Genomic DNA, 125214 nt, shown 5'->3' with positions numbered 1-125214 from the left:
CGCTCTGGGCAGTCACTGTTAATCAATCGAAGAGATGCGCTCTCTCTGCCTTCCTGGAGCAAGTTTCGGTAGGAACACCCTCAGACCAGCCTGCTGGGTGCACCGCCAGGAAGACCGGACTGAGGCTAGGTTAGAAGGCCTGCCTTCGCTATTGCTCATGGTGCTGTGTGGCGCCCCCTGGCTGGCCTGTCTTTGATCTGTTCCCGGCTGACCCTTCCTCCGCTGTGGCTGATAGTGGTTTATTTCTGAAGTCCCTCCCCTGGGCCCATCTCCGCTGGGGCAAAGTCCAGGTTCCTTAGCTGCCCAACAGATCTGTGGCCAGTGGTCCCTGCTGTCTTCCAGCGTCTCCAACGTCCCCCCCCAGTCTCTATGACCCCCAGTTTGGCATCCCGGGGTGCTGGCCAAATTCCAGGTTCCTTTTCTCTGGCTGCCCCTGAAACAACATGCTTTCTGAACCCTAGTGTTCGCTGCAGTGGAAACGGTTCCTTTTCAATCTAAACTTTCCTCTGCGTCAGATCCACCTAGGCCCCCTGGTTCCTCCCAGAACTGGAGTTCTCCCAGTCCCGAACCTGGGCACCCAGAGGGACCCTGCTTTACCCAACAGCAGTGGCCTAGGTCCTAAGGGTTCCCCTCTCCTGTTGAGATATAAATAAAAACATCTCCACCTCCATCCTGTCTTCACAGAAGGCCAGCATCGCTCCAGATCTCTGAGGATTCTCGGGGGCCTTATATCCCCATGGTTATCTCAGCTTTGACTTCTTGGGTCCAGTGAATTCATAATCTCTCTGCCAATTGCCTCCTATGGCTGATGCTGTCTCTCTAACCTGCTTCAGCTCCAGGGAACACAGCCACATTTCCTCGACTTCCCCCAAACATCACTCACATATGGCAGTTGTATGTAGAGGAATTATTTTTCTCTTTCTTGATGATTTTTAAAGAAATGTTTACACTCACACACAAAAAACAAACAAGGCCTTGCCTTTTTCTTCCCAATTTATTTAGCTGATTTCATATATTTTTGACAGGTTCATCATGTTTCCGGCAGTTATAAATATTTTCCCCTCTGGCTTCACTCCCTGACACTACATTTCTGGGCTGTGACTCACCCTAAGTTGTCCCACAGCTGGGGCTTGAATCCAGCCTTTTTTCTTCAATCTAATATCCCCCTTAACCAACCCCAGGTCCCCACCAAACCCAGGCCAGACAACATGAGACTGTAAAATATGATGTCCAGTGGAAAGGTCACGAGCAAATAGGGCGGCTGGCTGGGGCTCTCACCCACCCTCAGCTGAGCTGTAGCCAAGGTCCTGCTTCTGGGGCAGAGATACATAGGGATGCATGCCCTGGGGCAGCTACATTTCTCCCTTCAGGCTTTCCTGTAAGGGAAGCCTGTCCCTCCTAAAACAGCTGACTGATGACACCACCAGGAACAGGGGACAGGACAAAGCCTGCCCTTCCCCCAGGAAGCAGACAGAGCCCTGAACTCAGCCCTGTGCCAGCCCCATACCCCAAACCACCTTCAAAGCCATCTGGCCCACAGACAACAAGCATTCATCCTCTGGGGTTTCATTTTCAGCTCCACACCAGAAGTTTCTAGAGAATTTCCCTCTTCCACACACATACATGCATGCAACACACAATTTTTTTTTTTTTTTAAATAAAGAACTCAAAATGTTTCCAAGTTCCAAGAAAGAAATCTCCATTTTGGGGGAAGAAAATAAAACAAAAGCCAAGTTTTTTGGCACACTTTGGGATAGCTATGTTGACCTTTATTTTCTAAATAAAAACCCGGATTTGAAAAAGATTTTGGTGCCTCTTTCAGGTGTGAGAGGCAGTCAAGGAAGCCAAATTTGTAATTTGGGGAAGAGCTCTAAGATGAACAGGACTGGGCCTTCTAAGAGCAAAGGGTTCAATGGCCCTCTCCATTGGGAGCCTCAGCGTAATATACTCCTCGGAAAAGTCCTGCAGGAGGAAAACATTTAACTTTGAGAAACGAGCGCCTCTCCAACTTAGTTCAGCACTTATTCTCTTAAAAAAAAATGCTGGGACACCTGGGTAGCTCAGTCAGTTAAGCATCTGGCTTCAGCTCAGGTCATGAGCTCACAGTTCGTTTGTGAGTTCAAGCCCTGCATCAGGCTCTGTGCTGACAGCTCAGAGCCTGGAGCCTGCTTCAGATTCTCTGTCTCCCTCCCTCTCTGCCCCTCCCCTGCTGGCACTCTGTCTCTCTCTCTCTGAAAAACAAACATTAAAAAAATGTTTTTAGTGTGGAAAAATATATGTAGCATAATATTTGTCATTTTAACCCTTTTTAGTGTCACAATTCAGTGGCATTAAATATGTGCACAATGTCGTATAACCATCACCACTATCTATACCCCAAACTTTGTCCTCACCCCCGTAAAAACCCTTCCCACCTCCCCACGGCCCCTGGTAGCCTCTATTCTACTTTCTGTCTCTATGAATTTGCCTATTCTAGGTAACTTATGTAAGTGAAATTTTGTACCATAATTTGTCCTTCTCTATTAGCCTTAATGCACTAAGCATAATGCTTTTAGTAAGGTCTGTTCATGTTGTAGCCTGTGTCAGAACTTTATTCCTTTTTGTGGCTGAATAATATTCCGTTGTATGTATATGCTACATTTTGCTTATTCATTCTTCTATTGATGGAGCACACTTGATCTTTATTTCACACCCCTGTCTCTCGTGGGACACTAAGAGGGTTCCCTGGAGCACAGTTTGAAGACTGCTAGTGTGCGAAGCCACTAGAATGTTTGGATTTTGAATGGGCCAGGATTTTCTTACCCACGTGCTTGCCCCAGGCACTGCCGGAAGTGCTCTGGTCAGCTCGGTCTCCAAACTCAAGGCTGGGCTGAAGCCGCGAGAGGTGAAGCTGTCTGAGAAGTACCTTGGAGGGGTGCTCAGTGGTCAGTGCTTGGGGAGATGAGGGAGAGCCTTGCCCTCTAACCCTCGCAGGACACATGGCCCTGCTTGTGCTGTGGGGACCCACTGGGATGACTGACAGCTCAGTGTTGGTGACATCTGTCAGGGCTGCCTTCCCGGGCTTTGATGGTAGGACTGGACAGGAGACAAACTTGAGGGGAGCAGTTGCCTGAGAGGCCTCGGCCCCCTCTTGGCAGCCTCACAGGTGCGCCCTGTCCTGTTCCTTCAGGGAGCTGGACGACGTGTTCTGAACCACTGCCCCTCCCCGCCCTTCCCTGTCAGCACTTCCCACGGAGACCGCTTTCTAGCAGGCAGGCAGACCCTCGAGGCTCAATCCCCCTGTAGAGGGTCTTCCGCTGCTCTCTCCTCCCCCACAAGCGGGTCTGGGAAAGGCAAGCGAGGCAGCAGCCAGAGTCGAGCCTCCTGTGACTGGGGGAGAACCTGGGCCCCTCCGGGAGCCTGGAGGCCTGGCGTCCAGCTTGGCCGCCTCTCTTGACTACAAGTAGCCAGTGGCTCTGTGACCTCCAAGGTCTCTCAGAGCGATGTCCAACCTGGGTCCCAAACTGCGTGGGTCCTGCCTGTGTGCCGGAGGTCAGGGCTCAGGTTACAACCCCACACACAGGCTCTACCACCACGAGGAGCTGGAAGCCATGCCTCGTTCTTGCTAGAACGGCTGTTATGTCTCCTCCCCAGAGATTATCTTTTAAACCGGAGAACTATTTGAAGGAGCAAAGACCTTGCCAGAGTTGTGAAACAAAAAAGCAATGGCATCTTTAGAGAAACTACAAATAAACGAGCGGTCATCCTTCTGATCTGGGTACAGGTCACCTCCTCAGCCCCCAGCCCCGTCCCCTCAACAGAAGGCCCTTTACTTTTTATCCAAACTCCATGTGGCTGGGGCCCCCCAGGACACCTCCCTTCCCCTCACGTCACTGATACTTGGATCTCCTTCCATCTTCCTGGCTCAGACGTGGGCTCCAGGAGGGCAGGGAGGGGGTCCGGCTGTCTCCTTCTGCAGGCCCCGAGGCCTTGCCATACAGCACGGCTGCTCGGGGGTGGGAGGGCTCCTTGGGATTCTTTGCCCTGGTGAGGGGCTGCAGCGTGAGCCCAGAGGGTCCTGCCCATCCCACCCCGGCCTGCAGGCCATCTTGCCAAGCCCAGCAGAGATTCAGGTGAGGGAGAAAAGTATCAGGTAAGAGGAGTGTTGTCGGTGTGAAAGGAATGAGCCAGATGGATCACACAGTGAGGGGAATCGGTGACGTTGAAGCTTCTCCAGCCCAAAGCTGTGCAGAGGATCGGAGTAAAATCGCCTCCTCCACAGGACGAGGTTGGGGGTGTTCACCCTTGCTGGGGCCTGTGAGCACCTGCCTCCTAGGGCCTGAGCCCACCTTGAGCCTGCCTTCTCCCAGAGCTCTGGTTCCCTCTCCCACCTGGGTCAGTCTATTCTCAGGGGGTTTTCTTCCTGGCTTACAGAGCCCAGCCCTGCCAGGAGCCAGGCCTCTCTCGGTTCTTCTCTGTCCTCTGAGGGAGCCCATTTTTGCCTCCTGGCTTCTTCTTTCCTCTCCCCAGCCTGGTTTCCTCAGGTGTGAGTTCAGGGTTCAACAGCATACCCCAGGCCTCTCCTGGCATGCAGGTTGTCACAGGTGCCAGGGGCCCTGCCGCTGGTTCTCAGCCCTGCCGCTTACTCCTGTGTGACCCAGGAGAAGGACTCCCCTCTCTTAGCCTCCGTTTCAATTCATAAAATACGTGGTTGGAGGACATGATGACTATATCTTCTTCCAGCTACATAATTCTGTCACTCTAGAAGTTATCGGTCAACACCAGGCTGAGTTAAAAATCTACTTAAATTAAAAAAAAAATCCACTTAAATTCTATTCTAATTTCACCATTTTAAGCCTGCCTGCCCCATCAGGCATCACCCACGGTGGGAAGGAAGAGGCATTTCATTCCATCTGCTTTTCTCACTCAGGACTGGCCTTGGCGGGCCTGTCCTCTCCCCTGGCCCTCTGAGCCCCTCCCAGGGCTGTGGAACTTCCTCCCACCCAGTCCTTAGTCCTCAGTCAGGGGCTCGTTTCCTCCCCAGGGGCCTGAGCACTTTCCCAAGGAGCCAGTGCCTTCCTTGCTGCCTGGCCGCTTACTCAGAGGCGGGGCCTGGATCCTCTTGGCAGGTACCGACTTGCTGTAGATGAGACTTAATTAACACAGGATCCGATTTCCTCCGGTCCTGGGTGAGAGGCACCGCCTCAGGCGCTCAAGGACACAGCAGCGTGGTCCATTGTTGTCTGGAGAAGTCCAGCTGCTGCCCCTGCACTGCTGGCAGGGTCTGTCAGCTGCTGTCCTCTTGCTCCCCCTTGCTCCCGGGGGCTCTTTTCGCTTCCCTCCCTGAGGGGTTCATTCAAGTACACGCCCACCCTCACGACTGAAGTCCTTCTCCAGGGCCACATCTTCCAGCCCTCTCGCTCAGGATGTTCATGATGCCAAGTCCAGAGTTGGCCCTCAGTGCTCACCAGAACTGACCTGTCCACACATTTGATGCAGCCCATCCCCCGTCCCCGAAGTAGCGCTCTGTCCCTCTGGGCTGCCTCCTACTGCTCTGGCTGCTCCTTCTCAGCCTCTTTGGCTTGTTGGCTGTCCTGGGGCTCAGGGCTCTGGTCCGTCATTCTCTCTCCTCCCTAACACTTTGCAGGTCAATGACTTCCAGATTCATAGCTGCGTTCCCGAGACGGCTACATCCCTCTCAGAGGAAAGCCGGGTCCTACAGCCCCCTCCAAGTCCTGCACCCCCTGCCCCGCTTACCTCCCTGACCCCACCATCTACCCCTCCCCTCTCTGTGGTTCTTTGACACACCAGACCAGCCCGCCTCTGGGCCTTTGCATCTGCTCTTTCCCTACCTGGAATGCTCTACTCCACAATATCCCCATGACTTTTTCCCTAGCCTTCTTCCGTTCTTTGATCAAATGCTGCCTACTTGGTGAGGACTTCCCTGATTATTCTATTGTAAATTGCCTTCTCTGCCTACTCAGTAATTCCTTTCCTCCCCTTGGAAGGTAAACTCTCTGGGATCAGGGAGTTTTGTTTGTTTTAGTCACTGCATTCCTGGTGTCTAGAACATTGCCTGGCACATAGTAGTTGATCAACAAATATTGATTGAACAAATGACTGGATGCTTCAGTGTTTGTCCCTGTACATATGTCTTCATGTTCCGGGGGTTTTACTTCTGCGAGTAAATCCCGGAAGCGAGACTGTTATGTCAACTGCACATAGTGTAGAGTACTTTTAATTTTAATAAACAACCTCAGATTATTTCCCCACGGGGTTGTAGCAGGTCATGCCCATTTCCCTGCCTGTGCTGGATGTTATCTCACTCTTGATTCTTGCCAACGCGCTAATGAGGGGGGAGGCATCTCATTGTTTTAATTTTCATTTTCCTGACTAACTAGAGAAGGATGTGTTTCTTATTTATTGACCTCTTGAATTTTTCTTACTTCTATTAAATGTCTTGTTCACAGCCTTTGCTCATTTTTTGGTTTTGGGAGTGGTGGTGGGGGGAACACCTTACCTTTTCTAATGAGCGTTTAAAGGGAATCTTCATTTCTTAAAAAAAAAAAAAAATTCAGGGACGCCTGGGTGGCTCAGTCAGTTGCGCATCTGACTCTTGATTTCAGCTCAGGTCATGATCCCAGGGTCATGGGATCAAGCCCCGCATCAGGCTCTATGCTGAGTGTGGAGCCTGCTTAAGATTTTCCCTCTCCCTCTGCCCCTCTCCCCTGCTCACTCTCTCTCTCTCTCTTTTTCTCTCTCTCTCTGAAATGAAATGAAATAAAATAGAATAGAATAAACCAAATAATTCTGATACTTATGAAGGTTCTGGAGTTGTTGTCTTAGAGTGAGTATCCTGGTTTGCCACTGGGATCCCCTATGAGTTTTGGAATGAAAGATGTTTTAAAGTTTTTTTCTTGCTGATTCTCCATATTTTCTACAATGCATGTTGTTACTTCAAAAAAGATGAAAAACAATCATAGGAAAGTCGTGCTGTGATTCCAATGATGATTAGGATGTACTTTTTTATGACAGTTACATAAAAAGCCTCTCTGTATACAGAAACTCTAACAATGGATCAGCCAAAATGAAAAGGTGGGGAGAGATTATGGGTAAACTTTCCTTACAATGGGCGCCAGGTGAGTGAGGCAGGGAAGAGGTGATGGTGAATCCCTAGTGGAAAAGGATGAGCTGTAGGAATGATGGCACTTGGCCTACAACACTCTAGGCTGTGCCTTGGCAGACCTCACTAATCAATCACTTCAGTGGTTTCTCTGAAGTCCAGACTCAGCCTTAGAATCTTTCTCAACCCGGTAGGCCAAGGAGCCACCAGTCACAGATCAGAGTTGGGGGGCAAGATGAAACCCATTCACGCACTCTTGCCCAAGCAAGGGGCAGTGCAATGAGTCAGCCCCACAGAGGCCTCTCTTGCTGGGGCAGGGGCATGCTCCCCAGTGACCCCATGGCTGCCCCAGAGCTGCAGTCCAGTTGGTTGCTCCTGCCCGGAAGGGGCACCTAGGGTGTTTTTGACCTGCACTGGCTCCCATCATGATAGCTAGCATTGCTTTCTGGAATCCCTTTTCCTCTGGACTCTAGGTCTTGCTGGTAACTGGGAACACTGTCGTCAGCCTGGATGCTTGCTCTGGATTTTGCCCAGACCCTGGCACATCCCCTCGGGCGCCACACCTTGGTTGTTCCCGCCATTGGCCTGACTCTCCAGCCTCTGACTTCTGTTCTCATGATTCTTGGCCTCCCCTTGACCCACCACCCCCTGAACTCAGCTGTGATGTCATGCTCTGTGTCCAGTGGCACATCCCGACTCTCTAACCAGGCTCTTGGCCCTGCCTGCCTCTCCTTCCTACCCTGCACTTGGCTGGCCTCAGAGCTGACAGATTCACCAAGACTCACTGCAGTTTGCCTAGAATTCCTCACTGACCCTCCTCCTCTACATCAGGTAGGTTGATTAGAAAGGATAGGAGAAAATATTTTTTTAACAGCTTTTTCTGTTTGGGGAGAAACAGTAAATGATACAGAAAAATGACATAGAAATGTATGGAAAAAGTTGGCAGTAATTTAACCACCTGGAGATAACCATTGCTATTAAGTTGGCAAACACCTTCCCCAGTCACCTCTCCGCCTCCACACCCATTGAGATATGTGTATATAAATCGTCTTAAATGGGATCATGCTGTTAGTCAACCTGTGTTTTTCACTCATCCATATGCCATGAACATCAGAAAGGATGCCATTGATGAAAAACATATTTTCCTGCTCCTAGAATGTAAATTAGATTCCACCAGATTCTTTTTGTTCACCTAGCATATCTGCATTTTTGCTTCTTTTGAGTCAGAAACTTAATTCATGTCCCATTTCTTTCCCATAGTAATAGATCACCAATTTTTAGTCGGGTGTATACCCACCGCAATAAAGGCAATATATGCCAGCTCCCCCTGGACTATGTGTGGTCACGTGACTGAGTTCTGGTCAATGGGGTACGAGCGGAAGAAGGGTACATACAACTTCCCAGATGTGTCCTGTGGTGGTTTCATATATGTCCACAAATTCTTTGATAGTCCCTCTTGCATTAAGGTGAAGCCTAATCCTCCTCCCTTTAAGTGTATGCTGTACATAGTGACTTGCATCTAATGAACATCATGTGGCAGAAGTCACTGTGTGTGATCTGCAAGATATAGGACCGAAGAGGGAGTTGGCTTCCCTCCTTGCTCTATCTTGTAATAACCACTCTTGGGAAGCCAACTGCCAGGTCATGAGGACAATCAAGAAGCCCTGGGGAGAGGCCCATGTGGTGAGGAACTGAGGCTTCCTGCCAATAGCCACACGAGCCATCTTGGAAGCAAGTTCTGAAGCTTTCAGTCTAGCCCTCAGATGACTGCTGTCCTGGTGGACATCTTGACTGCAGCCTCTGAATTCCTGACTCAGGGAAGCTGAGATGATAAATGTTGATTGTTTTAAGCAACTCAGTTTTGGGGTAATCTGTTATGCAGCAGTAAACACCCGATACATGCCCTTAAGAGGATGGGTGGGTCTTCCCTTCCTCTTTCCCCTCTCTCTGGATGGAAGGTGGATATGTGAAGTGCCATCTTGGATCTTGCAAATGAGGGCAACATCCTGGGAATGGAGGAGCAACAACATGGATGGGGTCTGGGCCCTCGGCGGCTTTGTAGAGCAGAGTCAGAATAACAACGCACTTGTCTGAGAGGGAACTCAACAGCCACAGTAATAAAGCCAGAGCTTCCCAGTGTTGGGCCTCCCTGGTGTGTGTAAATGGGTTCCAGGTGTGTGAAGCTACTGTTGCCTTCATCCCTGGGCCAGTGGCTTCTGCACACAAGCAACCCTGTTCTTTTACGCCACTGAGCTATATGATTGTTATCGTTTTCTCTGGGTGCCAGCATGGAAATAAAACTTGGGAAGCTTTGGATCTCTGTCACAACAACCAAATCTTATCCTAACAAAGGCATCTTGAAAAGTGAGACATCACTTAATATGTTTAACATGCATTCTCCTAACTAAGGCGCCTGGGTAGTCGTGCCCTGAAGGGATCTGTCACATCTTGGCAGGTGAGGCTGGCGGGTGTTGCAGGTGGTCAGGCTTTCCGCAGGTCCAAGAGGCCCCACCGTGTTGGCGGTCACTCACCCTGTCTGGGCTGAGGGCCAACTGTGCAAACAAAGGAACAACCTTTCCTTGCCAGCCTCAGAGAACTGGCTGCCTTTGAGTCCGGCTCCCTTCCCCTGACCCCATCCATTCCCTGAGATCCCTTTTCTTTTTGGACTCTGCCCACCTCAGGGACAGAGGCAGCGACAGATCTGAGGCAGACGCAGTTCCTCTTCTCATAAACTGTTTAATGTCACTTATCCCTGATGATGGTTGTGGGTCACACATCCAGACAGAATCAAGCCTCATTTGGGCAGAATGCTTTTAAGAGGGATGGGATTGGGGCTTTCCTGATTTCACCTACTCAGGACAGCAGAATCGCAATTTTAATAGCTAGGTAAGTTTCACCTGACCCAGATAACCAGCTGAAGGTATCCTTTTCTGTGTTTAAACTAAGGACTATATGAAGTCAACGAAAGGATTTGCTTTAGCATGAATGACTTCACATTGTGATGTGAAAATGACATACATGTTACAATATCGCTTATGCAAACACAAACTCAAATCTGTATGACCGTGACTATTCTATAGTGGCATTCTGGGGTCACCGCCCGGCAGTTTCTATTAACTAGTGGGAACTCAGAGCAGTGTGGCCAGGAAATGGCACCGATGTGGACCTAGCGGGCTCCCTTAGGCCCTTCACACTCGCTCTCTCTACTGCTGCTCTTGGGATCCGGTGTTTTCTTGTTTCAGGGCCCTTATTTTAAAATTAGTTTCAGGATCTCATAAGGCAATCGCGTATAATTGGCGAGCAATAAAGGGTTTTTTCCCCCTTCTTTTTTGGGGCGACTTTTTATTCTGGTAAAATATATATAACATAAAAATTTAATATTTCAATCATTTTTATTTTTATTTATTTATTTTTAACAAGCCTTTTTTTTTTTTAATGTTTATTTTTAAGAGAGAGAGTAAGAGTGCAAGCGGGGGAGGGACAGAGAGAAAGGGAGACACAGAATCTGAAGAAGGCTCCAGGCTCCAAGCTGTCAGCACAGAGCCCAGTGCGGGGCTCGAACTCACAAACCACAAGATCATGACCTGAGCCGAAGGTGGACGCCACCCAGGCGTCCCTCAATCATTTTTAATTGTACAATTCAGTAGTACTAAGCACCCTCACAGTGTTGTATAGCCGTCGCCACAATCCATCTCCAGAGCTGAAACTCAGAACTCATGTAAGTTCCCATTTACCTGCCCCCAGCCCCTGGTAACTCTATTCTCCTTTCTGCCATTATGAATGGCCTATTCTAGCTACCTCATATAAGTGGAATCATACAGTATTTGTCCTTTTGCGTTTGGCTGATTTCACTCAGCATAATGACTTCCATGTTGCAGCACGTGTCAAAACTTCCATTCCTTCTTATGACTGAGGGTTAAGTTTTTAATCAACAGATTTTCACCGAGGTTGGATGTTTCCAACGCATTCTGCAAAATTCCTGCATTTATTAAGCCTGGAATTGGCTTCTCTCTTTCCTGCATCTTTGTTCTCTTTATTCTCTACATGGTGTCTGACATCTGGTAGTACCTGGGCAAGGTGTTTCATTCAGTTCCCTTGGATGAGAAGAGGCACTCCCAGGTTGGAGGTCTGTGCTGTGAACAGATGCCCTGTGGAGCAGAGGCCACTGTCTTTGGTGACAGCTCAGGAACACTCGCTGTCCCATGCCACCCACACGTTCTGTAACATCACGCTTTGGTGTGTTCAATGTGGCTTCATATTTCTTATTTGATTTAATCCAAACCCTATGATGTAGGCTGGGTGGCAGTAACCCCTTTTCACTCTCAGAAGACTAAGGCCCAGGAAGGTGATGGTTCTTGTCTCCCCAGGAGATCAGTGGCTTCATTGAGACTAGATGAGGGTACTCAAGTCCAGGAACTCTTCTATTACCACACGGAGTGTCTGGAAGGCAGCAAAGATTTCAGGGTCCCTTTTTCTCATGTGGTCCTTCCTCCTTCTGTCTTGAGGGGGTTGGATGGAGTGATAGGTGTGGAAAACATGGGGGGAAAGGAAGAATGAACACTGGTACTTTCCATTCATTCCTCAGCTGGTGGCAAACCCAGCTTTCTTTTGAGCTACCATTAGGGCTGAGTCTGGTGCCCTCAAGAGGCAAGGGTGGGAAGGTGGCAAACTGGAATGTGTCACCTCCCCAGGACTCTGGGCTAAAACCATGGAGCTGGGAGCCTTCTTAATTGCATAGACTTCCTACAGGAAGTGCCAGTAACTACAGCCCATTTGAGAATAAATGATTCGTGTGCATGATTCAAATATGATGAGATACAAAGGGAATGCTGTGAAAAATCTCTTCTCTCTCCTGTCACCAGCACACAATTCGTTCCTTAGAGGCATCAATGTTTTCTACTTTTGTATATCTTTCCTGAGAAATGTTACATACACATGCAAGTACATACACACACACATACACACACACACACACACATCAATGTATGCATGGATGTGGATGTATATGCCTATGTATATACACATATTTTTGCTTGCTTCCTCTTTTCCCCAGAAATAGTGGCATATTGTGCATAGAGCTCTGTGCATTGCTTTCCCCCATTTAATATATAATAGTAAGAGCAATAAACATTTATTAAGTGCTTACCCAGTACTGAGTACTGTTCTAAGAACTTGATATGTATTCATTGTCTTAGTTCATTTAATCCTCACGGCAACCCCATGAGGTAACATTATTTTTTCAACACTACTCATAATAAAAACCATGCAAATTAAAACAACACTGAGATACTGCTTTTCATCCATCGTGCTGCTAAAGATCAAAAAGCTTGCTAACACATCCTGTGGGAAAGGGTGTGGGGAAACCGACACAGTCCATAGATTGTTGGCAAGCAATTTAGCAATATCTATCAAAATTACAAAGGTACATAACTTTGAGCCAGCAACTCCACTTCTAGAAATTTTCCCTGCAGATATACTTCACAGATGCTGAATGACTTGGGCACGAATTGCTCATGCAACATTGTTTGTGGTGGCAAAAGTTTGAGAAAAACTTAAATGCACATCAGTAGAGACTGGCTAAGTAATTACGGTATACCCACATCCATTCCTTGGAATATTAGGCTGTTATTTTTAAAACAAGTCAACTTTTGGGGCGCCTGGGTGGCTCAGTCAGTTAAGCAGCCGACTTCGGCTCAGGTCATGATCTCAGGATTTGTGGGCTGCAGCCCCATGTCAGGTTCTGTGCTGACAGGTTGGAGCCTGGAGCCTGCTTCAGACTCTGTGTCTCCCTCTCTCTCTGCCCCTCCCCTGCTCATGCACTCTCTCTCTCTCAATAAATAAATAAGTAAATGAAATAAACATTAAATTTTTTTTAAAAAAACAAGCCAAGTTATTAAGCACAGTGGGATACTCTCCAAGATGGAGAATGTCTTGGTCCATTTGGATTGCTATAACAAGATACCATACGCTGGGTAGCTTATAAACAACAGATATTTCTTTCTTGCAGTTCTAGAGGCTGGGAAGTCCAAGATCAAGATGCTGGCAGATTTGTTATCTGGTGAGAGACTGTTTACTGGTTCATAGGTGGCTGTCTTTTCCCTGTGTTCTCACATGGCAGAAAGGGCAAGAGAGCTCTCTGGAGTCTCTTTCAGAAGGTCACTAATTCCATTCATGAGGGCTCCACCCTCAAGATCTAATCACCTCCCAAAGGCCCCATGTCTGAATACCATCACATCACCAATTAAGTTTCAAGATACAAAGTTTGAGGGGACACAAACATGCAGTCTAGAGCATCGAGGTAGTGCGAGATAATGGTTAGGACTCCAGCCTCAGGTCAGGTCCTCTTGCTTGTTATTCTGGCTCTGCTTCTTATCAACTATGCAAACTTGGATGATTACATTACCTCTCTATACCTCTGGTTTCCTCATCTGAAAAGTGGGGCTTGTAGTAACACCTTGTAATACTCCCCACCAACCCAAAGACCGGTGAGAAATAAATGCTCATGATTATACACCATTAGGATTTTGTGGATATTTGTTACACAGCATATAGCTAACTGATACAAGCACACAGTAGGTGCTTAATAAATATCGCTTAATAGGAAACTGAGCAAACCCTTTCCTTATAATGGGGAACTTCACAAGTTACCTGAAGAGTGGCTCCAAACAGAGCCCAAAGAGGAAGCTCAAGGTTAATGTCCAAAGTATAACCAAAGCACTGGGGTTTTATTTCTTGATCCCCAGGATCTCTTTTGAGTACTAGCTATTCTGGAAGCTGAAGCACATACAAACAGAATAAGGACGGGCTCTTGTCCTCACAGTTTGCGATCTCTGGAAGGAAACATTTGTAAACAAGCAACTACAAGGCAGAGTGGCGCTCGCTATAACAAAGGTGTGCAGAAAGAGTGCAAAGGAGGGAGCAAACGTATCAGCCCATGGTGGACATGGGGTGACAGAGGTGGGCCAGAAGATGGGGATGATGCCTGGTGAAAAGGACAGGGATTTAAAGCTACGAAAGTAAGCTGAATCCAAGGTGGGAAGGGCCTTGAAGGCTTGGGAAAGGATCTGAATGCCATTCTTGGGGTCTGAGGGAAGTTAATAGGATTTGGGGCAGAAGAGTGCCATGTTCAGGTTTGTGTTTGGAGGAGATAACTCTGGAGTTGATGTGGAAGATGCAAAACGCTCCTGCTGCAGAGCTCAGGATACGAGGCTGCTTAAATCCTACCTCCTGCTGCAGGTCAGAATTGATCCAGGGACAACTTCTGGGGGCAAGACTGATCTGGGGGCCACACAACCCCAGGTGAGGAAAGAGGAGAAGTACAGTGGCTGATAATCAGAAAAAGTCATTTTCCCCAACTCCTCTGCTGGAAATTCTACCACTTAGGAAGGTGTTTGGCTACAAGTAGCTGGAAACCTGGTGATAGAGGTTTAAATGCACCAGGGAGTCTTTTTCTCATAACAAGGAATCAGGTGGTGGTGGTTGTAATATTGCTATCTTAACTCAGCAACTCTGAGATTCTCTTGGCTTTTTCCTTGTGGTCTTAGGTGGCTGGTACAACTCTAGATATCATGCCCACATTCAAAAGAAAACAGACACAGAGAAATGGAAAGAGGAAACATATCAGCTGAATCTATTTTTTTAGGAAAGCAGAAGCTTTACTTGAGGTAGATACACACACACACACACACACACACACACACACACACTTGCACCTGTATCTTATGGTCCAATCCTGGTTGCAAGGGGACTGGGAATAGAGGAACAGGCTTGTCATGCTTGCTTTAATCTGGCCATAGATTCCACGCTTGAGGCTGGGTGCATTTCTATCTCAAACAAATTGAATTTGTTAGCAAAGGGGAAAGAAAAATGGATATTGGTAAACAAAGGCAGTGTCTGCTACAGGGACTCAGGCATGTCCTCCAGACATAGCCTGAAATGATGTGTTTTCTTTGTTTTGTTTGTGTCTGAATGGAGCTTCTGGCAGGTGAAATGGTAAGGAATCAGAAACCCTGTCTTCTGGACTTGACACTGTGAAGGCTTCTGTGTCCCTCTTCCCATTTCAGGCCCTCTCCTCAGTGGGTCCCAGTTTGTCCTTATCCCCCTTAGAAGTCAATCCAGCCCCCATGTCGGGGGTAGTGGGGGAGTGACTAGTGCTAGGCAGAGTGCAGAGGTCTCCAGGGTCACTGGGAGCAGCACTGTTGAATTCCCTGAGGGCCCTTCTCAAGCTGAGCTTGTGCAGGCGCTGGGGACAGCTGCTGTTTCAGTAGCAGAGAGGGTTCACATAGAGCCACAAACCCTCCTGATGGGTTTCCCTCAGAGCAAGCATGTGGAGCACCTACCCTGGAGTGAAGGGGAACCTGGATTCTTCTGAAGTCCAGCTTGGTGGCTGTATGGGGAAGGAGTGGCTGAGTCATGCTCTGGTAACCTACAGGCTTAGAAGTGTAATGGCTTAGACCCAAAGTTTATTTCTTATTCCTTCTAAATATCCGCACGAATCCACTGGGGGCTCTATTCCATTTCTCCCCACTCTGGGATGCAGGCTGATGGAGTGGTCACCATTTTGAACTTAACGGTTGCTGGGACAGAGGGAAAGAAAAGATCTGGAGGGTCTCACAGAAGCATTTAAATGCTCCTGTTTGGGAGAGATTCATATAATTTCTACTCACAGGTCACTGGCAAGCACCAATGTGGCCCCACCCAACCACAGAGGGGCCCAGAGGTGTGATCCTATTATACGCCTGGAAGAGAGATAGCATGAAATGTTTGGTGAGCAGAATTTGTGATGACCACAGTAATTTTGGGAAAGTTGTCTAATTTCTCCAGTTCTCCTCTACTTCATCTAAAACTAGTGTTTCTAAAGCCAAAACTGGGTATGGTCAAAATAGCTCTTATAATCCCTTTAGCCACTGGATATCTATAGACAAAAAAAGAAAAAAAAAAAAAAAGAACTTTGACTTAACCCCACCCCTTATACAAAAATTCACTCAAAAATGGATCATAAACTTCACTGGGCTTAAACACAAACTATAAAACTTGAAAAAGCATAGGATCTAGGCCTGGGCATGATCCACAAAAAGAAACATTGATAAGCTGGACCTCATTAAAATGAAAAACTTTTGCTCTGCAAAAGACCCCTCTGAGAGTGTTGAAGACAATTTGCACAAAGCTACACATATGATAAAATTGCAAAGAGCCACACACACAAATAAACACATGCATATCTGGTAAAATCTGAGTTCATTGTAAAGACTATACCACTGTAGGCTTCCTGGGTTTAATACTATACTATGGTAAAGTATGACCTTCACATTGGGGGAGGCTGGGTGGAGGGCACATGGCACCTCCCTGCACATGTCTTTGCACCTTCCTGAGAATCTGTAATAATATCAAAATAAGATTTAAAAAAAATCTCTTCAGCCATCCATAAAGAAATCTGCTTTAGGAGCCATATTACCATGAGCATCCATGTATTTAAATTTTTTTTTTTAAACGTTTTTATTTATTTTTGAGGCAGAGAGAGACAGAGCATGAATGGGTGAGGGTCACAGAGAGAGGGAGACACAGAATCTGAAACAGGCTCCAGGCTCTGAGCTGTCAGCACAGAGCCCGACACGGAGCTCGAACTCACGGACTGTGAAATCATGACCTGAGCCGAAGTCGGACACTCAACCGACCAAGCCACCCAGGCGCCCCGAGTATCCATGTATTTAAACACCAAAGCCACTCTTTCATCAGAAGACACTCCCAATACGATGGCCTCTGGGATGGGGACTTCATTATGTGGAAGGCACAACAGAACCACCTGAATCATTGCCACTACCACTTCTTTCTCACTGTCTCTTTGTTTTATGGGCCACAGCTTTTTATGTGAAACCCTTGGGGCCAGGAAGTTTTTAAGGTTTTTTCTGAGGGGGGTTAGAAAAGTAACACAGTGCTATGGTGTTTATTATGTAACTTCCTCCCCACAGTGGGGGGTTAGGGGGAATGGGGGGGGGGTCAGGCAGCCTCCCGATGTAAATCAAGCACATTTACATTAATATTCATGAATGCATTGTATGAATATTCCCAGAAAGTGGGATTAACACATACTAGAATTGTGAAGTGTCAGTTCAAGTCACCAAATGAGTCTTTTGAGGTCAGATTTAGTCCCAAAAGTTACACAGGCTACATAGGCCAGAGGGGCACACATGTTTGGCGGGAACTTCTGGATTTGGGACTTAGCAGCAATTGTGGAGTGCAGGCTGAATGTGGCTGCAGAAACTTCTTCGTGTGTGGAGACCTTTGTGACCTGGGTTGTGTCCACAGAGGGCACTGTGCTCAGGGTGTGAGTGACCCCCCCTGGAAGGCCCATGACCACTCCCCCAGGGTCAGGGCATGGGGCGGGGGGGGGGGGGGGGGGGCCCTCCCGTGTCTCTTCCTGGCCCTGAGATATACCCCTGTCCTTACAGACTGGCTGTGCAGGTCACAGCCCCTGGAGGAGGGCACACCTTGTCTGCAGCCCAGGCTGCTCACAATCTCAGACTCCAAGAGCTGGAGTGGAAGCTGGAGCTGGTAGGGGTCCGAGATGGAGATGAGGGGATGGACGCTCAGAGAGGGTAGGTGAATTGTATAGACTCACACAGCTAGCCAGGAAACTGAAACTGGGGGGTGGGGCAGAGGTGCCTGGGGCATGTTTAAAAGCTGGGACTGACAAGCCTCCCACCTTGTCTAGACCTTGGAAAAGACACCTGGACCAGCCAACCCTCCCCCCCGCCCCCCCAGCGACGGGGAGCGCCCCCACCCCAGTGACGTTTCAGTGGTTTCCCCACTCACCCTTTTTCCTTCCAGGCTCCGGGGAAAGAAAGGGTGGCGCAGACACGCCCTGGCGTCCCCCGTTAGTGCACTCAGTCCCCAGGGGTGCTGGTGGGCGCTGCCAGCCCAGGCGGGGCGGCCTGGCCGTAGGCGTGGGCGCCCCCTGCCCCCAGGCGCTCCCCGCGGGCGCCCGGTCCCTGTGTGGGCTGCTTTGACTCCGCGCCGCCGGAGCCGGAGCCGAGCTTAGGCAAACCACGCCGCACTGGACGCCATTCAAGCTTTTACAGGCCCTCAAATTGGGGCTGGAGCCGGAGAGGAAATACTAAAATCCTGTGTACACAACTTCTGTCTGTGCGCGCCGGGCTCCAGGAGAATCAGGCGCGCGGGGGGACACATTTGTACTGTTTAAGGGCTCCGCTCCTTTCCGCGCTGTTTTTAACGGGATCCCTGATGTGTAGCCCCAATCCAGGGCTCCTGGGTGTGGGCCCGGGGAGGGGGCTGCGGGGCTGGGGAGGGGGGGCAGGCCTGAATTTTTCTCCTACCCCCACCTCCCCGGCACACCCAGCTGGGCTCAGAATCCCCGAGATCCATAAGCCACATTTGCTGCGTGGCCCAGGCCCCTGGCCCCTCTTGCCCGGCAGAATGATGCAGCTTTGAAGTCCTTAGAGCCTGGCCTTTGGAATCAGGCTGGTCTGGGTGGGAAGCCGGCTCACCGCTTTGCAGCTCCCAGGCTATTGGCAAGGGCCTCCTTTTCTGCATCTGTAGAATGGGCACGATAATGGTAAGCTACCCTAGGTTTCCTGTGAAGATGAAGGAGGTGAGTGATGGAGACAGGGAAGCAGCCCAGAGTCTGGCACATCACAGGTGCTCACTACATGGGAGCCATTGTTACTATTTATGTGAAGTAGGAGTAATAGCACCATTGTGATCCAGGCACATGCTACGTCTACGTACAGTTTACATTTTATGGGGGAGAAACTAGAACACCGAGGAACTGAATGACTTATCCAAGGTCACACCGCTAGTGATTGGCTGGGTGAGGATTTGAACCCAGCAAGTCTGTTTTGGAGTTTTAGGTGCTTTGCTGCCCCTCTGCCAGCTGTACGTGCCCATGGTATCCTCAGCCTGGCACGAAGCTGCCCACGCTTGGGCCCCACCCCACCCTCCCAGTTTCATCCCTGCCAAGTGCTGTCAAGCCCCTCTCGTGCAGCTGGCCAGTCATCTCCCTGGTTCTAAACCAGTGCTCCCCTTCCTAGCTCTCAGCCTTGGCTCAGCCCTCTGCTACCTGTGCCTTAGGTCTTCCCTGGCCACCCCCTCCAGACAGATTCACTCCCTCCAGCTGCCGCAACACTACCCTCCACCCCCAGCCCCTGCACCTTCAGGTTTCCTATCCCCTTGACCTTGGGCTATTTTGATCTGTGGATGTGTTTGCCTCCCTCATTCTGATCCCTCATCAAGATCCCTGCAGGTCTGGCCCAGTCTCTTGTGCAGAGCGGGGCCTCCCATTTGGGGAAACTGAATTTTTACCAATGGCAAATCTGGGCTGAATGGTGACATCCCACTGGTGTCCTGTGTGAGGGAAGCAGAAGAGGGCCCCAAGCCCGCTTGCTTTAAGGAGGTGGGGGACAGGGTGGACATCAGCCCCACGTTCCTGACATCTGCTACCAGACCAAGGAACAGCCAGAACAGTGAGAGTATGGTCTGAGCTTCCCCGCCAACCCCCGCCTCTACCTCCCTCTTAAGTGTCCTGTCATCAGGGCCTCTCAGGAGCCCTGCTCAATCTCAGGTAAGGACAGATGCCTCACGGGGGTCTGCACTCCTTCTGGCTGGGCTACCCCAAACAAGCAGCCCACAGAAAGCATCTGTTCTCCAGGCCTGTCCGGGCTTCGTGTGATGCCAGCCTCAGCTTGAGCTGAGCTGGCCTGCACCTGCACAGCGGGTCTTCCAGACTTCTGCCGGACAGCTAGTGCCCCCCTCCTGCTTCCCCCAAAACAGCCAAACACCCGGTGCCCACAGTCAGGAGGCTCGACGATGTTGTGGAACTCACATGGCCTTTGGAATCTGGAGTCTGGTTTTCAGTCCTAGCACTGTAGTTCCATGAAGTCTTGGGCAAGTCCTTTAATCTCTCCCGAGCCTCAGTTTCCCCACGGGAGTGATAGCCTCTGTCTCATTTCCTTGATATTAAGTGGCATGAGAGGTATGAGAGGGCCTGGCACACTGCGGGAATGGAAGTATTGGTTGTTTAAGTAGAAGTCACACCATTGGGGTGACCTGGGCCCTCCAGGTGGTCTGGGAACTGGGCCTGAGGGGATGACCCAGTGACCTGGCCCCAGCTGTGAGAAGGCAAGAACTGGTCACAGGGAGACCAGTGGTCCCTGCAGGACTCATACATAGCTGAGTCCTCTTTCCTCTCACGGAGAGGGGTGGGGTCCTTCTGCCCTGACTGCTTCTCAGCTGTGACCCTTAGGGGTGGTGTCCATTGATGAGTGGAACCTGCTGTAAGTCTGGAGTGCCACGGGTGCCGTGTGGGACACCCCAGAGGCCTGGCAAAGCTGCAGTGCTGCCCTGTGGGTGCACACTGGTTTGTGACCACACATGAGCCACCCCAAGGGTTTCTAGACGGCAGAGTGCTGAGGGGCTAAGGATCTGTGGGTGGGAGAACCAGGTTACACGTCACCTTCTGCCTACGGGTTGGTGACACCTGAGGGTCCGGGCATCTGGACTGTTCCACTGAAAGGGGGATGGATGCTGGACGCCGCGTGCTGCTCCATACAGCCCTGAGAGCTGGTGGCCTCCTTGAGCAGCCCATTCAGCGGGCTGGGACACAGTCTGCATGGCATGGCAGTGCCCTCTGCTGGCCATGCTGGGCACTGGCTTCTCCTTGGCCAGGGCGAGGGTGACCCTAAAACCCACATGGGCCGCCCCTCCATAGCCTTGGACTTAGGCAGGTGGACCAGACCCTGGCCTGGGAGAAACCCTGTTGGGGGGGTGGGGGGGGTGGGGAAGCTCATCCCCATTTTACAAATGAGCAAACTGAGGCTTGGAGAAGTGACGTTGCTCAGGAGTCCACAGCTATTGAATGGCCGAACCAGACCCATCTCACGGTGCTGTTTCTCCCACTCCAGGCAGAGTTATCTTGTGTGAATATAGCAGAACTCAGGCATGCTGGAAAGACCACTCTTCTTTATTTAATTAAAGTCAAATTAGATCTCACTCTAATTTTTGCCAGCCAGGACTGCAGAAAAATGCATGCTTCCTTACTTTGGGAAATAGAAACAGGGCTCCTCTTCCCTAGGCCTGTGTAAGAACCCAGAGCATAACACGATGCTAGAAAACGGGAGGAGGGTGGGGAAGTATGTCAGGGCCACTGTGGAAGCTTCACGTCAAAGCCTCAGGGAGGCTGTTTTGCTTCCTTGCCAAGGTTGGCAACCCCGGGGCTCGGGCCCATGCTCACTCCCTCCCCTGATGGCCTCGAAGCCAGGCCTGCCACCTGAGGTCCTGTCCCCTCCATGGGGGCGCACTGATATCCCTGGCCACTGAGTTCTCTCAAACCACCTGTTTCTCCTCTCCCCAACTCCCACCCAATCCCCTTAAATTGCTCGAGAGCCTGAAAATAAAAGCAGGAAAGGCAGGTTGTATAGGGGGAGGAAAATATACCAAGAACAAATAGCAAACGATTATCTCAGGAAAAGTGCCTGCTTCTCTAAAATCAGCTGGGGAGCAACGTATGCCTGTGGGAAAATGCTATGTCCTTGGCATGACTTTAATGCTGCAGCTGAAGCCAACAGGACATGACTCAGACGGTAAGTAGGTTGGTTGAAGCCAATCGAAGAAACCTGGGGGAAGGGGTTGGTCATGGGGAATGGAGCGTGCCAACTCCTCAACTAAACCAATAAAAGTTAAAAAAGAGGTTATGGAAAAGTGGGTAAGGGCATAAATGCCCAGGGAGCCTTGGTGGCAAAGCCAATGCTATCTGAAAGGAATAAAGTTGGGGTACCTGTTGTCATCCCAAGTGTACGGTGGGCCTGGCAGATAGAACTGTGGCCCTCTGGACTCTGCTGAGCCCGAATCCACAATCCTCAGTTTTGACTCTGACCGAGAAACATCCAGATCTTGGCCATCGGCTGCCAGCCTGGCATCACCATTTCCCTGAGGGTGGCGCCCTTGACCTTCTGGAGATGTGGCATCTGCTTCTTCAAGGGCCCTTTTCTAACCTGGGAAAGTTCAGGTTTAAACATGAAGATGAGGAAACAAGCGTTTAGAAGCAAAATGTCATGTTAAGTTTAGGAGCAACCTGTGCATAGTTGTTTCTTTAAAATATTGTAATAGGTAAGAGAATTTAGCATATTAAAGACTGACAGATTAGCCTGATGCTTCCAGTTGTACATGTGTGACAAATTTAGACTTGTGATTTTAAGTTGAAAGGGGAAAGAAAATTTGGCTTTATTTTTTGTGAATATGGATAGGATTTTACTTTTTATTTTTTTAAAGCTTTATTTATTTTGAGAGAGAGAGAGAGCGGGGAAGGGGCAGAGAGAAAGAAAGAGACAGAATCCCAAGCAGGCTCTGCTCTGTCAGCACAGAGCCAGATACAGGGCTCGATCCCACAAACCGTGAGATCATGGCCTGAGCCGAAATCGAGAGTCAGACGCTTAACCTACGGAGCCACTCAAGGACTCCTGAATAGGATGTTTAAAAAACTGGTGTTTCACTATGTTAATACATTTTAATTTTCCTTTCTTTTATTTCATCATGTGAATACATTTTATTTCTTAGGCATATAAGAATTTGTTACTTGCTTGTTAGAGTCATTAGTTTGCTTTGTTAGGCAACTGAAGTGCTTACCAAGGAAATGTAATATATTAAATTTATAAATGCAGTTCAGAGTGCTTAGAGGAGTTTAATTAAGTTGGCAGATGATTTCTAAAGGGAGCTTAGGGTCTTCAAGCTAATAGATCATTAATCAGAGAAAATTGAAGGTCACTGTTCTTGCCATTTTTATAAACAAAATAACAAGATCTGTAATCTGAACATAACAGCTTAAGGATAACTAAGTTATTTCTATTTTAATGAAAGGAACATTAATTTAAAACCTAAGTAACTGTAAGTAGTCCTCTCTGGACTGCCGTCCAACATAAAAAAAAATAATTCACAGTGACAGCTATTAATACTAATAGCTAACATTTATGGAGTGCTTTACACTGATTATTTCATTTAATCTTCTGCCCCAGATGAGAGACACTGGGGGGTGGGGGGGGCAGGAATTTGCTCAAGGCCACTTTATCTAGGAAGTAGTACAAGATGGACATGAGTTGGCTCTCGGACTCCAGCGACCACTATTAGCCACAGTGTTGGATAGTCTTTGAAGCCTGGGTTCCTAGGATTTGCACTGAGCTCCCTAGAAAATGGACTCATGCCCCCTAACTTGTACCAGGGTATGCTGTCTCATCAGCACCCCCACCTCCCCAGCCATGTCAATGCCCCATGAAATGGGGAAGGGACTTCTGAATGCCTGGATTTGAACCGCCACATATTTATGTCCTACAAACACAGAAATTCTGATACCAGCCAAGGCCTGCGACCAGTTACAGGTGTGAAGTATGGGAGCTTGCATATTTTCTTCCCTGTTATACACACTCATCATTTTCCCTTGCTGTCTTTCCTCTAATGATTTATATAGTGCTGGTGGTGTTTCCCATTACAATATAGTTTCTAGGTAACAAAGTTCAGGTGGCATTGGTGACTGAATTAGGAGAGGAATTAACACTGCACAGAGATAAAGACAGTGACTAGCGGGTATTGGTGTCTACTATTTTGTGGACAGAGTGAACACGGACCCCATTTGTATGAGTAATGGTTGCATCCTTTATAGGTTTATCTTAAGGATTAGGGATAATGTTTGTGAAGTGCCTGGCATAGTACTTGGTAGAGATTCTTATGGCTGGTAGTCGCAGTTTCAATACTATTCTGTCTGCCAGATTCTATAAACCACCAAAATGCCCTAGGAATTCTGACTGGTTGGCATTTTTTTTAGGTTCCTGGACCCAGTTCCAACACTGGGGGCGGGGGGGGGCGGGGAACACATGACACCAAGCAATTCTCAGGCGCCAAGAACGCAACTCAATTCTGACATGATCTACCCAGAGATTCCATCTGATTCCATGGGTTAAGGGCTCAGTCCTACAAGACTGCCCTTCACCCCACAGTTCAGATCCCAGTCACGAGACCCCAGCTATTACCAGTGCTTCTGACCAACCTACTACAGACTGGAGGTTCCAAAAACCTACTCCCCGTGTCCTTTTAATTTGCTACAGTGGCTCACAGAACTCAGGGAAACACTTATATTTACGAGTTATGGAAAGATATGACAGAGGGTATGAATCAACAGCCAGAGGAAGAGATGCTTAGGGTGAGGTACAGGGAGTGGGTACAGACCCTCCATGACCTTCCAGGACAGCCAACATCCCCAATCTCCACGTGTTCACCAACCCAGAAGCTCTTCGAACCCCGTGTCTGGCATCTGAATGACCAAATATATAATTTCTGCAAATCATTATATCGCAGCATCCACCCTGCACACTGAAAATAAGGCACCCAGAGCCCTCTCTTGCTTATGCCCCAGGGTCTTTCTGAGTTTGTACACCTTCTTTCACAATGCCACGTGTGAATACCAAGGCTGTCGTCTGTCCCTCGTACTAGGGCCACAGACTCAGGATCCCCTCAGAAATTTCTTCCCTTCTCTGCCCCTGTTTCTATCCCATCTTTGTTTTCCACACTCCAAAGGCAACCTTTTTGCTCTCCATAATACATGGATGAAGACATTTCACCTACATACATTGCCAAGGGCAACCAGGAAGGGGCTGTCTCCATTTCCCCCTCCTATTTAACTCCTTCTGGCTCAAAGAAGCCAATCGGGGGGGACCCTGTTTCAGCTCCAACATGTAAAGAGCTTGGAAGTTGTCGTTCCCACCCTCACATGAAAAAAAAACTGAAAAAATTGACAGATCGAGGAGGCAGAAAATCAGTACATATATAGTTGAACTGAACAGCACTATCAACTGGATCTTTGACATTTACAGAACACTGCATCCAACATGAACAGAACACACTTTCTACTCCAGCTCACACAGAATATTCACCAAGTGTTTGTGTCCCCGCCCAGAAATTCATATGTTGAAGCCCTAATCCCCAGGGTGGCGAAATTTGGAGCTAGGGTCTCCAAGGCAGTAATTAAGGTTAATGAGATAATAATGGTGAGACTCTGGTCTGATACGATTAACGTCCTTGTAAGAAGAGACGTCATGTGGGCACACAGCAAGAAGACAGACATGTGCCCAACGGGCCAACGGAAGAGCCCACACCAGACACCGGCCCTGCTGGCACTTTGATCTTGGACTTCGAGTCTCCAGAAATGTGAGAAAATAAATTTCTGTTGTTTAAGCCACTCAGTCTACGGTATTTTGTTATAGCAGCACAAGCAGACTAAGACACCAAGGTGGATCATGTTCTGGGCAATAAAACACACCTTAACAAATATTAAAAAATAGAAACCAATAATCCAGTGAAGAAATGGGCAGGAGACATGAATAGACGCTTTTCCAAAGAAGACATCCAGATGGCCAGCAGACACATGAAAAGATGCTCAACATCACTCATCATCAGGGAAATACAAATCAAAACCACAATGAGATACCACCTCACACCTGTCAGAATGGCTAACATGAACAACTCAGGCAACAACAGATGCTGGCGAGGTTGTGGAGAAAGAGGAACCCTCTTGCACTGCTGGTGGGAATGCAAACTGGTGCAGCCACTCTGGAAAACAGTATGGAGGTTCCTCAAAAAATTAAAGATAGAACTACCCCACGACCCAGGAATTGCACTGGTAGGTATTTATCCAAAGGATTCATAAATACTGATTTGAAGGGGCACAGGCACCCCAATGTTCATAGCAGCATTATCAACAATAGCCAAAATATAGAGAGATTCCAAATTTCCATTGACTGATGAATGGATAAAGAAGATGTGGTATGTATGTATACATATATACATGTATATATATATATGTATATATATATGTATATATATATACATATATATACACACACACACACACACACAAACATACACACGATGGAATACACACACACACACATATACATACACACGATGGAATACTACTCAGCCATGAAAAAGAATGAAATCTTGCCATTTGCAACATCATGGATGGAGCTAGAGCATATTATGCTAAGTGAAATAAGTCAGGTAGAGAAAGACAGATATCATAATTTCACTCATATGTGGAATTTGAGAAACACAACAGATGAACTTAGAGGGAGAGAAGAAAAATCAGATAAAAACAGAGAGGGAGGCAAACCATAAGAAACTCTTAAATACAGAAAGTAAACTGAGGGTTCCTGGAGGGAAGATGGGTGGGGGGGATGGGTTAAAGGGTGATGGGCATTACGGAGGGCACTGTTTGGGATGAGCACTGGGTAGCATACGTAAGAGATGAATCACTGGGTTCTACTCCTGAAGCCAAGACTACACTGTATGTTAACTAACTTGAACTTAAATAAAAAATTAAATAAATAAATAAATAAATAAATAAATAAATAAAACCCATACAAGGTATGGTTTTAGACTACAGTGAAATTGGAAAAAGCTCATATAAGTGAGGGCCCTGGAGCTTAAGTTCCACTGACTTAAGGCAAATTTCCTGCTGGTGACCCCACTTCAGGCAGGCCAGGTCAGCCTCTCTGTGTGTGGCTATTCTTTGCAAACCTCTCTCTCTCTCTCTCTCTCTCTCTCTCTGTGTGTGTGTGTGTGTGTGTGTGTGTGTGCTAGGACATGTGAAGGGCATTCTGTGGCTTTAGGGATCTGATGAGACAGCTGACCCAGGCTTCAGGGTCCAGCCAAGTCTGCTGCTAGATTCAGTGTCCTAGTAACAGAGAAAATGTCTGTAACCGGGAAAAAGTAGAAGTGGAAATTGGCTCATGGGATAGTCCTGGGGAACATTAAAATCTTTCCTCTGGCCTCAGGGGCCCCAAGAAGACAGGTGCATGGAGTCCTTCCTTGGGTAGAGGACATGATACAACCTCCACTGACCTTTTGCAGGTGAGTGTCCATTCAGCCTCAGAGTGAGCAAGAGAAGATTCCCAACGTCTTCCCTTAGCAGCTGTGCTGTGGCAGCTGTGGGATTAGCTATATGCCATCTTTGAGGTGCCAGAATTCTTTTTAGAAGTGGAGTCTGGAGAGTTTTTGTTAGTGAGACAAGCCAGTTTGGACAACCCTCTTCGTCTATGGAGAGCAGACTCCATGTGGAGGGTTTGGGGACTACAGTTAAAGACAGAGATGTTGGAAGGATCCATGGCAGTGGAGTTAACACCTATGACATTGAACCTGTTGAAGCAAGACAGTAAATTTATTACACTTATACAACCTGTTTTTGTTTTCAGAGTGAGATGCAGTAAAGTCTTGGTTTCAGATTACTTGAGTAAAGATTCATAAAAATTAGTAAGATTTCTAAATTGTAGCATTTTAAATCTGGCATTACTAATTCAAATAAATATAGAACATCGAATCCTTTTTGAAAAGTGGAGTCTGGTCCAGGCAGCAGAAAGGACAGCTGGACCCATCCTTGGGGTGAGGTGGGGTGCAAGGTTGGGCGATTGGCTATGGCTGGACACAAAGGGGACTGAGTATCTCTGATGCTTCACCTGCAGCCCCTGAATGGCCACAGAAGGGTGTTCTGGGTTCTGAGGAGGCTACTGAGCCATCAGTCAGTGTCTTCAGGAAGATGAAGAAAATTTGAACAATATTGTTCAATGGCTTTATTGAGGTATAATTCATAGGCCATATTATTTGTCTATTTAAAGCGTACAATTCAGTGGTGCTTTGTGTATTCAGAGTTGCGTATTCAATCCTTGTTATGATTAATTTTCATCATTCAAAAAATAGAGAGAACCCCTTAGCTATCGCTTCCCAATTCCCCCATCACCCCAACTCTAGGCAACCATTAATCTACTTTTTTTGTCTCTATAGATTTGCCTCTTCCACACATTTCATATAAACTGAGTCACAAAATACATGGTCCTTTTAGACTGGCTTCTCTTACTTAGCATAATGTTTTCAAGGTCCATCCATGTTGTATCATTACCTGATACCTCCTTCCTTTTTGTGGCTAAATAATATTCTGATGTATGAATATACCCCATGGCATTTATCTATGCATCAGTTGATAGAATTTGGGTTGTTTCCATGTTTTGGCTAATGAATCATGCTGCTATGAACATCCACATACAAGTTTTTGTGTGGACATATATTTTCACTTCACTTGGGTATGCACTTGGAATGAAATTGCTGGGCATATGATAGCTCCCTGTTTAGCCATCTGACGAACTGCCAGACTGTTTTCCAAAGGGGCTGAAACATTCTATATTTTCACCAGCAGTGCATGAGGGCTCCAATTTACCTGCATCCTTGCCAATGCTTCCTATTCCCTTTATTATTATTATTATTATCATCATTATTATTATTACAGACATTCTAGTGGGTGTGAAGTGGTATCTCATTATGGGTTTTGTTTGTTTGCTTGCTTTTGTTTTTAGAGAGATAACACATGAGCGGGGGGAGGGGGGAGGGGCAGAGGGAGAGAGAGAGAATATTAAGCAGGCTCTACACTCAGCGCATAGCCCGATGCAGGGCTTGATCCCACAACCCTGGGATCATGACATGAGCCAAAATCAAGAGTCAGACATTCAATGACTGAGCCATACAGGAGTCCCTTGGTGTGGTTTTGATTTGCATTTCTCTGATGGCTAATGATATTGAGCATCTCTTCATATGCTTATTGGCCATTTGTATATCTTCTTTGGAAAAATGTCTATTCAGATCCTTTGCCTATTTTTAAAATTGGGGTATTTGTCTTTTTATTATTGAATAATAATCATTTTTTTACATATTCCAGATATAAGACTGTTATTAAATATATGATTTGTAAAAATTTTTCTCCCATCCTGTGGATTGTCTTCTCACTTACTTTATAGTGTTCTTTAAAACACAAACTTTTAATTATGAAGACATCCAGCTTATCCATTTTTTCTTCTGTTGCTTGTGCTTTTGATGTCTTATCTAAGAAGCCAATGCCAAATCTAAGATCATGAAGATGTACCCTTATGTTTTCTTCTTAAAGTTTTATTGTTTTAGCTCTTACATTTAGGCCATTGATCCATTTTGAGCGAGTTTTGTGTATAGTGTGAGTTAGGGCTCCAACTTCATTCCTTAGCATTTGGAAATCTAATCGTCTATATTCTGCCCAGTTGTACTATTCAAGATTGAAAGTGAGGTCTTGTAGTCTCTAACTATTATTGTTGACTTGTCAATTTCTCCCCTCAGTTCTGTCAGCTTACCAGGAAATCTCAGCATGGGATGAGTGAGCTGTGGTGAGGATGATTGGGGCCCCCATACTCTGGGCCTGTCATGCCTAGGGTACAGCCTCCCTCATATGGTTAGGGGCTGGGCAGAGGAAAGGAATCTCCAGCCTCTGGGCCACACTCAGCTCTTCAATTTAGAGTTGAAGGGGGCAAGAAAGGCTGGTAGCCTGTCCCTACTGATGAGATACAATAGCTCTTAATCAATTGCTAAGAGGAGAAGACGCCTGTCTTGGCCACACTACTGGAAATGGAGTTTCCATCAACCTGAGATGGTTGGGGGTGGGGTGGGTGGAGAGGCGTGGTGGCTCAAATACCACATACTTTTGATGTTCCTGCCATGTTTTAGCAGATTTTCTTGAAAAAGATCTTTCTTCATTTGCTATATGCTCTTAAGATAATTTCCAGACAACACTTAAACTTTTTTTTTTTAGAAAAATTAGCTTTGCTTGTTTCACTGGAGAGGAGCTCCGTGCAGCAACTCATGCTTTCAGCCTGGAAAGTGGAACCAAACTGTTTTTAAACATATAAAGAGTTCCTATGAAATTATTAGGAAAAAAATGAACATTCCCCACACACAAAAAAATGTGCGAAGAGCTATAGGAAATTTACTTTAGAAAAAAATACAAATGACCAATCAACAGAAAAATATTGAGCCTCCCTAGTAGTCAAAGATATTCAACTAAAAAAAAAAATACATTATACAGTGTGTACCTCTGGATGGGAACATGGGTGACTTTAATTTCTTAATTTTTGTGTTTCTGTGAGTATGTATATTAAAATGTATCCCCAATGTACATGTATTATTTGTATCATAAAGAAAACACCCAAGTTGGGTTTATACTGATGGCAGAGGGAGGAGTCAAGGGCCGTGGGTAGGCAGAGACCAGCAGGTCAGGAGAGTGTCAAGGTGGTGTGGGCTCTGCAGGGTCTGTAGGAGCTCTACTGCCTCGCTCTTCCAAACCATCCATTTAACAAGTGACAAAGTTGGGTGTATGAGACACTGCAGAGGGACAATCCACCTGACCCGCCAGCAGTTGGACAGGACTGAATCATGGCATCTGTGATCACAGCTATCAGAAAGTAAATTGGTCAATGGAAAAGCTTCAGCGTGGGGTGCAGCATTTTCAGCCTTTGGAGTGTGAGGTCCAGGCTAGCTGGTAGCCAGGGAGGAGGTGGACATACTGGCCTGGGGCTCTGGAGGCTTGATAGGGAGGAGACCTGGGAATGGAATAAAAAGAGGTTGCATCAAAGCAGGTGGTTCGACCAAGGGAGTGGATGATCTCACAGGAAGAGATCACAGTGAGAAAGGGAGAGAGGATGGCGGGCAGAATCGTGGGAGGACGAAGGGGAGCCGGAGACGTGGTCAGAGACAGCACGGAAGAGGGGAAGTGCCCGCAACTGATGGGGCATTCTAGCCAGCAGGCCTGAACACCTCAGAGCAATAGGTTCCACCCGTGGCCCAGCGCTGAGAGCTGTACGCACACCTTATCGACACTAGGCGGCGCTGTGGCCCACTCTAATGGCCACTCTTTTCTGGGTTGGCAGTTTTCTTTTCATTAAAGAGAAATTAATGTGCTGGGGCCCCGCTGATGTCCTGTTTAACAGATGAGAAGCCCAGAGAGGGACGGTGACTTGCCCCAAGGTATATATGGGTGTCGTAACAGAGGTAGGTTTACCTCCCTGCCTCCTGGTTCCTGTCTCAGGCTCTCTCCAGTCACACCCCAGAGAAGGATCTAGAAAAGTGGCTGGCAGAATCCTGGGTCAGAAGGCAACCCCGAGGGTCATGGGGTCTCCCAAGAGGCCCAGACCTCCAGCACCCCCCACTTTTCAGTCTTGCCAACAGTGAAGTCACCTCCCTTGGTTTTCCCAACCTTTCTGTTTCCAGTCCTCTGTCCCCCACAGCACCCCCCCTCTTTCCACCTGCAGTCACAATGATGTTTTTCAGTATGAGTTGGATCAGGTCACCCCCGTTAACGCATCTGGTGGCTCCAAAATGCTCTTTACCCAGACGTTCATCTTAGCCTGGCCTCTACAAGCTGCACCCTGAGCTTATACTTGCCTTTTGGGTTTGTTCCGATCAAGTTTCGTGCTAGGCACCTCCACACCTTGGCCAATCTGTTCCTCACTTCCCTGACATCCTCTCATCTGCTCCGTGGTGCACTTGCCCTTTGCTTTAATACGTGCCTCTGTCATATTTACTTCTTTCACATCTTTTCTTCTCTAGACTGAACTCCCGAGCTGTAGGACAGGGTCCAGCTGTGGTTCTTAGAAGGCTACTGACACTAAGGGGGCCATGCTGGCAGAGTAGGCGAGGAGCTGGTGCCAGGTGCCACGGGGCAGTATCTTTAGGACCCCCTGCTGGGTACTCAGATACAGCCCAGAGTGTCTGTCTGGCATCGTGGGCAGAGCTGTAACTGTTTCGGTGTTTGAACAAATGGTGTTCAGAACACAATGTTTTGCCGGAATGGTTAACCGGAGCTGCTGAATTTAAGCATCCTGCACAAAGGCCATTCGGAGGTAGTTTCACTTCCATGTTCCAAGACCTGGTATATTTCAGTATGTGTGAAAGAAAGTAAAGCAATCATTGGATTCTATTTCAGTTGCGAGTTTTGGAAAATGTGAGGGTGTATCTGGAGCAGGTAGGTCTCAGCATGGCCTTTGTCCTGACCTGGTCAGAGCCCTCCCAGAGCTGGGGCCCATAGACCCTTGAGCCAGACAGTGACAGCAACATGGCAGGCCCCACAAAGCTGCTATGTACCCCACCATGCCTCACCTGTGGATACACCAACTTTGGCTGCTTGTTCATAGGATGAACACGTCAAAATATTTCCCTCTCCTTTCTCTCTTGTAACAAATTTGCATCAGTGGGTGTTAACACAAGTTTTGTATTTCTCCAATGCATAGGCAGGATGGCTGCAGGGTTACTTAAATACAACTTTGTTACATAAAGGAGGTCAAGCATCTATTACAAAAAGACTTCAAAAAGGCTAAAGAATGAAAAATGATCTAAATAAGCTTGTCTTCTAATGCACATTTCAATTTTAAATAATACTTAAAATCTTATTCTGGGAGTATACGAAATTAGACAATAAAAACTGGACGGTCCTTTGTTTCTGCAGAGTTATGGCATCTGACAAATAGAAACCAGGCGGTCGTCTTTGCCCCCTGCCCCTGGTCAGAATCTCTTTGACGATCAGCTCAATTTTCACTGTCTTCCTGAAAAGGGAAGATTCTTTCTAGTTGGAGGAAATTTAAATCATTTTTCAATTCAGGACATAAGTAGCGGGGAGGGATGGGCAGAGAGAAGGGAGAGAGGAAGAAAATCAGGGCTAGCTCTTTATGGAGAGCAGTCTGGGGAAGATTCTGGAGAGACTTTGATGTAGCTGCAGGCTGAGATGGAAGTGGTCAGAAGCCACCCTTTCTAAAAGTGACTCCAAACATCTTGAGATAAATACTTGAAGAAACACAAAACAGGTCTCTAGGAATAAGTATATAAAACAGTAAATGTGGTGATTATATTGTCCAAAGTAAAAATCAGGGCATGTGACCTGCTAACTAGATGGGAGAGTTGGAACTGAGACTTCCTACCAGACGAGGGGTGCCTGGTCAGTATGCATGAACCCTAAAGGAAATGCTTGTCTGTGAAGCCAGAGGTTGGGCTAGATGTTTCTTCTTCCCCTGTCAGTCTTCTGCGTGACTAGTGGTGGCCATGTGGGGAGAGTAGGTGAGGTTAGCATTTAGATGGGGATCTGTCCCTTATGACCTCTCCTCCACTTACCACCCCCCCACCGCATACCAGGGTTTGCAGTGCACTCATGTTCTTCAAGTTAGGTCAAGTTTTCAGAGAAAAGTGACATAGGTGAACCACAGGCAAAAGATGGGGAAGGAAAGGCCACTGCTGTGATCAATTCCACTCAAACAAGACTCTTAGTTTAGGTTAGCATCTAATTTTGCTTGTTGGGGTGTGTGTGTGTGTGTGTGTGTGTGTGTGTGTGTGTGTTTTGAATCTCATTCTTCATACTGAACATCACACTGGAAGACAAGCCACTCCAGAACAAAGCCTCAGTCAGAAGGCCTTTGGTCCACCATTATTTTAAAGATAGGGCTGAATAACTCAAAATGATCAGATCTTTAGTAATTATGTCTTTTAAAAGTCATCTTTATGGAGTAAATGATGTATAGCAAAAAAAAAAAAGGGGGGGGCAAATATGTACCTGCACACATACATAGAGGTACGTTATTTTGTTTTCCAAATTCCATATAATAAACTCACTATGACTCCCTTGATTACAAAACATAGAACCTTTGACCCAGGAGCTTCCCTGTTATAGTCTGAAACAGCAACCTGTACAAACACACTTTGATACACTTCGGTAGGTCTTTTGTGTTCTGAGCACCCAATTTCAGTGTGTGTGTGTGTGTGTGTGTGTGTGTGTGTGTGTGTGTGTGGCAGGGCATTCCCCACACCTCTAACAAGCAATGCCTGGACACGGGCAGGGTGTGTGAGAATTTAACTCAATTCTGACACTATCCACCCGACGCTAAAGATAGCATCCGATTCCACAGGTTGAAGGTTCAGTCCTATCAGCACCCTCCCCACTTCTGACGCCAATCCCAAGCTCAGATTGTTACCTGGCCTTCTGACTCACTGGCTACAACTTGGAGGTTCCAGTGAACCTCTCCAACTCCGGATGCAAGTCACCAGACCCTGGTTGTTATCCGTACTTCTGATGGACCAGCCAATAAATCAGAGGTTCCCAAGGGCCTCTCCTGAGGTTGACTGATTTACTTAGAGTGCCTCAGAGAACTCAGAGAAACATTTTACTTACTAGCAGACCAGTTTATTATAAAAGGATATAACTCAGGAAGAGCCAGACGGAAAAGATGCATAGGGCAGGGGATGGGGACGGGGCTTGGAGCTTCCATGCCCTCCCTCTCTGGGTGCACCACTCTCCCCAATCTCCATGTGTTTGCCATCTCAGAAGCTCTCTGAACCCCATCCTTTTGGGGTTTTGTGGAGGCTTCATTACACAGGCATGATTAATTAAACCATTGGCCACTGGTGAATGACTCAATCTTCAGCCCCTCTACCCTCCCCAGAGGTCAGCGGGTGGGACTGAAATCACTTGGTTGGTTCCTCTGGTGACCCCATCCTCAGGTGCTATCCAAAAGTCAAGTCATTAACATAACACAAAATATCTTCATTATTCTCAACACTTAGGAAATTCCAAGGGTCTGGGGAACTCTGTGCCAGAAACAGAGGTGAAAATCAAATATATACTTTTTATCGTAAGTCACAATAACATAGTAGGTCTTTGAAACTTGGCTTTCCACAATGTATGGATATGGATATAGCTACTAACAAGTCCTATTCAGCTTCTGGCACATTCTTTTCAGATTCGTTTAAATCGCTAAGACAATTACATATAGAAAAAGTGATTATGTCCATTTACTGCTTTAGTCCATTTAATAGCCACTAACCAGGCCTATTCAGCTTCTGGCACATTCTTTTCAGATTCATTTAAATCACTAAGACAGTTACATATAGAAAAAGTGATTGTGTCCATTTACTGTATTCTATAACAGGCAAGGCCTTGTTATAGGTGCTATAGATGGAATAAAGTACAAAATTCTGTCACTAGAGAGTTTATCACTTAATTACAGATGTCCTCTCGAATTCTCATTGCTTTAGGGCTGATAGTTCGTTTCTTTCCACCCCAAATGAGCCAGCCTGATAGGATATCTTGATATGTTATAGAGAAGAGTCCATTCAAAACCACTTTTCCATCTGACTACTGTCCTTAATCACCCTCAGCGGGCCCTCACTGTGCCCGCTCTGTCCCCAGTCATCTGTACATTCATGTTACTGCCTGGTAATTTAGCGTGGTCTTTCATATCAAGGACCCAACCAACATTTTAAATGAACTCATTTCAAATATCAGTTTTTTTTTGGAGCCGATTTTCTTCGATTAAGTCAAAAAACATTAAGTTAGGTAACAGGAGAGTGAAAATATATCGCTTTTAGAAGTTACAAATTTCTGGTGATAATCTGTCATCAGCATTGCTGCTATGAGCTGAATAGTAAATATTCGGTTTCTTTAATGTTTGCATTTTTTAAATAATTTTTTACATTTTTATTTATTTATTTTTAGAGAGCCAGAGCGTGAGGGGCAGAGAGAGAGAGAGAATATCCCAACCAGGCTCTATAGGGTCAGCACAGAGCCTGACGTGGGGGCTCATACTCACGAACCGTGAGATCATGAGCTGAGCTGAAATCAAGAGTCAGATGCTTAACCGACTGAGCCACCCAGGTGCCCCAACGTTCACATTTTCTGAAAATTCACTTCAATACGTCTCCAGCTACACAAAGGCAGTAGCGGCTACACCTGCCACATCTTGGGTGGCAGCTGGACACCAGCTCAGAACCTGACACATCACTTCTTCCCGAAGAAGGCAATTTATAAACATGTCTCCCCTCCCACATATTTTATTGACACAGTTCGCTGGAGGAATCTGCTTTTAAAAAGTTCGAGCTAAATTTCATAGCATGTTATTTACTTGTGTTCTACCATAGCCCAAAGATGGATGTTTTCTTTCCCTGATAAATGGGTTGAAATTTAATACTGAGAATTAGTCAAATCTAATCATTTCAATAGTGAAAGAAACTACCAAGACTGCAGTTTCCTTTTGTTGGGGGTGGGGAGGAGCATTAATTTCTACTCGATAAAATGTGAGTGTGTATATTTAATGAATAGTTCCCCTTCCCAATTTACTTCAGTCTTATATTGAGTGTTGGATGTAGGTAAATACAGACAAATGCCATGTTTTGAGAATACAAGTCCATGTTGTCTAAAGTGACTTGGGAAGTGGACAAAGACAGAATGAAGGCTGAGGTTGGGCCAGGGTGTCTTGACCCTCAGGGAAAAGGGCAGAGACAGATGGGTGTTCGGGTGTGCTCTGTGTCCTGAGATCTGCTTCCCTTTGTTCTTTGTGCTACAGTCTGAGAGCTGAGTGTGTGGTCATCTGGGCACGCCCTCGTGGAGGGTAAAGGTCTGGGGAGAGGGCACTGGTCCCATGGCAGCAAACACAGGGTCCTTTGTTCAAGAGAAGCATTTTGTTACCATGTGTGTGAATGGAAGGAAGGCCAGGTGTCACACAGTTCTTGCTGGCTATCCAAGCTTACTTAAAGCTCACTGCATTCTGGTTTTTTTAAAAATTTTTTTTAATGTTTATTTATATTTGACAGAGAGACAGAGACAGAGAGAGCTTGAGTGGGGTGGAGGGGGTGGGCAGAGAGAGAGGGAGACACAAAATCCAAAGCAGGCTCCAAGCTCTGAGCTGTCAACACAGAGCCCGACCCAGGGCTTGAACCCACAAGCAGTGAGATCCTGTCCTGAGCCGAAGCCGGATGCCCAATGGACTGAGCCACCCAGGCGCCTGCCCTCACTGCATTCCAAAGGGACTTGTGCTAATTCACAGGAACTAGTCCTTTCCTTCCTTCTCAATGAACTTTACTGAAGTGTCCCCAAGAAAAGGTACCCCACACTTGGATACTGTAAACCTGCCAAGGAGGAGAATAAGTCACCATTTCTTAATCTTCCTACAACGCTGGACTGTAGCAAGGCCAAGTCAACAATTCCTTTGTTATCAAGTCCCAAAGCGCTGGGGTTGGAATACACCTAAAACAAAGTGATCCTTGGTCTTAGAAATCTTTAATAACCTGAGGATATTAGGGTGTGGCCACTTTTTTTTTTTTTTTTTACAACTAAGCCTCTGTCTGCCACACAAACCAGACTGACCATTGATGGCCAAGAAGTCATCACCGTTCAACGCAGTCAAGTAAAAAAAGCTGGTTTAACAACTTAACTAATGGGCCCAACAAAAAGTGACACACCCCAAATTTGTGAAAACAGACATTGCCAATGCCTTATTAATACATTCTTGGGAAATGAGAAAACCAGCGTGACACAAAAGGAGCAATGAAGGGAAAGGGACACCTAGAATGCATGAAGTTGTCTAAAAGATCCCAATTGAGCTTTGCCTAAAAACATGAGACATGTCATTGGGAGATGCTCATCCAGTCCCCAAGCATTTTCCTAAGGCCAGCTTAGGTTTCTGGAGACAATCTGCTCTTTGTAGGAGATGAAACACACACACACACACACACACACACACACACACACACACACACACACACACCCCATACAACTCACTGAAATTTTCTGTGGCCCAAAGTTCCAGTAAGATGTATGTTAAAATACAGAACATGTAGAAATCATTATCAGTTGCCTCAAAAGCCAGGACTACAGCCATGTAAGAGGGATGTGGGTGCACATACATGGTGAAGCCCGTTATTGGAGATCCACCTTCCAACATCTTGAAGTGCCCAGAAGTGTAAAGAGCAAGTGTGCGTGGGGTTGCGTAAGGGAGGAGTAACTCCAAAGCCAAGAAGCAACTTATAGCGAATAACGAAATGCCAAAGTGCTAAAAGTTCTTGAAGATGGCCTCTGATCAACTTCAATTGGCTGATGGACTCCATAAAAGGTCTTTGAAAAAATTATGCCTTTTTATTCACTCAGGGCACTTACTCCCTGCCAGTAATTAAAATGCAGGAGGCACAGGTAAAGCAATGTAAGGATACAAAAAAGGACATCCAGGGGAGGGGTGGGGAGGGGGCCAGGCCTGACAGTGGTCGAACGCTGGCCAAGTGCTGGGCGTGGAACTACACACCTCCCAGCAGCCTTGCAGGGCCGTGGGACACGAATCCACAGGGGCCCGTGTGCAAGTGCTCACAACACTGGGAAAGGTGTCTAAGGAGGTTCCAGACTCTGGCTTTTGTTAATTGTTAGAAAAAAAAAAAAATTCAGGCTTCAAGTAGCCCTTGGAGGATGAGGGGCTAGAGATGGGTGGTATAGGCCTGGCCTTACCTGGGTCACACAGGACAGCCGTGGGCCATCTTCCGGAGTCTCAATTCTCAAAGCTAAGCCATTTAGCTGGTGAAAATTTCAAAGCAGTTCCTCTTAAACAGTATTTGATAAAATAGAAAGCAAAACCCATAGAAAATTTCCAGTCTCCCACCCAGAGAGTTACTATTTTGCTATGTTGGCGGCTCCAAGCTTGACCCCAGGGCCCTGGAAATCCAAGGGTGCCTGTCTGTTAGGACTGGCCCCTCCCCCTGCGCGCGGTCGGGACGAGGCAGATGCAAAGATACAGAGGGGCTGGGCGTCACAACTGCGGCCGGGCTGCGGGAGCACAAGGAGAAATGAGAACCCATATGTGGCAGGGAGGGAGCACACTAGATGCAGATCTTCTGATGACAAGGACAGGACCAATTAACAGACAGAAGCTGGAATGAGCCTGTTCTCTGGGAGGAAGCCACCGCCCCTCGCCACTCAACATCTCTCCAGCAGTCTCTGTGCTGTCTGGAATGCAGTCCCTCTGTCGCTCACTGCCGGCATCCCACACTGAGGTCCCCACCTGGCAGCCACCAAGGACATTTCAGGCAGATTACAGACATTTTTTTGAGACTCAAATTAAGTAGACTGTGGGAGCTCCCCAAAAGCTTCTTTTTAAATTCTTTTTTAAAATTTTTAGCACATTACCTGGAACACACTGCCAGGTAGGCATGACAAAATTTTTTTTTAAGTTGATTTTTTCTTTGAGACAGAGAGTGGGAGTGTGAGCAGGGGAGGGGCGGGGGGGGGGGAGAGAGAGAATCCCAAGTGGGGCTTGATCTCACGAACCTGTGGGCATCAAGAGTCGGACACTTAACTGAGCCGTGCAGGCGCCCCCCCCAAATTTTTTTAAAATAGGCAATTTATTTTAGTGTTTCAGAAGACATGATTATTCTTGGAAAGGGTTTATTCTTCTATAACTCTGGATAACAAAGATTATACCCTAATTTTGATAAGCCACCTCAGGCAGACAGTGGAACACCTCAGGTTAACGCTGAAGTGCTTGGGAAGGGCAGTAAAAAAAAAAAAAACTCAAGAAATTCAAGAGTTGTCATCATTTCAGGGAAGACAGTGGCTTCTGTAGCCTAAGGTGGCTTCAGAGAATGCAGGAGACCTGGAAAATGTCTTCTGTGTCCCTCCCCGACCACGGACGTTGTTTCTCCTGGTTGTTTCCTGCAAGTCTTCTGACAGAAGGCAGACCCGACAACAGAAAGGGACCGTGAACTTCTCCAACTGGCCCAGGCCTCACGCAGCAGCATGGCCAAACCAGGACTAGTGGTTTAGCTACTGAGCACATCATCCTGGAAGTGCCCCCGACATCTGTCCTACCAAACAGTAACAAGGAACCAGAATCAGGCATTCAGGACTCTCATCAAAGGAGTGACCTCCATTCTCCTTCCACTTAATTACCTGGTATTCTGTGTGCAGTAGACATGGACAGAGTTTTTACAAATTAAATAACATTCTTAAAATTCAATAAAACATCATTACATACAAGTCTCTTTGAAAAGTCTTTCCCATTCAATTCTCAAAATTAACTTACAAAAGTTTGTGCAAAAACACTGACCTCAAATAAATAGGTGGGGAGGGGGGGCAAAGTGGGAAGAGCTAAACTTTTTTTTTTTTTAAATTAAAAGTTAAAAACACCAGCTGCACTTCAAAGTATTTGCAGGATGAAATGGATCAAGAAGGCTAGGAAAAACAGCCTTCAGAGTCAGAGCTGCATTTTCAAGTGAGGTTTCTCTGTGTTCAGAATTCACAATGGATGCCTCCGCTGAGGTCCTTCACCACGCCCTCTTTGACCAGCTTTAGGAGGAACATGGTCTCTGTTGTCACATTATGCATGGTCTGAAAGTTCATGGCAGCCATGCAGAGATTGTCAAAGTAGTGCAAAGGTGTTTTGGGTTGATTGAGGTCATATCCGAAGCCTGCCAAACTGACTTCATCACACAGATGTGTGGCTAAGACAACAGCAATTACACCAATGGTGGGGACGTTCTGAAAAAAAAGGAAAAGACAAAACAAGGCTTAGGAGCACAATTCATTGATTTCCAAGGGGTATCCATGCTCTGCAGAGTAACACAGGCTGCTCTGGGGGCCGCAAGTTTAGACATGACATGGTTTTACAGATCCCAGAATCCTGAAGTCGGACTTCCTGCCCAAGTCAGGGATTTACACTCTAAAACATGGTCTGTGATGTGGACACTTTTCACACACCACCAAGAGGTAGCTTGGCAGTTACTGTACCAAGCTAAACAGTGTTCCTTCTAAGCCTTCTTCCTACTGGTCCTGCATGTACTGACCAGAACTGCAAAAACAAGTTCATTTCTTTTCTTACACGACACGCATCTAGAAGGTCTAGGTATCTAGAAGGTCTGTCCGCTCTGGAATCAGTGGTCACAGGACCTTCCACAGTCTTTCTTGGGACCTGTTTCTGGAGTTGGGCCCTTCTCTGCGGGCTCCTGTGGACAGTCTCTGCCAGAGAACACAGCAGCCTCAGTTCTTGCCAGTGAAGACTGAGTTCACTGCTTATCTGAAGCTACCTCCCACCCAAGGCCAACACTCCTGGCAAATAAAACACTTCCAGGTCATTTTTCACATGTATAGCTGCTAAGCCAGGTTCTGCCCACCCTCGATTTGGGCAATTTTTAGGCCCCAGTTAAGGGTCTCCACATTTGTTCCTCCCAAAACATTATCCTATGGACTTTGGCCTAGTGCACCAAATGTCTGAACCATTCTGGATTCTGACTGAATCTTCACTCTGCCACCCTCCTGTCCACCATCTTTCCACTTGCAAATCGGGAATCGTGCTTTCTGTGTCTCTGTCCCAGTTTTGGGTGAAGACAGTACACAGGGCAGAGAGAAATACAGAAAGCCTTAAGCTGTCTAAGCACCAGCCGAAGGCCACTGCTGACCTGCAAATGACATTCTGTTGTATGGTTTTTCATGTAAATATACCTACTTTGTTCATCCTACTTGCGTCTGTGGCTTCCAGAAACAACTCTCCTTTTCCGTAAACTGGAACAACAGCGAACCCTTCAGAGTTCATAGTTTAATCAGGATTAAGGAGCTTCTACTAAGCTCATCATTTGTCAAAAGCCACCTCTTGCTCCTTGGTGTGTTGCATCTACGTCACTCATTAAAAAGAAACTCAACAGTCACTGAATTCAAGAGAAATTAACCCAAAGGAAGACTTTCTGCTGTTTAGCCATAAGACCCTACGGCAGTGTCCTGTCTTACCCTGTGGCCAGTGTGGCACCTAGCAGGTCGGGAAAACTCAATCAGGGTTTACAGAAGGAGTGTATGAAGTCAACTGCTCATAGGGGCAAGTATATGGAGAGAAACTCAGAAACTATCAAAAACCACTCAGAGGGGTAGAGCGTTTGACTGCAAAAACCACTCAGAGCATGTTACCTACAGAACATATCCCCTAAGATCATACCTCTTAATCCAGCAGACTTCCCTGTCTGCTGGAAGGGCCTATGCGTGAGGAAGTTCCTGACAATGCAGTTTGTTGTCCATTTTCAAGCTTTTCCCTATGTATCTCTGTACACACATTGTTATTTTTAAAGTTTTTATTTATTTATTTTGAGAGTGAGAGTGCATGCATGATCGAGCAGAGGGACAGAGAGAGAGAGGGAGAGAGAGAATCCTAAGCAAGCTCCATGCTGCCAGTGCAGAACCCCATGCAGGGCTCAATCCCACAAACCATGAGATCATGACCTGAGCCAAAATCAAGAGTCAGATGCTCAACTGACAGAGCCAGCCACGTAACCCTCTAATTTTCTTATAATAAAATTTTTTAGAGTAAAATTGCTGGGCCAAGACTATTCACATTTAAAGCTGATATCTACTGCCAAAATACCATCCAGAAAAAGTACCAACTTATAATTCTATCTGTATTCCTGCCAAACAAGGACATTATCAAGCTTTTAAATCTTTGCTAAGAAAATAGGAAAAAAATGTCGTTGGGCTCTAATGTACTTTTATTTGATTACTGGTGAAATTGAACATTTTATCATGTACTCCTTGGCAGTATAAATTTCTTCCTTTGTGAAATGTCTGTTCATATCTTTCCCTCATTTTTTAAATTGGCCCATCTTTTCTTTTTGCTGTAATAAGATCATTCTGTACTTTGAGAGTATTTACTATCATACATATGATAAAATTTCCCCCACTTATTCTATGTTCTAACTTTGTTTCTGATACCATTTGCTGTTCAGTAATTTCATATTTTATTGAAAGTAAATCTGCTCATTTTTGAAAGGTTACTTCTTCAATAAAAATCTACACAAACCACAAATGAGCATTTGCCTATGTCTAAAAAATATGATGGAATTTAATAAAGAAACAGGGCAGTTGAGAAGATAGAGAAATCGAAAGGTATTGAAAGATACTTGAATATATTTATAGTAAAACCTCTTCATAACTTAAGAATCTCGCCAAAGTCTATGTAAGTCTTTTTTTTTTTTTAACTGCTTTGTTAAAATTGATGCTAACAGGGGCAACTGGGTGGCTCAGTCGGTTGAGCATTCGACTTCAGCTCAGGTCATGATCTCTTGGTCTGTGAGTTTGAGCCCCACGTCAGGCTCTGTGCTGACAGCTCAGAGCCTGGAGCCTGCTTCGGATTCTGTGTCTCCCTCTCTCTCTGCCCCTCCCCCACTCATGTTCTGTCTCTGTCAAAAAATAAATAAACGTTAAAAAAATTAAAAAAAAATTGATGCTAACAGGCTAAAAGTTTTAAGTCCACGTTCTGGGGGAACCAATGTGCTCCCAGGTGGGCAAGAGCAGCTAAAGCAACCTATTCTATAGTGAACCGGATCATGGACCCTGATAGCTGCTGCCAGGGGGCAGGGCCACTATCCTCTGCGAGGGAAAAAGGAACCATTTTCTGACCAGAAAGACTGGTCCTGGCCATGCTCCTGCAGTGGACAGAAACTACGTGGCCCTCCCCAGGGATGGGAGAGCAGGAAAGCACCCGAGAGGGCAGACGCCTGAGAAAAACGGCAGCCTGCCAAGGGAAGAGCTTCAGCTGTGTTCATGGCTCAAGCCTGGGGCTGGAGCCAGAGTTGGGGTTAGCGGTTACCGATCACAGTAAAGAACTGGGTTTTTGTTTGAAGGAGCCTATTTAGGTATTTGTTTTTCCTATGAAACAGAGAATTCTTCCTTTAGAGTTTACATAGGTGTTTTAAAGAACATTTTTAATTAGAATTTGATTCATAGGGCAAACAGAAGAGTCTGCTCATCTGCCTATTGGTTGACCACATCTAAGAGCCTAGCTCAATGTTTGCAAACTGTGACCCTGACCAGCCCCAGGTATCTCCTGGGCAATATCTCAGGCTCTCAGTGTGAGCAGCAGCACTGGCCATTTCCAAAATCCTTGTTTTCCTTCATATGGGGAGATTTTGCTTGGAAGTTTGTTTAAGGAAGGGGTGCCTGGGTGGCTCAGTCGGATGAGTGATGACTCTTGATTTTTGGCTCCGGTCATGGTCCCAGGGTCGTGGGATCAAGCCCTGATTCAGGCTCTGTGCTGAATGTGGAGCCTGCTTGAGATTCTCTCTCTCTCTCTCTCTCTCTCTCTCTCTCTCTCTCTCTGCCCCTCTCCCCTACTTGCACTCTTTCTCCCTCTCAAAAAAACAATTTTTTAAATTTTTTAAAATTAAAAAAAAATTTTTTTTTAATTAAAACGATTTTTAAAGCTGTGATTTCCAGCTTTTAAAAAAGTGTTTTAAAGACACAGGCTTAGCTATTTGGATCATAAAGAAATAGGTGATAAAGCCATTGCCACCTCCCTGGTGGCAGCGCAGGCTAAATGCGGGTAAAGAATCCCTACTGCAGTGAACAGCCAATATAGTGCAAAGGTTCTCAAATTAGGCTGCAAAATAATATCACCCAGGGGGCTTTGACAGTCCCAATGTACAGACCACCACACAGAATAATTAAGCAGAAAGTGTGGGATGAGACCCAAGCATCAACTGAAAAGCACTGCTCTGGGGGGCAAACTTTATTTACCATCACCTGTAAAGTGAAGATAAATGTCAATTTTTGCTTAAGCAGCTCACAGAGTTAAAAATGTAAAGAACTTTTCAGACCACCAAAGTGTCTTTCAGTGTCCTCCAGCAGTTAGTTATATGGAGTCACCGACTAGGAATACCTTAAATAACATCTCAGGGACCTAAGTGTTAACGTGTTGACTGTACTGAAGACAGGAGTCACCAGGGGAAAGGCCAGGTAAACAATGAGGAGCCCTGAAGTCAAGATGCAGAATAGTAAACACACACGGAGCATCTATCTGCTCAGTGACTACATTTCTACACTGGATGACTCTTCTGGGTATACAGCTGAGCCCAAGTGAAAGTTGTACAGCTGTCTCCCTTCCAACACAGAGAAGAACAGTTAACTTTCAGTTGCAACAATACCTTATCTCGGCCCCAGAACCTTGACTGGGGCTCTGAGTACTGAAGGATGTCAAAGGCAGTCTCTTTGATAATAACTGGATTCAAAATCCTGAAATGTTTTGGCTGTAGTGGGATTTTTTCCGCCACCTGCTTCCAAAAGAAGAGTCGCACCCAAAATGGCTAAGGAAAGAAGGCAGGCAATCATTAGGGGTATTTAATAAGGTTATCCCACCAGCAGCAGGTGAGAACACACCCCTGCTAATCAGCCCAGAGTTATGGCGTGACCCCATGTGGGCTTGTCTGCTGCATTTGACAGCAAAGTCACCGAGATCTATGCGAATCCAAGAACTCAACTCAAAGTAGCCACCCCGAAGGACCCGATTTACGAACGTGGTGTTGGACAAGAGGACGAAGGGCAGCGTCGGCTCTGGTTTCCATGGAGAGGAAATTCCCCAGGGAATGACCTGAGATGGTAAGCCTTTTTAGGATTGAAAGGCATCGTTTGTCCCTGGGGAGACCAGGTGAACAGATCCTATTTAAGGGTATTAAGTGTACGAGTGACCCACTCCGACCAGGCCCTCACCCTGCGTCCTCTCCATGGCTTTGCTCTATCTGTCTAGTCCTGTGAAGTCTTCTGGAAACTGAAAGTGATTTCATAGGTGCTTCATCTTCCAACTAGGTCGACTTCTACACAACAGAAAGTCCACATCATAACCTATGCAAAATCAGGCTTTGCAGATACAAATTCTCCATCACATGGAGCTTATGTGAAAAGTGTAATATATCCTATTAATTTTGCAGACGGCTAGTTTGTGTGTATATAGATAGTTGGCTCCTGGAATCTATTTCAGCATCATGGGTAGGACCATAAAGTAATGTGATCAATTATTACAACAAACAAAAGGGCATATGACCAAGTGAGGGCCATTTCCTCAACATCTGCCCCTTTGGAATTCTGTGAATTTCCTCCAACAAGGGGACCACCTATCAGAGCATTTTTAGAGAATCTCTTTGGGAATATTCCTCAAACGTTTTGTATATATTCTTTTGAAAATCCTCCACAGTGGTTTATACTCATCCAAGTAAGTCTAATTTCTCGATTAGCCAAAAGGCATGTAAACTCAAGTCTGGTGAGTAAGGTAGGTGATCACTAGTAACAATTTTGGTTCAAAACTTGATTTTCCCATTTAAGTAATGATCACAGTTTCTACATGTGACGTAACCTTAAATTCTGAAAGTAATTCTCAACAAGGAGTACTGCTGCGTTTCTACAAAGGGAGTAGTTATTTTAGAGACACCGCAAAAGTACAGTTGATCCTTGAATGATGTGGGGGTTAGGGCACCACCACCCTATCCCCGCATAGTTGAAATCCACATATAACTTTTTTTTTAAGTAGGCTCCATGCCCAGCGTGGAGCCCAATGGGGGCCTTGAACTCACAACCCTGAGATCAAGACCTGAGCTGAGATCAAGAGTCGGACGCTTAACCGACTGAGCCACCCAGGTGCCCCCACAGATAACTTTGGACTCTCCGAAAGCTTAACTGAGAGCTTACTGTTGACCAGAAGCTTTACTGATAATATAAACAGTCGATTAACACATCTTTTGTATGTTACATGTATCATATATTATATTATTACAGTAAAGTAAGCTAGAGAAAAGGAAATGTTAAGAAAATCTTAAGGAAGACAAAGTATATTTACAATACTATACTGTATTTACTGAAAACAATCTGTGCATAAGTGCACCCACGCAGTTCAAACCCACACTGTTCAGGGGTCAACTGTATGTATGCCACTGTGTTTGTTTAAAAAATAAAAGTCTGTAATTACACTTAGAGACCCCTCCACTTCTTATGAAAGAATACTAGATGGCTGAGTTTCTAGTGCTTACCAGGGTTTCATTTTTCACCATTGCTTGAAGCCAGTTGAAGTCAACACTCTTAAATAAAACAGCAACAAACAAGTCATGGGAATAATAGTCAAGGTCAGACAGTGGCGCACCCTCTGGGTAAGTCATCCTTATGGTAGTTTTATTACCAACATGCTCTGAATATCCCTCAACTGGTGCACTGTTTAACCTATTTAAATAAAAAGGAAAAGATAAATTGACAAAGCAAGCCATCAATCCTCTTATCATATCATACAAAGTCCCTGCACTGCGTCCCCTGCATTTTTAGGACTGGGAGTGGCTGTGGGTCCGGAGGAAGGCATCCCTCCCAGCAGCCTTGCGTCCCTGAGGGACACCCATACCTCAACTCTGAATGTCAAGCAATCCCATGTAGTCCTGCCATTTCAAGCTAATCCAACATATTATATTTTAGGCTTTCTCTGGGCACCAGTGATGTTGCCTTGAAGGCTTCCCACTGTGTTCAGATATGAGGGGTTCTTGCCAGGAATTCAAAAAGATAAGCAGAAAGGAAACCTAGAAACCAGGGCAAGGCAGACACAAACCACACTTAGACCGACAGGGTCAGGACCAAGGAGGGCAATAGGCCCAGGTGCATCCTTAAAGCAAGGATTTGGGACACTTACAACTGTCAGATCAACAAAGGCTCTTACCAGGCTCGTTGTTTGGGGGCAAATTGTAAGAATTCTTCTGAAAGCAAACTGACCCAGTTAAAGAGTTTCGTAATCTCAAAAAATGTCTGTCTGGTTCTTCCCCTGTATTATCACACCTGTATCCCAACTTCCTTCTCTATTCCGCTGCCACTTCTTCTAGATCTGATACCTACCTCTGGATTATCATAAGATATTATTAGACACGATGACTAAATGCAAGGCATGCCCCTGAGGTGGTTATTTTTTCCCATTTCTTATTTTAAAATAAAGGACATTATCAGTGTGGCTGGTGAAATCTGATAAGGATGTAGACAGCGTCTAAATTTTATCGATGCTAATTTCCTGATTCTCAACATTGTTCCGTGGTTCTGCAGTTCTATAATAGAATGAATGCCCTTGTTCTTGGGAAATGCACACTGACTTGTTTAGGGGTAAAGGGGCTTGATATTTCCAACTATCAAAGGGTTCAGAAGAGTAACGGGAGGGAGGGAGGGGAGAGAGAGAGAGAGAGAGAGAGAGAGAGAGAGAGAGAGAGAGAGAGAGAGAGAATGAATTATAAAGCAATGTGATAAAGCATTACAGGTTGGAGAATCTGGGGGGAAGGGTGAATGCGAGTCTCTGTACTATTCCTGCAACTTTTCTGTTAAATTTGAAATTGTTTCAAACCGAAAAGTTAACCTGCAAAGGCTTCTTCACTGATATTCTCCCTCATCATCAGGCTAAGCAACCCTTTCTCTATCCCCAGCACTCAGTGGCCTCCCAATGCCCACACATGAAGTCCTGTTCCCCAGTCTGGTGATGTGTGGGCCACCACTGGGCATCGGGCCACCTTTCAGCCCCTTTCCCACTCTCCCAGCCTCTCCCTCCTCCTGCCAGGGTGGGGGGCTCCACACCTAAGATCTCCCCACCTACCTCCTCCCTGAAGAGCCAAATCCCACTGCTCTGCAAGGCCAGCCCAGGGCCACCCTTCACTCCCGCCACACCTCTCCTCTGGCCCAGAGTGTGCACTGCCTGCAACTCCTGGCTTCTCTCTTTTTCTCTTCCTGTATCCCAGTCACGGACCAGTAGATGGGCATGGGGTCCCGTCTGCCTCCCCAGTGCTGCCTGTGCACGCATCTTTCAGCTGATCACGCAGGACCGGGGATTAGGTTCTGGAAGCCTCATACCCTGCATGTGGACTGTTGTGTCCAGCCCGGACCCTGGGCCCTGCAGTGCCTCAAGGTGCTCATCTATGATGCCAACAGTGATGGCTCCACTGAGGAACAAGAACATCTAAAGCAGACAAGGTAGTGTCTGGCACACAGAAGCATTCAATGAAAGGCAGGGGCTATATCCTTTTTCACCCCAACATTTATAACCCTGGAGGCCCCACTCCTACCCCCCCACCTCACATCATTCCTGCTCTCTGGCCGCTGGGGCCCATGGCACCTCTTCTGCCTTAAAACTATGTTCTTGGGGCTCCTGGGTGGCTCAGTCGGTTAAGTGTCCGACTTCAGCTCAGGTCATAATCTCACGGCTCATGAGTTCAAGTCCGTGTCCAGCTCTGTGCTGACAGCTCAGAGCCTGGAGCCTGCTTCGGATTCTGTGTCTTCCTCTCTCTATGCCCCTCCCCTGCTTGTGCTCAGTCTCTCAAAAATAAATAAAACATTAAGAAAAAAAAAATCTAGATTCTTAACTATTTCTTCTATCTTGTCTCTTACAAAAGTCTGATTCATTCCCACAAACACTTTACAACCCCTGTCCTCTCCTCCAGAGCCCCTGTCTATCCTACAAATTCTCCAAACAGAGCTGCTAACATCCATTGAGCCTTTACCCCAAGCCCGACACTAAATGCTTTACCCTAAGTTCTAAGTGCTTTACATCTGTGAACTCATTTTGTCTTTATGTAAGCCTATGAGGTACATACTATTATTTCCTCCATCTATAGATGAGGAAACAGAGGCACAGGACAGTTAGGAATCTTGCCTGAGATCACAGCTACTGGGGACAAAGGCATTATGTGAACATATCACTTTTAGACTCAGAATATTTGAAATGGATCTTGTTATACTCCCTCACTAACCAGAGATTTTTTCCTCCAACTACTCCGCTTCTGACAGCAGTTCTGCTAACACCTGAGACCCCAGACTAGAAATCCTGGCATCCCTTACCATTAACTGTCAAGCTGTCAGGAAGTCCCCCAATTTACTTTCTCAATATATCTCCTGGATTTGACCCTTCAGTCTCCATTTCCACTTTTTCTGCCTCACACCAGGCCTGCACACTGCGTGCACGGACTACAAACTCGACACCCAGTCCCCAGCCCTCGCCTGCCCTGCCTTTGGTCAAATTCCACACGCTCCTGCTGAGCAAATCTGATGAAGGCCCAGCACGCATCATGCTCCTGGTTCTACACATCCTTCAGATGGGGAGAATTTATTAAAATGTATCAAGAGCCTTAAAAATATTCGAGTATCTTTAAGCCAACAATTCTGAGAATTCTTGGAAAGGAAATAATCAGAGATAAAGACTTAAGTATGAGAATGTGCAAGGCATTTTCACAATAACAAAGAAACTGAAAAATTCTAAATGTCCACAACAGAACAGCTAAATAACTTCTGATACTCTCATTTAGAGGAACGGTAAGTACTTGGAAGAGTTAATTTTCTAAGAAATATTTAATGACCTCAGAAACTGTTCATAATATTAGATTAAAAAAGCAAAATACTTTATAAGAATATAAATGCACTCATTAGTATGTGTATAGAACAAAAGTGGAAAAAACACAGCAAATTAATAGTGGTTGGTTATTTGTGCTATGAGTGGTTATTTTCTTTCTTACATTTTCCTGTATTTTTTTTTTTTTAATCTTCAAGAATGAGCACATTTTACTTTTACGATCAGGAAAACAATTTTCAGCTGGCTAAACCAGAGAGAATCTAGGATGAACGGAGTTCAGACTGTGTGCTCCCCACGATCCCTCCAGCACTGCTCGTGGGGTGCACCTACACCGAGCCCTGCTCCCCGAAGCCAGGCATCTCACTAGCTCACCCCCCAACACCACGTCCACTTCCTGGCTCTGCCTCACCCAGGCTTCCTCCTGAATCTACCCAGTCTTCCAAACCTCACCTCTTCTGTAAAGGTTCTGCCATATTAGGGTCGATACGGCACAGTTTGGGGGCATCCAATCATTTCAGGTTTGTGTTTCAACTCCTCAAGCAGTAAATCCTCTGCAGGCAGGGGCCTGCAGCACTTCCTGCACCCCTCACTGTCGCTGGCACTACACCAACAGCAGTGAACTGAACTTTAGAGGTGAACCCATGTACCTTATCACAACATCAAACTGGTTCAGGGCATGGCCCAGTGCTAGTCCGTGCAGTATCCCGCCGCTTCCGATAACCACACAACGCCTACAGCTCTTTGCTTTTAAGTGTTCAGGCATGTCGTGCTCAGGCAATATCTCCAAGAGGCTCTGGACTTGGCTGGAGAACCTCCGGAATCCAAAAGGAGGATCGTACTTATACTCGGCTTCATTCACTTTGGGGGCCTCCTTCACGAAAGGCGGTAAGTCCATGCTGTACCTGTGCTCAAACAACTGCGCCATGGACTTCTTCGCAAACTTTGGTCGGCATTCCTTTTGCAAGACTTGCTGAGCATATTTCTGAGCTCTCTGGAATGAAATCACACCAGGCTGAGTTTAAAAAATAACCTCTCAGGCATCAGAAATACCCTCTTACAGATGACACTGTGTCCTGGGATGTCTGATAAAGCTCCCTGTAGATTACTGTCTTTCAGCACAAAACATCTCCCTTTTAGAGTTAATTTGTGGTCAGAAACTTAAAGAAAAAAACCTGAGAGAATCACATAACAAGGAGATAAACTCAACAATATCTACTTCATTATACAAGGAAAGCATGTCCTCATACCCCCACCTCCTATCTCTAGCCTGCCCTTGTTCCTAAAATAAATGTGGGGTGAAATACATACTCTGATGTATTTCATGTTTTATAAAAGCCCGACACAGGCTACAACATGGATGAACCTTGAGAACATTATACAAAGTGAAATAAGCCAGTCACAAAAGGACAAATACTGTTTGATTCCACTTCCATAAGATCTCTATAGTACTAAAATTCATAGAAACAGGAAGGAGAACGCTGGTTATTGGAGGCTGAGAGAGGGGCAGGTGGGAAGCTATTGTTTAATGGGTACAGAGTTTAGGTTTTGCAAGATGTAAAAGTTCTAGAAATCTGTTTCATAGCAGTGTGAATATAACATATCACACTTAACAGCACCATATTGCACGTTTAAAAATGGCTGAGATGGTAAATTTTATGTGATTTTTACCACATTTTTAAAAAATCTCATGTATTTTAGGTTCCTGTCTAGTGGGATGAGAAACAGGCTTATTTACCTACCAGTTGGGGCAATGAGCTTCATACAGTCTGAAATGCAAGTTATTCTACATGTAACCAGGGAATAATGTCACGTCAACATAGAAGTAGCTGGCCTTGGTTTTGTATACAATTTTCCTTGCACATTAATGCTTTGCCTCAATAAGGAACGACTGTTGGGGCACCTGGGTGGCTCAGTTGGTTGAGCGTCCGACTTCGGCTCAGGTCATGATCTCGCGGTTTGTGAGTTAGAGCCTGGCGTCGGGCTCTGTGCTGACAGGTCAGAGCCTGGAGCCTGCTTCGGATTCTGTGTCCCCCTCTCTGTCTGCCCCTCCCCTACTCATGCTCTGTCTCTGTCTCAGAAATAAACATTAAAAAATTTTTTTTAAATAATGAACGACTGTTGAATGCCAAATACTCTAGCCCAGATGAATGCAGCAACCCACGGAAGGACATGGGACAAAGGGCCATTCGTCCCAGTCTTTCCTCTTGGCTCAGTCTGGCCAAATTCTGCCTCCAAACTGTTTGGCAGGAAGTTCTCCCTCATCGCTGTACTTTTTGTCCTTATCTCCACATTCAGCAGCCTTGGCTCTGCCTTACCCCTCTTCCCACCAAGCTATCTTCTCACTCACACGCACATACAAACGCCTATGTGCATGCATGTATGGTGTCCTAGATTTGCTGGGATATTTAATTTTAGGACTGAACATGTCTTTTGAACTGCATCCACACTATTATGAGGATCATTATTGTTGTATATAATTTTATTTTTTAAACTTTTTAATGTTTATTTATTTTTGAGAGAGCGAGTGAGAGAGAGCATGAGAGGAGGAGGGGCAGAATCCGAAGCAGGCTCCAGGCTCTGAGCTGTCAGCACAGAGCCCAACATGAGGCTCGAACTCAGAGAGTACAAGATCATGACCTGAGCCGAAGTCAGAGACCCAACTGACTGAGCCATCCAGGCGCCCCTGTTGTATATAACTTTAAATGTTTGCCTCAACTATGTTCTTCCTCAGAGTCTTGTTATTTTTATTGTCTAATTTATGTATAATAATTTTTTGTAGGAAAACTTCTATCTTACTATAGCAAAAGCCCCCCCCCCTCCCTTTTTAAATTACAGCTTCAAAAAGTTATTAGCATCTGGGAAGAGTACACTGTCTACATCTTGAGGATGCGGCCCTGTTTCTGAAAAGGTGAACTGACATTCTCTGAGCACAGATGCTGCTGCATACATTATGCCAGCCACTGTTTCGGCCTGTCGCTAGATCTCCGACACCTCACAAAATGGCCGTCAGTACCTTCACTGTGTGGGCTCAAGGAGGCATGGCCGGTAAGAGGGCTGGGCTGGTGTGCTAACCTGGTCCGATTACTTCCCAAATTCCTAAAACCACAGCCTCTGTCCACACAGAGCAGCACACAAACACCACCACTGAGAACAAGAGTTTAAAGACGAACTGGCATCTTCGTGAGGAATCGGCAGGAAAGCCAGGCAAGGACCAGTCGTGACCCCGAGTAGCACCGGAAGGAAGGCCTGCCAAGCCCATGTCACTGTGCACCCAGCAGGGACTTACCCCACCAGTGGGGGCAGGGCAAACAGAGAAGCCACACAGACCACACACATCTGACTCTAGACCCCAGGCCTGAGGGTTGTGAACAGCAAGTTTTAGAGGACAAAAGGCCAAAATGACATGTCAAGCGTCTGGTTTTGCAGATCTCCTAGGATAGAAATGAACCTCTGAGAAGTGCCCAAAGAAACCCCGAGCAGACGAGTGATGGGCTCATGACTGGAAAGAGAAGTAGGTGATCAAGCCAGAAACCTGGGCTCGGCTCTCCTGAGCTGCCAAATTTTCTCTTTAAAAGTTTCATTTGGAAGGAGTGAAACTTCATTCCATTTCCATTCTGGCAAAGAGCTCTACCTGAGGCTTCAGACTTAATTGTCTAGACTGGGGGCAGAGGACAGGCCTAGTCATCACCTTGTGATGGGGACTGTGTCTGCCCTCACTCACCGCGGGTGCGATTACATCCGTCCCGGGTGAGCACATGCTCTGAACGCCACCAGAAATGTCTACAGCGACAGCAGTTCCTCTGCTCCTTTCGTTTCACCTCATTTAGAGGTGTGGACAGGCCCCGAGAAAGCCCCTGGGACCATTTCTTCTAACCAGAAGTTGTTCCAGCCTCTCCCCCACCTCCTCCACAGCTCGAATGAGAAAAGCCCGGGGAGGAGAACCTCGCCTCCCAGAGCCGTGATGAAAGAAGGGGCTGTGACCCTCCCCTGCCCTGCTGCAGAAAGCTCCAGAGCTGGAAGCCAGAGCAGGCAAGGACAGACGGACGCAGAGGGGTCTGGCTGGCATTCATCCACTGGGAAGGATCACTGGGAGGACCACTGGGAAGCAGAGAACTGGCAACTGTCGAAAATATACAGAAACTCCCGCTTCTCTCAAATCAAGGCGTGGAAATGAGGGCTTCGGTGTTTTAACCGTCTTCCAGGCTGAGCTTGCCGGCTGCCCACAGCTAAGAATAAACAGACATCTGGTAGTTCCGACTGTCAGGGAGGTGGCGACTTGCCATGGAAAACCACAATGTGAAAATTCACTGAAGGGTATTTAAAAAATCAAAGTGATTTTCCTCGGCAGTCTCTGCTTTCATTTCTACTGCAGAATTTTTAGGATAATGGTCCTCCAAATAGAAGTAAATGGCATAATTCTTAGTAAAAGGCAATGTTCTCTTTTAGTCCTTTACGTCGAGGACAGGGCACGGCACTGAGGCTGGAGGAGGGTTTCGGGGCTAGAGCTCACCAAACCTGGGTAGGAGCCCAATGCAGCCACAGACCACGTGAGCTGAGGGCATGGGCTACCTTATGACGCTTTCAATGCCAGATGTGTACCAGGCTGGTGCTGGCCTCTTCCTCCCAGGGGCTGCTCTGACGCCCACAGCATTACACACTCTGCCTGAAACATGTGAGAACAGCCGTAGGAGAACCGTGAGCAAAGCTACTGCCACATGTAACTCACACTGAAGTCAACCATCTGTAACTCCTACCCAGCTAAAAAAGTAGGGCAAAATCTGAATAACTGAGTCACAGAAAGAGTACCACAGTAAAAACTCAGACAGTCAGTGGCAGCCTGGGACTGGTGGCTGAGGGTGGGGACAGACTACAACAGGTGAGGTAACTTACCCGTTGGGTGATGGACGGAATGTTCTAAAATTGGACTGGTGCGATGGTGGTGTAACTGTGTAAGTGCACGGACACTACAAAACTGCATGCTTGAAAGGAGTAAATTTTATGGTGTGTGTATTTTGGCACAGTAAACCATTAAGAAAAACCAATCAGAAGATCTGGATGCTGGACCCGGTTCTAGATCTGTCAACCAGCAGTGTAACCTTGACTAAAGATCTAACCCTCGGTCAAGGCTTCGGTTTCCTCATCTCTGATATCCGAGGATGATCTGGGGCAAGGAGGCAGCGCTAAGAGGGGAAAAGAATCGGTCTAGAGGTGCAGACACCTGGACTAATACCTCGGCCCAGGTTATACTGCTTACCTTAGCTATGTGAGCGCAGGTCTGCAGAGTCAGAGAGAAGCACATTTGGCCATAATGAACTACACAGCACAAAATGCAGTCCTCAGGGTGATATGTGGTTTTTAGCTGAGAAGAGAGAGGGCCAAGTTCAAACTGCTGCTACCACGCAGCCCAAACCTGATTGTGACCTGACATGAATGTGCCCTTGTCTCTCCTTAAACATTTTTAAGTGCAATTTCACATCTGAAATGCACTTTCAAAGTGTCCGGGTCCCCACAGAGACCACTGTGAGTCTTTTTAAAGAAACTGTACGTTAAGGGGCGTCCTTAAATAGAAAGGACAAAAGCCACGGGCACGCTTCTGCAGCTGTGTTAACACAGGCCAGGCCCAGCACAACTAGGCAATGCTCAGAGTCCAACAGGGTCAGCAGGGTCCCACTAACGCTGCTAGCTGCTGAATATCACCAACAGAGCTAACAGGGCCTCATGGCTTTGAGACCACCTTCTGCTAACATACATCTACAACAATTCAAATTTGCCCCAGTGCTCTTGGTGGTAAGGACCAATGTCCAGCAACAGTCTGGAGACAGGGTTCTCTTTGCAGAGAGCTCATACTGCACACCGCCTCACAGCCATTGAGAACACCAGGACCACACCGGCCAGCTTCCCTGGCCATTTCCTGCATTCCGGGGACTTGAGAAAGGATTTCTGGTTTTGCCTTAATGAAACGTGACCAGCTATCAAATTGGGGACCTGCTCAGTGTGGCATTCAAGGGCTTTCCCTCTTTGGTCCTGGCTCATTTTCAGTCTTCTCTCCTGCTATTCCCCACCCAAATCCTCACTGATCTCCAACTCTTGCTGTCTAATGTGGCAAGCTCTCAGAGGCACATGCAGAGGACAAGCTGTCAGGACCACTGTGAAAAGTGGGGCATTCTGACAGCATCGACAATGTTAAAAAGCTATTAAAAAGTCTCAAGTAATGAAATAAAAAATATCCCTAATTCCACCATGGTTGTAGCAAGCGTTCACTTTCTACTTTATTAATTTCTGAATTGACTGAGATTTTCACAAACAAGTTTGACTTATAAAACCATCAGCTGATTCCCCCCTCTTTCGCCACAAACTGCAAGGGACTTTCTACTTTATTCATTTCTGTATTATTTGAATTTTTGGTGTTATTTTTATCATTGGAAAAAATAATGATCTTTTAGAATCTTTTAGAACTGGTTCGATGTGGTGGTCACTGTGGACTGCTACTGGGTCTCCATTTCCTGTTCCTTCTTCTTAGGGAGACGTAATTCTGTTCAGGCAGTTATCACCCCTTCTCTAGGCAGGCAGTGGGGCTTGGGAAGCTGACCTCGCCCATTAGATACTCCCATCCCCTTTGCCAGGGATTGGTCAGGAATCCTCATTGGAGCCAATCAGGGCAGGGCACTGGCAGCCCTGAGAGGCTGTTATTGGTCCTGCAGTGAACTTAGATTTTAAAACTTGGCCCCATCAGCCTAAATGGAGAACTCATATTCCATGATTTAGAGGGAAGGGGATGGCAAGATGGTTTTTGTTTGTTTGTTTGTTTTCTGTCTACTGTCTACTGGTGGATATGAGGAGGTATCTCACCTATTCCTTAAAGGGACATTAAACTTAATGGATGTTACTGAAAAATACTTGAAGAGTTGCCTGTTACTTAACTGTGGATGTTCTATACAATCTGGAGTTTAGAGATGAGACACCACACCATGGTTCGGTAATATCTCCCCTCTCCCTGGACTTTAATATACCTAAGGATATATTCATTAATAGAAAATGTTAGCACACAATCCCCATTTCCCAAGGGCTTGCTTAAAGGACAAGTGGAAAGACAGTTAAAATACTACAGTGTAAATGTTAGGATTAAGGTATGAAGAGGCTTCTAGAAGACAGAGAGAAGGATGATCAGAGAAGGCATCTGAGAAAACCTAACCCCTGAGCTGAGATTTGATATAAAAGATGAGTAGCAGAGGGGAAAAGGGAGGGAGGGGCTCCAGCCAGAGAAGTTAGAAAGATTGTAGCAAACATAGGGAAAAATCGTTTCAACAAATGGTGCCGGGAAAACTGGATATCTGCATGCAAAAGAAAAAAGTTGGCCCCCAGCCTCACATCATATACAAAAACTAACTCAAAACAGATTAAAGACCTACATTTAAGAGCTAAAACTATAAAACTCTTAGAAGAAAACACAGGATTAGGCAGTGATTTCAGAGGTCTGGCATCAAAAGCACAAAGAACAAAAGAAAAAATAGATTAACTGGACTTAATCAAAATTAGAAACTTTTCGTGCTGAAAATGACACCATGAAGAAAGTGGAAAGACAATCCACAAGATGGGAGAAAATACTTGTAAACCATGTATCTGATAAGGGACTGGTCTCCAGAATATATAGAAAACTCTTACAACTCAATAATAGACAAATAGAAAGACAAATAACCCAATGAAAAATTGGGCAAAGAATTTGAACAGATATTTCTCCTTAGAAGATATATAAATGGCCAATGAACATGCAAGGAGATGTTTGTCATTAGTTACCAGGGAAGTGCACAACAAAACCAAAATGAGGAAGAAAGAAAGCAGCTCAGCCAAGGAGTAGTGAAAACATTTAAGATTTAGGCCCCGGTTCAGGCAGTGCTGGAACATGGGGTGGCTAAAGGAGGCTGAAGGGATTGGCAGGAACCAAGCCACCAAGAGCCCTACAGGCCAGACTAAGGAGTCTGGACATTCCAAAGGTAATGGGAACAAATCACAGTTTGCAACAGGGAAGCAATATATCAGATTCAATTTTCAGAAATACTACTCCAGCCACAGTGGGGCATGCCTGGCTATAGAAAGGCAGGTAAGGAGGGGCACCTGGGTGGCCCTGGCTGTGCTTAAAGAGTTTTAGAGATTTGCCACAAAGGCACCCATTTATCCCAACTGTAGATGCCTCCGACCATCAAACGCTTCTCCTCTCAGCCTGGCCGCCATCCCCTGATCTGCACCTCTGCCATTAAGGCCACCTGGGCAGAGCGGACCCTTCCATAGGCCAGGCCTCTGGCTTGCTGACAGTAGCTGCCACATGCCCTCCACCAGTCCTTCTCTCCTTCGGGCCACACAAATGTTCCCATTGCTTCAAAGGTTCCTCAGGGACATGGTCTCGAGTCTCTTCTCTGGTCATCCTCCAGAGTCACTAGGACTCCTTGGGGAACTTTACAGAGTAATAGCCATAATGATCAGAGCACTTGTCTGAGCTCTGCAGGGACAAGCAGAGCATCCCTGGTCTATTAATGTAGCTAAGGACAAGCTGTACGCAGCCACGGCACAGGCCAACACCGATGGCGCTGGCCAGGCACGAAAACTGCCAAGTTAATTTTACCCCAGGTATACTAAAGCACATCTTCCCCACCTTGTACTTGTGAAATGGTGTGCTGGACCCTTGTATGCGAGAGCTCCCATCTCTCCTCAATTAAACGAGACTCGAGAGTGATTATCTTTGCAGTTGGTCAGACGGTTAACGGCACGATTGACGAAATGGACAGGAGAAAGAGAATGTGGATAAGCATGGCAGAGAAGCAAAGGGAAGAGCGCACAGATACCGGGGCGACCGCAAGGCCAGCCAGACGGGGAGGCGGAAAGCCTGAGCAGAGGCGCTAGACACATCCTGCTCCACCACGGCAGACGTGCTGATGCTGGAAAAATCAGCAGAGTCAGCGAACCTCTGGGGACAGATACAGCACAAAAAGGCAGGCTCTGTGAGACACAATGGTTCTGCATCGGCCAAGCTGTGCCGTTTATTTTTTAATTTATTTTAGAATATTTCATAAAAATAATATTTTATAATAAAGTGTAATTATTAAGTATTTATTTTCATTTCCTTGTTTATACCCACCTGTCCCACATAGTGTGTGAGGCACTTCGAAGGACATACAGATTGAGGTAAAAACACGTGAACAAATACCCTGACTAGAAAAGGAGTTCTGCGTATATTCTTATTCAACCTTGAGGACTACCCTATTATACAGATATTGTTGTCTACACTTCACAGCTGAGAAAACTGGGACTCAAAACAATTAAGTAACTTGCCCAAGGTCTCATTTTTGACTAAGTGGCATTTAGACTTGAATCTAGGTCAGAAATGTAAGCTCCCTCCTACTCTCTGCATCACCCTCCCTATAACTTCTAGCTCCTTTCTGGGGACATCCCCTACCCAGGTAGACAGCAGTCACGTGGAGCTAGGACCACACGGCCAAGTCCAAGCCCCAACTCCACCACTTACTAGTGAAGGTAACCTTAAACTGGTTACTTACTCTCCGCGCCCCTCCTCTCAGCTGTGAGACGGAGGTAATGACAGTTCCTACTATGAGGGTAAAATGAGTTTATATTGCTGAAGCACTTTGAGAATAGTTACACAGTATACACTAAACCAGATTAACTAAACTGGTTAACTAAACTACATGTAAACTTGGGCAAGCAGCTTAACCTCCCAGCCATCGTCTTTAAGAGGGAGAGAACACTGGAGTAGCTCCCAGCCGTGATGGTAATTAAATAATGTATGTAAAGCACCTATACATGTTGGTTATCATTACTGCCATGCTACCTTACTTAAAATCATCTCTTCTTTCGTCCAGGACAGAACATTACTGGATCACTTAACTACTCAACTAAGCAGTGAAATTAGCATTTAATAGGTCAATTGATTTAGAAAAATGAATATAAACTGAAGGGAAAAAATCTTGAAATACAGTGTGAAATCATTAAAATGAAAAATAAAACACAGCAATGACAGGTGATACCCAAAGAACTTCCCCCTGTTCTAAGAACATGTACACTGGCAACATCACAACAAAGTAACTCCACGACAGGTGCCCTGGGGTGTGTCAAATGCAACCCACCTCCTGCCACGACTTCGGTAAACGGAGGAACAATACTGTGGGGTAGGTGTGGGGGTAGGTGGGGGAGTAGGTGGGTGGGTTGGGTTTTTTTTTTTTTTTTTTTTTGGTGGTGGGGGAGAGGGTCATCCCTGATTTTGGAGTGCTAAGATGAAGTATTTTCCCTTCGTTTATAACTTTCATGACCACTTATTTATAACCCTTTAGAGATGACATTTCTGTTTAAGTATAAGCCTGGAACTTTTTTAATTTAAATCACACCAATGGAATATCTAACCTTTACACGGTCCGGGTCTACGTAATGCCTTCTTTTCATGTCACATTCTTCGGTAGTATAATTTAACTTGAGGATATAAAGGATCCACACGCCAAACACAAGCAATATACACCTGGAAAAAAAATCAATTAGGCATCATGACATGGTTATGTGATAATCAAGAGAAATCATGAGAAATAAGTGAAAACCTACCCCACGTTGAGTCTGTCTGCCATGCAGCATGAAAGTAGTCTTTAAGGTGACCTTAGTGGTCAACTTAGGGCACCATTTCTTATTTTCCTGACAAGATAGTCATTTATGACTCTCTGTTATAAGTGAAAGTAGAGAAAACTTGTTTCTGCAAAGATGTCATAATAAAATATGAATCACGATGCAGACCACTGGTCTTAAAAAAACAAGTAACATCTTCTGAGCTATAGAATCTCAGCTTCAATATTTTGCCATTTTAAAATACTGTCAGTCTTCCAAATGCTGTATGATTCCACTTATATAAAGTACACAGAGTAGTCAAAAATCACAGAGAATGAAAGAGTGGTGGCGGCCGGGTCGGGGGAAGGGAGGAAGGGGGGGCGGTTAGTGTTTAATGGGTAGAGAGTGTCAGTTTTACAAGATGCAAAGGGTTCTGCAGGTGGATGGTGTGATGGCTGCACAACAGTGTGAAGGTATTTACCATCACTGAACTGTATACTTAGAAATGGTTAAGACAGTAAGTTCTATGTTATGTGTATTTTACCACAATAAAAAATGGGCGGAAAATATTGGGAGCCCTTAAAAGAATAAGAAAGCAAAATGAACAATCTCCTCATTATTGCTTCGAAGATTCTACCCCCAGAGATAAGCTGACTGAGGGGAGACAGAACCACCAGCTACCCTTAAGACCATCTACAAAAAACTGCTTTTAAAGATCTGATAAACTTACATTATTGTATAGTTTAAAATACACACATGCACATACATACACACACAGGACTAGGATAAAAGATTTAAGGCTAGTCCTGGTTCTAGAGACCTCTTTTTTTTTTTTTTTAAGTTTATTTTCTGAGAGAGGGAGAGAGAGAGAGAGGGAGAGAGAGAGAGAGAGAAGGGCTGAGGGGAGGAGGGGCTGAGACAGAGTAGGGGTGCGAGAGAAGGAGAGAGAGAGAATGAATCCCAAGCAGGCTCTGCACTAACAGTGGGGCTGGATCTCACAAACTGTGAGATCATGACCTGAGCTGAAATCAAGAGTCAGACGCTTAACTGACTAAGCCACACAGGCACCCCCAAAACCTCATTTTTAATAAGCTCCCCAAGTGATACTGATAAACTAAGAGTAAAAAAAAAAAGTTTAAACCAAAGTTTAAGAACCACTGTTTTACATAATTTGTGTTACTGAAAAAACAAAGTTAAAGAATAACCTTAAGGGGAAAATGATCTCTTGTCTAAAGAAAGGGGCAGTTTTAAAAAATACAGCATCTAGCACAGTATACTATATACACCAGATGCTAAATATTTCTTAATATTTGACGAGGATAATGCAGGACAGTATTGCATTATCTGTGTGTTCAAGTGTGTTCAAGACTTCTTGATTCTTATTTCAACAGGATCCCCCAAGAAAACCTGGACAAGCATCCTAATTTCTCCCTGGAATCGAGGACAATGTTACATGAATAGGATGTTACCATCTGTGTAAAAATGGGGGGTGGGTCACACACACACACAATATTTCTTATATATACAAAATAATATTGGTTATCTTTAAGTGGGGAGCAGGAATGAGAAGATATTTTACTGAGCACTTTTAATACCTTTTGAATTTTAAATCTTGTGAATGCAGTATTACCTACCTATTCCTCTCCCCAGCCCTCCAAAAAGGAATTACATTCAATGCATGTAGTAATCCCTTTTCTTGATTACCAAAAAAAAAAAAAAAAAAAAAAAAAAAAAAGGAAAAAGGGAAGGGAAAAGAACAGTGTGTTAAAAGCAGGCCCATGGGCACCTGGGTGGCTCCAGTTGGTTAAGCGTCCAACTTGGGCTCAGGTCATGATCTCACAGTTCGTGAGTTTGAGCCCTGCGCTGGACTCTGTGCTGACAGCTTGGAGCCTGGAGCCTGCTTCGGATTCTGTGTCTCCCTCTTTCTCTGCCCCTCCCCTGCTTGCACACTCTCTCAATAAATAAACAAATATTAAAAAACAAAAAAGCAGGCCCAATGCCTACAGACCTGAGGACACTGCATGGTACTTCCCCATCGTGACTCTCTCGCCCACACTGTGAACAGCCATTGGCCCAGGTGTACCTCATTCGCAGCCACAGGCCGGCACCCAACACAGTGCCAGGCATGTCAGACCTCAGTAAATATCGGTTGGTGTCAAAAGTAGCTGGAAGATATTAATGTACATTTCCCTTTCCTACCTTCCTCCTTCTACACCTCCTAAATTAGTGGTATTTTCAAAAGGGTGATTTTCAGCTTGGTTTGGCTGCTTACCAAATGCAACTGCCAGGTCCCTCCTTTAACAATTATACCATATATTAGGATATAAGGGTGACCTGGCTGAAACACTGGTCATCTTTTTTAGTATTCAATATTTAAGGCTCTTCAGAAGCTTGTAGAGGACTTTAATTAGCCATATTTTTAGATTAACTTAAAATAGCTAAGAGGAAAAGCCCTGTTTGGTCACGTAATGGCAGGGAGAGCTGTGCACTTAAGAGCTGCTCTCTCGGGATGGTGCCTCCCTGGCTAGCACTGTCCTATCATTAAGTAAAGCCTGATGCATAAATCCAGACATCTGTGCACTGAATCCTTACTCAAATGTGCCTTTGTATGATCTTCTGACCAAGTACGAGAGCCATCCTTCAGGGCCTGTTGCATTTTTCTCCCAGCTCCCCACAGCTGACCTAGTCAGGGCAATCGTAAGGTCCGAGGGCTCATACTTACTTGAGGATGTCTTTTAACAACAAGTTGGGTCTTCTCATCTTGTTTTGAGCTCGGGTGTACCATTGCAGAGAGGGTCTTGAGCAATCACTTCTCAGTTTCACACAGTTATACTCACTGGGCATTGCTGTGAAGAGAGAAGCAGCCAGGAGGAGGGAAAAGAGGGAGAGTGAGGCAAATTGTGTTTACAAAGACCTTTAGGGGGTACATCTATAGCATGGAATACTACTCAGCAATAAAAAAGAATGAATTAATGATACACCCAACAACTTGAATGAATCTAGAAGTAACTATGCTGAGCTAATACTAAAAGTTTACATATTGTATGATTCCAGGTATATAACATTCTTGAAAGGTCACAATTACAGAAATGAAGAACAGATTGGTAGTTGTCAGGAGTTATGGAAAAGGGGTTGTGGGTGTGGTTGGATCCTTGTGTTGATGTAAATATTCTGTGTCTTGACTATATCCCTATCAATATCATAGCTGTGATATTATACTATGGTTTTGCGAGAGGCTACTGGTGGGGGAAACTGGGTAAGTGGTACATGGGATCTCTCTGTATTATTATTTTTTTTTAATAATTTTTTTTAACGTTTATTTATTTTTGAGACAGAGAGAGACAGAGTATGAACAGGGGAGGGGCAGAGAGAGAGGGAGACACAGAATCTGAAACAGGCTCCAGGCTCTGAGCTGTCAGCACAGAGCCCGACGTGGGGCTCGAACTCATGGACCGTGAGATCATGACCTGAGCCGAAGTCAGACGCTTAACCGACCAAGCCACCCAGGCGCCCCTCTGTATTATTTTTTTTACAACTGCACACGAATCTACAATTATCCCCAAATAAAAAGTCTAATTAGTTTTTAAAGAGCCTTTACCTTTTAAAGGTGCATACAGAACTATTTACAGATGAAACAGGAAAAATGAGATCTGCTTCAAAAAAATCAGAAAGGGGATAGGCGTGGAGGTCGGAGATAGATAAGGCAACTCTAGCTTTAAACTGATTAAGTATTGGGGCGTGTGGATGGCTCAATCGGTTGACAACCGACTCTTGATTTTGGCTCAAGTCACAATTCCAGGGTCATGAGATTGAGCCCTGCTTTGGGGTTAAGCAGGTGTGGAGCCTGCTTAAGATTCTCTCTCCCTCCCTCCCTATCTCTCGCTCTCGCTCTCCCTCTCCCTCTCTCTCCCTCTCCCGCTCACTCGTCACACTCTCTTTCTCCCTCAAAAAAAATTTTTTTTAGTTAATTAATTAAACGGATTAAGTGTCAAAGCTGGGCACTAGACACATGGGGCTCATTAAACCATTCTCAATACTCTAATGCTTTTGTACATCTGAAGTTTTCTATAATAAAATTTCAAAGAGGAAGTGTTTTATATATATATAAATATATATATATATATATATATATATATATATATATATATAAAGAGGAAATGTTATATTAAAAATTTTTTTTTAATGTTTATTTATTTTTGGGACAGAGACAGAGCATGAACGGGGGAGGGGCAGAGAGAGAGGGAGACACAGAATCGGAAGCAGGCTCCAGGCTCTGAGCCATCAGCCCAGAGCCTGACGCGGGGCTCGAACTCACGGACCGTGAGATTGTGACCTGAGCTGAAGTCAGATGCTTAACCGACTGAGCCACCCAGGCGCCCCGGAAATGTTATATTTAAAACAACAAAAGCGTTACACTAACAAAAAAAAGAAAATATGGCAATTTTAAAAGACACTTTTCTTAAAAAGTTATATGTTCTTGGGTATGCTTGCCTACTTATTCTTTTGAATTAATTTTATTCTCAAATTTTCAATTTCTAAATAATATTCCAAGGGGTACTATAGTAGAAATCAATACATTCTCCTCCCTCCCCCTCCCATATCAGTTTTCCCCTTCCTGACAACTCGGTAGAACTCTGGATTTTTAGCTAGGGTGCATGGCCTCCCAACACGAAGACTACATTTCCCAGCCTCCCTTGGAATTAGGTATGGCCTTGTGACTAAGTTCTAGCCAATGAGATATGAGCAAAAGTGACTTGTATAACTTCCAGGGTGTATTCCTTGGCATACACCTTTATCTCTTTTCCTGCTGACTGAAATACTGACACATGATGAGCCACTCTGGACCACACAGAGAGCACGTCACCAAGGGATGGTGAAGCAACAACAGAGAAGGGGCCTGGGTTCCTGGACAACCCCATGGGCATTCTACCTGGGACTGCCTGCCTCTGGGCTGTTATAAGGTGGAGAACTAAACTTCTGTCTTGCTTAAGATATTGTTAATTAAAAGTGAAGTCATATCTCAACTAATATAGGCACCTATTATATTATGCTATTATGATAAATTTATATATTAATTTAAGAAATAATATCTTTATTATAGTCATTTGGCCAAGAGACAGTTATATCTCATTATACACTTCATTTCCATTCAAGTTGTGTCATTTCCTCTGAACAAAATCTTTTATCAAACTGACATTCAAGTATTTAATCTTTCTGCTACTAGAAACAATCTCTCCATCAGTTCTAATTTTAACTGTGTAGCACTACAGTGCAGGATTTTTGTAGACAAGTATCTTTCTGAAGAGTTTCAAAAAACAGTGCCAAGGACCTCACTAGTAAACCCTTCCTGAAGAACAACTGAGACCCTGGAACATTTTTAAACACCACAACTTGAGGTTACTCAAATGCATGGCCAGCCAAGTGGTGGGAACCAGCAGGCTACCTGGAACCTATATGTATATAAAACAGACATTCTAAGATGTCTCTGTTTTTACAACCAGAATGACACATGATTTGCATCAAGGTGGACCTCCAGCAAACCCAGAGACCGCAGTGTCAGAGAGAAGCGGGTCTCCACCTCTGCCTGTCACTGGTGTGCTGGATAGCACTGCCCCGCAGGCTATAAGCCTGTGAATTTCCTTCCTCAGACTGTGGCCAGCCGGCTTCCTGCTGAGCTGTGATTGGGGGATGTCCTGGTAGAAGACTGGAAGACAAGAGGAGGAAGCAACCTTTCCGGTCCCCTGACACAGTGCAGGTTCTGACAGGGGTGGTGACAGTCACAGGCAAGGGAGGGCGACTACATGTGACTCCACAGCATCAGTGGGCATCCAGTGTCTGCGGTTTCTATTTGACAGAAGTGATGGCATCTTCAGAAGCTTTGTGACAAGTACAAGCCTCAGCCCCGGGTGACAGAAGCTTCCTGATCTCTGGCTGACACTTCTCTCACACTTTGCTATCTCCAGGCCTGCCGATGTCTTTGTGATCAATCCCCTGCGTGAAAACCCTCCCTGCCAGAAGCATCAACATCGTTTCTGGCTTCCTGCTGGACAGTGACTAGTATATCAGATGATGCTCTCGTGCCACTTTCAGGAAAGTGGGATTGTTCAAGGAAAGGAGGGACTCTGGGGGTGACAGCAGGTCTAGTCCTGCTCATATGCTCAAAAAAAAAAAAAAAGCTGTTTTGTTTTTTTCTAATCATACTGGAGAGGACCTCATGAGAAGGAGTATGAGAACATAGTATCTACAGCCCGACACCTGGGCTCAGCTCCTCCACCTACCAGTGGGGAAACTTTGGGCAAATCACTGTAACTCCTGCAGCTCCGTTTCCTCATCTGTAAAATCGGTGTAGCAATATTACCGACTTCATAGAATTCACATGGAGAAAGTGATTGCACATCATAAGCACCATGTACTTGCTGGCTGTTGCTACTATTATCCCACAGAAAGGGAACTTACAGGCACCCAGTCTCATCTGATATGCTTCATCTGTTGGGGCTTTAAGGCTCTTGTGCCTTTTGGTCACCCTCACTTCCAGCCACAGTTTTGGCTCCAGCCCTATCATGGAGTCGATTCCATTCCCCTTCCTGGTATCTCTGGAGAAACAACATCCTCTTGAAGCCCCTCACATACTCCTCCAAACCCTTTCTCAAACTGCAGAACCTCTCAATGCTCAGTGCTCACTGGTCACTGGCCCCTCGCTGTCACTGCTCCCTGCGACGGCCAAGCTGTTTCCAGCCCGTCTACCTCCCTTCAACCAGTCTACACACCATGCCTCGGATACCTTGGAAACACACCTCCTTTAAAACTTCTTAAATCTTCCCTTGAACTCCCACATGCACATCTTATGGCTCCAGGGTCCTGGTCTCCACCCCCAGCACAATCTCCTCTCTGAATACCACCAGATTCCACCACCAGCCTTTAACCCATGTCCTCAAGGGAGTAACCCCTAGACCCAACTCCCTGTGCAGACCTGTCACCCAAGCTCAGACTATGTGTCCAACAACCTGCCTACGGTCTTCATCTCAGACAACAGTACAGAGCAGAACCTGGCATTGCCTCTATTCTTCACATTATTTTGAAGATGCACCATCCACTCAACCACCCAAGCTGCAAACCTTCCCCTTAGGCTTCTCTCTTTCATTCCCAGCCCCGATCGATCTCCAGGGCTTCTCGATCATAATCAACAATTGTGGATAAGTTTATTTTTCATTTTGCATTCTGTGCATTACCGTTTTTTTTTTAAAAATTTTTTTTTTCAACGTTTTTTAATTTATTTTTGGGACAGAGAGACAGAGCATGAACGGGGGAGGGGCAGAGAGAGAGGGAGACACAGAATCCGAAACAGGCTCCAGGCTCCGAGCCACCAGCCCAGATGCCTGACGCGGGGCTCGAACTCACGGACCGCGAGATCGTGACCTGGCTGAAGTCGGACGCTTAACCGACTGCGCCACCCAGGCGCCCCTGTGCATTACCGTTTTAATCTCTGCAAACTTAAAGACATTTTCATGGCGGGAGGAAGGGTCCTTCCCCTAGGATGAAAAGAAATTTGAAAACCACTCAAATGAAAAATATTTTTAGGAACCCTGAAGCATCTCTTAGTGTGTTGGAGACACTATATCATAAATGAAGCACTTAAAGGCAAAAAAAAAAAAAAGTAGTAGGAACTGTAAGTTTCTAAGTTACTATATTTTGTGTGGGGGGGTCTGCTGAGTTGGGAAAAATATATATCTATGCAGAAGCAAAATGAAGAACATTGACACTCAGCAAGTCCTGGTGGTCTGAGCTCCCCCTGCCACCGTGTGGAAGCCGCATGCCTGGCTCTACCTGAGCATCAAGGGTCTTCAAAAAACTGGTGAGTGAAATCAACAGATGAATGAAGGATGACTGCAGTATTCCTAGAGCTTTTGAGGGCTCGCACTCGCCAGCATCAGCTGGAGAAGCAGAGTGTCACAAACACTGCCCCACACGAAAGCCACCCCTGCTAACCTGTGCACGTGCACACACAGACTGAACTCACTTTGGTGATCGGAACCCTCCGCTCGAGTCAATTCATTTACGTAACATGAAGACTGCTTAGTCTAGAATAATGAAACTACTACAGATATGCCCTACTTACCAAAACTGCCTATGTTGATTCCTATGTGCATGCTTTATTTGGTCTTTGGAACACTTACTACCAGGAGACATGTTATTTATACATTTTTTTCCCTTTTAATATACATTTGTCTCCTGTCTCCCCCACCAGAGTACAGACTGCAAGGAAGCAGGGGTCTTCACTTTGCTCACCACTGAATTCACAGTGCCTAGAATGGTAAGAGGCACACAATAGGCACCTAATACATACTTATTGAACAAATACTTGGTTTCTTATGAGAGTTTCAGAGGTGATGGTGGTTTCAGGCACTCGCCCAAGGACTTCTGTTGGCAGGCCACCACCAACGGATTGCCTGTCTTCTGTCCCTCCTGTTCTCCTTCCCCACCCCCTTCGTGGGCAGCTCTTCCCCTACTGCCTCCTCCTAAGTGCTAGGGTCCAGGGCTCATAAGTCTGGCCCTCTTCCCACCCAAACTGCTGGGATAAGAGCCTCCATATCATGGCTTTGCTAAGCATCTTTATGCAGAAAAGTCTTGGCTTTCAAAATTATGTATTTCTACTCACACATAAAAACATAACATATCCTTCTCAAATGTTTACATGCCTGGTGAAGAAATAATTCTTATTAAGGCCCTGATGGATAAAGGGCCAGGCCCAGATGGATAAAGGGCCAGGCCCAGGTTTTCGGTCTATTTGTAGAAATGGCACTAACATTTTCAGAATGAAAAATAAACCATTCAAGACAAGATTAGAACAGACACCACAAAGCAGGACACGAGGAACTGCCAAATTACCAATATAGACAACTACTGGTACAAGAGTGGACAGGACATTCATATTTATTGGGAGGTAAAGCCTACACACAATATCACCAAATCCTAAAAACACCCCCTTCATTGGACTGCGATGCATTTAACCTGCCAAAGGTCATACGTGGATAAGGGGCCAAGAATTCCAACCTACATCTATCCACCTCCAAGTCCATGCCCATCCACCTCCAAGTCCATGCCCTTCCACCTGGGGTGCTTTAGGAAGGGAACGTATGTGAATATGTGAAGTGTTTTTCATTTTAATAATGAAGGCATGCCAAGGCACAGACTGTTATAAACAAAAATGTGAATTTGAGGTGAGTAAGCCAACATGGCTGGAGTGCACTGCCTGGAAAGGAGAACAGGTACAGCTTAGATGTTAATATGGCAGCAGCTGAAAGAACATGCCTTTTAAGGTGGGAGGATTCTGGGAGCAGAGGACTTCACAGCTGCATGCTAGGTTGCCCACCGAGGGACAGCAAGGCAGGATACTGAGTGCTCGCTGCTGTCCAGATGAAAGGGGAGCCCGAGGCCTGCCCTGGTGAGGAGCAGGAAGAAGGGACAGGACAGAGATCTACTGAGAAATGATAAAAGGAAGGCAATCAGCCGTGATAAGTGAGCAAGCATAAAGCTGCATCCCAGTTATGGAAAGACAGGGATGGGAGTCAATTTTTGTAGTTTTTTGATGATGTGGTGAATTTGAGATGATAAACAACTAGACAAAGATGACCTGGAGACAGGTGGAAATTTGGCTGGAGGCTCAACACAACATCCACCCTGGCAGCCAGCCCTCCCCACTGGGTCCGAGACGGTTAAACCCTCAGGCATCCACAGTATGGAATAAATTAACTTCTCTCCTTTAACAAGACTGGTATAAGGTATGTACCATCCAGGGAAAGTTGAGAAAATAGTCACTTAGATCGTGTTTGGGTTTTGTGTTTGAGATGAAGGCTTCTACTTGATAAAGGAGAACAGAAGACGAGGCAGGAAGCCTGTCCTTGGGGAAAAGACAGCTTTGGGGTGCCCAGAAGAATGCACAGCACGAGCAGGGGGCGCAGCAGAGGGGCTGGGCAGGGAGGGAAGAGGCACTCTATGGGCAGAAGGAATGGAATGAGCAAAGGGCAGAGGCCTGGTTAGTTTGGGGAACAGCAAATGACTGGCATGGGGTGGGGGTGGGGTGCAGGCAGGAGTTAAGGCAATATTGTGGTCCTGTTGGACACCCAAGGGCTGGGGCCACAGATCAGCTGTGAATGCCCGCGGCCAACAGCACGCATCTGCCCCCACTCAGCAGATGTGTCCTACAGCCCCACCCAATTGATTGAGGAGGTACAAAAGACCAGCCCTCGTGCCTCCGGGAGAACGCCTGGAATCAGCTGGGACCACAGCTGTGCTCAGCTCCTTTCCCTGTCTCTCCCCCAACCCCAACCTCACCCCTTTCTCCTGGCAGCCCCCTCAATGAACCAGGGGCCCCTGAGTCCTGTTTCAGGCTCTGCTTCTATGGAACCCAACCTAAGACACGCCATGAGGTCATATGGAAGACTGCAGATGGTCATGGACAATCACAAGAAGCCCTTGAGGACTTTATTCAAGAAGCGTCATGAAACGTGGAGGAAAATCAATGGGGAAGCAGCAAGGATAGCAGGGGCAGGGGTGGAGAGCCTGAGACCAGAGGCTGGTGGGGAGCCAGCCCAGCATTCCCAGCCGCAGATCCTGGGTGCCTCAGCAAAGATGGCAGCAGCAATGGGGAGAGGAAGGGCTTCGGCTGCAGCACCGACAAGGCTTGGGATAGACCAGATGTGCTTAGCAGGCAGGAGGGAAGACAGCTCAAGTGATGGGGAGGATGGTGGAGCTCTCTGTAGAGAAAGGTCACAAGGATGGAAGCTATGGGGACACAAAGGTCAGTTTGGCCCTGCTGAGTCTCAGACGTCTGTGGGCCACCAGGCTGATATGTCTTGTTACAACTGAGAACCCAGGCTTGGGGCCCTGGAATATCAGTCAGGGGGTGCCCTTGGCTGCATGTAACAGAATCCTGGGTATCATGGCTTTTAGCCAAGTCAGGTTTCGTTCTCTCACAGAACCAGAAATCTAGGGGCAAGCAGGCCAGGCTGATGCAATGCCACACACCCACCCACCCCCCAAGCTTCTGTTCCTCCAGCATTCATACGTGGCCAACCTCCATTCCACAGTCCAGGCAGGAAGGAGAAGAGGGACGAGATGCAAAGGAAGGGGAAGCACCTATATCAGGTGAGGGAAACCTTCCCCGGAAACTAGAAACCGACACGCTTCCATTTACATCTGTTTGTCTCTCATTTATATCTCTTTGGCCAGAACGGGAAGGGCATCACGTGGCTACCCCCGGCTGCGAAGTTAGCCAGGAACTTTACAAGCTGGGCCAGAGGCTTCCCCAAACAAAATTAGGGTTCTGTCAGTAAGGAAGGAAACAGGGGATCTGTAACCATCAATAGTAGGATGTGCCACAACAGATAAGATCCGGGGACATTTCGATAAAGGTAGCAGTTAAGACTGCTCTAAAGAGATAAGATCCCGGAGGGGAAGAACACAGTGCAGAGCCTTCTTAACCTTGGTAAGCCCACCTTCAAGGGGTCAGGGAGGAAGGGAAGGAACACAGGAAATACTGCTGGAAATCACAAAAGGAAATATTGAGCAAAATCGGTGACCCTGACATGACAATTCCAAGCCTGGGTTCAAAGCACTCTGAAGTCCAATTATTTAAGAAAGCAGCCTGAGAGGTCCTGAACAAAATGCACTTTATATTGCTTTATCCTAAACAAGTAATAATGGGTGCCCACACACAAAAGGGGTGATTTCTAAACGTTCATTTCATCGATTCTGTGGGCATGCAGAGACGACATGACAGATGGAGTCTGGAATGAGTCCCCACTTTCTAGAAACCCAAGGTGGAGGGAAGTGATGACAAGACTGTATCCATAGTGGTGTGGGGAGGGCCGTGGGAGCAAGGAGGCTGTTTAGAAGCACGGCACCTGCCACTCAGCACACACACAGACAGGGTCGAGTCACAGAGCTGACTCCTGGGCTGTCTCGCCAAAGCCCAAACGTGGGCACAGGGCAAAAGCGGCAGGGCTGGGGGCCCAGGGCAGCAGCAGGGACCAGTGAAGTTCTACACTAAACTCGCTCCTACCCCCACCCCACAGGGAGAGGCAGCTGCAGGTAGGGGAACGGCGGTTTTGTCAGAAAAGCTCAAGAGTACTCTAGTCCAGGGCCTTATCTATGGCTTCCAGAGCGCTGCGTGACATGTTACTTTTCTCCTACTGATTCCAGAAGTCAACCTGTCCTCCTGTCCACCCAGGCAGACAATCTACGTAATTCCAAACCAGTTTTAGCTGTGGAACTTTCTGTTTGTATGAAAGCTCACTTGGAATCCTAAGACATGGGGTGCATGGGTGGCACAGTCGGTTAAGCATCTGTCTCTTGGTCTTGGCTCAGGTCATGAGCTCATGGTTACTGAGTTCAAGCCCCACATCAGGCTCTGTGCTGATGTCCCAGAGCTTACTTGGGATTCTGTCTCTCCCTCTCTCTGCCCGCCCCCTCCCGCCCCACTTGTTGAGTGTTCTCTCTCTCTCTCTCTCTCTTTCTCTCTCTCTCTCACACACTCACACACACACACACACACACACACACACACACACACACACACACTAAATAAACTTAAAAAAAAAAAGTATCCTAAGACACAACACAGATAAGAGGCATGCAACTGATCTTTTGCGGGGTTTCTTCAGCTCAGCACTACTGACATTTGGGGCTGGGTGATTCTTTGTTGTGCGAGGCTGTCTTGTGTAGGATGTGTAGCAGCGTCCCTGGCCTCTGCTCCCCAGATGCCACTAGCATCTCTGGTCCTGCTCATCTCTCCCAGCTGTGACAATCAAAACTGTCTCCAGACATTGCCAAATGTCCCCTGGGGGGCAAAACTCTATCCATTGGGATAAAATCACTGTCTGTATGAACATTCCAACACTGCCATATTCCTAAAGCATTGAGGGTAACTAAACTCACCGCAAAAACGGAAAACCAAAGACTGTGGACTAAAAGTCGAAGATACTTGAGTTTCAGGATCTAATATTTTTAATATTTGGTTCGCATTGCATGGTCTCAAGAAACTGGATTCATCAAGATAAGTGATCGTGTTCTCACCTGTGCAATGTGGAAGCCAACAGACAGGCACAGGCCTGCATTCACGCAGCAGCCAGGGCAGAGCACCAGCCTGCAGGGTATGCGAGTTCCAGGTGTACATGGGGATGGAAGGGCCACACTCATTCCTGGATCCATACGATCAAAGCAAAGCACCTTTATCCCATTCCACTCCCTCCACCCAAGGGGGAAAACTCCCTCTACACCGTCCTGCCCTGTTTCTACTGGGTAGGTAGTCTCTTACTTGTCTTTTAGGAATGTGAAATTTCACCCACGATATCAAGACCACAAAGGAAGTGCTGGAAGAGCTCTGGTGCTGAGACCACACCCAATCATCTCCTGTCTTCTACGATTCATTCAACTGAAATGACCAGTGCCTTCCACCAGGTGAGGATATGGAAAGATGGTTATCTGTGAACCAGGAAAGGGCTCTCACCAGACACAGGATCTGTCAGTGTTTTGATCTTGGATTTCCAGCCTCCAGAACTGTTAGTAATGAACATCTATTGTGTAAGTAAATAAGAAGAAGAAGAAATAAATAATCAATGCCTCCACCACTGTCTTGGCCAATGGTTCTCCAACCCGAGCATGCACAAGAACCACTGGAAAAGGCTGTAAAGTATGGAGATTCCCAGACCTCATCTCCAGAATTTCCCACCTGCTAGGAACAGGCAAGGACACCAAATGTGCATTTTAAGCAAGTTCCCCTGAGTTATGTGGGTGTGGTACTTTGAGAAACTCTGCTCTCTGGTAAGCTGTAATTAACAACAGATTTCAGCCTAAAGATTTTCAGGTCCTCCTACAAACCGTGCAGTTACGAGGACCTGTCTACTGAAATGAAAAATAAAAGTGTTGCTCCATGAATGCATCCGCACTCTACTAGTTTTGCCCACCAACCAAAATGCAAGCACTTCAGGGGTGCCTGGGTGGCTCAGTTAAGCATCCGACTTCGGCTCAGGTCATGATCTCGCAGTCTGTGAGTTTGAGCCCTGCATCGGGCTCTGTGATGACAGCTCAGAGCCTGGAGCCTGTTTCAGATTCTGTGTCTCCCTCTCTCTGACCCTCCCCCGTTCATGCTCTCTGTCTCAAAAATAAACGTTAAAAAAAAAATTTTTTTTAAATGCAAGCACAATGATTCCGAGGTGTGCTTTTTAATCTGCTAATCAACCAGCATTCCTCTAAGGCTGAGAATACACCATTACTTTCACTTAGTTGCTGGCTTTTTACATGTTTAAAGGTGCTAAGGCAATTAATTGAGTCCTTGGAATACATAAACATTCTCCAAAACTCGAACATGCCCAGAAACTACACATGGTGTTTCTCCAAGATTTTACTAACATGACAAAGATGTCAAGAGAGCAGCACCTCTTGCAGGGTCAAATCCAGAACCTTCTTCCCCTCCCTACCTCTCTCTTATACTCCCCTCCCTCCTCACTCCCCTTCAGCCTAGAGGTCTCTTGTTTCCACCCCCACCCCACCTCAGGGTCTTCATTTGTCTCTGCCAGGCCTCCAGATGGCTCTCTCCCTCACCATCTTTATTCTGTTCTTTATTCAAAAGTCACCTTCCTTGTAAAAGAGCATCCCTACCCCTAAGCCCTGTTATTCACCCCTGCTTTACTTTACAGTACTCTTTAGGACTCAGACATATTTGCCTGTTGTCTGCTCTCCTCACTAAAACATAAGCTTCCTAGAAAAGAGGTTCTGGTAATTGTGTTCTCTGCTATAACCTCAGAACCTAAAACAGTGCCTAGCATGTAAGAAGTACTTAACTACTTGCTGAAGGAATGAACCAACAAATGAATGAACGCACTCATCAGAGGCCCGTACCCAGATTCCTGCAGAATAGCTAACCCAGAGTTAGCATGGTCCTAACGTGCAGACGTGAGGACCAGATCCTTCCCTGTGTCCAGATGTCACAACTACTGGGCATTTGTGAACTGTCCAGAGCATGCCTACATCATGGAGAACAGGGATGGGATTTTTCAAATGAGAATCAGTGTGTGTGTGTGTGTGTGTGTGTGTGTGCGCATGCGCACGTGCGGGCGCACGTGCAGGGCCCTGGGGAAAGGCAACAAACAAAGTCAAATGATTGCCCCCCCCCCCCACCACCACCATGGGAAATAGAAGAGAAGCTGGTTCTGTTTTGTTTTGTTTTGTTTTGTTTCTTAAGAGGAAAAGAGATAAAACAGTCTCACTGTTTGGCTGTTTGATAATGGCCAAGTCATTCTTTAGGATGTTTGCTAAGATGTAAAAAGCAGGATTGGATGAGAACATTTCCACTGCCTCTTCTTCCACTAAAATTTATGAGTCTCACCTACTTTTCAAAGTAAGAACAGGAAACATAAATCTTAACTGATTCAATGGACACTCATACATTATGGCCATTTAGGAGAGAGAAATAGGAAGCTGGAATAAGTGGAGGGAGATGAGTTTAAAAAAATTAAAGTGGGGGGCGCCTGGGTGGCTCAGTCGGTTAAGCGTCCGACTTCGGCTCAGGTCATGATCTCACGGTCTGTGAGTTCGAGCCCCGCGTCAGGCTCTGTGCCGACAGCTCAGAGCCTGGAGCCTGTTTCAGATTCTGTGTCTCCCTCTCTCTCTCTGCCCCTCCCCTGTTCACGCTCTGTCTCTCTCTGTCTCGAAAATAAATAAACGTTAAAAAAAAAAATTGAAAAAAAATAAAAAAATTAAAGGGGAAATAGAGGAGTGGGGGACACAGAGTGGAGAAAATGGAGTGGAGGCTGAGGGTTAGGAAATTCTGTGAAAGGAGAGCTGGAAGGGAAAGAAAGACAGGAAGGAGGTATAGAGGCTTCACTGTTCTTATCATATTCTGTTCCCTACGGCTGAACAGTTTCAGAGGAACTCCTCTCTGCAAATTCTGATAAGCAGATCCACCCACACACCCACCTCAGGCCCTAGCGTAGAGCTCCCCTTCTGAATCCAAGAACAGCCCCTGTCACCCCACCCCACAGGAGAGGCTCCAGCCAAAACACAGAACGTTGTCCTAAACTGTATGAAATGCAGTGGGGGCTGGACAAGACTCCACCCCTGCTTATGCAGAACGCAAAAGACTCAGGATTTCTGCCAAAACATACAATCTGAGGTTCCATCAAGCAGGAGGGCGGACCATCTTTAACTGACTGATGCCAAAGCTTTAAGCAAAGCATACCCTCTGTGGGCCCTGTGCCTTACTTATTGGCAAGCGCTCAACCAAAGCATCTTGGTGAAGTGCACTGATCTCATGCGTCAACACTCTCAACTGTGTTTAAATATATTTCCAAAGTTACATTCTGCCTGGGAAGCCTCTGTTACAGGACAGTGGTAGGTCTAGTCTAAACCAGGTAAATGTGTGGATCAGAGCTGGCTGACCAGGCTACCTGAAGACAGCCAGCAGGAGTCAAGTCTCTGGAAAGGGAGCAGCGCACAGCGGAAGAAAGAAACCTTCCTGTCAGGTGAAGCTGCACTTTTGGTGATCTTGCACCGTCTTCTGCTGACGCCCGGGGGAACAGAGCCAATGCTGAAGAGAGCTCAGTATTGTGGGTAATGACTTCATTAATGGCCACGGAAAGGGGAGACCCTGAAAAGCCCCATGTGGCTTCTGATGCTAGACTGGCCACAGCACCATGACCTGCAGACTTCCGAGTTTTTAAACTCTATTAACTCTATTTTTTGACATAATCCCAAACTTACAGAAGGATTGCATGAACAGTACAAAAAAAAATCCTGGATACCTTTCACCCAGACTCCCCAACTGGCAACATTCTACCACATTTGCTCTGTCTTGCTCCATAATACAATATAATATGCATATTACTTTTTTACCCGTTTGAAAGTAGTTGAAAACATGATGATATTCCCCCCATAAATATTTTAACATTTTAGTATTTCCTAAAGATAAAGATATTCCCTTACACAACCACAACATAATGATAAAAATCAAGCAGCTTTTGTTGTTTCAATACCATCTAATCTAAAGAACTTATACGAATTTCTCTAGTAGTTCCAATAATGGCCCTAGAGCAAAAAGGAGCACATGTGGCATTCAGCTGTCATATCTTTTCAACCTCCTTCAAGCTGAAACAGTTCCTTTATCTTTAATGACCTTGGCACTTTTTGACGAGCACAGGCCAGTTATTTTATAGAATGTCCCTCATTTGGGGTTTGTCAATTTCTTCATGATTATATTCAAGTTATACATTTTTGGCAGAAACATCACAGACTGATGCTGTGTTCTTCTCGATGCATTTTGTCAGGAGCCACACGATGCTGACTGTCCCACTCCTGGTGATGTTCAATTTGATCAACTGGTTAAAGTAGCGTGAGGCAGGTTTCCCTGCTGTCAAGTTACTATTTTTCCTTTGTAATTAATAAGTAACTTGATGGAAGATACTTAGGCACTAAATAAATACCCTGTTCTCATTAAATACTTATTTCAGCAGCCACTGGTGGATTCTTGCCGGAATAAGAATGAAATCCTGTATGAGGACAAACAAGGTCAAACTTCAGGGGAAAAAATAGGGCTGGTTGAAGCAGTAAGTCATGAGCAAGAATTAGCATGTGAGACTTAATTCAAATAACACTGGGTTACATTCACTCTGAGCAATCAAGGGGGAAAAACACCTCTATATTTACCTTTTTTTTAAATGTTTATTTTTGAGAGAGAGAAAGAGACAGAGAGTTAGTAGGGGAGGGGCAGAGAAAGAGGGAGACACAGAATCCGAAGCAGGCTCCAGGCTCTCAGCTGTCAGCACAGAGCCCGATGTGGGGCTCGAACTCACAAACTGTGAGATCAGGACCTGAGCCAAAGTGGGATGCTTAACCGACTGAGTCTCCCAGACGTCCCTAGATTTACTTTTGAGAGTATATGTGAGTATCCATGTGCATGCTAGTTCCTCTCATGGTGAGCATGCCTGCTAGAAACTCATCCCTTCAATTCGAAGGTGTCCAGTGCCAGCAAAAAGAGACACCCACGTCCAGAGAGCTGACAGCCAGAGTCATCCTCACACCTGAGGCCCGATTCTCCAGCAGCAATGCTGAGGTCCTCAGCTCCACGATTCCTGGTCTTGGTGAGGCATGTTGTTACATTTAAAAACAAAAACCCCAACTCACTACTGCCTTAGATGAGGTGGTCAGCTTTAAGAACTCTGGCTTGGCTTATTCAAAAAGTATTTTTTACAAGTCTATTATCAAAAAGTTAGAAACTTCAGAAATTATACAAGAGTGGAAAGAACATTTTGAAATCACATACTGCTCGTCATACTACGACCCGGTAATAGCCACTGTTAACATTCTGGTCTACAATTCCATCAGTCTTTACTCTTTGTATATGTATATTTTATCAGGATTGGGATCAAAGAGTCTATACCAGGCTTCTTCAAGCTGGGTTTGGCTAGAGAATTGAGCCCAAAAGGATCTGAATACCTATTTTCCCAATTCTCCCAAGGATGGTCTATAACTAGAATCATTCCGGAAGCATGGGAGAGAAATTTAGTCATAACTTACAATGGTTGCCCTAGAGTAGCAGGGCTTAATTCTCTTGTAAACCCCCAGTTGCAGAGGGCTGATCCATATTGTTGTATAATTTGCTTTGTTCCCCCTAACAATCCTTTAAATAAACATTTTTTTCTTCCAAATTTTCATTTAAGTTCTAGTTAGTTAGCATATAGTGTAATATTGGTTTCAGTAGAATTTAGTGACCATAACTTACATATAACACCCAATGCTCATCATAATAAGTGCCCTCCTTAACACCCATCACCCATTCAGCCCATCCCCCACCCACCTCCCTCCATCAACCCTCAGTTTGTTCTTTATCGTTAAGAGTTTCTTATAGTTTGCTTCCCTCTCTTTTTCTGCCCCCCTTCCCAAATGTTTGTTGGTTTTGTTTCCTAAACTCCACATATGAATGAAATCATATGGTACTTGTCTTTCTCTGGCTGACTTATTTTGCTTAGCATAATACACTCTAGCTCCATCCACGTCGCTGCAAATGGCAAGGTTTCATTGTTTCTGACGGCTGAGTAATATTCCATTGTATATAGATACCACATCTTCTTTATGCATTCATAGTTGATGGATATTTGGGCTCTTTCCATAGTTTGGCTATTGTTGATAATGCTGCTATAAACATCAAAGGAAACAATCAACAAAATTAAAAGGCAGCCTATGGAATGGGAGAAGATATTTGCAAATGACATATCTGATAAAGGGTTAGTATCTAAAATCTACAAAGAACTTATCAAACTCAACACCCAAAAAATAAATAATCCAGTGAAGAAATGGGAGGAAGACATGAATAGACATTTTTAAAAGGAAGACATCCAGATGGCTAACAGACACATGAAAAGATGCTCAACATCACTCATCATCATGGAAATACAAATCAAAAAAACCATGATGGGGGCACCTGGGTGGCTCAGTCAGTTAAGCGTCCGACTTTGGCTCAGGTCCTGATCTCATGGTTTGTGAGTTTGAGCCCCACATTGGGCTCTGTGCTGACAGCTCGGAGCCTGGAGCCTGCTTCGGATTCTGTGTTCCCCACCCCACCTCTGCCCCTCCCCTGTTCATGCTCTGTCTCTCTCTGTCTCAAAAATAAATAAACATTTAAAAAAAATTTTTGGGGGGCGCCTGGGTGGCTCAGTCGGTAAAGCAGCCGACTTCGGCTCAGGTCATGATCTCGCGGTCCCTGAGTTCGAGCCCCGCGTCGGGCTCTGTGCTGACAGCTCAGAGCCTGGAGCCTGTTTCAGATGCTGTGTCTCCCTCTCTCTGACCCTCCCCCGTTCATGCTCTGTCTCTCTCTGTCTCAAAAATAAATAAACGTTAAAAAAAAAATTAAAAAAAAATTTTTTTTGTAATAAAAAAATAATAAAAAAAAAGCAAAACCATGATGAGATACCATCTCACACCTGTCAGAATGGTTAACATTAACAACTCAGGGAACAACAGAAGTTGGCAAGGATGCACAGAAAGGGACTCTCCTGCACTGTTGGTGGGAATGCAAACTGGTGCAGCCACTCTGGAAAACAGTACGGAGATTCCTCAAAATGTTAAAAATAGAACAACCCTGCGACCCAGCAACTGCACTACTAGGTCTTTATCCAAAGGACACACAAATACAGATTCAAAGGGGTACATGCACCCTGATGTTTACAGCAGCACTATCAACAACAACCAAACTAAGGAAAGAGCCTAAATAAACATTTAATAAGCACTTTCCATATACCAGGCGCTGGGAATATAAAGATAAAAAGACACAGCCCCGTTCTTCTTTAAATGAATAATCCAGCCAGGGAAGGCCAAAATACCTTCATACCCAAAATACCAAATAACGCCACGGTAGAGGGGAAGCAATACACCTGGAGCACCCCGAGCAAGGAACCGTCATCTCCGTCACAGGACATCAGGGAGGCTTCCCTGAGGAGATAATGTGTAAATGAGTCCCTAAAGGATGGGCAAGACTTCAGAGACAGAAGACAGGAACAGGCATCCAGATAGAAGAAATACCATGTGAAAATACCCACAGAGGCATGCTCTGGCCCGATCACAGGGGACCTGGCGAGAGCGGCAGATGTGCCTAAGACAGAACCACAACCTCCACACTGGCCTCAAAGGAGGGGGTGCCAGGCAGCCCTACTTGGCTCTGGAGCAGGCTGGCCAGCTCACGATGGGAAGTGGGCTGAAGGCAGCTAAGGAGAGGTCACGGAGGTCACTGCAACCGAGCCAGAGCAGACCCCGTGAGGAGGGGGACGATCAAGAGACGTGAAGAAAGATGCCACACGGAATGTGGTGACTGAGCTGGCAGGGGCTGTTATTCTAGCACCCTGCCAGCTGAGGTCTGGCCTGCATAACAAATCCAGGCCAGTAATAGGAAGGAAAAAGAGCACGCAAGAGGGCTCTACGCAGTGCCACCACTCCACCATTCTCTGAGGGGACTTAATGGCAGAGGTGGGGGTACCCCTCAGAGAAGGAGACCAGAGGGAATAAGACAGACACTGGAATAAATGGGGGGAAATTGCTTAGAGAACTGCCCCTCCTCTTTGGGTCCGGCTAAGCTCTAAGAAAACACCTTACATAAGAGCTCTCCAGTGGGGGGCCCCTGTGATTGCAAATTAGATGTGCAGAATATGTAAAGGAGAACAAGTCAGTGGCAATCCCATGAATACTACAAATAGCGCAAAATCCAGAAGGTACCTTTAAAAAATTTTTTTAATTTTTATTTATTTTTAAGAGAGAGAGACAGAGCACGAGCAGGGGATGGGCAGAGAGAGAGGGAAACATAGAATCTGAAGCAGGCTCCAGGCTCTGAGCTGTCAGCACAGAGCTCATAGAAGGTACCTTTTTAATGGAAGATTTCCCTCTTGATCTAAAGGATATAAGTAGTAGGGATGAAGAAATAATATTTAACAGAACGGGAAAGTCAGTAGAAATAACAGTTAACAAAATCAACCCTGGGACCCAATGTAAATAGGCGCCAACATGAGGACCTTCCCTCAAGCCCTAGTGTAATGGGAAACGTAGGGGATGAGACGATGTGAAAGTGTGTGTGCAAATTCTGAAATTACCAAGATCCCACCCCCAAAAAGAAAGGGTTGGGATATGGGTTCCTAAGTCTTGAAATTATGAAGTGACATCATCAAACAAGACCTCAGCAATATTTCTCAGGGAGCAGCTGTCCAGGTGGATAGGGAAACAGAGGTCAAGGATTTGCTAGGTAGTTTATGTCATAATCCAGTATTCAGTAAGACACGTCGTCCTAGAAGCAGCAAACTAGTCACATAAAACTCAAATCAGAAAGTGACCCCAGGGGCGCCTGTGTGACTCAGTAGGTTAAGCATCTGATGCTTGGTTTCAGCTCAGGTCATGATCTCACAGTTCATAAAATCAAGCCCGGCTTCAGGGCTGTCAGTGCAGAGCCTGCTTGGGATTCTCTTTCTCCCTCTCTCTCTGGCCCTCCCTCACGAGCATGCAAGTTCTCTCTCTGTTTTTTTCTCCCCCTCTCAAAATAAATAAATAAACATATGAAAGAAAAGAAAAGAAAAGAAAAGCCTAAAATGGCCCTAGAAAAGGAACTGGAGGGACCACAATTGGGACCTGAAGTTTGACAGGCCCTGGCTGTTTTGAGACTGAAGGAGTGGGAACAGTCTTAGAGAAGAAAAAAGGAAAGTTTTGTTTGGGGCACTTTAAGCTCAGAGAAAGTTACATATGTTTGAACTCTTAAAACCAACAACAGGTATTTAGGTCTATAAGAGGCATGGCTAAAACACAGAATTTCCTTTTATAACCCAATCACATATCCCTTTTCCTCTTTGCTCCAAATATTTGGGAAATCATTATTTGGGCAAGCCCCAAAGAAGCATGCTGCCAATCATATAAGCAGTGTTTTTGTTTTTTTTTAATGTTTATTCATTTTTTTGAGAGAGGGAGAGAGACAGGGCATGAATGGGGAAGAGGCAGAGAGATAGGGAGACACAGAATCCAAAGCAGGCTCCAGGCTCCAAGCTGTCAGCACAGCGCCCGACGTGGGGCTCAAACCATGAGATCATGACCTGAGCCGAAGCTGGATACTTAACTGACTGAGCCACCCAGGCAATCCTCATATAAGCAGGTTTTTAGGTTTTTTTTAATGTTTTATTTATTTTTTAGAGAGAGAAAGCATGAGCGGGGGAGGAGCAGAAAGAGAAGGGGACAGAGGATCCTAAGCAGGCTCCGTGCTGACAGCAGCAGCAGGCCGATATGGGGCTCGAACTCACATTTGATCATGTGAGATCATGACTTGAGCCAAAGTCAGAGGCTCAACCGACTGAGCCACCAGGCGCCCCTCATATAAGCAGTTTTAATCAAGCATGGAGTACGCGCCTGGGGCTACAGCAATGGCCAGACGGACACGGTCTCTTTTTCTAAAGGCTCTCATGATCTTATTTTAAAAATGAGACAAGTAGATCTATCACAAATATAATTATTTTCATAGTATTTCTTTTAAATTTATTCTACATTGGACATGAGGGCTGTGTTACAAGATGTTTTAGATTTGAAAGTGTGCGTGTGTGTGTGTGTGTGTGTGTGTGTGTGTCTGGGAAGGGGTTAGGAAAGGTCCTCCCAGGAAGGAATGAGTAGAACTCGGTGGGCAGGCAGGTGTCACCTGAGCAGCAACAGCAGGCACGGAAGGGAAAATTTCGCATGGAGTGCCTGAAGGTCCAGCCCAGGAGGGAATAAGGTACCAAAAGAAGCTAGAGAAAAGAAGCAGACCATGCCATGGCCTGCTGGAAATGGGAAATTTTTTATCCTGAGATAAAAGGAGCAACTGGGTGGGAAGCTAATTGGAACTGGATTTTGGAGAGACCTCTCTTGAGCCACACTGGAGATGGGGAAGTCCTCTTGTGCCCTGAGACCAGTTAGGAGCCTGCTGTGGAGACCCAGGGGAGTGACAATGGCCTGCAGGGGAACACGCCAACCTGGACAGGGAACACGGCCATCTCAGCCACCTCGGATGACCTTTCCAAGAATTTCCACAGGAGTTGTTCTCAAGCATGCGGCAGGAATACACTATGTGCTGCAAAGGGAGGGATGCATTTGCCTCCTTGCCACCTCCAGGTCAGACTGCCTGAGTCAGAATGTCCCCTAGACACTTTCCCCAGACTCTGTCCCCTACACTTTATTAGTTTCTTAACCCCTCTGAGCCTCAACATCCTCATTTGTAAAATGGGGACAATAACAATACCAAACTCACATGGCTTTTGTGAAAATTAAATGAGCTGTACATATAATGACATATACATAAAAAAATGACTATATATATATATATATATGCATGCTATACTGACTCACTTTATTGTCACCTGCTCTAGACTAGACTAGACTAGAGCAGGTGACAATAAAGTGAGTCAGTATAGCATTTATCTTTTCTTCTGACCTATCTATGTGTTGTAGCATGTGGGTTTGTTAGGAGGGGAGTGGGTTTACCAAGCTTTTCACAAAAAGCCCACTCCTCCCTTGGCAGCCACTGAACACTGCCAGATTCCTACGATCCTAGATTTCCTTGGCGGAAAACTGAACCCCACCACCACAGTTAGCCCTGACTGTCCCCTTTATCAAGACAAATCAGCTCAATGTTTAAAACAGGCTAAGATCCAGAGCTGTGCTGTCCAGTACAGTTGCCACTAGCCACATGTGGCTGTTAAGTACTTCAAATGTGGCCAAACCAAATTGAGATGTGCTCTATATAAGATACACACCAGGCTTTAAAGACCGAGTATGAACACAAAAATTTAAATTGCTCATTAACAATTTTTAGATTAATTTCAGAATATACTGGACATACTGGGTTAACTAAAATATATTATTAAAATTAATTTCACCTTTTTTTTAAAGTTTCCTTCCTTCTAATTTGTTGGATTCATTTTAATTGCTATGTTCCTAATGTCTTAATTTAGCTAATTAAATCATTAATTTTTGCTATTTTTCTTGTTAATATGAGCAATTAAGACTGTACCTAATAGTTAAAGTGTATAAGTCATCCTACAACTTTTGACATATATGTTTATTATTATCACTTATCTCTCAAGCCTAAATATTTTTAAATTCAAATTTTCACTTTTTTTCCAAAATAGCATTTAAAACTGATATAATTTAGTTGCACTGTGGCCAGAGAACTTGTTCTGTATGATACTGGTTATTTTAAACATGTTAGAACTTATTTCATGACCAGGTGTATACTCAATTTTTGTAAAAGTACAATCTTCATTTGTGGGACCATGTTTTCTATATAAACAGTTGGATCAAGCTTATTGTTTGCTGGAATAACCCTTTAGTGGTTTTCAGTCAGCTTGTTCTATCAGTTACTGAAAGATGTATGCTAAAATCTCTCTCACTTTGGTGGCAGATTTGTCAACTTTTTTTTTTTATTCTTCTGTCACTTTTTACTTTACATTGTTTGAAGCTGTGTTATTAGGTGCATAACCGTTTTAGAAGTTCTTATATTCCTCAGAAATTGCAACTTCGATACAACTGTTTCTTTTCAACTTTTTAAATGTAGCTACTAGAAAATTTTAAATTATGTGTGGCTTGAGTTACAGTTCCACTGGACTAGAGAAAGGATAAGCAAGAAGCCTACACCAACCACCAAGTCCTGGAAAACTAAGGACTTGACTGCAGAAAATAACAAGCGAAGGGAGGAGAGTATTGGGAGCCCTGTTAAAGGACCATACGCTCTTCCTCTCTTGCCACTAGAGTCTAAATAGGAAATGAGACCAAGATGTTTGTCAGAAGCAGAAAGGAGGTGAAGAACAAGATAGAAGAGGATAAAAAAGCAGAAGCTGAGGGGCGCCTGGGTGGCTCAGTCAGTTTAATGTCCAACTCTTAATTTCTTCAGCTCAGGTCATGATCTCACGATTCGTGAGACTGAGCCCTGAGGCAGGCCCTGTGTTGCCACGATGAATGGAGCCTGCTTGGGACTCTCTGCCCCTCCCCAGCTCATGCTCTCTTTCTCACTCTCAAAAACAAACAAATAAATACATATAAAAAAAAAAAAGGCAGAAGCTGAGAAAAGCTCTCAGGCCAGGGAAGAAGGAACTCTATACATATCATAGAACAACAACTTCTGTGAACTCAATATATTTAAGCCTTTAATCATGAAAATGACACTTGGTATTAAAAATAGCCTTAATGTCCAAAAGATAGAACCACTATTCCATTAAAGCAGACCTTTTTTATTTATTTTTATCAATTTTCCCTCTTTGAATTAATCAAATCATACCATATGATACTTAACTATTATGATTTTAGATACTTAACTTAATCCTGGATGTTTTTTCCATGCCAGAGGAAGAGAACAAAAATATCTTGTACGGCCTTAGAGGACTAACCTAGACTTGTGCTTTTCCTCAATGACATGAGAGAATTCTTAACAGAAATGCAGAAGCACAGAGAAGGTAGATCAGAGAAGTAGAAACAAGTATAGAAAGTACCAGGCACCTGGGTGGCTCAGTCAGTTAAGCATATGACCTCAGCTCAGGTCATGATCTCACGGTTGGTGGGTTCAAGCCCCGTGTCTGGCTCTGTGCTGACAGCTCAGAGCCTGAAGCTGGCTTCAGATTCTGTCTCCCTCTCTCTCTGCCCCTCCCATGCTCACTCTCTTTCTCTCTCTCTCTCAAAAACAAATGAACATTAAAAAAAAAAAGGAGCTAAAAAAATATAGAAAGTATAATGTTTAGAAAGCAAAAGGGAGGATGGGGCGCCTGGGTGGTGCAGTTGGTTAAGCGTCCGACTTCAGCCAGGTCCCGATCTCGCGGTCCGTGGGTTTGAGCCCCGCGTCAGGCTCTGGGCTGATGGCTCGGAGCCTGGAGCCTGTTTCCGATTCTGTGTCTCCCTCTCTCTCTGCCCCTCCCCCATTCATGCTCTGTCTCTCTCTCTGTCCCAAAAATAAATAAAAAACGTTGAAAAAAAAAATTTAAAAAAAAAATTAAAAAAATTAAAAAAAAAAAATAAAAATAAAAATAAAAATAAAAGAAAGCAAAAGGGAGGAGAGGTTCCCAGAAGTGCTTGCAGGGAACTAGGAGCTGAGATAAGTTAAAGCAGTTTGGCCAGAGAAACTCTTCCCTGACAACAGAACTCTTGGGTTGCCCACAGCTCGGCCTGTGCTGCTGCGTGACTTGGGAGACCGGGGCATGGAGCTGACTGCACTTGCCAAGAGAATATGGGGCATGGGGCACAGCCAGATAGAAACTGATCATGACTCCTGGTAAGACTCCTGCCTGTCTCCTTGGTGAAAACTTGGTGTTGCCCTCATCAGCTAGTAGTAAGGAGGTACTATTATAAAACTAATACTACACTAATAAAAATTAACTACTAATTACCATATAATAACCATATGATGACCACAATAATAACAACGTAGTTATTAAAAAATTGGAATAACATGGCTTTGCCTGCAGCTCCCAAAGCTGAGTATACACATGCCCATTACCCAGCAATCACACACCTACCATACCACCATCAGAAATGCATACGTACGTATACCAAAGATGGGTACGAGCACAGTCACAGCAACATTATGTGCAATAGCCAAATGCTGGAAACTGCCCAAATGTCCATCAACAGTGCACAAATATGTGATATATTAATCACCCAAAGGCCAAATCAGCACTGAGAGGAAGCACACTACAGCAAGAGGCAGCGTCACGAGTGAATCTCAGAAACCTAACTCATTAGGAAAGATGTCGGATACTGCAGGATCCATTTATACACGCATGGAACTGTCAGGTGTGGTGGGTTGCCCCCAGGGAGGTAGGGACTGGAAGGGAGCACATGGGGAGCTCCTGCTTCTTGATCTGAGTGCGTGGGTGTGTTCAGTTTGGAAAACTTGTGAACAGTACACTTACAGCGTGTCTACTTTTCTAGTATATGTGCTATACGTTAAAAAGAAAGAAGGAAAGAAAAAGCTGTCCAGGTAAGACAAGTCTGGAAGTGTCTTTGTACCCTCTAACCTCATTGTTCCCCCACTCCCTTACACTTCTTCCTTGCTCCCCCTCTGCAGGTGTGCTTAAGCTGGTTCTCTCTCCCTGAGGAGCCCCACACGTCTCGCTATCCACTATCCATATTTACGGCTTCTTCCCACACCAGGCTGGTGATTTGCAACCCCTCCCCATTTTGGATGCCTTTGCTAATTTAGGCCTTTCACACTGATTCAGCCCTTGCTTCCCCTTTCTCTGCAGTTAGGAAGTTTGTACCATCACTGTATATCTTCCCAGCTGTTTTATTTCTGCCAAGGCTGCCCAGCTAGACTTAAAATCATGGAGCATGCCCTCTGGGAATGATCTCAACCCTCCACAGGCAGTTCAGATTAATTTGTTCCTCATGAACTAGAAGGGTGTGGAAGGTGAGTTTTAATCCTCCCAGGAACTCCTGGCTCCCAGACATGCCCCTTCGGCCCCCAGCACCTGGATGGACTCCCACAGAGAGCTCTAAACCTTTTTTATTATAGTCTGTTCACCTCCCAAGAGCCAACTTGCTAGATAAACTCCCCTCACTGCTGCCAAACAGCATGGGACTAACTTGGCCATCTGGGCCAAAATTATAAACATTTTCAAAATAGGTAACCATAAAATGACTTTTTAGAATATACGCCTGTTGGCTCTCTCACACTTCCATTAACTCCCTCATACCTTCCCATCTCACTCATTTCTTTTCTGGCTTAGAGGAAGAAATGGCTACTAATCACAAATAAGGTCCATTTCATCTTACAGAAACAGCAGCACTCACATAATGGACAGACATGGAACAAGAACCATGACATCTTGGTTATAGTGCTCTGGCAGTTCACAGCACTCTCTCCTGTCTAAGCATGTGTTGGAATTTACGTGATCCTGGCTCTAAGACTAGAAATGTAAGACATTCTTCTAAACTGTCCAGCTTTCCGGATTACACAAGTGAAACCACAACCCATCATGTTTTTGAGTCTGTGCCCCTTCACTCAACAGACATGAATTCCTCTTCCTCACAGTTTCAGGACACGCATCCCTCTGTGGAAGAGGATTAGCAGTTATAAAACAAGAGGAGACTGAGGCTAAACACCAGAGGGCAGGAGATGAGTCTTCTTCCTCTTCGTAACCCCAGTACTGAGCTGGGTGCTTGGCACCACAAGCAGGCAAGTCAAGGATGAGAAACGCAGCACATAAAACTATTTTCTCTTTTAAAAGAGCGATCCATAATTAAGCAAAGGCCACCTACACGAATTAAGACATGAGAACATAAAATTCATCTTTCAAGTCAGCTGATTTGTAGGACCCCTTTAACGGGTAAACACATTATTCGGTCGGAACCACTGAACCAGAGGCCTGAAAGGGACCACAGCCATCAGCAGCAGCTCAAGCCTCCCAGTAGCGACCAGGAAACAGAGCCCCACAAGGGGATATGTATTGGCCAAGGTCACCCAGCTGGTGTGGGGTGGGGACAAGACCCCGCCTCTCCCTATTAGCCCGGCACCTCTGAGAGATGCTCTCCAAAATCCTTGAGTTATTTACACACTAAAGGCGTATAATGAATGCATGCCTATGTCAAGTCACTGCTTACAATTCAGAGGAAAGCAAACGGTCACCAAAACGTGTCTTTCGTAGGGCTGGCTGCAGAGGGGGGCAAGGAAGGTCACTGGCGAATTTCTACGTACAGACGCCACACATCCCGCCTTATGGAAGGATGCAAAGGGCAGTTTTGGGAGCTGCTAGTTACACTGCAGAGGGTCCCCCAATCCCGTCCCAGGGAAATGAGTTAACTCGGCTCTGCTGGCTCGGAAGCTTCCAGCAATGAATTAAACCCCGAGCCGCTGCGGAACACCGGGGGAGAAAGGGCCACTGCGGCTGGACTCGACAACCTGGCGGTTCACCCCTGAGCCTCCACACTTGCGTGGGCCGCGGCGCCCCCTGCCCCGTCGACGCGGCCCGGAGCCACGACTCCCAGCCCGCGCCCCCGCGAGGCGCGTCCAGGGGCGCCGTGCCCTGGGAGCCGCCCGCGGGGCCGGGGAGGAGCCGCCAAACCCCAGCCAGGCAGGGTTAGGGACTGATGGCCACCGCCGCCCCCAGCCCGCGGGCCCCGCTACGCCGAGAAGGGGGCTGCGCCACTTACCTCGGCCGGCAGGTGCCGCCGCCGCCGCCGCCTCCGTTCGCAGCTGCAGGGGACGCCGCTCCGCGCCGCCGGCCGCCTTCGTCCGCATGCTAGGGAGGGGGCTCCGGCCGGCCTCCAGTCCAGGGCCCCGCGCCCCCGCCCGCCCCCGGCGCAGCGCTCGCGCCCATTCAGCACCAGACTGTCCGCTCCCCCGCGCGGATGCGGAGGAGGGACGCGGGCGGGGCCGAGCATCACGAGGACAAGAGAGACCAATCGGAGCTCGCGAGGCGGGGGGGGGGGGGGGGTCCCGCGGCGGCCCCGCCCCCGGGACGCGCAACGCCTCCACCCACTGTGGTTCGGGGAGCCGGGCGCCTTCGGCAGGACGTACCGGGGACAGTGGGCCCCCACAGCCCTCTTGAACTCTACGTGCAGTTAGGCGGTGGAGGGAACAAAAGGTGCATTTGGACTTGTCACAGGCTTTTACTGCGCAGAGGACTGGTAGATGCGGAGTCGGTGAATGAAGGGGCTTTTCGTAGTCACGTGCTTTACTTGCCTGCACAACCTCCCCCCCCCCCCCCCCCCCCAGGGCGACCACTGTTCAGAGTTCCTTGTTCCTTGGGTCGTGAGACCTTGAGAGCTGCAGGAGGGCAGCCTGGGCGTGGGGGAGCGGGGAGGACTTGCAGAACATCTTTATTTTTGTTACACGTGTCCGAGAAAAGGTTAGTAGTGCTGATTACCTATTGGTATCAGATGGGTAATTGAGGCCCGGAAAGCATAAGTGAGGTACCTAATTCATTGGGACATCTGGTGGCAGAGCAGGGATCAGAACCTGCGCTTGGAGTCCCCCTTTCCATATCTCAGGAGTCTCCCTTGAATCTGGAAAAGAAATGTCATACAGACTTTTAAAGCATAAATATTCGTGAATCCCCAAATTCAAGAATTAAAAGGAGTTTAAAGCGCTGATATGTTATTTCTTTAGAACACCCAAGGGTGTATAATGCGTCTGCAACATTTCTGTGCCTTGGGACTTGTTGACTCCTCAGTGAACTCATTGGTCTGCTTTCAGAATTTCCTTTTAGGTTACAGATACAGTGCATTGCAGTCATATGCCTGTGATACCGGTTCTGGTTTAAAACGGAAGATCCTAGAAACTAAGCCAAATATATTTGTGAAAACTTAGAATTTTGTCGATCTTTTTTGCAACAGTTTGTACAGGGTGCAAAGCACCAGAGTTTGGCAGTGTCTGTGTTCTTTCCCCAGTGGGGGCAGGGGGTGCTGGAAAAAAATGTTGTATCTGGGTAACAAAGGTCAGGAGAGAAATCTTGGAAAGGAAGGGGGGGGGACTCTGTTGTCATGCTTTCCAAAGGGATTTTGCCATAAAAATGTTTCCAAGTTATTCTAAGGTGAGAATACTGGAGCATTTTGAAAATATTAGAGGAAAAGCTGTCACTGGGAGATCTAAATCCAGTGGAGTGGCCAAGGCTGGCCAGGCAGAGCAGCTGCTGGGGTCAGGGACAGCTGCAGGGAGAATGCTGAGCACCTCACCACTTCTCTCTTGGAGACCTGCCCAAGGCCAGCCTGCTTGGTCAGACACTTTACCTCTCTTTGCCTTAGCTGCTCTTTCCCTTTCTCCCAGATACTCCTTGTCTGAAAATTGCTGTGAGAGCATTAAGGTTGGACATAAGGATCAGCCTTCCGGCTTGGAGGACTGGGTGCAAGGTGGGTGTGACAAAGAAAAGGAGCTCAAAACTGCCTCCTGTTCCAGCCTAACCAGACCACTGGTAAGCTTACCCTGCACCCACTGCCTCATTCACCCCATTCACATTTGGTGGGAAGAGAAGCTGACTTGTGGGACAAGACAAGCCCTGACCTAAACACCCTTTTTACTAGCTGCAGAGCCTCCGCTACTGTTCTGGATAGAGACAGGGATCCTCAAACCGTAAATTAGGATCAGCCCCTCGACCTCAAAGCCTTACCTGGAATCTCTTCAAGTCAGTGGCTGGTCTCAGAAAAGCTCAGGACCCTGACTAGCACAGTGGCCAAACTGTTGGTAAATCTGGGACAGCTACCACGATTTTACAATTCTTTAGTTCCTTATGTTCATTACTTAGGTCATTCTATTAGCAGGCATTGTGGTTACCCCAACATTCATTCCACCCTTCCCTTCTGTGATGCAACATGTGGTTTAGGTAAGATTGCCCCACTCTTAGCTCTGTGACCGGGCTCTGATTGGTCTAGGTGAGCAGTTCTCAAACTATGGTCCATGGACCCCTAGGGGTCCCTGAGGACCTTTCAGGGAATCTCTGAAGTCAAAGTTATTTCATAATTATCTAATACATAGTTCGCCTTTCGCATTGATGGTGCAAAGGCAAAGGTGTGCAAAACTACTGGTGCCTTCACAAATCAGGGTAGTGGCACCGAACTGTACTAATAGCCTTCATTACCGCACTAATGGTAAAAAAACAAAAACAAAAACACAAAAACTTTTAATTAAAAAAATGCAGTGTCATTTAAGAATGGTCTTGATGGAGCAATACATATTACTAAATTTATTAAAATCTCAACCCTTGAGCACATATCTTTTTAATATTTTATATAACAAAATGGGAAAGGCACATAAAACCCTTCCACTGCAAACCAGAGCCTGGTGGTTGTCTAAGGGAGAGCACGTGTGCAGCCACAAGCTGAACTGGCTGGTTTGGGTTTTTTGCGGTTTTTTTTGTTTTTTGGTTTTTTTCATGCAACACCATTTTCACTTGAGAAAGCAACTGACAAATTATGGTTATTTCAACTTGATTATTTGGTAGACATTTCCTTGACAATCAGTTAAGTGAGCCTGTCTCTTCAAGGAAAACAATGGACTATTTGTTGGGCCAATGATGAAAAAATTCCAGCTTTCAAAAGAAATTTAGAATTTTGGAAAACTTATTATCACCCTGAGACAGCTTCTCAATATTTAAGGACTTTTCTGATGTGACGAATGGTGATGTTAACAAATGTGACTTGGGGATACTGGGTCATGTATAATGTGCCAACATTTACAAGACCTGCATTTACTCAGTGAATCAGTGTTTTCCAAATCGCTAATGCATGATGTTACAAAATCACACGTGGGTAAAAGATGAATTCTAAATGTAAGGCAGACAATGGATTTTAATTTGACAGTATGAAAAGTTTATAGATAAGGTTTTCAATTTCACAATGCAACAAACCTTTAAGGAATTACCTCTTGTAGAATTTTGGTATAGTACCAAAAAAGATACCCTTTAAAAGCTATCGGGGCACCTGGGTGGCTCAATTAAGTGTCCAACCTCAGTTAAGTGTGAAACCTCTTGGTTTCGGCTCAGGTCATGATCTCACAGTTGGTAAGACTGAGCCCTGTGTGGGGCTCTGCACTGACAGCATGGAACCTGCTTGGGATTCTCACTCTTCTTCTCTGTCTGCCCCTCCCCCATGCATGCTCTCTCTCTCTCTCGCTCTCAAAATAAATAAAATAAACTTCAAGAAAGATCTATCAAAATACTCCTCCCTTTTCTAATTACATATTGATGTGAAGCAGATTTTCTTCATGTACTTTAACCAGAACAATTTGCAACAGATTGAATACAGAAGCAGATATGAAAATCCAGCTGTCTTCTATTAAACCAGACGTAAAGGGACTTGCAAATTAAAAATAAAGGGGGAAAAAAAACCATTTTTCTCACCATCTTTTTGTTTTGGAAAACATAGTGGTGTTGTTTTGTTTTTTTTGGGGGGGGCTATTAGTACTTTTTAAAACATAATTATTTTTTAACTTGTTAAAACATGTAATTTATTTTTATGATTTATTTTATTAATTTAAATTAAATTACATTTAATTTCTAATTTGTCAAATATCAATAGATTAAACCTCCATTAAAAAGATTCTTTAGGATCCTCAGTAATTTTTAGGAGTGTAAAGGGTCCTAAGACCAGAGTTTGAGACCTGCTGGTCCAAACCACCCAGAGAGATCCCATCCTCCTTGCCCCTAAGATTGATTCATGGGCGGCCATCAGAACCAGACTGATCCAGTCAGAGAAAACCTTAGGTATTTGTTGGATGGTGGGAGAGAGATGCTCTCATCTCCTGCTAGACAGGAGTCAGGCAATAAGTAGCCTTAGTAGCCACTGATAAGGCAGCCATTTTAGGCAACAAGAAGAATTTACCTTAGAAGAGAATCATGCTGAGGGAAGCAAAGACAGAGGTTAGAAAGAAACCATTGCCTTTATGACATTTTTGAGCTACTAGATCAAACCAGCCCTGCAGCCCATCCTACCTGTATATACTCCAGTTTAATGAGCCAGTGAAGTCTCCGGTGGGTTAAACTAGCCAGCCTCAGGTGCCCCCTTGATGCATTGTATACCTGTTTATGAATATTTTTACCTAAATAGGTGCCCAGGGCCTCAAGGTAGCATACTTTCTAGGGTTTATTCATTCATGAATAAACTTTTTCATCATGTCATCAGTACAGGTTAGTGAAGGCAGAGCAGGGTCTGGGGGAAAAGGGACCTGACACAGACAAGTGGGGTCAAAAGTGCCAACAATACTTTGGAGAGCGATGAGGAACAGAGGCATCTGATCTTGAACAGCAAAGTGCTAGCAGATTTTAACTTTCTTTTGCTTTCATGCATTTCTCAAATTGGACAACACAAGCATGTATTGCTCTTCTTTGAGGAAAAAATAGAACGATATTATTTTTAATAGCCCTTGAATAGGGGCACAGGCTCAGAGAGCAGGTTGGCACCAGGATATGGCAAGAGAAGTCTTGGGCTAAAATTGGGCTAGCAGGGAAGGAAGATCAGGGAGGCAGACGGGCCCAGAAAACAAACTTCCTTTCATTTACAGTTTTGCCAACAGCCAACCTCAAAGATTCAAGGGGATGAGCCAGAATCTCCAAGGGTTAAGGAATCATTAATTATGCCTCCGTCAAAGCCGTTGGAATATATGCAGCTCAGAGAGAGAGATTGAGAGAGACCAACACTAGATTTAGGTCAATACTAGAAAAGGCTTGAGAGATATCACATTAAGTGAAAACAAAAAAGGGGACACAGATTGCATGCAAACTTCTATTATGTGGCCAAAAAAAAAAAAAAAAAAGGCGAGAAGAGCGCTTGGAAAAAGAAAACAGTTGTGGCATTAGAGTAGCAGGATCATGAGTAATCTTTTTTTCCTTTGTAAGAGATGTCCTTTCATGTTGTTATAATGTTGTTTTTTACAATAAATAAAACTGAAGGGAGTCATTGGTTCAAATTACTGAGGTCTCCGAGGCTTTTCCAGATGGCCTGTTTCTTTTCGCCTGCCAAATGGCTCTCATCTGACACCAAGACAGGAGCTGCGCCTTCCCTAGGGCCTGGCATCTTCGAAGCTGTTAGGGGTGATGCCGATGTGACTATTTTGTAGGTGGCCAGAAGGAAAGGAGAGAGGGCAGTTGTAGCAGCCAAGACTGAGGCTGTGTGTGAGGCAGGGGCCGGGGGGTTGGGGGTCAGGGATCCCTACTCCTCTACCATCGGCTGGTTTGGGGGGGTTCCCTCCCAAGTATGGTCTTTGTATTTTTCTCTTGGTGAACTTCACCTGCTGTTTGGCTCCCACCCTCATCCTTCTGAGACGTTGTCCCTCCCTCAGTCCCCAGGGGCTGGAGCGCAGCTGTGGCCAACAGAATGCAGACCGGCTGCTGCCCTAAAGCACAAAGGAAGTCAATCCCTTGAGGTTTTTCTAGGAATGTTTCCTGTGAGCAATCACGGGAAAAGCAGGAGTAAAACAAACAAGGGAAACATCAGGGGAAGGCTGTCTGTTGACAGGGTGGCTTAGGTTGAGGAAACAGTTCCACACGGACACATATTCAGGCACATGTGCAGGCTCTCATTCCATCCTTCCTTCACCCATATATTCATTGCACAAACATGTGCCAAGGGCCTATTATGTGCCAGGTATTGTGTGAAGTGCTGTACAAAAATGATTTCATTTTATCTTCATAACAGCCCTTTGAGGTAGGGTCTTCTTACCCCCATATCTTACATAAGGAAGTTGAGGCTTGTAGAAACTTAGGGAAATGAAAAAGTCAAAGTTCACATGGCTAAGAAGTAGCAAAGCTGGGATTGAACCCTGGCCATCAGACGCTGGAGTTGACCTAAGAAACGGTCCTTTCTCTGAAGGTCAAATGGTCTAACTGGAGAGAAAGACACTTTAAAACAGATGAACAAGCAAAACCAGTAACACAAGGAGATATAACAGAAGGACTATTAAGAGTCATGAGAGCATGGCGGGCGGGGGTGAGGAGGAGGGCCACCGGCTGGACCGGCCTCAGAGCTCAAGGACACATCTTGGAGGGGTGAAAATTGAATTTGGCTTTGAAGTATAAGGTGGGTATATTAGTTTAGGGCTGTGTTCATTTTCTACTGCTGTGTAAAAACTTACCACAAATTTAGCAGATTAAAACAACTCAAACTGTCTCACAGTTTAAGTCCAGTTACTGTGTAACTGAATTCTCTGCTCAGGGTCTCACGTGACGGAAATCAAGGTGTGGGCCAGGGCTGTGGTTCTCAAGTGGGCTCAGAGTGTTCACTCAAGCTCACCGGTTTGTGGCAGAATTTCTTCCCTTGCAGTTACCGGATTGAGGTCCTTGGGGTTTTTTACAAGCTGTTGGCCCCAAATCACCACCCTCAGCTCCTTGGGGCTGTCCATGGTTTCTTGCCATGTGGCCCCATAGAAAGTTCTTAACACAGATATTTGCTTTCTTCCAGGCCAGCCAGAGCACAGCTGTATGACTTTCTCTTCTACTACCAATAGACGAAACTTTCTGCTTTCCAAAACCTCGTGTGATTAAGTCAGACCCACTCACCCAGATAATTTCCTTATTTTAAGATCAACTGGCTTAGGACATTAATTACATCTGAAAAAATGTCTTCGCAGCAACATTAGCTTAGTGTTCAATTGAATATAGTGTTCAAGTAGCATCCATCAGAGGCTAGTGATTTGGGGAACCATCTTGGAATTCTGCCTACCATAATAAGATTTAGCAAATGGGGAAGGTGAGGAAGATCAGTCTAGAAAGAGGTAACAGGATGAGCGAGGATTCTGGGAGACTGTTGGAAAATGATAGGAAAGTGAGCACCATGTTTGCAACAACATGGAAGGGTGGATTCTGGCAAAATCTGCCAAGTCAAAAATCCCTGAGACGCTGGGGAAACTATTAAAAGCATGTTTTACATCAAGGCTGAGATGGCAGGAATGGGAGGACATCCCTCAGAGGCAGAAGCAATGAGAGAGTGGGAATCCAGAGAAGTGAGTCAGAGCCAGACTTTACCTTGGAGTCCCCATTAATTCTGGCCAAATGGGCCACAGAGATAGTAGACAAAGTTAGACTGAAGCAAAACGTCAGAGTACATTGGAAATCCTTATGAATACCCAGAACCTTCAAGTGATGGAAACTTTAGTGGATGTTGTCAGATCTTGCTCCCCAAGGGAAAGAGTGGCATATGTGCCATAGACTATTACTTGCCTGAAGATATCTGATTTTAGTTCAGGGTGAAGCCGAAAGAAAAACAAAAGTTCCCCCTGAGAATTTCTGACCAAAAGCCTGTCCTTATGCCAATTTGGGGCTAGAATTCATACCACCTTTGTGACCAAAATCCTTTTAAAAGGGTCTTGGGTTGGTAGTTCTCTTAGGCACCTATAAGCAGCAGATCACTTCCAGCTTAGACCTGAATCTAAGCCTAAGACAGTTCCCACAAAGTTCCAAGGAGTTTGAGTTTCTATTTTTTTTTTTTTTTTTTTTTTTTGAGAGAGCGAGCAAGCAAGTGCCCGAGCGGGGGAGAGGGGCACAAAGAGAGAGAGAATCTTAAGCAGGCTCCATGCTCAGCACGGAGCCCAACATAAGGCTCGATCCCACAACACTGGGGTCCTCGTGACCTGAGCTGAAATCAAGAGTCAGATGCTCAACCGACTGAGCCGCCCAGGCACCCCTGAGTTTGCAATTTACATCTGCTTTCTAAGGCCTTCTTCATCTCTTTTGTTGAGTTCTTCAGCTCTAGAACTTCTGCGTAGTTCTCTCTCTTTTTTTTTTTTTTATATAATCTCAAACTATTTGGTAAAGAATTCCTTCTGTTTATTCATTGTATCTCTGAGTTCCCTGAAATACCTTTCTGAGTTTTCTTGTATTCATCGATTTTCTTCATAATAGATGTTTTGAGTTCTTTCTCAGTTTGCAATATCCCATGCCGTTGAGTTCAGTTGCTGGAGAATTATCATTTTCTTTGCATGATGCCATATTATTGTGATTTTTCAGCATTTGATGAAATGAGTTTGCAACTTAAAATACCACATATGGAAACAAGCCACTATTCATAAGTCAGCAGAAAAAAATGAAATAAGGGCTCAGACCCATCACACTGGCAAAGTAGAATTTGAAGATTCAAAATACCAAATAAGTTTGTTCAGTGTTTACAGAAATAAAAGGAGGTATTGAAAGTGAAAGTACCAGGAGCTAAAAGAAGTAGATTATTGATAATAATAACTCAGAAACAGGTAACACAATAAGAGAGAAGTAAAGATATAATGAGCATCAATTGAAAGATCGATACGAAGAAATTAGTCAAAATACAGCACCAAGATAAAAAAGTTCTATCTAGAAAAACTAAATAAGATTAAGAGACTGGTGGACAGAATGGTAAATCAAAGGTCTGGCACATGCCTAGTCAGATTTCCAGAAAGAAAGAAAAAATCGGGGAGATGATATAGGGGCAATCACTGAAGAGATAATGGCTAAAAAAATGTTCAGAATTGATGAAAAACATAGTCCCACAATTCAGGAACCCCAACATACGATAAGCAGGAACATTAACAGAAATCCGAGATGCATTACAGTGAAGCTGCAGAATGCTAGAGACAAAAAGAAAATCTCCTAAGCAGTCAGAGGGAAAAGACAGATTCTTTATAGAGAGACAGCAATGACACTGAAAGTCGCCAGAAGACAGGGGAAGCATATCTGCAAAGTTCTGGGGGAAAATAACTGTTCACCTAGAAGTGTATAATCTTACAAGAACAGAGGCACAATAAAAGCATTTTCTGACAACAGAAATTGATGGATATCCCCTACATAATGGAATTCCTGAGGGATGTACATTGAAGAGAAGGCAAATGATCTTGGAAGATCTCAGATGCTGGAAGGAGAGTAGGAATCAAAGACACGAGTGAAAGAGTTAAAAGTGAAACTTGATTCTGAGAAAACAACCACCTGAATGCATAAAACCATGAGAATCATTCATGTGTACCCTACGATTGGGAGAAAAATGTGTGTAGAGGAGCAATGGGAGATTAGATTGGGACCAGAGTTTGTAAGATTTGCCAGCCAAAAGTGTTTGGACTTTATTCTTCTAGCAGGAGGAAGATATGAAGGGTTTTTTTTTTTTTTAATTAAAAAAAGGATAAGATGGGATGCCTGGGGGCAGGACCAAGCAGGTGAGACAGATGTGTGAGGGAGGCTGGGTGTGAGACATAAGAAGTCTATGGGGACTATGCAGCTGGAAAGTCCTATCTAAAGGGGACAGTCACTGCTCCGCTCTTTCCCACTGCTGCCATGTGGGAATCGAGCAGCCTGTGTTGCTAGATCGTTAGAGTCTTCCAGAGCAGCTAGAAATCTGGGGGTTGGGTTAGTTTTGTATTTCTAAGTTTTTAAAATTTAGCTACAAATTCATTTTTTTTTTTCTTTAGAAAATTGCATCACAAAATGTATGGTGACACAAAACTTCCACATGGAGGGCCTGAGGGTTTGTGACGTCTGGACTGATAAAAGTGATGATGTGGAAACACTAATACCGAAGCATGTGCAAGGTCAACTTGAGAAGTTGGTCCCAGCTCTGCTGCCTCTTCAAAAGTTATCCTGTCCTGTCAGGTTTGGTTTTGTTTCTTTACTCAGGGATGCTCTCATATTACCAATGAGGCTGTGAAGTTTTTTTTTTTTTTAATTTTTTTTTTTTTATTTTTTAATGTTTTTTATTTATTTTTGGGACAGACAGAGACAGAGCATGAACGGGGGAGGGGCAGAGAGAGAGGGAGACACAGAATTGGAAACAGGCTCCAGGCTCCGAGCCATCAGCCCAGAGCCTGACGCGGGGCTCGAACTCACGGACCGCGAGATCGTGACCTGGCTGAAGTCGGACGCTTAACCGACTGCGCCACCCAGGCGCCCCATGAGGCTGTGAAGTTTTTACAGGTGGGGACCTTATCTTCTCTGAACATGCCACAAGATAGAGCACATGGCCTGGCTTTCAGAGGGTAGGGTAAACAACGTGGTAAGAAATTAGCGTCCTTCTTCCCGCTCCCCCAAATCTCATTCTCAAAAGAATCGGAAGTATCATTCCTCCCTGCATGCCCTCAGGATTGCTGTACCCTAGGGATTTGGGTTTCCCTTGCCCAACCTGGAGTGGATGGCCTCCTAGAGAAGCTGAGACCTTTACCCAGTTCCCCTAAAATGCCCTAGGAGGTAAAGAACCTTCTAAAGAAATGCCTGAAGATGGCCATGTACTGACCACTAAATGCCACAGCTGGGCAGGAAACTAGAGGTCCTGTGGTCAAGCCCATGGCTGGCCTGTATGTGATGAGGGCATCTCTGTGAGCCCCGGAGCCTTGGAGTCTAGAACCTGACATAAAGGTAAATGGTAACAACAGCACCAACATGGGCAGATGAGGAGGCCCTTGACCTATTTTCCTGTACCATATAAGGTCTAGAGTTCTTCTACTATCACCTGGAAGGAGGAGGGAAATTCCAACAGTGGCTAATGTCAATCATCTGGTCAACCAGGCAAATCAGATTTAGAAAATAGGGCTCTATTATTGCCAGTCCAATGGGCATCTGTGAAATGTTTATCGATGGCAGGAGCTCTACCAAGAATGGAAGGAAGTTGAGGGAGGTAGGAGAAGGGAGTTGGTGGAAATGGGAGAAGTGACCAAGCCTTTGATCATTAGAAACTCGTCACCTCTTCTTATCCTAAAGTGACATGCATCCTTTATGACCATTTCCCTAGAGTCAACAAGGAAAAATCATAGCTTTTCCCTTTTATATACACTTAAAATAATATTTTTTTTACTAAAGTATAAGAGACCTAGCAAAAAGTTCCAAAATCATAAATGCAAAACTCAATGAATTATCTCTAAATGAACATACCATGTCAAAAACGGGTCAAGAAATGGAACATTGCTGACCTTCCCAAAGCCTGCCTTGTGGTTCCTTCTGGTCACTACCCTCACCTTCCTTCTGTGATGGTAGCCACTCTTCTGACCTCCACCCCTTAGATTTGTTTAGCTAGTCTTGGAACTATACATAAAAGAAATCTACAGTACGGATTCTTTGTATCTGGTTTCCTTCACTCACGTTGGGTTTGGGAACTTCATCTATCTTGCTGCATGAGACTTAGATGTGTTCATTTTCATTGCTGCATAGTATGGAAATATCACAGTTTTTAAAATCCCCTTGATGGAGGGGTGCCTGGGTGGCTCAGTGGGTTGAACATCTGACCCATGATTTCAGCTCAGGTCATGATCCCAGAGTGGTGAGAATCAGAATTTCCTGAAGTTCAGTTTCACGAAGGCCATCTTTGTGATTTTTGCCATATTCCTGCACCACCCGTACTACCACTTAATATTTTTCTTTCAACTGTCTAACTTGTAACTTTTAAAGATCCGCTTTAGCCTTACCCTAAAAAAATGACAGCTGTGAACTCACAGCTTTGATGTGTGGCTACCCTGCTTTTGTTACGCATTAAAATATGCATATAACTCTTCAAATAAATTGGTCAGTTGGCTACCTATGTGAGATATTCTCTGTTGCCTCCTCCTGCTCCTTTCCCAGCCCTGCTCTGTGTGGGAAGCTGACCTCCACAGACTGCCTCAGCCGGCTCTCTTGCCCTCTGCCTTTGCGTGTGTCTGGCTGAGAGGCACTGGAGGGTGGCTAGAGGACAGGGTATTTCTCCCTATCCCAGCTGGCAGTTGGCTCCATTCTCTATCGAAGGCTACAGGTCTGGTCAGGCAGCCCTCTCTCACAGCCAATAGTTTTATCTCCTTGCCTCTCCAGATGTTTCAAATCCCTGACATTTTACCAATCCTTGGTTCCTTTCCTTGTGCCTATCCCTTTATAAATGATCCCTTACTAAGCCTCCTTCAACTCCCCCCCCCCCCCCCATCATGGGACCATCTGTTTCCTGCTAGGAGGGATGTGGTGTCAAATACCACCAATGCCAAGCATCCACTCCTGTTCTATACAGGTATTAGCTGAGACCCAGGAAGGGACTCACTTATCCAAGGTCCCCCCTACTGTGAGTGCCAGAGCTAGGAATGGTCTCCTTGGTTCAATGCATTTCTCACCGTGGATGCTACTCCTAGGGAAGAAATTAGTCAGGTCTAACAGTGTCCAAGTGTTCAATATTGTAAGTCCTCTTTCTTTTTTTTTTTTTTTTTTTTATTTATTTATTTATTTATTTATTTTTAATTTTTTTTTTCAACGTTTTTTATTTATTTTTGGGACAGAGAGAGACAGAGCATGAACGGGGGAGGGGCAGAGAGAGAGAGGGAGACACAGAATCGGAAACAGGCTCCAGGCTCCGAGCCATCAGCCCAGAGCCTGACGCGGGGCTCGAACTCACGGACCGCGAGATCGTGACCTGGCTGAAGTCGGACGCTTAACCGACTGCACCACCCAGGCGCCCCGTAAGTCCTCTTTCTAAGCCTCTCTCTCTTCCCTTCCCTGTCCTAATTCTTTTTTTTTTTTTTTTTTTTTAATGGGCCCCGGATCTAACTAGATCACAGCTGGCTTATTTCCTGACATATGCCATGTATCAGCCCTCCCAGAGCCCGCATCTTTATTCAAACACACCTGCATTTCACTTCTCTCCTTTAGTCATGAATCCTTCCCAGGAGAGGCCCAAAGGCCTGACCCACACATCTCTTCCTCTATGAGCCTGCTGTGTAAACTTTTCCCCTCTGTCCAGAAATGATCATGCTTCCCCTACTCTCCCCTAGCTCTACCTTAGCACTGGCCCAAGTGGTAACAAGTTGTGTGTGTGTTTCTTTGACCACACTGTGACCGCTTCTCTGAATGATCGTGTGGAACCCCTTTGTATCATCAGCACCCACCCCTGAGCCTGACTCGGATCAGCCCCTCACAGTGCTGTGTTGAATTAAATTGCATTCACTAGGCCATCAAGAACATTAAAGCATGAAAGATGTTCCAATGGGTCACAGATGAATTCCTGTCTCACTGATTTTTAATGGTTATTTATTTTAAAATGATATGCTGGAGATGTGGTCTGAGTTGAGGGTGGGGTCAGGGGTGGCTCTTCGCAGTCTCTTATTCTTCCCCTCTGAGGCATGCTGGAAAGGGATGAAGAAGTGGCCATCCAGTTTCATTATGGGTCATGGTTCTCCAGCGAAGGTCCTTAGGTAAGAGGCATTGGGCCTATATCCTGCTGAGTGGGTATGCATACGCTGTGTGCATGAGAGAGAATGGAAGGGGGCCCTCAGAGTGCTCTTTGAATCCCCAAAGGGGCCTAGATCCAAAGAGCACTTTGGCCTTGAATGTAAAGGAGGTCTTGCTGATGTCCATGCCCGAGGTCAGGTTAAAACCCCTATTAATTATAAATTGTCCCTTCTCCTGGGTCTTTCCTCTCTGCGTGGATCTCCCATGGAGGCTTTAGGGAGGGTAGCTTTGGCCTCAAGAGGCAGGTTATCTGGGATCTAGGAGTTCAAATCCAGAGTTATGGCCACATCCTTGTTTCTTTCAGACATAGTTCCTATGAGCATCTGCCCAGAGCCTGAGCTTGCAAAGCAGGTCTATTGTGGAGAGCATCCAGCTCCTATACCAAGAAGGGCCTCCATGTTTACCACTGACCATGGGCTCACTGATAAGTGAGTCAACTCCCAGCTTTGAGCACCTCAGCAACCTTGAACCATGAGCTAGGGTGGGCACATGTTGTCAGGATAGACTTCCTCAAAGGGACCAAGTTCTTACACAGCGATCTTCCCTCTTGCAGGGAAATCTGGAGGTTGTACTTATCATAGAGCTGGTTCTCCAGGGGAGCAAAGAATCAGGATGGAGGGCTGGGTTTGGGATTGATGGGTAGTAGCCTGGTGTTTGCTGCGCACTATTCTCTTCTCCTCTTTATTCTGCCTCACACAGAGCTGAGGGAAGAGGCCTTGACAATGGGTAGAAGTTAGGGGATCCTGACTGTGGCTTCAACCCTAGCCAGTGGTTGTATACCCAAAGGAGCTTCCTGGTTCTTGTTCTCTCAGGCCGTCTGGATACCCTCCCCTCTGCACATTACCCTGGCATACTGCCCACACCTGGGCTGTCACAGCCCCCACCCCACCATGCACACCCAGGAAGGGGCCCCAAAGTGGACATTGGGAGCCCTGAGTGCAACTTTCACTTCTGCCAACAACAAGCACCCATGTATTCTTGGGCAAGTCCCTTCACCTCTCTGTAAGAGAGTGATATAATAATCCTGTAAGGCCCTCAAGTGTTACTTGGAGGATTAAGATAATGGGTAAGAAGGTCTTCAACGGATTCTGAAGTGCGATTAGCATTTATTATTATTTATTATTATTAACCTGTTCCTTCCTTGGGGCCCTGCTAAGTGAATCAAAGTATGAATGGTTAGTAATGAACTTTTAGTTTCTCTTTCCAGACAATTATTTGCACTTATAACCAAGATGCTGCATGCCTACATTCAGAGAAAAGAGTAGGGAATAAATCCCAAGTTCGCAGGCATGCAGGAGAAGAGCATCCTCTGAGCAGGATGTCCTGCTTCCTTTACCAGATACTTTACTGGCATCACCAACTCCCCTCATGAGAGGTTGGACATTGTCATCTACGTCAGGGAAGTCTTTGTGCAGAAGGCTGAAGGGAGAAGAATTTCCAAAGACAAACACTTGCTGGGAAAACCAACTTCCCAAATTTCCTTCGTGTGTCAGTCGCTTGGTACCCAGTTGATGCGTCCATGAGACTGTTTTCAGCTGAAAACACCACAGCATTGGGAAAAGGAAAGAAATCTTTGCCAAATTCCCATGTTATGCTTGTTAAGGAGGAGAAACCTGCCAAAAAGTTTCCTAACGTTTGAAGGCCCCTGTCCTGTTTAAGGTGTTTGTTTTCATCCGGATAGGTTCGTGGCTGCTTTCTTTCTCTCTTGCTCAACTCTTCCTCCTGCGTTCCATCAGAGTTCTTGTTTCCCATCCAAAGGGCTCCACCCCTTTTCCAGCAATTTCCATTTTCTAACCCTCCATCTCCTCCTCCTCCTGTGCATACGGACACGGGTTCATCTGAGAGTTTCCCAGTTGGTCTTGGTGCGACCTTCCATCACCTCTCACAGTGTCTGGCTCCTGAATGAATTCTTCCTTCGGTCTAACTCAGTTCTAGACGTCACTCTCCTGTTTCCAGACTCTCCTCAAACTCCTCATCATCTACCAAATCAACTTCCATCCCCTACAGCTGGCCTTGGTTAGCTCCGTCCTTCCCATTCTCCTCAGTGCCTTTCTCAAACACCTGTTGGGCCCAGACAGCCTTTTTGAGCCTCCTCTATTTTTCCCTTATCTCTGCCTGCCCTACTCCCTGGCCCTGTGCCCTACTCACACCACTCTTCAAAACCTCTCCACAGCCTGTCTCTGCACATTTGTTATACCATTCCTTCCACCCAGAGTTCTTTAATTTACTCTTCACAGGCACCGCCCCTAACAGCCCATCTCAGTGGCACTTCCTCATTAGCCAAGCAAGCATGTGCTCATATGGTAGGGGTTCTGGGCAGGCTGTTTACCAAGGAGCCCTCAAGCTGCTGGCCATGTCTTTAGATTTTTCCTCTTGGGCTACTCAGACTCCCCAGAGAGGAATCTTCCAGGCTCTTCTTGCCTGGAGGGTGGGGTCAGGCTGCTAGTGTGTTTAAGCCCCAAGTGGCAAAAGGTGCTAGGAGTCCTTAAGTTTAAAAAATGAATGGCATCTGGGCACCTGGGTGGTTCAGTCAGTTAAGCATCCACATCCACGTGGAGCCTGCTTGGGATTCTCTCTCTCCCTCCCCCCGCCCCTCTTTCCTGCTAGTGTGCGTACGGTCTCTCAAAAATAAATAAACTTTAAAAGTTTTAAAGAAGCCTTTAAAAAAATTAAAAAAAATAAAAATCAATGGCATCAGTCCTTGATCCTTCTGTTTTCCATGCTGCATCCCACACTCCACTGTTATGGAGCCCCCCAGTCCAGAAACCCACTCTGTGACCCTCTCATGAGACTAAAGCTGCAGACTTCTGCTGGGGCAAGAGGGGCAGGCGCCCAGCAGAATGGAGTCAGAGCAGACCTCAAGGGACCCAGGAAGTGCCAATGACTGCAGACACTCATAGATTGCTTACCAAGCACAAGCACTGCTTGCTGTGTGTTCAAAGTAGTTTACATATGTTTATGTATTCACATATTTACATTTACCCCTCAAACCCTGCTTCTCCTAGTTCTCTGCACTTAACCCCGGCCCCTGACTGCTGGTCCTAAGCTCCTGGGGCTCCAGCTTCCTCCCTTTGAGGAACCTGTGGTATGAAACATTCATTCTAGCTTTCTCCAAGTCAGGCTTAGGGTTGGGCTCAAATGTCTGCCTGGTCAGTTATTCCTCATCTGTTTGCCTTCCTGCTTCCAAAATGTTAATGCTATTACTTCCTCATAACATCCTTTCCTAGGAAACATCACTGCAACTGTGTTAGTGGGCTAACAGATGTTGATGCATATGGAGATAGTTGTCCACCCACCTGGCCCGGTACAGCCACCTCCCCATCCTGAGTCCGGGACCCTCCCAGACTTTTCCCTAGGGGTCTCTTCACTCGGCTAGTCCTGATCTGGAACCTTTGTAAGAAAACCGAAATTCTAACTATAGCACTTCTCTGAATTCTGTACATCATGCTGGTAAACATGCTAAGGGGGTAGTGGGAACTCCCAAGTCTGTAGCCAGTTGGTCAGAAGCCTAGGTCCTAGGCCCGGAGACCCCCGAACTTGTGTCTGGCATGCGAAATGAGGACAGTCTTGTCGGAGACTGTGTCCTTAAGCTGAGGAGTCTGCGCTAACCCAGGGTAGTTAGTATCAGAACTGCGTTGCTGTATTGCAGATACAAAAGGCGCAAGGAAGCCCCACTCCCCTGGGGCTGCCATGGTAGCAGGAGTGCTGGAGATGAAGAGATCACAGAGAGGGCAAAGTGAAGCTTTCTGGACCTCACCTGGCCTTATAACCAGGGCCTTCTTCCTCCACTGCCAACCCCAGAGTGATGAAGTCTGCAAGTTTCCCCAGGCCTCATAGGTACAAATGAGGTTGTATTCGTGACCTTACTTCTCAGTTTCTTCCCCACATCCACCCCTGCAAAGTGCCTGTGTCCATGAGAATTTCTGGGAGTTCCCCGGGTGGCTAAGGTTTGCTCATGAACAAAGACAGCCATCTCTTTCTGAGGTCGCCTGGACACTGCTGCTTCCATGGGATAATACCATTTGAGATATATTCTGCTTGCCTGTCCAGATTCTCTCCCCACCCTCCTCGGCCACGCTCGGTGTCCTGCAGCACTGATCTTTATGAATTGTATCATCCGGCCTATTTTGTCCTGACTTCTGGTCGGGTTCAGCCAGTGGAAGGCACTGGAGGCAGGGGTGGGAGGAGAGGGAGGTCAGTATTTATTCCCTGTTCCCTCTCTGTCCTGAGTTGGCTGATTCCCCTAAGAAAGGCTACAGCTCTTACCAGGTGACCCATATTGTGACCACTCCCACAAGAGTCCCCTGAGGGGGAGGAGGGTGGGCTTCCTGCAGCTGCTAGCCCTGTGATGCTTCACCACCCCTCGTGGCCTTCCCCTGGCACTGCCCACAGCGTCGTTCTTCGAACTCTCCTCAGATGGCCACGTTGAGATGCCCCTTGAGACCCCGACCACACAGACATCACTGCTGTTTCCACTGGACGCACATCCTCAGGCCACCCTACCTCCCCCTGGACATCACCAATAATTCTACTGTGTCCTATTGAAGCGCAGCTGCCATAACGCCAGTGCTACGTGGGCGGGGACATCTCTCCCTGCTCGGTTTCACTCTGCGAGAGGGGCTCAGAGATGTATCCGCTTGTGCCCACAGTGTCTTCTGGAATTTTGAGTGAAATAGTGCCTCTGTTTTACCATGCATGAGGCTGAAGGAGGAGTCCCAAGAGTATGAGGTGTTGAGCTGGAAAGAGCCAAGGAGCCACGCTCTCGCTTTAGGGCTGGGGGCTGGAGCTGGGAGTTGGCTCTGCCACTAAAAGGCTGTGTGACCTTGGACAAGTCGCTTTCAGGGCTACTTCCCCTCCTGCGTCACCAGGGTTGGACTTGGTGATTCTCGAACTGCTCTGGGCCCCAGCTTCACTTTGGCCAGAACAGCTCCTGTTTGATCTATTTTTAGAAATTGGGCTTTTGTGAAGACTTCCCTTAAAGTATGATTCCACCACTTTAAAAGTGTTTGCAAACAGCTGGGCTAGGCGATTCTAAGATCCCTTCCAGTCTCAACATTTTTTTTTTTTTTTTTTGGGACAGAGAGAGACAGAGCATGAACGGGGGAGGGGCAGAGAGAGAGGGAGACACAGAATCGGAAACAGGCTCCAGGCTCCGAGCCATCAGCCCAGAGCCTGACGCGGGGCTCGAACTCACGGACCGCGAGATCGTGACCTGGCTGAAGTCGGACGCTTAACCGACTGCGCCACCCAGGCGCCCCCAGTCTCAACATTTTTGAACATAAATCACCCTTGTCTTCCTCAGCGTTGTGCCAGAGAGGGTCTCGTTCCAAGAAATAATGGAAAACTAATGATGAAAGACCCATCTTCTGGAGCGCCCGGGTGGCTCAGTTGGTTAAGTGTCTGACTCTTGACTTAGCTCAGGTCATGCTCTTACAGTTTGTGGGTTCCAGCCCTGTGTCAGGCTTCATGCTGACAGAGCAGAGCCTGCTTGGGATTCTCTCTTTCTCCTCCTCCCCCCGCCCCCTCCAGAATAGATAAACTTAAAAAGAAGAAAGAAAGAAAGTCCCATCTCCTGCCAGGTCTCTGCCACAGCAAATCTACCACGACTGGGTGAATGGTTTTGCTCCCCCCGCCCCCCACCCCCACCCCCCCGCCCATCCTCACTTCTCATTTACTTCTGCCACGATTCCCAGGCGAGGATAACAAAGGCACATTTTAAATCAGTTGCATCAAATGCAAACCAGCCCAGCGAACAAAAATGTGAAAAACATGGGAATTTTTAACAAACTGAATTTGGGAGCTTTTGCAAAGGCTTGGCCGGTGGCCGTGGAAACTGGCAGCCCCTGAGTAGTTTGTCCCAGACATTTGGTGCTGGAGAGGATTGTGGAGAAGCGATTGATAGTTTGGGCTCTGGGGTCAAAAGGATATGATCAAATCCCAGTGCCGTCATTAACTAACTGATCGATCTTGGCCAAGTTACTTAACCATGCTGAACCTTTTTTCATAATCTGTAAAATCAGAATAATAATAATGCCTCCTTTATAGAGTTGTTGGGAGGATTAAGTATGAGATACTACATGTGGGATGTTTAGCACAGTTCCTGGTACATGAAAAGTATCCAGTAAATCAGCTCTTTATGGTTATTGTTATTAGAACTATTCTTCTTGGCTTTCAGGAAGCTCAGAGATCAGAGCTCAGTTAAGAGCTTAGCTGAGAAACCCTCCCAAGTAATACCCCCTCCCCCTCTGCTCCGTTTCATAGCTTCTTAACATAGTTATCACTTATCGAATTCTTAGTATGTGCCAGGACTTAGAGACACTACCCAACACCTACCACAGTGCTGGGAATATTACAGATAACTCAATATATGATGGCAGAATAATCGAATGATCTTATTCAATGCTCCGAGCAACCCTGAAAAGCAGGTATCATTGTCTCAATTATAGTAGACATATTTTTGTCATAATTGTATAGCATCTGAGCCTGCTTCCTGATCTTGAGGAGTCTGCTTTTGCAAGAGGGTCCCACTCTGGATGCTGAGAAGGTGAAAAGCTCCCCTTGACCTCTGGCAGCAGGAGCAGGGACATGTGAACTGAAGACAGCCAATCGGATCCTCACCTGAGACTTTTCAATCCAGACTGAACAATGTAGTTGGAATTCCTTCTGGTGGGGCTGACAGGGCATCCAGTGTCCTGTGGACCTGGTGGCACTGGGGCCAGCAGTGACCACGGTGCTGGCAGAGGGCCCAGTACCCAGCCGCCTACCATCCATTTTAAAAGGGGGAAAGTATTGTACATGACATTATGTGATGTTAGTTTTGCAAGGAAGTTTCTACATCTTGCCAGCCTTTCCAGAATTCTCTTTCCTTCTGGAGTCTGTGAGTTTCCTTAACACTCAATCTACTTCAGGCACCCCCAAGGGATTCCTCTTTCAGGATGCCTGCCCTCCATCTCCTCAGTAAATGTTTAGGCAGCTCTTGTTGCCTTCAAGAAGATGAAGCCACACCTCTTCAGATTTTCTACCCCCCACCCCTGCATCCCCTGTCTGCCCATTTTATGCCCAAACTATGCCAATTCAGGGCCATTGGTACTCTTTTCCTCTTGCAAATGAAAACCCCAGAATGGGTCTTTCTGTCGCACACAGATATGCTGGGGGTGAGGGCTGATTCATACATTTTTCTTAAGGAAAAAAGGCCTTTGGGCCAGCTGGCAAAGATTGGTTTTCATTGATTTCTTTTTCATTCCCTTCTTGGACTCCTCCTTTGCTCCAGGCCTGTGGTAGATCCCATGGGGAATACTGGGGGACAAATACATGTACATAAATGTAAAAAAAGAGTACTGGACTTGGAGTAGGAGAGCTGGGATGGAACCCTGGCATGGTCACTCACTGTCTGCCAGAAGTTGGGTGGGTTCCCTAACCTCTCCAAGCTTCAGTCTCATGATCTGTAAAATGACCTCATCAGTGCAGATATTCTGTGGGTTGCTGGAAGATTAAGAATGCATTTAAGAACTCATCAAAATCGCTGGTTCATGGGAGACATCCCATAGATGTGTGTGTCTGTCAGTCGAAAGTCCCCCCGATGATGAAGCCCAAAAGGAAGATGCCCCACACCTCCAGCCACTTAAAGTCAGTGGGGGGAGGGCAGGAGCATTTGAGAGTTAGGGCACCTAGAAATGTGGTAAAACCTACTTGCAATTGTGTTAAATCCCTGAACCACCAGCATCGTCGGCAGATGAGGGAGGGTGAGTGGAGGGAGAAGGGTGCCAGAAGAGAAGGTGCTGGAAAGAAGAGCTGAAAACAAGCATGACCCTTAACTGAGTGTTGTCTAAATAGTCCTCGATCCCAGTTTCCCCGTGGCCCTAAGGTGGGGCGGCAAACACACTGGAAGTACCATGTGGACCCAGTGGGTGCTGGTGTTGGGACCTGGGTCCCAGTCTTGTCTTGAACATTTATGTGGTGAATGAACTGGGAGGGCCACCGAAGCTCTCTGAGCCTTATTTTCATGCCTGTGATGTAGGGGGAAATACTAGTACTTGCCTCACTATTGTAGAAACAATGAACAGGCGAATGATTTTCTAAACAATCTATTAAGATATACTTCACATACCACAGAATTCACATCAACCTGGCTCCATATTTTCTTTGGACCAGTAGTACTAGGGCATGTTCTTTTCACATCAAATGGCTGGAGCTTAGGAAGTTGAACAGAGACACCACATGATGCCTCTTGAGCCTCTTAAGTCACTCCTGCCACACTCCACTGACCAAAGCAAGTCACATGGCCATGTCAACATCAGTGGTGAGACGTATGATGCTCAGGCTAATGGGCAAGGCTACAAAGTCACATGGCAAAGGGTGTGAGTGTAGAATTCTATGGGAAGAATCTGAAGACTGGTGAACAGTGACACATCCTAGGACAGGGGACGACAAATGTGCCTAGGAATGCAGTATGGGTGGTTTTGGTCTCCCAGGACCTCCCAAGAGCCTACCAATGCTGCTTTGCTTATAAGTGGCCAGCTTCTGCTCTAGCTTCCTGCTTCTGAGGGTCCCATGTTCCAGGTGGGGGACTGTGCTAGTCCAGCCTGTCACATAAGCTTTCTAGGCCACAATTCCTAGTTCCTGGCTTCCCATCTATCCTGCCACTGTTTCCTCTGAGGTCCTGCCAAGAGAAGCAATCCTTCTTGCAAGGGGTTCAGATCTCCTTCATGTGCAACAGGCTGGGGTCAGACCCCTTTGCTCCTGTTCCCAGGGGCCCAGCCAAGTTCAGACCCTTTTCTCTTGTTCAGTCTCCCAAACACAGCTTTCTCACACTGCTTTCCTGTCCAATATGGCCTGATGATACTATCTAGCAGACAGCAAAGACCCATATAGCCAGGCCCTCAATTCACAGAAAAGCCTGTTTATCTTTCCTGGGGTAAGACAGAGTCTCCAACAGTGAATGTTCAGAACTCAGATTAGCTTTTCAAAGGTGACCTTTCCATAGTTTACATTCTCAATAAATTACTCTGCTTAATTATAATGGATGGAGCTTAAAGCAAATTTCTGAAAGGTTTGGTCAACATTCTGGTGTAAATAACCTTCTGGGTATTTCAGTATTGCCAGTCTGCTTAGTCTGCTTCCATTAGTAATGTGAATAAGCATTTCCTTGGGTACAGCCCAAAGTTAGCAGCAATTATGAAAACTATGCAGAAGCTGGTTAATTCAGGAGCTGGTTAGCATGGCTTTCTTCAATGAGACCTGCCGCCTCTCTGTCACCACCTTCTCCCTATGGAGGTTGTTTTAGTGTAGTCTTTGCAGGCTGATTTCTAAACATCCTTTCAAGAAGGTGACATAGAAAACAAGCCACAAGTTCCTCATAAAGTTAAACATACACCTATCTTATAACCCAGGAATTCCAGTCCTGGGTATTTTTACTCCAGACAAATGAAACTTCTACCTGCCCTACGCAAAGACTTGTACATCAATATTCATAGCAGCTTTATTCTTAACAGGAAAAAACTGGGAGAACCCAAATGTCCATCAACAGATGAATGGACAAACACACTGTGGAATATACATACAATGGAAAACTCTGTTGCAATAAAAAGGCAGGACAGCCAAAATATGTGACGACAGATGAATCTCACAGATATTATGCCGCATGAAGGAAACCAGGCACAAAAGACTATCTACCGTGTGATTCCTTTATTATGATACTGTTTTAGTTCGGGCTACTATAGCAGAATACTACAGACTGGGTGACTTACAGACAACAGAAATTTCTTTCTCCCAGCTCTGGAGGCTGGGAAGTCTAAGACCAAAGCGCCAGCAGGTTTGGTGACTGGTGAGAGCCTTTATCTGATTCAGAGACGGTCATCTTCTCGCTGCATCCTTACATAGTGGAAGGAGTGTGGATTCCTCTAGGATTCATTTTATAGGGACACTGATCCCACTCATGAAGCCTGTGCCCTCCTGACCCAATCATTTCCCAAAGGCCCCGTCTCCTAATACCCTGACATTTGGGTTAAAATTTTAACATGAATTTTGGAGGGACACAAACATTGAGTCTTCAAAGACACTCCAGAAAAGAGAAAAACAGTCAATGATAGAAGTCAGAACAGTTGGAATTTATTGGGAAAGGGCAAGAAGGAACTTTCTAAGTGATAGAAATGTTTTATATCTTCATCGGTGTGGTAGTTCTGTGTATATATTTGTTAAAACCCACCAAATTCTATAGGTTAGACCTGAGCATTTTGCTGTATGTAAATTATACCTCAATATAAGATATTTCTTAAAAAATCAGGCTATTTCCTGAAGTGTTCCCAGAGAAAACTTAGGAGATCCATGTCCTAAATGTTATTTTTTTATTTTTAGTGTTTATTTATTTTTGAGAGAGAGAGAGAGACAGAGTGCAAACTGGGGAGGGGCAGAGAGAGAGGGAGACACAGAATCCGAAGCAGGCTCCAGGCTCTGAGCTGTCAGCACAGAGCCCAATATAGGGTTTGAACTCACAAACTGCGAGATCATGACCTGAGCCAAAGTCAGATGCTTAACCCTCTGATCCACCCAGGTGCTCCGTGTCCTAAATGTTAATGGGGACACTGGTGACCTTAGAGCTGAAAAGGTAGTTGGTAACATGTAGTCAGCAGCCAAGTGGCAACGTTTTCATTTTGTATCATCATTTAATCATTTATGAAAAATAATTTCTGAAAATGGATTATGAGGCCCATCGAATTAAGTTCTTAAAATAATTTTGAGAATGGATCCCAGATTCTGCTTAGTGAACTCCAAATGTCATGATGGGCAGCTTTTATGTCAATGTCCTATGATGCTCTCTTGCTGAGGAGCAGGACTTGTTCAGACCTTGGGTCTGAAGAGCCTGTGACATAAGGGTCAGACAGAGCACCTCTCCGGCCCAAGGTGAAACATGATTTTCTGAAGATGCGTCAGAGTTGGAGGATCCTATTAGCTGGGGTGGTAGGAGCTCTGGATTGGGGGCCAGCAGGCCTGGAGTGAGACTTTGCCCTTCCAGTAACCTGCCCTGAGCAGTAAATCCATGTGGGAACCTGCTGACATTCAACCAGAGAGAGAATGCTATGACCTTGGGCGAGGCATTTGTTGCTTCTCCTCTAATCTATCCAGGGCCTCAGGACTCCTAGAACAGGATGTTCATTATGATTCTCCCTTGACCAAAATCCTTTATAATCCCCATGCTGCTGTCCCTGCCAGGAAAGGCAAAAACCTCCCTTGTGCTGAAGCTCTTGCTTTGTTTGATGTGGCCTGGGACTGAATCAGGCCATGAGTTTCCCCCCACTTGCTCAATTAGACAAGCTTTTTAAACACAGAGCTGTAACACACACCCAAACAGAAAACAATGCAAAGGAAAGAGCCCCTTCTCTCCTATTTGTCAAATTGTCTTTGGAATGTGCTTCTCTCCCACTCTTCAGAGGCAGGGAGCCCTCCCACACAGGGGCATCCAGGATGCTGCCGGCTTCTCCGGGTGGTCCCAGCCAGTCTCCTGTTCACTGCCCCCCCCCCCCGGGAAAATCATGTACAGTGCATTTCAGGGGATTGGCTGAGGGAGGGTCGCCTTCATTCTTTTCTCCTGGTCACTGTCTTCTCGATCTCATCCAGCATGCTTGCCTCAGTGTCTTCATAACATGTGCACTCAGACAGATATGTATGTACACACAGCCACACAGCATTGAGCAGTCATTCATTCATTTCTTCTCCAACAAGGACATATGGAGCCCCACGTGCCTGACACTGTGCCAACCATCAGGATGCAGCAGGGTGCAAGATTAACACCTGGGGGAAATGTACACAGTGCTCACTGCTAACACAGTGTTCATGGGCAGACACAGATGTCAAAAGGCAATTCCAGTACAGAGGAGGAAGTGCTGAAAGAGGACAGAGTGGGGACGCTAATTCAGACTCAAAGGACTCAGGAAATGCTTTCCCAGGGGCATGTGCTCTAAGCTGAGACTAACAATAAGTTAGTTGTTCAAGTGATGAAGGATGGGAGGAAAGTATTTTAGAAAAAGGAATAGCATGTGAAGACCCAGGGGCAAGAGAGAAATCGGTTCAAAGAGTGAAAAGGGATTTCTCATACCTGGATGCTTAGAGCAGAAGAGGGAAGGGTGAACCATGAGAGTGGCATGGATCAGGGAGGGAAGTACCTCAGCAGGCAGTGTTCCAAAAGCAGCACAGTGGGTAAGTCGAGAGCAAGGGCTGTGGGATAAGGTTGCCTGGGGTGAATCTTGGCTCCACCATTCCTAGCTATGCCACAGATATAGGTGGGGGGAGTGCTGGAAAGCACCAGGGGCAGGCTATGTGACCTTGGGAAAGTCATTTAGCCTCTCTGCCTTGGTAGAATCACTGTAGTGCTCAAGTCTGAAGGAGGATGGAGACAGATATTGCATGTACCCGAGAACTGGCTGCCATGTGATGTGTTCATTCACATTAGCCATTATCGAGCTCCTAAACCCCTCCAGCAAGTCAGGAGCCATCCCAGAATAGGGGGCAGGCTGTAACTACAGTGGGTCAACCAGCTGTTACCCTTAAAAGAAATGCCCAGTATCAAATAAACACTACATCCAGCATTCTAATCACCAGGATAACCGCAGTTCTCTTTCAAATAGCATTTTAAAAGTTGCAACGCATGGGGCGCCTGGCTGGCTCAGTTGGTGGAGTGTGTGACTCTTGATCTAGGGGTTGTGAGTTCATAGCCCCATGTTGGGTGTAGGGTTTGCTTAAAATTTTTTTTAATCTTTAAAAAAATAGATAGATAGATACATAGATAGATAGATAGATAAATGTTTCAATGTAAATTCCATACATTTGCTTTGTTGAACTCTTATAACTTATCCTGTGGGGGCGCCTGGGTGGTTCAGTCGGTTAAGCGTCTGACTTTCTGTTTCAGCTTAGGTCACGATCTCATGGTTTCGTGGGTTTGAACCCTGCACTGGGCTGTGCACCGACAGTGTGGAGTCTTCTTGAGATTCTCTCTCTCTACCCCTCCTCTATTCACTCTCTCTCTCAAAATAAATAAACTTAAAAAAAAACAAAAACAAAAAACAAAGCTTACCCTGTGAAGGAAACAGAATGCCCTCCTTTTTACAGAAAATGAAACAGGTTTTTTTGCCTGGAGAGTCTGGGGCCCGGAGTGGACCAGCTCCTTTCCGTCTCCATCCTACACAGCCTGGGAACCCCACTCCTCCCACCTGCCCCCATCCCCCTGTGGCAAGCTTAGTAGGATGGCACCTCCCCGCTTCCAGAGGACAGCTTCCCGGGCATGCTCACATCACCATGCACACACACACACTGGCCCTCAGGGCTCATCAGCCACCTGGGAGGTACCCAAGTTGCTGTGTGGGGTGGATGTGTGACAGCTACAACCAATGTCTTCTCTGACTTAAGGGTGTCCCTGACACAACAGCTGCCCCTGGTGCTTTCCAGCACTCCCCCCACCTATATCTGTGGCATGTCACTCTCTGATCTCAGCAGCCTTCTCAAGGAACAATATTCTTGGCTCAGCTCTTATCATGCTGGCCTGATAAATGGGTGTGTAATTCTTTTGTATATTAGTTTTATCTCCCACCTTAGGCTGCTGGGGGTGAGGAGTTATGTCTATTTTTCTGTCAGATACAAGGGCTCCCTCATAGCCTCAGATGCATAATGGTTACTCAATAACTACCTGCTAATCACACATTTATAATAGGTAAATACACACTTACGGGTAGGGTATGTGTCCCTATAATATGATGTCAAGGGAATTTGGTTAATCATCAGAAGGTTGTTTGGGAACTGTGAAAAATTAACAAAAAGAGGTGGGCTTGAGCAAGTATTTCATAGTCTCGATCAAAGATGAGTTAGTAAAAGGAGAATTTATCCTAAGGATATAAAGCAACCTCTAGGGACACACCCACCAGAGCCAGGACTCACAGGACCTGGTGGAAGAATCAGGCTTTCCCCCACTCACTTCTTTCAATCCCTTCCTCCCATATTTCTTCACCTTCGCTTCTCTTAGCTCTTCCTGCAGGCTTTTGAGATTTCCTGCTTCGAAATAACTCATTGTTTCGGGTTACCATGCTACCAAAAAGAGCTCCAATTCTCCAAGATCTTACAACTCCAGTGGCCAGCAATACCACAGTGGTTTCTGTGTCTCTTACTTTGAATGCCTGAGAGAGAATCTAATTGGCTCAGCTTGGATCAGTTCTTCCTTCTGCTCCAATCAGTTGTGTCCAAGGGGCGGGTCCTCCTCGGAAACGCGGCCACTCAGGCTGCCCCTTCTTCTGGAGGGGTTCAGAGCACTTCCCAAGTAAAGGGTCTGAGTTATGCCTTCCAAAGCTGCTGAACACACTCCATTTCCAACTATACAGGGACTATCAATCCACTCTTCTTTCACAGAGACATTGACCAAGGGCCATTTATTTCAGTAAGCACTCTCGGGCTCTCCTGTACCATTTCAGAATACTTTAGGCCCTGGAAAGGGAAAGGAAATTTTGAAATACAAGGATTCTGACCTCCATGATGTGTTTCTCATGGTAGGGGCTTAACCATTGGGACCAAGGGCTAGGCAGAAATTAGAATATGGAATAGGTACAATCATTTTGTGGGCAGGAATGTGGGAACATAAGCTTCAAAGATGGGCCAACAAGAGAGGATCCATATCAGCCGCTATCTTCAACTATCAGATTGACAAATATTAAAAGAATGACAACGCCCAGACTGGACATGAGGAAACAGGCACCGTTATCGACTGCTGATGGTAGCAAAGAAATGGAACAGTACAGCTATAGAGTATCTGACGATCTCTGCCAAGATGGTAAATGTGTATCTCTTGTAACCACCAATTCTAGGCTCGGGAATTTATCTTATGTCAATAATTGGACAAGACTTCAAGCATGTTTGCATGTGGTGTTGCTGTTAGGTGTTCTGAGGAGGAAACAAAGGGGAAAAAAACAAATTTAAATGGTACACATTGCTTAGGTAACTTATAGCATAATAGGATACCATTAAAACAATTAAAACAATGGTATATAGCTCTGTGTTAGCATGGAATGATATCCCGGATGTACTGTTGTAGGGGGAGAAAGGCACATGGTAAAAATAGCCATTCACATAGGAGCTGATTTATGTAAAATATATAAAACTCTCTGGACATTAAGCACAGTCCGAAAGGAATTACCAATGTATTAAGGGAAGGCTGAGAGTTAAGGTGATTGTTACTTCTGTCTTTTGTATATGTATCACATATCATATATCATATATATTATATATCAAGCATTGATTGAATTTACATTCTCTGTTTTCATAATGAGAAATTCAATAAAGCTAGGCTTTTTGTCTTTTTTTAAGACAAACTTTTAATTTTAGAATAGTTTTACAGAAACCTGAAAAGTTAGTACAGTGTTCCCATACACCCCGCACCCAGTATCCCCTATTATGGACATTTTACATTAGCATGGTACATTTGTCAGCATCCCTGAACCAATACTGACACATTACGTTACATAAAATCCATGCTTTATGCAGATTCCCTTAGTTTTTACTAATGCTCCACCTCCTTGAGGGTAAACTGTCTGCATAAATGTAGGACTCTCCTGCATGAAAGATTTGTCTCTTGTCCTCCATTTGTTTATTTATTCAATCATTTAGTTTCATCAGTATGGACTCATAAATAGTCCTTGCATACTTTGAGTTAGAATCCCATATTACTTTAATTATTTGTTATTCAAAATAATTTGTTCCAGTTTCGACCATTGGGAGTCTTTGAGTTGGCTCCAGAGCCTCTTTGACATATTCCTATCAATGTGGGTTTGTATTATGCATGTGTGGCTTTCTTTTTAAAGCACTTGCTTACTTTCTGGCACTACAAGATGTTCCAGGTTCATCTTGTGTATCGCCTGCTCCAATCCTGCAGTCAGTCTTTCCTCCAAGGAGCCATATTGCTTTCATTGGAGAACAGTATCAGAAACCAAGATCTATGCACTAAGTGCACAGGTGAAGTGTACACATGGTGAGGTGAAGTAAAGGTGAGGTCTGCAGCTAAGTAGGCAGACAATGAAGCCCAGTGGCCGAATGCGGGTCCCTATGAGAAGGGTGGGCAGGGCTAGGGACTGTCCCTCCGAGAAGGGCCCACTGGGGCTCAGTCACAGGCAACTTACAGAACAAGGACAGTCAGCCTGGCCCTGCTCTGACCCCATCTCAAGGTTCCTTCTGAGTGGCCAGTGAGCTAGGGGAGGAGGAAGGATCTCTCTCCTTCCCTCTAGACTCCAGTGCCACTGTGAGTGATCATGTTCAGGCCCTGACAGCCCCCATGGTCCTGCTCATTCTGATGTCCCAGGTCAGATCTTGTTTGGCAACACCTTTGGGGTGATGTCCAGGCCTGTGTACATGGTGGCTACTGGTGACCCTCTGGCTGCCAGGCAGCACTTTCAGACCTGTCCAGACTTGGGGAAATTCTGCCCCAGGAGCCTTGGAGAAGCTTCCAGCACAGAGACCTGGGCGGTTTGCTTGCATGCGCATCCTGGCCAGGTGGGGATCGGGTCTGGGGGCTGTGCAGAGGAAGGGTGCAAGCTGATGCCTGCTGAGCTCTGCCTACCTGCGTGTCGTTCGCAGATCTGGCTTGGGGACTCAGTGCTGCCGCACTCAGAAATAGGATACTTATGTGGGACATGATTGTACTTGAAAAACATTATTCCTAGTTTATCTGAAATTAAACCTTAACTAGGTATCTTGTATTTTATCTGACAGCCTTAGGGAAGAAACCTGCCTAAGGAGTGTCTCAAGCCAGAGCAAGGTTAGTGGGGGATTGTGCCCCCAAGTATCTTTTCCTAAGTCACCGATCATGTCATCTCTTAACTAGATTTTTTGCCCAAAGTCTTAAAAATAAACAACATAAACTTCTCCAGCTGACAAAAGATAGTCAGAAGTGCCAGCATTTGATTTGCTCCGAGGCAGGATTAGGGACACTGACTGTGTCATGTACCCTCAGTCCCAAGCACAGGACTGGAAGCTCACTGCCAGGGGGGACATCCAAAGGGCTATGTCCAAGTTGCTGAGGCATGCACACCAAAGAGTATGGAAAAGCCAAAGAGGGCACTAGAAGAGAGAATCAGGAGCTGATCTACCACACTGACCAGAATGGTAGAACCAGGGAAGATGAGAAAATTGCAAATGGTCATGGGACAATGGGGAAGTATGGGTGACTTCGATGACATGGGCCAACACTCAGCTGGATTTGTACCCTTCCTACAGTATGTGCTGCTCAGTGGTAGGATGACCCCTCTCCTAGCCCCCTATAAATGACATTATTGATAAGTTTTCCTGACTAATCCTACCTTTCTCAAATGAAAGCAAGACATTAGAGCAGACATAGCAAATGTGGCCTATGCCAGTTACCACTGGTTGATAACCGCACTCTTTCCCATTGGCTTAGGACACTGCGTCAGAATCATTGCTGACATCCTACTCTGTGCGTACTAATCCAGATAAAAACCCCTGTTCCATCTCTGCTTTATAGCTGTTTCTCCCATTCCTGTCTGCCGCCCTGATCCCTGAACAGTCTTGTGGGATTCCTCAAGTCAAACGGCCCTGTTTGTGAGGACTTTTATTATCTGGTTTTGTTTTTTTTTTCTTTCTAACGAGTCAAGTGGACTGGATGCTGCCGAGCAAGTTTTCAAGTTGTGTGATGCTATTCCCTCTTCACTGAAAGGGAAGCCCTGCAGAGAAGACATCACAGGCTGAGACAGGTAATGGAAACCCCAGGAGTGATCCTAGGAGTATTTCTCACCTGCAGCCTGAGTCACAATGCTGGAGGGTGAATGACAGGCTTGTGTCTGCATGTCCAGCTTTTTGGAAAGTCAGAGGAAATGCTACTGTGGTCCCATTAATCACACTGTGATATGTTGATCTGACTAAAATCCAACTTTGAAATGTTACGTATTGTCATGCCTAGAAACTCAATCTAAATTGTTTCTGCTTTGGGATGCCCAGGTGGCTCAGTTGGTTAAGCGTCCGACTTCAGCTCAGGTCGTGATCTCACAGTTCATGAGTTCGAGCCCCGCCTTGGGCTCTGTGCTGACAACTCGGAGCCTGGAGCCTGCTTTGGATTCTGTGTCTCCCTCTGTCTCTGTCCCTCCCCCATTCACACTCTGTCTCTCTTTCTCAAAAATAAGTAAATGTTAAAAAAATTAAAAATAAATAGTTTCTGCTTTATATTAGATAATTTATTTGCAGCATACCCATCATTTGCTCTGAAAGCTTTATGTCAACCTTTGACCCGAAGCACTACAGTTCTGGAGAAAATGATAAAATGAATGTTACTGTCTTCATTAACACATTTAGCGCTGTGCCTGGAGCAGAAAAAGTATTCAATAGATTGTAGCAATGTTCACTCTCCTTCACTAATTTTTGACAAATAAACATTTTCAAATTTTGCAGCTAAACCAAAAGCGTTAGAAAAAAAAAATGAGTAGTGGTCATACCTGCTACACACACTCGAGACTCCTAGAGGAAGATTTTTAAAATAAATAATAATTATTGTCCAGGGATTCTCTACCTTGGCACTTTTGACATTTTAGACTGGATAATTCTGTGGCATGGGGGTGGGGGTGCTGTCCTTTGCATTGTAGGATGTTTGACAGCATCCCTGGCCTCCACCCACCAGATGCCTATTAGCACCCCCTTCTCAATTATGATAACCAAAAATGTCCTCGGATATTGCCAAATGTCCCCTGGGGGGAAAGAAGGTGCAAAACTTCCTACAGCTGAGACCAAGTGATCATTTTCAAATCCTCTGTATGAACTGTAACAGAGAATAAATTTAGTGGTTAACCACAACTGTCTTATAAGGGAGGAAATCTGTTATGAAATAGGCCTGTTTGTTCAGCTCTGGTCACCTGATAGGTTTGGGTATTTCGGGTCAGCCTGGAGCTGAATTTGTCAGCAGGCAGTCATCCAGAAGTGATCATTCCCAACAGAGATGCCAGAGAAGCCCTGCCAATGCAGAATACTCAGAAATGCTTGATGTAATATTTTTAAAAACATCTTTTTAAATGTAGGGTTAAAGTAGTGGAAAAGTAAGAGAAATCTTCAGAGGCCCAAGATGAAAAAAGCCCAAATACAGAGAAGCAAATGCTGAAATCAGGATTTACCATGAAGATATCTGCCAATCCCTGGGGGCCTGGAGCTGGGTTTTGATAGGTTTTGTGTACTGGGAACATGAGCCAAACTCTGGGACTAATGTCCCAGTCTGGGACTGGGAGGTAGGATTAGAGACACCTTCATCAAGCTCCAAAAAGTAACTCTGTTTTACTAAGAAAAGTAACACTCTTGGTGGGTGAACTAGAAAAAAAGCCCCAACCCTCAAATTTCTAAGACTTGACTCTAAATGGAATGGAAAAAAAGATCTCCTTTGCTAATTCTTAATCATAAATAAGCCTGCTTACACTTATTTTAGGGGCTGAAATTTATACTTCTTATGTAACTCCAAACTCAAAGCTAAAGATTTAGTGTAAATTTTGTACCAATTTGGTAGTACCTCATAGGCACCTGGCAGAAGAAATGCAAATTCTCCTAAGAACAAAAACTAACCCCACATCTCAAAACATCCCCAAAGATAAAGCATCAAGAAATATGAGATAATAATAAGTAAATCATAGCATACTTTAGGGATATGCTCACCATCAGTTAGAGTCAGAAGAAACAACAAACTGCAGAATTAGACCCCCAAAGACAACAAATACAGAATGACTGGTGTATAACATAAAATAAATATGTTTACTATGTTTAAAGAAGTAAAAAGAGAAACTAGGAAATGTCACAAAGAAGTAAGAATCTATCAAAATTGACCAAGCAGAAAGAAAGAAAGTGCTATTATTTGTAGGTGACATATTTATGTACATAGAAAATCCAAAAGGATTTTCAATCAGAATTAAATAAATTTATTAAACATGAGTGATACAAAGGTAATATACCAAAATCAATTGTACCCAGTATAGCCAAAATAATCTTGAAAAAGAACAAAGTTGGAAGGCTCACACTTCTCAATTTAATAGCCAAAATAATCTTGAAAAAGAACAAAGTTGGAAGGCTCACACTTCTCAATTTAAAAACTTACTACAGGGGCACCTGGGTGGCTCAGTCGGTTGAGCGTCTGACTTTGGCTCATGCTCTCATGGTTCGTGAGTTTGAGCCCGTCAGTCTCTGTGCTGACAGCTCTGAGCCTGGAGCCTGCTTCAGATTCTGTGTCTCATCTCTCTCTGCTCCTCCCCCACTTGCGCTCTGTCTCTCTCTGTCTCTCAAAAATAAATAAATGTAAAAAAAAATTTTTTTTTGTAATAAATAAATAAAAACTCACCACAAAGCTACAGTAGTCAAGTCAGTTGTGCTATTGACACAAGGACAGACATATAGATCAATGGAATAGAATGAAGAGTCCCGAAATAAATTCTCACATTTAGTGTCAATTGATTTTCAACAAGGGTACCAAAACAATTCAATGGGGGAAACAATAATCCTTTCAGATAATTGCATTGGGACACCTGGATAAGAATGGAAAAGAATCAAGTTGGACCATATACACCATGTACAAAAGATAACTCAAAATGGAGCAAATACCTAAATATTGGAGCTAAAACTAGAAGCCTCTTAGAAGAAAACATAGGTGTAAATCTTTCTGACCTTGAATTAGATATGACATTAAAAACAAGTGAAAAAGAAAAAATATACAAATTATACTTCATCAAAATTTCAAATTTTTGTGTCTCAAAGAACATAAGAAAGTAAAAAGACAATGATAGAGAAAATTTTTGCAAATAATATGTTTGATAAAGGACTTGTATCTAGGATATATAAAGAGTTTCTACAACTCAATAATATGACATGTGACCCAAGTTTTTTAAATGAGCAAATAATCTGAATACACATTTCTCCAGAGAAGATATACAAATGGCCAATAAGCACATAAAAGATACTCTACGCCCATCTGGGAAATGTAAATCAAAGCAGGTATGTTCACCTAATTGATGATAAAGGTGACACCTGCAATCCAGTGGGGGAAGGAAAAGATATTCTTTTCTAGGGCAATTGAATAGCCAAAGGGACAAAATAAATCTTGACCCCCACCTCACATCATTCACAAATTAATTCCATGTGGACTGTAGGTGTTAATGGAAAAGATTTTTAAAAATCTTTTAGAATTAGAACTTGGGGTAGACAAATGTTTCTTACCATGACATCAAAATAGCTATTCACAAAGGGGAAAATTATAAGCTGGACTACATGAACATCAAAAACTTCTGTTCATAGAAAGGCACCATTAAAAGTGTGAAAGGCAAGCGCAAACTAGAAGGTATTTAAAATATAGGACTCACATGGCATATATACCATTCAGAGCCCCCTTCAAGAAAGGACCCAATGTACAGCTGTGAGAAGTGTCCCAATGCTTATAACCTCCTGCTCTTAACCCCTGTAGGGACACACCAACTTTCTGTTTCTTTTAATGTTTATTTGAATTTTTTTTAAACGTTTATTTATTTTTGAGACAGAGAGAGACAGAGCATGAACGGGGGGGGGGGGGCAGAGA

At 45.6% G+C, this 125214-nt stretch overlaps 1 protein-coding gene and 1 long non-coding RNA gene across 9 annotated transcripts; one reads left to right on the top strand and one right to left on the bottom strand.

Annotated features, from left to right (window-relative positions):
• Positions 1-37228: 37228 nt before the first annotated feature.
• Positions 37229-90380, bottom strand: ST3GAL5 (ST3 beta-galactoside alpha-2,3-sialyltransferase 5). Of its 8 annotated transcripts, XM_058683453.1 has the most exons (9): positions 90178-90378; positions 63218-63341; positions 60307-60418; positions 55154-55258; positions 50547-50890; positions 46574-46760; positions 44702-44860; positions 41245-41318; positions 40167-40280 (listed from the first exon to the last, which is right to left on the bottom strand). In XM_058683453.1, exons 1-8 carry the CDS (start codon positions 90263-90265, stop codon positions 41250-41252), a joined length of 1188 nt encoding a protein of 395 aa, XP_058539436.1. In that variant the 5' UTR covers positions 90266-90378; the 3' UTR covers positions 40167-40280; positions 41245-41249. The 8 variants fall into 8 exon arrangements, with proteins under 8 accessions (XP_058539430.1, XP_058539431.1, XP_058539433.1 ...); XM_058683447.1 differs by lacking the exon at positions 41245-41318 and having other exon boundaries at positions 37229-40280; positions 90178-90377; XM_058683448.1 differs by lacking the exons at positions 41245-41318; positions 90178-90378 and adding an exon at positions 74003-74117 and having other exon boundaries at positions 37229-40280.
• Positions 90381-90484: 104 nt separating this feature from the next.
• On the top strand, positions 90485-98598 carry LOC131484807 (uncharacterized). The gene is made up of 3 exons (XR_009248456.1): positions 90485-90611; positions 91793-91937; positions 98460-98598. It is a non-coding gene; the product is annotated as an uncharacterized LOC131484807 (long non-coding RNA).
• Positions 98599-125214: the final 26616 nt, after the last annotated feature.

Source organism: Neofelis nebulosa, chromosome 9 (genome assembly GCF_028018385.1).
Source record: "Neofelis nebulosa isolate mNeoNeb1 chromosome 9, mNeoNeb1.pri, whole genome shotgun sequence".
NCBI classification, from domain to species: Eukaryota; Metazoa; Chordata; class Mammalia; order Carnivora; family Felidae; genus Neofelis; species Neofelis nebulosa.
Note: the sequence above shows the minus strand (reverse complement) of the source record. Positions and strands in the feature narration are given on the sequence as shown.

What these genes read in the sequence shown, in the direction of transcription:
- ST3GAL5 (XM_058683447.1), bottom strand. Translation starts at nt 90,265, where the DNA reads ATGCGGACGAAGGCGGCCGGCGGCGCGGAGCGGCGTCCCCTGCAGCTG. An exon ending in CAGTTTGATGTTGTGATAAG is followed by an intron (nt 46,761 to 50,546) that starts GTACATGGGTTC and finishes TTATTTAAATAG; the next exon opens with GTTAAACAGTGCACCAGTTG. An exon ending in TGGTGAAAAATGAAACCCTG is followed by an intron (nt 44,861 to 46,573) that starts GTAAGCACTAGA and finishes TTCTTTCCTTAG; the next exon opens with CCATTTTGGGTGCGACTCTT.